This window comes from Crinia signifera, chromosome 4 (assembly GCF_055691185.1).
Source record: "Crinia signifera chromosome 4, ASM5569118v1, whole genome shotgun sequence".
Lineage (NCBI taxonomy): Eukaryota > Metazoa > Chordata > Amphibia > Anura > Myobatrachidae > Crinia > Crinia signifera.
In genome coordinates, this window is record NC_139220.1 from 271,646,623 (window position 1) to 271,790,801 (window position 144,179).

Below are 144,179 nucleotides of genomic sequence, written 5' to 3' on the forward strand. Positions count from 1 at the left end.
AGAGGGACACTCGTGGCAACCTGGATGAAGGATGTGCGTCGCTATCTGACCACGTCGCCATTTTCCTCTTGCCAAAATATAAACAAAGGCTAGGTAAGGGAGGTTTCACGCTGGACGATCCAATCGGTGGCCGCTCTGCAGGATGCTCTGGTTGACGCAGACTGGGACATGTTTCAGCGCAGCTCTGGTGAAGTCAACATGTTTACGGAAGTGGTCATGATTCATCGGGAAACTAGTAGATGACACAGTCCACAAGACTACCATCACTATGTTTCCAAATCAGAAGCCGTGGGTGGATAAATCCGTACGCGATGCTCTGAGATCCCATTCCGCTGCATATAACTTGGGGCTCGCCAGTGGGAACATGTCCGAGTATAAGGCTACATCCTATAGCGTATGCAGAGTGGTGAAGGAGGCGAAGAGGCGCTATGGTCAGAAATTAGAGTTACAACTTTACCAGAACGGCTCTAGGAGTCTGTGGCAGGGACTAAGAACTATGACGGACTACAAAACACCATCTTTCAGATCGATGAATGCAGACGCTTCTCTGGCTGACGAGTTAAACTCTTTTTATGCTCGCTTCGAGACTGCAGCTCACAACGCTAACAATGGTAGCAGCACTAACAACGCTGTAGGCAGCACACTAGTGGAGCATACCGGAGTGGTTAACTCATTCATCATCTTGGAGCATTCAGGAGAGTGAACATAAGAAAAGCAGCAGGACCAGATGGCATTACAAGTCGGGTCCTGAAGGTCTGTGCAGACCAGATTGCTCAGTGTTCACTGAGATATTCAACCTTTCACTGGATCAGTGCATCATCCTGACATGCTTCAAACAGTCCATCATTGTTTCAGTTCCCAAGAAACCACAGCCCACCGGACTGAACGACTTCCGTCCAGTGGCCTTTACCTCAGTAATGATGAAGTGCTTCGAGCGACTAGTCAGAGACTTCACTTCTTCTCTACCAGCCACCCTAGACCCGCTACAGTTTGCGTATCGTCCTAACCGATCTACTGAGGACGCCATTGCATACCTCCATCATGCAGCCCTGAGCCACCTGGACAGCAGAGGGGGGAACTATGTCAAAATGCTGTTCGTCGACTATAGTTCAGCATTTAATACTATAATCCCCTCCATACTCACCACTAAACTGGAGACCCTGGGCCTCAGCCCATCCCTGTGTTGCTGGATATCCAACTTTCTGACAGACAGATTGCAGGCGGTATGGATGGGCAACCACGTCTCACCCTCACTCACCCTCAGCACTGGAGCCCCCAGGGCTGTGTTCTGAGCCCCTTGCTGTATTATCTATACACTTACGACTGTGTGGCCACTTCTAGCTCCACCAACATCATTAAGTTTGCAGACGACACTGTGGTGGTGGGCCTGATCTCCAGGGCAGCCGAGAGGAATGCTGGGCCCCGGTAAAATTTTGGGGGTGTGGCCTAAGTCTGTGTGGTGTGGGCACCTCCCACACTTAGGCCACACCCCCAAAATGTTTAGAGGTGGGTAAAAGAAAACTCTAAAAACTGTAATCTCAGACGCAGCACACACCTACAGCATGTGCTGTGCTGACAGGAGGCTCAGCATGACCTCTCACGCTGTCAGTGAGACACTCATGCTGAGCCTGCTGTCAGAACAGCACATGCTGTAGAAGTGTGTGCTACTGGTGATACCCGGGAGGGACGGAGGGGGAAGGGAGGGGTCGAACCAGGGCCCCTGAGGGGCCCCTTCAGCAAGCCTGGGCCCGGGTAATTAGTACCTGCTCCCCCCCTCTCTCGGCTCCCCTGCTGATCTCTAACAATGATGAGACAGCCTACCTAGAGGAGGTTACCAACCTGGAATCTATCTGAACATCAGCAAAACTAATGAACTAATAGTGGACTTCAGCACAAAGCAGGAGAAAAACTACCAGCCACTGACCATCAACGGGACCCCAGTGGAGAGAGTAGACAGTTTCAGGTACCTAGGTGTCTACATCACGCAGGATCTGACATGGTCCTGCCATGTTAACTCCCTGGCGAAAAAGGCCAGGCTATGTCTTTATCATCTGAGACGGCTGAAGGACTTTAGACTATCCTCAAGGGTACTAAAGAATTTCTATGCCTGCACCATTGAGAGCATCCTGGCAGGAAATATCACGGCCTGGTTTGGCAACAGCACCAAAAAGGACAGACAAGCCCTCCAGAGGGTTGTGCGATAGGCAGAGCGAACCATCCATATCGAGCTTCCAGATATGGACACTATATACAGCAAGCGATGCTGGACCAAAGCCAGGAAGACAATGAAGGACCCCAGCCACCCCAACAATGGACTTTTCTCCCTATTGCGATCAGGGAAACGATACCGATCATTGAAGGCAAACACAGAACGAATGAGAATGAGCTTCTTCCCACAAGCCATTAGAGCCCTCAAACAGACCTCCTAGTAACGAGACTTTCCTTCCCTCTACTAGACCTACCCCACACAATCACTCTGTACACTATTCCTCAGCCGATCTACTTGCTTACCCTAATGTAATGTAGGACAGTTGTATAAGTATTTCACTACATATTGTACTATGTATGACTCTGTCTGTCTGCTCTCTGTGTTGCAAGGCGACCACACAAAGAACAGATCCCCTGTTCAGAGGCGTAAATAAGCCTCCGCAGCCCCAGCGAGCACGCGCGCGGGGGGAGGGGGGGGCAGTTCTACAGGGGCGCAGGAGCCTCGCAGCCCCCTCCGCCCCTCCCCCCTGCAGTAGGCAGTATGTCTCGGAACAGAGAGAGACACACAGCGTAGCAAGTTAGCAACTTACCAACAATCCTGTTGTGGCCAGCCCCTCCCATGGGACCAGCCACCAATAGAGCTGCACTCCCTGGGTGACCCCTCCCTCCCCTCCTGTGTCACGACCTCACCTCCGTCCTCATCATTCACTTCCTCTCTCCTCAGTCCAACTCCTACTCCTCACGGGCAGCTTCTGTTCCCTCCCTCCTGCAGCCTGCACCCATTACAGCAGCTGGGTGAGTGCTTTAGAGGGAAGAAGGGACAGGGGTGGGGATATCTGCTAAATGCTATGTGATAAACACACAGAAGAAAAATAAATGTCAGTGTTGTTTACATGTGTGTATGGGGGGGGGGGGTGTTTAGGAATGGGTTTTTATTGTGTGTGTGTGTGTGTGTGTGTATGTAAAAATATGTGTAACTGTTGAATACATGTGTGTATGGGGGGGAATTGCTGTTATTTTATTTAATTAATGTGTGTGTTTCTCAGTGTGTGTGTGTGTGTGTGTGTAAAAATACATGTGTCAATGTTCCATACATGTGAGTGTATGTGTGTTTATGTAGGAGGCAGGAGGCTACAGTGTGGCATATTATAAAAAATAAATGTATTACAGATCGGGTATCCCGTATCCGGGCATCCCGTATCCGAATTATTCCAAAAACCGTGGCTTTTTGGAATAATTAAATTCCCCCCCCCCTCCAACCCTCTTTTAATACTTACCAAGTCCTCCGGCGTCCATAGCAGGCCTTCAGCATCCTCTCTGGCGTCTCCGGCGGTCCCGGGAGTGCTTTGCGCAAGTGCGCGCGCGCGCCGGTGACGTCACCGGCGCGCCTGGGAACTTGCGCAAAGCACTCCTGGGACCGCTAGAGACGCCGGAGACGGTGCTGGTGGCCTGCTGTGGACGCCGGAGGACTCCATGGACGCCGAGGGACCATCGGGGACCCACCAGGGGCGGGTAAGTATGGCTAAAAAAAAATATTCCAAAAACCGGAATATTCCCTTATCCGGAATGCTCGTGGTCCCAAGCATTTCGGATAAGGGATACTGAACCTGTATATATTTTTCTTAGTTTTAGTGTTTCTTAGAAGAAGTTACCTGACCTGGGATGATGATAATGAGACAATATTTTGGACCAAAGTCATTTCCTTACTATGGCATGCATTAACAAAGTTTGAATGCACCTGGTTTAGATGAAGACCAGTAAGGAGACTATTGCAGTAACCAATGCAGGAGATAATGATGGCAAGAATAGGGTTTGCAGTGTCCTGTGTAAGATATGGGTGTATTATGCACATATTCCTTCAGCTGGGCACACACTGAGTGATATGCCATCCAGTCAGGCAGATCAGACTGGCATATCAAATTTATCCTGAATGCTCAACATATTACTAATACTTCCAAGAGCAAAGGGTGGTACTAATTGCCCAGGTCAACTTGTTGGAGGAGCCAGGGCAATTGGTATCACCCTTTGCGCTTGGAAGCAGGTCCTCTCTCCACGGCCCTCTTATCATTGACATCTTGGGGAAGATGGCTCGGCAAAGTGAAAGCAAGCCTCTCTAGTGAACATGTATTAGACCTCGCTCCGTATAGTACCGGGGCCCTGTGCTGCTCTCTACAGTCCTGGGTGTGAGAAGAAAGTGGTCATAGTGTCACATGCAGCAGAGGAGAGGACCCTTAAACATTAAACCGTCCAATGGGGAAAATCCAAACCACACAAACAACAAATACATTAAAAAACAATTAATAGGTAAAGGTGCAATTAAGGAAATCTGTAGGGATCTTGAGGTTCTCATGTCATATAGGGAGGGAGTCAGAGATGGAGCAGTGAGGAATGTTCTGAGAGGAACGATGGATGTGGAATAGATTATTATGGGATGTATTATGTCAGACTCAGGTGCAGAAAGTTATGGATAAAGTGCAGCAATTTCCTATTGCCAGGGGGGTGGTGGGTTACTTACTCCATGCCAGGGGGGTGGTGGGTTATTTGCTTCCTTCCAGGGGGTGGTGGGTTCCTTGCTCGTTGCCAGGGGGGGGTCCTTGCTCATTGCCAGGGGAGTGGTGGGTTACTTGCTCAATGCCAGGGGGGTGGTGGGTTACTTGCTTCCTTCCAGGGGGGTGGTGGGTTCCTTGCTCGTTGCCAGGGGGGGGGGGGTGTTTCCTTGCTCGTTGCCAGGGGGGTGGTGGGTTACTTGCTCCATGCCAGGGGGGTGGTGGGTTACTTGCTTCCTTCCAGGGGGTGGTGGGTTCCTTGCTCGTTGCCAGGGGGGGGGGTTTCCTTGCTCGTTGCCAGGGGAGTGGTGGGTTACTTGCTCAATGCCAGGGGGGTGGTGGGTTACTTGCTTCCTTCCAGGGGGGTGGTGGGTTCCTTGCTCGTTGCCAGGGGGGTGGTGGGTTACTTGCTCCATGCCAGAGGGGTGGTGGGTTACTTGATTCCTTCCAGGGGGGTGGTGGGTTCCTTACTCGTTGCCAGGGGTTGCAGGGTCCACAGCGCTCCCGGAATCCGCACTTCCGGGTAGCGCTGGTCACTCTGCACATCCGTGACAGACGCTAGAGGTAAAGGAGCACCTCTAGCGTCTGTCTCCTTCACAGCGGCGGCCATATTTGGAGGGGCGCAGGGTCTCCATCAGCATGTGGACAGAGACTCTGCACCCCTGCGCTGCAGAACCGTTCGTTTCCCAGTGCCCGGCAGCCCCCACCTCCCGATCCCTGACACTGCAGCATCCCCAACCCGCCACGCCCCCCCCCTCGCATTAACGGCGATAATAAATTTAATCGCCGTTAATGTGCTGGCGCGTTAACGCGATATTAACGCGTTAACGTGCCCAGCACTAATATATATATATATATATATATATATATATATATATATATATACTCAGACAATGATAAAGGACCCGGAAACCCCACATTTACAGGCGGTGATACCGCATCACATGGCCTTAATAAATACTTACTTTTCTATTATCATTGCCTGTGTGCTGTGCCTTGTTTGGAAGGGATAGATTATATATATATATATATAGGCTTGGGAAGAAATCACGGCACTCCAAGGATTTTTTCAAAAAAATATATTGAAGGGAAAACACACACCAACGTTTCAGAGCTTAGCGCTCCTTTTTCAAGGTGAAAAAACAGTGTAACAATGAATAATAAAACGTGCATACCTTAAATACAGTGCAGGGTGCCATTCTGCCCTCCCTCGTGCGCTGGACGCCGGCCGGGACGCTGCGCTCTGCTGGCCGGAAGTTGTCACCCGGAAATGACGTTATAGCCGGATACTACTGAGCATAGCTGCTGGAACGCAAGCTGAGCGGTGGTCATGGTAACTGGACACTGCTGGAATAGGCACTTGTCCCTGCCGTTATCCGTCGCATTCTGGGTGGGGAAGAAAAGACACAAAAATACATAAATAAACATAATGGATAAGACTCCTGCACTTAAAAGATAGTGTACAATAAACATGTATTAAAACGCAGCCTGCTGGCCATAACCAATTGTCTAGTGTCACTTGTGTGGGGACATTACATCCCGCTATTGGCTACTTGTGAGCTGGGTGAATAGAAAGCAGTATGTGCCTGCTGTATAAGAAGGCTGTCAATACAGCCTATAGTATAAAATTCAAGTGTTGTGACCGGACATAGTGTGCCTCTGCTGTGTGAAAAACAATAAAGTGTATAAGATTAAAAAATGCGCGCACTGGTCACAACCAGTGTATATCTTCCACTGCTGTCTGGTGTTTTTATTGCTTCACTCTGTGCGTGTAGACCCTTTCCAATCGGGCCGACACACACTTCGTGGAGCATACTATCTCCTCAGGCCTGTTCAACACTGGAACCAGGGGCCTTATTCTGATCGTAGCGGCCAAACGTGCGTACGTTCGCTATTAACGTACGCTATCCGTACGCGGCCGTTGGGGTTAAGTCCACCCACAATCAGCCGCATTCGTACGGCCAGAAACATCGGCAAAGGGGAGTGGCGTACAATTGAGCGTACGCCAACGTACACGGACGGGCCAGCCCTTACACTCCGACAACTGGCGTACAATTGAGCGTACACCACCGTATACGGACGTCTCTCGGCCGTCTTCCCACCGACTTATTGCGGCTATCTGAGCGTACGCCAGCTTGCACGGACGGGTCCCTATTGTTTTCAATAGAAAATTCAGCTTATGTCACCGCTCGTGAGAGTGAGCGTACGTCCGTGTACGCCAGTGGCGGATTCAGGGGGGGGCACCTGGGCACGTGCCCCCCCTGTCATTTATTTTGTAGCTGAGGACCAGGGCTTTCCAACGAGCCCAGCCCCGTGTCTCTAGCCCCCCGGGAACCGGAGATATCGTCTGGCAAACCTGTAACGTTTTTTCCCCATAGGATAATATGGGACCCGTCAATTCCGACCCCCAACCGGTTCCGACGGCTGCCAGTACCCGCCCTGGCATCATTCACTTCCAAATCGCTGGGCCTTCAATATGATACCAGGCTGGTCCAAATCGGTCAATCGGTTCCAGAGATATTGCGTGTAAACCGATTTTTTTATTTTTGAAATTTAATTTCATGGCTGTTCATGTTCTTTGAGGGCAGATTACTCTGGAACCAAACGTTCCAGTTTCACTGGACCAAAATCATTCAAAGCCCACTCAAAAGTTCTTCAATATAATACTTGTCTCATGTAAATGGCTCAGTTGCAAGGGCGTAACTACCATAGGTGCAGGGAGTGCAGCTGCTAAGGGGCCCAGAGCTGAGGGGGGCCCACTTTGCCTGTCAAAGTATGATATGCTGTATACATTTTTCAGCATAAGGTGATAAATAGGGGCCCTTACAAACTTTTGCTATGGGGCCCACATGTATCTAGTTACGCCACTGCTCAGTTGGTTCCGAAGATATAACCAGTTAAATGAGATAACTGGTTAAAGGGGGGAGGGGTGGTTTTCTCTCCCCCTCACACCAGAAAATGCAGGGACTAGGCTGGTGTAAAAGGGGCCAACCTGGGAATGCATTTTCTGGTGTGAAAAGGGTATTATTTCAAATAGCCGGGACCTGCAGTGCTCTGAATACAGCCAGGCTCTGCCACTGTCAGTGGCTATAACTTCTGCTGTCCCCCATTTACCACGAGCATGTATTCCCCCTTGGCAATGAGCATGTTATCCCACATGGCAACGAGCATGGAACCTCTGGCAATGATGCAAAACAGAGGGGGGTTGCAGGTGCACTATGCAATCATTACTGCTAACATGTATTCCTTTTATAATTAATTTCTGAGGATGTTAGCATACATTTGGCCAAATATATCTACCTGCTCACCACCTTAAGGTCTCCTCATTAGAGCAGGTCCCTAGCACTATGGGGTTCATGCCTGGGGCACAGGGCACCCCCAAGCCAGTCCAGCAAAATCACCCCAGGGCATCACATAAATAAAATATAGCTGTGAAGTGTAATAGAGTTTATAGTGTCATAGAATGTAGGGTATGTGTAAGCAACTAATAGTGATAAAGGGTGTGTCAAAAATAAAAATAAAATTGTGAAAAAATACATATAAATAAGACATAAATAGAAAAATGATATGTTTATGTGAGTCTATGTGTAAAGTAGCGATGCCCTGGAGTGGTCCAGCCAGACAAGCCCAGGGGGGCCCAGCACCCAGACAATTACCCCAAGAAAACTCACATTTGTAAATTATTAGGACTTACTTGGAATTATGCCTTCATCACAGTTGTGCAGTCATTGCTAGTCCCTGCTTAAAAACTCTGCCACTGTCAGTGGCTATCACTTCTGCTGTCCCCCATTTACCACGAGCATGTATTCCCCCTTGGCAATGAGCATGTAATCCCACATGGCAACGAGCATGGAACCTCTGGCAATGAGCATGTAGAGAAGCAGCACTTATGTAGCATAATTTTTAATAGGCATTATGGTGTTTGGCATATACACATAATGGCGTGTAACTTAACGTGTAATGGACATTATGGTGTAAATGTTTAATGCGAGCCTTTGGTGGACAATGTCCCTGTTTATGAAGTGTATTGTGAATTTTGGCTTAATCTGTGTGGCATTATGTGAATTCTGGCTCAATCCGTGTGGCATTATGTGAATTTTGTCTCAATCCGTCTGGCTCAATCCGTGTGGCATTATGTGAATTTTGTCTCAATCCGTGTGGCATTATGTGAATTTTGGCTCAATCTATGTGGCATTATGTGAATTCTGGCTCAATCCATGTGGTATTATGTGAATTCTGGCTCAATCCATGTGGCATTATGTGAATTTTGGCTCAATCCATTTGGTATTTTATGAATTTGGCTCAATCCATGTGTTATTATGTGAATTTTGGCTCAATCCGAGTGGTATTATATGAATTTTGGCTCATTCCATTTGGCATCATGTGTAAGGGGCAAGTATAATGGGGTCTAGTATTTTGTTGCATAATGTGTAGAAGTTGTTGTACACTACACTCAAGGACATGCCCCCTGTTGAGTGGCCACACCCCCTTTTCCGGAGCGCACCTTCGGCGCGCGTACAACTACATCCTTCACTTTTGTCGCCATGGTGGGCCTGCGTACTTTAAATGCCAGGGCCTATTTTTAATCCCATTCCCACTCTCTCTCTGCCGGTCTCTTAGCATGTACATTGGCACCACTAACACCACCCCTCCCCCACCTAAACCCTCTTTTATCATGGTGCCCCCCCTGTAATTTTATCCTGGATCCGCCCCTGGTGTACGCTGACATACCCTTCACATATATGGACCTGCAAATCTTGCCTTTCAACTATAATTATGAAAATTAATTAATTGATTGAATTAATTAATGTGCAAAATAGTGGCCATGGGCTTAAAACATTGCTGAAACATCCGTTGTAAATGTTAGATGTGGTTTATGTTATTGTATCATAAATACAAAACCTATGTTTGTATTAGAGTGAACACGTTGACACATGTCGACTTGTGTAGATTGAGTGTGCTACTGTGTAAAGTCTATGAAAGCACGTAGTGAATGTGTCTAACTGTTTAACAAATACCTACCTTAGCATATATAAGCAGGTCTTACAAAGATTCTTACCTTAAATTAAACAAACCTTTAAATGTAGAGAAGTATAGAAAGATAAGCTTCCAATGTGTTTGAGTGATGTGTGTGGCTTGCAGGTAGTGAAATCATGGTTTGGACTTAATAGACGGCAGCATTGGTTATTACATTCAGGTGTATGTGTTTGGTAGTAATCAGCGTAAATTAGCTAACCCAGGCGCACGCTGGCATGCGGTATCTGTAGGGGTGGTTTGAGATGGCGGTTGGCGGCCGCCTGTTTTGTGTCCGAAATGAACGGTGCCTTAGTCGATCGTGCGGTAGTAGCACCGCTCATTTTTGGTGCACACCCCCGTGTACGCCCATATTTACGCCCATTTTCCCTCATTATTTCGGCCGCTCCCCTCATCACGCCCCTATGCCGCCCCCAATGCCCGTACACTCGCGTATAGGTTTTTTCGCACGTAGAGACCCGTCCGTAAGCGTTGTGGAGTGTTCGCGCCTGCGCATTAGCGAATGTACGAATGCGCAGATCATAAAAAACCCCGGGACGTACGCGTACGGCCCGGCCGCACCAACCAGAATAAGGCCCCTAGTGTGCTATGTTTAAAGGGGACTGATTGTCGTGATCGCTATCATGTTGGTCAAAAATAATTTTTTCCTGTGTCGACCTTTGTCAGATGTCGACCAGGAGGCAAATTTGCGACTATAACTGGTGGGTTCAGGAAAATACATTAATGTCACAGGAAGACCGATACTGGCAGTCTCTCATTCAGTCCAGCCGGGCTGGTTGAGTTCAATTTGTGAATCCATCTTGCTTCAAGTTTAAGGAGGTTACCATTTCTGTCCCCCCTGCGGATGGATGGCGGGATATGGTCGACTGCCATGTGCTTGAGGTCCGAAAGCTTATGTTTGGCCTCGAGGAAGTGCTTAGCCACTGGTTGATCCGGGGCATTCTTCTTCTTCTTGCCTGTAAGTGCTTGTTGTATGGCCGATCTATGGAGGGCCATACGCTCCCTCATAGATCAGATGGTCTTTCCTACATACAGTAGGTTACAAGGGCACTTAATTACATACACTATATGGGTGGAAAGGCAATTGAGTGTATGCTTGATGGGGAATGTCCGTCCACTGGCAGGGTGAGTAAAACAATGCCCGGTTATCATATCCTGACAGGTGGTACATTTCACACACTTGTAACACCCTGTCTGCTTGGTTAGAAAGTTGGTAGGTCTCTGTGCACTCTCGTTGAAGCCCGTTATGTCACTGTGGACTATGGTGTCCCGAATACTTCTACCCTTGGTGTAACAGAGCATAGGTCTCTTGTCCCTCAGGCCCGGGAGGTCCCGGTCGGATTTTACTAGTGGCCATAAGGCCTTTGTTGCTCTAGGGAGAATAGGGCTGGCTGTGCTGAGTCTAACCACAAACGGCAGTCTATTCTGTTCGCTCTTCTTGCGATTTTGGGTGTTAGGATTCAGCAATGTTTTACGATCCAATTTTAAGACTTCCTTTTTGATTAATGACAGTCTCCTGGGTTCATACCCCCTTTCTTCAAATTTTGCTGCCATGTTGTCTAGTGCCCCTGGTAGCTTCTCTGGATCACTGATAATACGAGCAGCTCTAATCATCTGGGAGCGGGGTAAGGCTTCTTTGAGAGGACGTGGGTGAAAGCTGTTGTATTTTAAGATTGTATTCTTGTCCGTTGGCTTGGAGTAAAGGTCAGTGTGCAGGGTGTTGTTGACAATACTGACCGTTACATCCAGGTAGTCAATCTTTTCCAGGGAACTGTTATATGTGAGCTTGATAGGAGAAGTTCTGCTGTTAATCTTGTTCATTAAATCAGCCAGTTCGAGTTGAGTACCGCCCCACAGCATGAACAGGTCATCTATGTATTTTATCAGCAGTATGACTTTGTCCTTTGTTGCGGGGTCGCTGTTGAACATTTCATCCTCTTGTTTAAACATAAAAATGTTTGCGAAAGATGGTGATATCGAACTTCCCATGGCGCATCCCGTCTTTTGTCTGTAGAAATGGCCATCGAAGAGGAAATAGTTTTTAGTTAGTGTTAACCTCATTAGCTCCATAAACAGTCCCAGGTTTAGTGCGGACATTCGTTCCTTTCTCAGGAATTCCTCCATTACATCTAGGCCTTCTTGTTGGGGGATGCTGGTAAACAGGCTGCTGACATCCATGGTGACCAGACTGGTCTCCGGGGGCACCTCTCCTATTTGATTGATGGTGTTTAGGAAATCTGTAGTGTCCCTAATATGGGTCTTTTGGCGCATGATGATGGGCTGGACTATGCTGTCTAGCATTTGGGATATCGGCTGGTAAATTGAATTGCGGGCACTGATTATGGGCCGGCCCGGAGGGTTACTTAAGGCCTTGTGGATCTTTGGTACTGTAAACAGTACTGGGACCGTTGGGTGGTCCTGGGTTAGTGCTCTACGCACTTTTTCCTCTATCCAGCCGTTGCCGTAGGCCGCGGATAAGACCTGATCCAGTTCGGCCTTGTAGCCCTCTGTTGGATCTTGCAACCGCTTTTCATACACCTCTGTGTCTGACAGTTGCTTGTTAATTTCCGCCGTATAGTCCGTGAGGTCCTGGACCACCAGGCCTCCGCCCTTGTCCGCAGGTCTAAATACTACATCCCTGTAGCTTCCCAGTTGCTTTAATGCTGCTTGTTGGTCCCGATTGAGGTTTAGGTGTGTTGGATGAGGGGCTTGGGAGTATCTAATTACTGAGTCGTCCATCAGTCTCAGATATGACTGGATCGATGCGTTGTGAGACTGTGGATCGAATTTAGAGGTCTTGCGTTGGCAAAGGAACTTGTTGATAGATGGGTCATTGGTGGAAGGGGAGGGGGTCTGGTGCTGGTAATGCTCCTTGAGGCGGAGAGAGCGACCAAATCTGTGAAGATCGACCTTCCATGTTAGGTCGTCATGGAGAGTAGTGGGAACAAAAGTTAAGCCCAAATTTAACACTTCTAGTTCCAAATCACTAAACGTCCTTTTTGATAAATTATAGACAGTGGACTCAGGTGTTATTTGCTTTTTGCGGATCCGCGCGTATTGGCCCCCCCTACGGGTGGTCGGTCTGCTGCCTTGCTTCTTGAGGGGGTTCTTTTGGGCCGTGCTGCTGCTGGACCTAAAGGGACACTATCAGGTGTGTCTGTTTCCACTTGAAAGTCACTGTCACTGTTGGAGGACTGGTGCTGATTCCTAGGGGTAGCACTTCTTGCTCTCCTGGCGGGTCTCGCTCTCTGGGCCTGGCATCACCTCCACCTCCGCTTAACCACCTGTAGACTTGGTTTTGCTCGTAGTCTTCCTTGACCGTGAAGTATTTATTTCTTTTAAACTTCAACAGATCCTTTTGGTATTTTTCAATTTAAACCTGGAGTTTGGCCACCCAGTCCTGGCTGGGGTCCAACGTGAGCGTTTCCTTGTGCTCAGTTTCGAACCTCTCTATTCGTGCCTTGGTCTCATGGAGCTCCCTCGCTGATTCTTCCACTACTAACACCATCAGGTCATGGCTACACTTGTTCAGGATGCCGACCCATTTTCGGCAGAAATCAATGTTATGTCTGCCGATGGTCGGTGTGTTCCGCACCCTAAACCCTCTGGGTATCATCTTGTCCCTAAGATAGTCTGATAGGGATACCCCATGGAGGAGGAAATCAACCTCCCTCCTCTTCAATTTGTGCCACTGGCGGTAAAGAATCTCTAGGCTCGGTTGCTCCTCGATGTTGCTGAGGCTTTGGGCAAATAATGCCCTGGAGGATTCGGCCTCGGTGTAACTGAACATCTCGCCTACATCCACTGCTAGGCCTTGAAAGCCCGGTGTGCCCTGGGTCGCCCCCGGTCCTGTTTCCAGGATGCTGGTTAAGCCGGGTCCCTGGTGGACGTTGACGCTGGTGTCGACATTTGTGCTTGACAGGTGTAGACGATATTGGGGTTGTCCTGTGCGGTTGTTAGTCGCACTGTTACGTCCACTTGTAGTGGTGGACGGGTATAGCACTGCTGAAGGTGGGGTGCCCCGGCTCCTGGGAACAAAACAGTTCACTGGATATGGGGGGTGGCGGACTAGCACTCTCCCGGCTGTGGTTATAGGACCCCGGTGCCCTTGAAGAAAGATGTGAAGGCTTGGGAAGAAATCACGGCACTCCAAGGATTTTTTCAAAAAAATATATTGAAGGGAAAACACACACCAACGTTTCGGAGCTTAGCGCTCCTTTTTCAAGGTGAAAAAACAGTGTAACAATGAATAATAAAACGTGCATACCTTAAATACAGTGCAGGGTGCCATTCTGCCGTCCCTCGTGCGCTGGACGCCGGCCGGGACGCTGCGCTCTGCTGGCCGGAAGTTGTCACCCGGAAATGACGTTATAGCCGGATACTACTGAGCATAGCTGCTGGAACGCAAGCTGAGCGGTGGTCATGGTAACTGGCCACTGCTGGAATAGGCGCTTGTCCCTGCCGTTATCCGTTGCATTCTGGGTGGGGAAGAAAAGACACAAAAATACATAAATAAACATAATAGATAAGACTGGTGCACTTAAAAGATAGTGTACAATAAACATGTGTTAAAACGCAGACTGCTGGCCATAACCAATTGTCTAGTGTCACTTGTGTGGGGACATTACATCCCGCTATTGGCTACTTGTGAGCTGGGTGAATAGAAAGCAGTATGTGCCTGCTGTATAAGAAGGCTGTCAATACAGCCTATAGTATAAAATTCAAGTGTTGTGACCGGACATAGTGTGCCTCTGCTGTGTGAAAAAAACAATAAAGTGTATAAGATTAAAAAATGCGCGCACTGGTCACAACCAGTGTATATCTTCCACTGCTGTCTGGTGTTTTTATTGCTTCACTCTGTGCGTGTAGACCCTTTCCAATCGGGCCGACACACACTTCGTGGAGCATACTATCTCCTCAGGCCTGTTCAGGCAGGGCAGATTCCAGGCCCAGAGAGCGAGACCCGCCAGGAGAGCAAGAAGTGCTACCCCTAGGAATCAGCACCAGTCCTCCAACAGTGACAGTGACTTTCAAGTGGAAACAGACACACCTGATAGTGTCCCTTTAGGTCCAGCAGCGGCACGGCCCAAAAGAACCCCCTCAAGAAGCAAGGCAGCAGACCGACCACCCGTAGGGGGGGCCAATACGCGCGGATCCGCAAAAAGCAAATAACACCTGAGTCCACTGTCTATAATTTATCAAAAAGGACGTTTAGTGATTTGGAACTAGAAGTGTTAAATTTGGGCTTAACTTTTGTTCCCACTACTCTCCATGACGACCTAACATGGAAGGTCGATCTTCACAGATTTGGTCGCTCTCTCCGCCTCAAGGAGCATTGCCAGCACCAGACCCCCTCCCCTTCCACCAATGACCCATCTATCAACAAGTTCCTTTGCCAACGCAAGACCTTTAAATTCGATCCACAGTCTCACAATGCATCGATCCAGTCATATCTGAGACTGATGGACGACTCAGTAATTAGATACTCCCAAGCCCCTCATCCAACACACCTAAACCTCAATCGGGACCAACAAGCAGCATTAAAGCAACTGGGAAGCTACAGGGATGTAGTATTTAGACCTGCGGACAAGGGCGGAGGCCTGGTGGTCCAGGACCTCACGGACTATACGGCGGAAATTTACAAGCAACTGTCAGACACAGAGGTGTATGAAAAGCTGTTGCAAGATCCAACAGAGGGCTACAAGGCCGAACTGGATCAGATCTTATCCGCGGCCTACGGCAACGGCTGGATAGAGGAAAAAGTGCGTAGAGCACTAACCCAGGACCACCCAACGGTCCCAGTACTGTTTACAGTACCAAAGATCCACAAGGCCTTAAGTAACCCTCCGGGCCGGCCCATAATCAGTGCCCGCAATTCAATTTACCAGCCGATATCCCAAATGCTAGACAGCATAGTCCAGCCCATCATCATGCGCCAAAAGACCCATATTAGGGACACTACAGATTTCCTAAACACCATCAATCAAATAGGAGAGGTGCCCCCGGAGACCAGTCTGGTCACCATGGATGTCAGCAGCCTGTTTACCAGCATCCCCCAACAAGAAGGCCTCGATGTAATGGAGGAATTCCTGAGAAAGAAACGAATGTCCGCACTAAACCTGGGACTGTTTATGGAGCTAATGAGGTTAACACTAACTAAAAACTATTTCCTCTTCGATGGCCATTTCTACAGACAAAAGACGGGATGCGCCATGGGAAGTTCCATATCACCATCTTTCGCAAACATTTTTATGTTTAAACAAGAGGATGAAATGTTCAACAGCAACCCCGCAACAAAGGACAAAGTCATACTGCTGATAAGATACATAGATGACCTGTTCATGCTGTGGGGCGGTACTCAACTCGAACTGGCTGATTTAATGAACAAGATTAACAGCAGAACTTCTCCTATCAAGCTCACATATAACAGTTCCTTGGAAAAGATTGACTACCTGGATGTAACGGTCAGTATTGTCAACAACACCCTGCACACTGACCTTTACTCCAAGCCAACGGACAAGAATACAATCTTAAAATACAACAGCTTTCACCCTTGTTTTCTCAAAGAAGCCTTACCCCGCTCCCAGATGATTAGAGCTGCTCGTATTATCAGTGATCCAGAGAAGCTACCAGGGGCACTAGACAACATGGCAGCAAAATTTGAAGAAAGGGGGTATGAACCCAGGAGACTGTCATTAATCAAAAAGGAAATCTTAAAATTGGATCGTAAAACATTGCTGAATCCTAACACCCAAAATCGCAAGAAGAGCGAACAGAATAGACTGCCGTTTGTGGTTAGACTCAGCACAGCCAGCCCTATTCTCCCTAGAGCAACAAAGGCCTTATGGCCACTAGTAAAATCCGACCGGGACCTCCCGGGCCTGAGGGACAAGAGACCTATGCTCTGTTACACCAAGGGTAGAAGTATTCGGGACACCATAGTCCACAGTGACATAACGGGCTTCAACGAGAGTGCACAGAGACCTACCAACTTTCTAACCAAGCAGACAGGGTGTTACAAGTGTGTGAAATGTACCACCTGTCAGGATATGATAACCGGGCATTGTTTTACTCACCCTGCCAGTGGACGGACATTCCCCATCAAGCATACACTCAATTGTCTTTCCACCCATATAGTGTATGTAATTAAGTGCCCTTGTAACCTACTGTATGTAGGAAAGACCATCCGATCTATTAGGGAGCGTATGGCCCTCCATAGATCGGCCATACAACAAGCACTTACAGGCAAGAAGAAGAAGAATGCCCCGGATCAACCAGTGGCTAAGCACTTCCTCGAGGCCAAACATAAGCTTTCGGACCTCAAGCACATGGCAGTCGACCATATACCGCCATCCATCCGCAGGGGGGACAGAAATGGTAACCTCCTTAAACTTGAAGCGAGATGGATTCACAAATTGAACTCACCAGCCCGGCTGGACTGAATGAGAGACTGCCAGTATCGGTCTTCCTGTGACATTAATGTATTTTCCTGAACCCACCAGTTATAGTCGCAAATTTGCCTCCTGGTCGACATCTGACAAAGGTCGACACAGGAAAAAATTATTTTTGACCAACATGATAGCGATCACGACAATCAGTCCCCTTTAAACATAGCACACTAGGTTCCAGTGTTGAACAGGCCTGAGGAGATAGTATGCTCCACGAAGTGTGTGTCGGCCCGATTGGAAAGGGTCTACGCGCACAGAGTGAAGCAATAAAAACACCAGACAGCAGTGGAAGATATACACTGGTTGTGACCAGTGCGCGCATTTTTTAATCTTATACACTTTATTGTTTTTCACACAGCAGAGGCACACTATGTCCGGTCACAACACTTGAATTTTATACTATAGGCTGTATTGACAGCCTTCTTATACAGCAGGCACATACTGCTTTCTATTCACCCAGCTCACAAGTAGCCAATAGCGGGATGTAATGTCCCCACACAAGTGACACTAGACAATTGGTTATGGCCAGCAGGCTGCGTTTTAACACATGTTTATTGTACACTATCTTTTAAGTGCAGGAGTCTTATCCATTATGTTTATTTATGTATTTTTGTGTCTTTTCTTCCCCACCCAGAATGCGACGGATAACGGCAGGGACAAGTGCCTATTCCAGCAGTGGCCAGTTACCATGACCACCGCTCAGCTTGCGTTCCAGCAGCTATGCTCAGTAGTATCCGGCTATAACGTCATTTCCGGGTGACAACTTCCGGCCAGCAGAGCGCAGCGTCCCGGCCGGCGTCCAGCGCACGAGGGAGGGCAGAATGGCACCCTGCACTGTATTTAAGGTATGCACGTTTTATTATTCATTGTTACACTGTTTTTTCACCTTGAAAAAAGAGCGCTAAGCTCTGAAACGTTTGTGTGTTTTCCCTTCAATATATTTTTTTGAAAAAATCCTTGGAGTGCCGTGATTTCTTCCCAAGCCTTCACATCTTTCTTCAAGGGCACCGGGGTCCTATAACCACAGCCGGGAGAGTGCCAGGCCGCCACCCCCCATATATATATATATATATATATATATATATATATATATATATATATATATATATAAAAATGGAAAATACCTAACCGTCCGCGCCCTAATGGTGGCTAGCAGCAACTCTGACAGTCCCCTGTTAGCCGGGACTTAAGACATATAGAGATAGAGAAAAAATGAACAGAGTGCGCTTAGAGGTGAAGGTACACAACTTTTTCCTCAGTTTTAAAATTTATTCAATAAAAGCCTTTACAATTCGGCTCATATAAAATACACAATGCATATAGTCATTTTAAAGGTAACCATTAACGTAATGTACAATTTTTCCAATACAACAGCTGGCCCAACGCGTTTCGTCAACTACGTGACTTTATCAGGGGCATTCGATGACTTGGTTGACAAAGGTACAATTGCACTGTAAATAGTAATAAAATACGTCAAGGAAAATATGTATCGCATTTTTCAAAATGACAAAGAATAAAAAAAGGTTGGAGAGGACAAGAGAGAGAAAAAAAGAAAGAAAGAATCCAATAATTATCAATAAGCAAATGGATAATCATAATTAAAATCCTTACTATAATATAGCGAATTACCAGCGTGACAATATTAGAAAAAACAATGTTTTAAACAGTTATTATTTAGAAACAACAATGTTCTTAGGCGAGTTTTTTTAAACCCATACAATGTAATCTTTATGGAAGTATTTTTTACATATAGTTTACTTTAACAACTATTAATGATATATACATATACCAACAAAGAAAGGGAAAGCTATAAATAAGAAAAAGGTACCTTTATGCAGTATCTCAAAATGAATGGGTACAGAAAAAGTTTTTTTGCAGGAATATATCTGGATGGGAAAATTTACAAGGTCTGGGGGTTAGAATTTTATTCCCCTTTTAATCCAATGCACCACCACCAGCACCGGATATAGGTGGGTTACAGAAAAAATGGTATAAAAAGTACATCAGGACTTACATTTCACTAGCTAACAGCGCTCTTGTTATAACTGGCCCATACAAATAAACAGAGTTTTGTCCCAATTACACTGAGTACACCCACTCAGTGGCAGATATCAACATCCAGGTCAGCTTCAAATACAAACATAAAGACCTAATCAGTCAGTATACATAGTGGGGAAACCTATATAGGACAGTGATTACAAGCAGGAGCATTATTGGCCCAAGCAAAAAAGAAAAAAAGAAAAATAAATGAAACCAAACAGTACTTACATAATGCTATGTGACCAGGAAGTAACCTCTAGTGTATTCAATGGCAGAATGATAGCCTATACCTAGGTGAGGCTATATATAGGTCCAAACCGAAAACGTCACTTCCTGTTAAACATTAATTGAGGGCTAATCCCTTTATAGCTTAATAAAGCTCTACTGCCAATAAATACAAGTCCTGCTGTGAATTATAGATACCAGATACCCCGCTGATGGCGGGGGAAGTTATAGGACATATATATAAGCTGCCGCAGTTCTAAACAGCCAGACGGCGAACGCGCTGTGCGTTCCAAATCGCCGCCATCTTTAGTACAATGGAACGCACAGACGCGTCATACTTCCGCTTAGCGGAGTATGCTGCGTTCCAAATGGACGCCATCTTTTGTACACATGGAGCGCAAACTGCTTCTAGAACGCCCGCCTCCCCTGCACTTAGAAAAATATCTCTATTAAATGGTATCATCGACTGATCGGAGTTTGCTGCGTTCCAAATGGACGCCATCTTTTATACACATGGAGCGCAAGTTACTTCTAGAACGCCCGCTTCCCCTGCATCAAAAAAATATCTCTATTAAACAGTAACATTAACTGATCCATTTCTTATATCTACATATGGTGACTTCTAGGGAGACACGTCACCCATAGTCACCTCTATAGAAGTTTTAGACACCTTTATATGAATCCACTAGCCCAGTGACCCCTGATAGTTAGCGTTCCAAATCCACACTATTTTAAATCATGGAGCGCAAACATACAAGATTTATAGCTCCAAAAGCTGCAAAAAACCTATTCATTTGTGAATAAAAAACGATGGGAAATAAGCCCTAAATACCAAATTGTTTATATCTTAAATATCTATGTGCACTATATGTGCTATATGTGCTACTTTGAAGTGATATCTATCAATCAATATGATCCTAAATGTGTTTTAGAATAATTAATTTGAATATTTTTATATTTTATATATTTTATATTTGTAAGGTACTACAAGTGAGTGTATATAAATATTGGTTTTCTATTTTTCTTGCTTTATTATTATGAATTTTTAACATATGTTTCCAAACATATACTCTAAAGAATCCTAATGTAGTGCACAAAATCTATATTTCCAAACAATAGTGAATTATTATGCCATTGATAACCCCATCTAGGTTAACCTCAAAGGTCATTACAGCCGAAGGGAACTATTTTCGTCAGGGCACGAACTGTGATTTCAAAGAACGTCCGGGTTAGGGCGTACTAAAACTCTCGATAATGGAAAAATGCTCCTGCTAGTATACCACCTACCCATTTCCATCGAGATAGTATCTAAAATAATGATCTAAATAATTAAGTACGTTAATAACCAATACAGCGTAAGATAAAGGAAAAAAAGGAAAAACAGAAAATAAGATGAGGGTAAGATATATATATATATATATATATATATATATATATATATATATATATATACTGTATCCTCCTTTCTGATGAAGGGGGTAATCTCCCCAAAATGTTGTTGTGTTTCACAATATAGTTATGCTATTTGCAAGTCTTGGAGTGCCGCCTCTTTGAGCGGCAGTATGGAGGGGGGCGCCAGAAAATATTTTGGCTGGGGGGAGCAAAATTTATAGTTACGCCACTGCCCCTGTTGTAATGGAGCCTATTCTGGAGCACATATTTATCATCATCAAGGGATGGGGGGGGGGAGGGGGGATGTTTACCAATTATAGCTAAGATTTTGTTCACTTTACTTGTTATTTTTACTATATGATGTCCTCTTTAGGTTTAGAACATTTGGAGTTAGCTATAACTGACGCCTGGACCGCAGTCTCATCCACTTGTCATTGTAGATCATCTAACTGCTATGTTACAGGCTGGGTTTGACACGCAGGCGCTCCCAGCACCCGCTGCAGCCGCTGCGTCCCCGCATGCACAGAGGGACACTCGTGGCTGCAACCTGGATGAAGGATGTGCGCCGCTAGTCTTAAAGGTCAAGTCTTTTTGTGAGAACTGCACTCTGTGCTACTAATCTCATATATTAGTACATATGGGATTAGTAGCAATGCAATGAGGGGCAGGATGCGCCGCCATTGGCTAGTACAGTGGTTCCCAACCTTGGTCCTCAGGACCCCCCAACAGTGCACATTTTCCAGGTCACCCGGCAGGTGCACAGGTGCGCTCATTATTCACTGACGCATTTTAAAAGATCACAGGTGGAGCTAATTATGTCACCTGTGATTCTGTGAGTAGCCCTGGGAAAACGTGCACTGTTGGGGGAATCCTGAGGACCGAGGTTGAGAGTCACTGGGTTAGTGCATCAAGCCCAAAATCACTAATCTCTAACTACATTGGCTTATGCCAACAATAAAGGATGTCTGCCATGCTGTATAATGGCATTCTTTTTGTTGAGTGCCGGAGTGTTAAAATATATATTTTTTCCCTCAAGTGGAAGTAGTGATTAAACAATGCAATGGTTTAATGATTAATTGCAGGGGAAATGTAACTATGCTTGCATAACTTTCTGACAGCAGAGGGCGCTGTTGTCCATCGTGACAGAAGACAATCTGCCTGTGAGTCCATCTTCAAAATAAATGCAAATCTAAAACAATTCTTTACAATTTAGCAGAGAAACGGTTGCTGGCGGGTAACTTTAAAACCATTTTCCCACAATGTGAGGTTTAGCTATTAAATTATGCGACAGAAAACAGGTCACAGTTATCTCTACTGAAATTTAAATTACCGCAACCCCCTGGGACTAATTAAGAAATTGTAAGTTTCCAATTAGTTTAATTATTGACATACAGCACATGACCAGAGGTTAGTAATAGATAGCAAAGGACCACAGGTTACCATGTCTAAAAGCTGTTTGGCAAGGGTTGGGATCATATGGTCGACCACGGGAACGTCGACATTGAGAAAGTCAACATGGACACCGTATCAGCGGCGCTCGATCTGCTTTGGGCACGGTGCCTTGCTACGCTTGGCACACTATATTATTGTCCCTCCACCCCCTAGTGGATGGTAGGGCATGAAATACCGCCTGTTGGCACATGTTGACTTAAAAAAACCATGGAAAACCCATGTCGACCTTTTTGACAGTCATCCTTCCCCTTGTCAATCTAAAGCCAAGTGTCAACCTTTTGAAGGTGTCGACCTAAGGCCTGATGACTTTCAGTGGTCAACCTAATGAATGTCAACCTTCCTGTGGTCGACCTAGTGACCATGTACCGTTTGGCAAATATAAGGCTATAGGCCCTGAATCTTGTTGGTTTGTTCACCGATGGTGAAGTACTGGGCATGCGCATATCCTCATATGCGCACGTGCAGGACTTCCGTGTGGGCACCTTTGCCAACCTGCACAGTTGGCATGGTGCTCGCAAAGGGGGTGCAGGACAGAGGCAGACCGGGGTTGTGGTAGCGCTGGGACATGGCAATGCCCAGCGTTTCATAAGTGTCCCCATGCGGGCACATGCGAGGAGATGTGTTTTTCATAACACATGCAAGGGGATACGGTCGTGGGGGGGAGGATTTTTTGGCGGACAGGCACAGGCACTCTGGGACCCGGTAAGCTGCGATCTTTACAGCTAGCCAAGTCAACCAGAATTAGGCCCATAGTGCAGCTCTTTTGTACATCTTACTCACTGCAACACAGGGACTGCTCCACAACTCAGGGACTGCTCCACAACACAGAGACTGCTCCACAACACAGAGACTGCTCCACAACACAGGGACTGCTCCACAACACAGGGACTGCTCTACAACTCAGGGACTGCTCCACAACACAGGGACTGCTCCACAACACAGAGACTGCTCCACAACTCAGGGACTGCTCCACAACACAGGGACTGCTCCACAACACAGAGACTGCTCCACAACACAGAGACTGCTCCACAACTCAGGGACTGCTCCACAACACAGAGACTGCTCCACAACTCAGGGACTGCTCCACAACACAGAGACTGCTCCACAACACAGAGACTGCTCCACAACACAGAGACTGCTCCACAACTCAGGGACTGCTCCACAACTCAGAGACTGCTCCACAACTCAGGGACTGCTCCACAACACAGAGACTGCTCCACAACACAGAGACTGCTCCACAACTCAGGGACTGCTCCACAACTCAGAGACTGCTCCACAACTCAGGGACTGCTCCACGACACAGCTTCTGCAGTGTTTATTGCCAAAGCACCATGAATAATCTCACATTCTATGGCATCTTGTAAAGGTATTGCACTGTAATTCGGAGAACTGATGGAGACACCATGGAGATTGAGGCTTCTCATTTGTCTACCAGCTGAAATTCTCATTTAAATAAATAAATAAAAATGTTCACAAGATATAATAACAATTAATTACAAAAGTATTTTCTTCCATAGAGGTATTTGAGATTTATGAATTTCTCACTAAGTATTAGTTATTGAGAAATTCATAAATCTCAAATACCTCTATGGAAGAAAAATACTTTTGTAATTAATTGTTATTATATCTTGTGAACATTTTTATTTATTTCTATAAATGAGAATTTCAGCTGGTAGACAAATGAAAAGCCTCAATCTCCATGGTGTCTCCATCAGTTCTCCGAATTACAGTGCAATACTTTTCCCAAACTAATACTGGGAAATCCACTCTACAGATGTTAATGAAAGTGGTCAGTAGTATTTGGCATGTCACCCAGTGATCCAATAATATGCCTTGTCCTGCTACGTGTCTCAGGTCATGTGATTATTCACTTCTCAGCTTTAATTGTCAGTCACCTTGATGAGTGTTCAGGATTAAGTTATTAGCGATGACATAAACTAGTCTGGACACTGATATTCCTGTCCTATATTTGTCACTAGCTGCAGACGATTGAGATCACTTAGAAGCAGATTTATGAACAACTTTTCTTTACTAAAATAGGCCCTTATGCAGATCTGATCGCAGTACAAATTTGTTTGGAAAATGGGCAAAACCATGTGCACTGTGCAGTTTCTGTTATTTTGTACTGGCTGCATTATTTTTACACTGCAATTTAGATTTCAGTTTCAACACACACCACCCAAATTTAACTCTCTCTGCACATGTTACATCTGCCTCACCTGCAGTGCACATGGTTTTGCCATTTTTCCAAACAAATTTGTACTGCAATCATATCTGAATAAGGGCCATTGTGTGAAAGAGTGTTTTCACACTTTTTCCTAAATTTTTTTGTATTACCTGAATGTACTGAAGGGCTTATAGATCTTGAAAAACTGCTCCATACCCTTTAATTTGCATTTTGTTTTCTTCAAACAACCAGATCACATGTCCATGCTAATATTTGGAAATGTAATCTGGCCCAATGTATTTACTTTTTTTTTTATAAACACTGCAGTGAGCCCTGTGATAATAATGCCAGATTCAACTGCTCCTAGCCAGAGACAGCAGCATGGGGACCGGGCTAGTGGACACACAAGCAGCGGCGTAACTATAGCACCGCAGTCCCTGCCACCGCGGGGGGGCGCTGTGCATGTGGGGGCGCGGGGGCTGCGGTGCTATAGTTAAACCCCCCCTCAATCCCCCGCAGACTTACCTATCGCGCTGGTCCCGGCGGCTCCGTTCTTCTGCTGAGGTCCACCACAAAATGGCCACCCCCATATAGCACACAGTTCTCTGAAACTGTCTGCTGTATGGGGGCGGCCATTTTCTGGTGGTCCTCAGCAGAAGAACGGAGCCGCCGGGACCAGCGCGATAGGTAAGTCTGCGGGGGATTGAGGGGGGGTTTGCATAGGCGGCGGGGTAGGGGTGCTTGGCGGGGGGGCCACGGGGGGGGCTACGCCACTGCACACAAGGCAGGGCCGAAACTAGGGCAGGCACACATTTGGCATTTGGTTTATATATATACTGTATTCAGAAATGAAATTTATATTTATAAATTATCCCTCAATTGGTCCACTCGCATCAAGATACATATATACTAGAAACTATAAGAACCTAAAAACAGGGACAGTGCGCACCGAAATTTAGGGCATGTTTTTTTTTTTTTTTGGGGGGGGGGGTGGGTGGTGTGGTCACATAGTAGTATCAATTCACATTATAGCACACACCGTAATGCCCAGTACACATTACAGCACACACTGTTATGCCCAGTACACATTCCAGCACACACCGTAATGCCCAGAGCACATTACAACACAAGCCATAATGCCCAGTACACATTATAACACACACCGTAATGCCCAGTATATATTATAGCACATAAGTGCTGCTTACCTACATGCTTGATGCCAGGGGTTACATGCTTGATGCCAGGGGTTACATGCTTGATGCCAGGGGTCACATGCTTGATGCCAGGGGTCACATGCTGGTTGGTGCAGGGGGATCACCACAAGGGGCGGGGGCATTTTATGGCCATTGCCGGGGGAAGGGAAGCATTTTGTGCTCGTTGCCCAGGGGTTGGAGAAGCTGGCATGTTGAAACACTGTAAAAAGGTGAAACACTGTAGCCTTGCTGCGTGAATCTGCACACACACTCAGCACGATCTCAGCAGCAGCCTGTCACTGTTTCACAGGCTACAGCCTGCTCAGATAGACGCCCGGGCTCCCCTTCCCCTCTCTATGATGTATTACAATTCCTTTAGGCTTACCCGTACATGCTCAGGATGGCGGCGCTTGCTCCTCAGCCCCCTTCCTCTGGCACCCTAGGTGTGACATCATTAAGTCACGAGTGCAATGAGGTCCTGCTGTGGGGGCTCCCGGTGTTCGTGCTGCCCACTGCACTGCCAGTTAAACATCCCAGCGGGCAGGTGCTGATAATGTTAAGGTCACTGGGCTGGGCTGTGCGGTGGGCTGCGGATGACCCGCGGCTCGCCGCTGATGAGGGGGGAAGGCAGACAGATGACTTGGGGTACGGGCTGTAGTGAAGGAGACACACAGTGACAGTATTGCGCCCCTCCAGCGCCCGGTGCGCGTGACCCCCTAGCCCCCCCCCCCCCCCTAGTTACGGCCCTGCACAAGCTGACCACAGTGCAAAAAAAATAAATGAATTAATAACAATAATAATAGTAAAAAATGATACTCACCCTCCCAGGGACCAGTAATTGGTGCTCCGTTGAGGGCTCAGGGTCGTAGAGGCTCCCTACTGCTCCTGTCACCCCCAATGCAATAAAGTGAGCCCCAATGCAGTAAAGTGATCCCAGATGACCGGTAGCACTCCTGGAGCTCTGATCACTGATCCCCAGGTGTTGATATGTGGGGGTTCATGGTGCACATGGTGCACATGGGGGTTAACATGACGGGGGGTGGGTGCAAGCGGTAGTGGTAGCAGTGGCAATGTTGTGAAAAATACTCTGAATTGGCTCTGGAGGGGCAGAGCTTTCTCACATGCGATTATTGATACATACAATTATGTAACTAATTATTTCATTGCGGATTGGGTCAGTATTATCACAGCACATCCTCAGATGTGGATGAAGATAAATAGGTCCTTAGACTTTTGTTTTCTATAATATAAATTCATTACAAATATTTTCAGGGCCTACTAAAGATTCCAGGTGCCCTAGGCTAATACACATGTAGCACCCATTGTAATGCTGCTAAACACATGTGTATGGGTGCTCAGGGACTCACCAATCATACTGCCCATGTGCATGTAACAAAGGTTATACAAGTGGCATGTAGGATCTAATGCTTGTGGCAAGGAGTCTGTCCTTTACATGCCTGCTTTCCAGATCTCCTCCTCCAAGCTTAACCCTTTATAACCCTGTATATCCCAGTGATGACACTGGTACAGTAGTCCGATAAGGCCCTCTGTAACCCCACAAAAAATATGGTTTGGCTATTTTGCTCATTTTGTATGTATGTATTTAAGTGCAAAATCTTAAATATGTGCAATTCTCCACCCTATCCCTGTGGGCCAGCCCTATACTGCACCCACATCAATGGGACTGTTCATATATACTTTATAAATACAATGTAGGAGTAAAAGCATCAACCCACTAATCAAAAATATTAAGGTTAACTTTGCCATTGTAGCAGTGCACATATATAAGGCGACAACCGTCCTCCTTTAGGGAGTCCTTAGTCCTTCTTTTGTAAGTTCTGTCCTCCCTCGAAAAGTGTCCTCCATTATGTCCTCCTTTATTGCCTTTAATAACATTCCTCTCTGTTTGCGCAGTGCTGCTCCTTTCTCAGGCTCAAACAGTAGCTTCTGCACATATTGGGGGACATTTACCAAAATGGATTCGTAGAAAAAAGGTGTATTCGTAGGGAGAAATACACCTTTTTTTTACGAATTTGTATTTTCGGGATTTACAATCCCAAAAATACAACAATTCGTAGTCCTAAAGATGGAACATTCGTATTTGTAGTTACAAATACGAATGCCCTACACCATCGATAGGATACGACAGAAATCACCATTCAAAAGAATGGTGGTTTCTGATTTACTAAGCAGCCGTACTGATAATACGGCTGCTTAGTGGTGTAAAACACCCACGCAAATACGACAGGAAAATAGAACACCATTTTCCTGTTCTATTTGCGTTTTAGCCTGCACGGATCAGTCAGATCCGTGCAGGCTGCAGTGTAAAAAAATAGAAAAATAAATAAATAAATAAAAAAACGGCGTGGGGTCCCGACACCCGAATCCAGCCCGGACACGGAGACGCACGGTACTGTGTGTACATCGTGCGGCTCCGCCTCCCGAATGCCGCTATTGGCCGCCTTGCTGCCTAGCGGCTCCTGATTGGCCGCTAGGCGGCCAATAGCGGCATTCGGGAGGCGGAGCCGCACGATGTAAACAAACACCGTGCGTCTCCGTGTCCGGGCTGGTTTCGGGGTGTCGGTTTGTTTTTTTGCCAAGACCCTTACCTGGACTACGTCGCGCTGGGACAGGTGAGTATGGTTTCCTTCCACAGCTTCCCAAATGGATTTCGTCGGATCCGGACGGCGACAGCGACGGTCGACATGGAGGAAGAAGACGACACAGGACCAGAAGACGCCGAAACACAGGACATCAGGGCTACCTACGGAAAGAAGATAGGTAAGTATTAGTATGTGTGGGCTTTGTATGTAATAAAGTTTTATTTTAAAAGTGTATCAGTGTGTTTTGTGCACTATTTTTTTACCTGTGGAACTACAAGTGCCAGCGGGCCCTTTAATGCCCAGCAGGCTGGGACTTGTGGTTCTCCAAGTCCCAGCTTGCTGGGGAGGCTTGCTGGCACTTGTAGTGCCACAGTAAAAAACAATAGTTTAACCTTATTTTTACACCATAATCAGCCCGATGCCCACCGCCCAGGGGCATCGGGGACAGTACCAGGCTTCAGCCTGGTCAGGTAAGTCCTGGAGGGGGGGGACCCCTTCATTGGGGGGGTCCCCACTCCCCCAGGGCCCCTGGCCAGGCTGACTGGTCGGTAGGGTTAATGCTTTGGCCGGGGGGACTTGCATAAAAAGTCTCCCCCCGGCTGTGGCATTACCCTGCCGGCTGGTTGTGCCTGGGACTGGTTCTTGAAATACGGGGGACCCCTAGTCATTTTGTCCCCCGTATTTTGGGAACCAGCCCCGGACCTGGAGCCTGGGGCTGGTTGTTAAAAATCGGGGAGCCCCTATTTGTCGGGTTCCCTGATTTTTAATTACCGGCCCCGGCTCCTTCAGCCTGGTGCTGGTTTCGGCTGTGGGGGGGACCCCACGCCGTTTTTTTTTTATTTATTTATTTTTCTATTTTTTTTTACACACTGCAGCCTGCACGGATCTGACTGATCCGTGCAGACTGCTAGAAATAATTCGTATTAGCAGCCGTATATACGGCTGCTAATACGGATGGCTACACCATCGGAGGGTTACAAAGCAGTCGTATCTGACTGCTTTGTAAATCCCCCTCCGGAACACGAGTTTGCATACGACTTAAACAGTCGTATGCAACCGTAGGGAAAAAAACAATACGAAAAACTAGGTTTTTCATATTGGTAAATTTCCCCCATAATAGCTACGTGGGAGCTGCTGCCAGTGGTGCAAGTAGAAAAAATGTCTTAGTGGTACTGTCATGGGCGTGGTCATATGACACGAGGGGGAGTTGCTACATGACAAAACTTTAAAACACAATGACATTTCTGTTTGGGCTTGTGCACATATATGCCCCCATAGTGCCAGATATCATTTACCCCCACAGTGCCACACATATATGCCCTCACAGTGCTAAGTATGCCCCCACAGTGCCACACATACAGATGGGGCAGGTCCCATCTTGGCAGGGGATGGCGATGGCGACGCCAGCCGCCATACCCCGCCAGCGCCATGTCGATGGCGAGAAGGGGACGCGCGCGCTTGAGAGGCGCGCGCGTCCCCTTCCGACGGCGCTTCCATCCGCTCCCCTGGGTCCCTGCCGGCTTGTCGGCGGTAACCCGGGGTCCCCGACGCCTGCCCGCACCCCCCCCCCCAACCCCCCCTAACCCTGTCCGTCTCCCTGAGGCGGAGACGGACAGGGTTTCCGTCGTCCCGCCGATGGAGATTGAGACGCGCGTGCGCGTGAGACACACGTGCGTCTTAGACTGATGGATGGCGAGGCTGCTGGCGGATCGCCAGCGGGGACGTTCTGGCGGTCCGCCAGCCAGGATGAAGCCTGCCCCATCTGTATGCCCCCACAGTGCCAAGTATGCCCACAGTGCCCCCACAGTGCTAGGTATGCCCCAAGTGCCGCACATAAATGCCCCCACAGTGTCACACATACGCCCCTAGTGCCAGATATGCCCCCACAGTGCTTAGTATGCCTCCAGTGCCACACATATGCCTGCACAGTGCCAAGTATGCCCCACAGTGCCAAGTATGCCCCCACAGTGCCAAGTATGCCCCCACAGTGCTAAGTATGCCCCCAATGCCAGATATGCTGCCACAATGCCACACAGATGCCACCCACAGTGCTAGTTATGCCCTCAGTGCCAGATATGCCCCATAATGCCACACATATGCCCCCACAGTGCTAGTTATTCCCCCACAATGCCACACATATGCCCCCCACAGTGCTAGTTATGCCCCCAGTGCCAGATATGCCCCCTCAATGCCACACATGCCCCCACAGTGCCAGAAGCCAGCAGCAGCACAAGTAACTCACCCTTCTGACATCTTCTCTCCTCTCCTCCCCCCGCCGCCACTGCTGCTTCTTTTTCCGGCGACAGGGGACAGGGGAGCACATCGGGCTGGCTCCTGATTGGCTGCCGGCCCACGAGCTATGATCGGCTGAGAGCCCAGTCACAGTGACACAGGGAGGTGAAGGAGAGATGCGCGATGCACTCCCCTCCCCTCGGCAAGGAATCAGCTGTAACGGGGCGGCGGAGGCCACGCCCCCCACCACTTAGATATGCGCGCATGCACATTAAACACTTTGGAGGGCATTTGTTATGGCGGTACGGGGTACCCCATACCGCCATACTTACAGCCCTGGCTGCTGTGCACACCCGCCCGCAGCAGTAGCAGCTTCCTGTGGCTCTGAGTCCAGACTCCAGCTAGCTGCGCAGCACGGCCAAGCCGAGCCCTGTCTCGGAGGAGGAGGTAAGAATGTAGAGTGAACATATTTTAGATGGGGGCAGCAGAGAATGGGAAAGGTGGTGTGGGGGGGGGGGGGGGGGGAGATGTCAGTGCTGATATGTGTAAAAATGTTTTAAATGGGGATGTACATGGGGTTGGCTTTTATTTTTCACTGACTGGGTTTGTAGGCCATTCCCCCTTGCCACCAGGCCACAGACATTGACGTCCCTCCTGCCATGGATTAAAAGTTGGGAGGTATGGGTTGGTGGGGGCCCAAAGCATATGCTTGCGCCTGGGTCTACGAGTTGCTATATGGTCGCCGAGCAATTATGGCTTAATATCGCTCAACAATATATTGCTCAGGGTATTGCTGTGTACACACGGTGCAATATATTGCTCAGTGGGCCTTATTCTAGTTCACTCTTAGAGGCAAATTCCTTCTCAGATGGACAAAATCATGTGCACTGCAGGTGGGGCAGATGTAACATGTGCAGAGAGAGTTAAGGGGCCCATACACGGTCCGTTAAACGGATCCGTTTGGGTCTTAATTAGCATGCATCGTATCGGATCGCATGCCTAGTGCATGCAATGCGATCCGATACGATGTTTAGCTAGTACAAAAAGTATGTGCAGCACATACTTTTTGTACCGTACTATGTGATGCGCGGGAGCGCGCATTGCATAGTACAAAACGGACGGTCCGGGAACGGACCGTCTATGGGTACCTTTAGATTTGGGTGAGTTATTTTGTTTCTTTGCAGGAAAAATACTGACTGCTTTATTTTTACACTGCAATATAGATCTCACTTTGAAGAAAAAACCCCACCCAAATCTAACACTCTCTGCACAAGTTACATCTGCCCCCCCTGCAGTGCACATGGTTTTGTCCATTTGAGAAGGAATATGCCTCTGAGTGAACTAGAATAAGGCCCAGCGTCTCCTTTTCATCAGCAACCAGAGATGGTCGCTGATGAACAGGAGACTCTGCTGGGGGAGCCGCAGAGGGACCAGTGACCATTAGGAGGCTGAACACAGGATGCACCCAGCAATTTATCGCTGCAGCACAAATAAATCACTGGCAATATGGTAGCTCAGTGATCATATTGCAAGCGATATTGCACCGTTTGTACACAGCTTTACGTTTTCATCAGCGACCAGTGATTTTGGCTTAAAATTGTAGCAATTCTGTCTCATTCACACAGTGCATTGTACAGCAGCGACCAGCAATTTCTAGCCAGCGACCATTAAGGGCTGGCTGCTGGAGCCTGCTCCTAGAGATTTATCTCCCACAACACAAAAAACACACTGGCTATATGGCCACTCAGCAACCATTTAGCCAGCGATAGTGGCTTAAATCGCCATGTGTGTACAGGGCTATACATATATGATAACAAATCACAAATCTGTGATTGTTTAACCTGTTTCTAGCTGAGCATGTTATATGCACCGATTGAAATAGGAACATTAATGTAACTTAATAAAAGGTGGCAGCTGGGGAAAGACATTAGTAAGTACAGGGGGTAGATGGAGATGGTCCCCATTCACCATCCATTTGGTCTAAAGCAGTTGCAGCTTGCCTAGTAAAATACAGCTCTGTTTGGTGAGTTCTGTAGTTGTGTTTGTTTAATTTATATAGATCACTTATGTGCTCTTGTTTAAGATAGGGTCTACTGTGTTATTGTTTGCAATACACACTCTTAGAAAGAATAATAGTCATATGTACACCCTAACCAGGGGCAAACGCAGGATTTGCATTTTTGCAAAGTGCTGATTTGGACCGTATTTTTTGACATGTTTTGAAACTTCTTACGATCCAGACCTAGTGCAGTACATACAGATAGGGCAGGCTACATCCTTGCTGGCGGATCGCCAGAACGTCCCCGCTGGCGATCCGCCAGCAGCCTCGCCATCCATCATACTGAGACGCGCGTCCGTCTCAGTCTCCATCGCCAGTGCAACGGAAACCCTGTCCGCCTCCGCCTCAGGGAGACAGACAGGGTTAGGGGAGGTTAGGGGGGAAGGGGGGGGGGTGCGGGCAGGCGGCGGGGACACCGGGTTACCGCCGACAAGCCGGCGGGGACCCGGGGGAGCGGATGGAAGTGCTGTCGGAAGGGAACAGCGACATCCCCTGCCAGGATGGGACATGCTCCATCTGTATGTGTGTGTATATTTTGCACACTGTAATGCCACTTACACGTTACATTACACATCATAGTGCCCATTATACGTTACGTCACAAACCATAATGCCCATTACACATTACGCCACACCGTGGTGCCCATTACACATTACGCCACACACCGTGGTGCCAATTACATTGTGGTAGTTGAATTCCTGCCCATTGACACAAACAGGTCTCTATTTACATATTGCAGATAGATGTAAATTTGTATTACACCACAGAAATCAATCACACTGGTGCTTTCATTCTCCAATATGTACTAAATAAAATGGTGTGCTGATTCGTTGCTATGCTTCAGAGCCACATTTTGACCTATATGCAATGCTAATAAAATAGCAATATATATATATATATATATATATATATATATATATATATATAGCATGTACAGTATGCGGTCAGGGCCCTTCTTCCTTATGCATGTCCCCAGCACTACTGAGGAGAAACATTGCTACCAATTTCCTTTGTCATTTATTCCTAAATTCCCTTTACCAACTGTAACTCTGTGTGAATGCCCTTTGCCATATAGGAACTCAATAGGTATTGAACCTCCATTTCTCTGTTGAGATACAGTGAGCAGAGGCGTAACTAATAATTGTGCGCCCCCCTGCCGAAAATGCAGGGGGGCGCCCCCCCCTAAAAACAAAACAAAAACAAGCATCAGGGAGCCGTGGCGCGCGCGCGCGCGCGGGGGGGATTGAGGGGAGAGAGCGTGTGTGTATGTGTGCGTGTGTATTTTACCTTGGGCCGCATCCGTCCGCGCCGGGTCCCGGCTCTCCCGGCTACTGCTGCTAACGAAAGTGACACTTGGAAAATGGCTGCCCCCGTACAGCAGACGAAAAACTGTCTTTTTTTGTATCAGTGAGAGCAGCGCTGCGGCAATAGCCGGGAGAGCTGGGACCCGGACGGTGCACACAGGCAGCCAGACAGTGACTGTCGTCCCGCAGCCCCCCCGGCGCCCACATACCCTCAGCGCCTCCCCGCCACGGCGGGGGCTGCGGGACGATAGTTAAGCCTCTGACAGTGAGTCATCCAGCCCCCCCCCCCCCATGCTTGTCTGTTCCCTACATAGTTTATCGCTTTTGTTTCTGTGGGATTGCTCCGATTATATGTCATTTTACATTTAGTACACATATAATATGCCAATGTATTTTGTACACCTGACAACCTGTACAGAGCTGCAGAAACTATGGGCCTAATTAGACCTGTGCTTTTTAGCAAGTGCGAAAAATCATGTGCACTGCAGGTGAGGCAAATGTAACATATGCAGAGAGAGATAGATATGGGGTAGTTATATTTATATCATTTACAATGCATAACCAACCTGGTTTTGCTTTGTAAAGGATTACTGCTGTAAAAAAAATTCCAAGATTGCCCAACATCATGCACCTCTGGCAAACTCGGGTGTATTTCATATGCAACCAGGAGGAGTCCTCAAATTTTGTGAGTCCCCTGGACATTAGAATATAATTAGTTGCTATTGGTTACAGGATATTTGTGGTAACAGCACCATCTTAGTATATTATATCCTTTATTACACTTGAAAAAAAAAATTATTTGGCATCATTAATTTCACACATTTCATTACGTGTGCTATATTTTATAGATGGTCAAACAGTATGTGAATGGAATTTCTGGCTTCTGTAAGAGCTGTATCTACAGGTTTTGGTCTCAATTGGACTAAACTAACATCGATGTCACAGCCATGTGATCCACAGCTTCAGGGGGGGAAGCAATGGCTGATTATGGGACCCAGCATGTACCCTAAAGGGCTTGTTTCGCTCTCCACGCTTCAGGTAAGATCATTATTCCCTATAGAGGTAACTGCTAGCCCCATGACCTTGCCCCTCGACCTGTTGTCACAGGTCACATGGTTGTGATGTCATAGGTCCTTCAGCCTACTTGGATTTATCATCTGCCATAACTGTAGAGTTTTGTGAGACAGTTTCTGCGTAGGCCTTCGGCTCCTCCCATGGCAATATGGGAGGCGTCATGTGTGGGAAGTGGAGCCGGGGAATTGGACAGAATGTCATGCACAAACCTGGTGCACTGTGCTTCGCAACGGGTGCCCAGCAATGCCAATTTCACATACTGAAAAAGATGATGCAATCTGTGGATGGGGAGATTGACGAAAAACAAGTTCAGGAGAGGAGTTTCCAGGAGTTCTTGAACCTCATTGGTGGAATGATGCTGGCTTGTCATAATGCCTTGTCAAAGTGCCCACCAGGAAACCCCCCCCCTCCCCCACAGAGATGGAGATGGCCATTGAACACATTATTCGCATAACCTAACATGTGAGCATAGTGGACAGGGGTCATACTCCTACCAGGGGTCATACCCCCCCCCCCAAGTATGTCATGAAAAAAGACAAGACTGCGTGAGACTGGATTGTAATTGGCCACAGCAGTTTATTTTTACACAATACAATTAACATACATAACAAAAAACAGTGCACTTTATGGAATGTGGTGGCAATGTTTTGAGGCTGACCACTGAATGTACCACTTATGATTAACAAGGATAATAAACAAAATAGGAAGAATGCACTCCTAGATCTTAAGGCCCCCATACATCGAGGCGATTTGGTCCGATTTTGGCCGATTGCGACCAATTGGCCTGTTAAATCGGACCAAATCGCCTCCTCCTGACATGCCGTCGGGTCCGATGCACGGTCCCGTGCACATCGGACCCGACCAGGTGGTCAGTCTGGCTGGCCGTCCAACCACCCATTCCTCCAGGCGGCGAGACGGGCGGTAAGCAGAGACGCATGCGATCCATCACAACGGATCGCATGTGTCGCTGCCGCCGGGAAGGTCCCGGCGGCTCACACTCTGTCGGGTGTCCGTAAACTGCTGCGAGACGTGTGTATGGGCACCTTTAGTTGTTAAACCATCACCAAAAGGGATCATACATTAAACCTAAACATTCCATTGTACCACCAGAACTGGATCAAAATGACAGGAAAAATTGTGATCAGCCACAAAAACCCACCCAACTACTGTGACCTGTGCCCACCAATACATAAAGGGCAGACGGCCAATGCTGCCCTCATGGCTCCTGGAATAGAAAACCAAAAGTACTAAAACTGTATAAAACTAAAACTACCCTGTGGGCTGCATCGTCTTGACTGACCAGTGGAGACTCGTCTCGTATGTTACTAATATACTGTTTGGATGATTTAGGGGCTTATTTAAGAGTGAGTCATAAACCCCTTTGATGCTATCTACAGTATAAATTCTAACAATGAGGTAAACTAATGGGCGCCATACATCAGCAATTAATTGTGACAATCCTCCGTTCTGGAGAAGATTGTCACAATAAATTTTTTATGTGTGGGCTCCCCCTTGTGGCGATCCCGATCAAAAACTGTCAGGGATCGCGGAATCAGGTTTTTTTTTAAGAATGCTTAATAACCTGTATTATCGGCGGTTCTTTTTTATATGTGTGGGCGTCCTAAGCCTAGAGAAGCTTTCCAGACTTTGCTTAGCCCCAGAAATCTGTCTTCCATGTACATACATTAGTAGCGTGTCCCCAGCAGTGTTAGTCTGTCTGTAAACAGGGCCATTTTAACAGCATTGTAGGCCTTGGGCAATGCAATGCACGGGTATTCCTACTCACTGATTTATGGTGACCAATTAATAAAAACTTTACATAAAATGCGCCCTGGTGGGACTGAATTGGCTTCAATGTTCTCTTTTACACTGTAATATAGATATCAGTTTGAAGTAAAACCCCACCCAAATCTAACTCTCTCTGCACATGTTACATCAGCCCCACCTGCTGTGCACATGGTTTTGTCCATTAGAGAGTGATTGTGCCTTTCTGAGTGAATCAGAATAACCCTCTAAGTGTTAGGTGACATTGATGTGACAATTACACTTTTGCACCCAGAACCATAATCCTTATAAGGAATGATTAGGATCAGCTTATGAAAGCAGTCAGCTCAACAAAATGCATCAGTGATGCCAGCTTGTGGGCATGCTCTTGAGGCAGGTTAGACTGCGTAATTAGTTAATTCAGCAAGTAAAGCAGCAATGACTGTGATGGGAGTAAATACATTCTATCTACTGTACATCTGCAAGCCTTCAGCTGTATTAGGCTCAGAAGATAATTTGAGCCATTGTTACTCGCAGTGTCCCCAAACCACATGCTGCTGACATTTTTCTGTGGAGCGAGGGTGACCATTCTACTAAATGAGGGTGGGGGGCAATCATTCCCATATTTTAGGTCCAGGGTCTGAGTTTTGTGATATAGATTTCCTGGCCTTGGCAGAGGAGTTACAGTGGTCATTCTGAGTAAGCTTACTCAGATGGCTGAAGGCTGCAGCCATTAGAATCCATGGTATAGATTTTTTTTTTCAAATATATTTTATTTATAATATATTTAACAATTGATTTATTTTTTGTTCTCTACACACTGTACATTCATAACCTAAAGTCTGGGTTCCCGGATCTACTGCTCACTGGCTACTCAATCACGCATGTGTATATTACAGAGCCTGACCCAACAAAGTGGTAAGTTCACTCTTAACACTAGGACATACTATTGTATAGATTGCTGGAAAAGGTGTTTATATTATTGTCTTGGGATAACTATCAAGTTAACACTTCCCCTGGGTCTTTCCTGATGAACTGAAACTCTTTAAAATAAAGCATTATTTTTATTTTCTGAATTAGTTTTCTATGAAATTAATTTTCAATGGAAACTATTTGGGGACTAATGTGGAATTATTATTTTTATACTTCTATGGATAAATATGTCCAGTGCTTTACAAGGGCAGCAGTGCATCAGAATTTCCACAGATTTCATGAAACAACCACAGAGCCACGATTAAGGGGTGTACACACGGACTAGATAGTCAAAATCTCCTAGAAGGTTAGCTAAAATCTCCCTATTTTTCTCCAGCTTAATCAATATTGTCTAGCAGAAATTGCTTACCAAAGATTGACTTTGCAGGCAAGGAAATTTTTACTAGATCATAGACTATCATTGCTTAGACAAAATCGCTTAGTCAAAATCTCCAGTGCATCTAGACCAGGCATTCCCAACCACGGTCCTCAAGGCACACCAGCAGTGCAGGTTTTAGTGATATCCATGCTTCAGCACAGATGGTTTAATCAGAATCACTCAGATACTAATTAAGTCACCTGTGCTCAAGCCTGGATATCACTAAAACCTTCACTGTTGGTGTGCCTTGAGGCCCGTGGTTGGGAAAGCCTGGTCTAGACAAAATCTCTCCCAAAATTGCTTAGTCAAAATTGCTTAGTCAAAATTGTCCATTAGTCAAAATCTCCCCGTGTGTACACCCCTTTAGTGTTATAATGATTGGCCTTCCAGGGTTATATTCATTTACATTCACTCATTATCACCAGAGGTGCTAAGGGAGGGGTCAGGAGGGTGTCGGCAGATTATGCTTAGGATGGGTGTGGCTTGAGATCCACTTGCGACACCAGTTCAGCCACATAAAATGATGGGCTCAGTAACGGTGTATAGCAGCCATGTCCAAACCATGGCCCTCCAGCTGTTATGAAACTACAAGTCCCATCATGCCTTGCTACAGTTTTGCTATTAGGGAATGCTAAAACTATGGTTAAGCACGCTGGGATGTGAAGTTTCACAACAGATGGTGGGCCACAGTTCGGACTTGCCTGGTGTATAGTATAGGTGTGTGTAGCACCAGAGACCAATATCATTATTGGCCAACCAGCTTGTGACAGCATTACTTTGTAGAACATGTTTGAATGCATTTATGCTGATAAATCATGTAAGAGTGTTAGAATAAACATATGTATGTATAGCCAAAATTTGAAATTTAGCACAATTACTTGTAAATTGTGTAAAGAAAAACTATAAAGGGTTATACCCAAAAAGATTAGTTTTCTATTATAACGTATTTTCAACTAAGTCAATATTGCAGGTGACTTTTGCTGGATCTTTCATAGTCTCTGGCAGCTGTATAGGGTTACACACTGCATTCCTGTCCCATTTACAATACATAGATGACATCTGGGAAAGGCATCAACACCTGCTTGGCATGTTCTACCCTGGCCAAGTGGTAATTCTAGAGAGGATTGCAGCACGGGACCGGTAAGGCGACCAGGGAGGATGGAGGATGGCGTCGGCACGGTAACAATAACATGCTTTTTGTTTATTCATTTAACTCCACCCATGTGACATTTTCAGTTTCTCCTTTGATCTTGTAAAAAACCTATTATGTTTCCAGGCTCAGTCAATGTCGCAGAAATTTATTTGCAGCTCATCAATATCTTTTCACAGTCAATCAATGCGCCCTTGTTGCCAAAATTTCATTACAGTCCATCAATACATTTGGATTCATTAATAGCCGTTCAGTGTTAATCTGAACTGAATCTGTAAGCATTAACAGGTGACCACTACCTCATCCCATAGAACAACTCAATGAATGCATCCTAATAACAAAACTACTGTACTATGAGTGCAACTTAAATGTCCAATAACTATCAGTGATAGAATGTTGCTATACCAAGGAAGGAAACTCGGTTTGGTAATCAATACATTCTAAAGTCCTTGCTCTAAATTCTCTGCAGTGTTTCATTTGGGGACTTGTATCGTTAGTTTCCAAATTAGCATGCATATATAAAAGCCAGCTAAGGTGGTTAAAAAAGAAACATCACAGAAACATCGAAATAGATGAAGTGTCATTTTTACACGTGTTTTTGCATTCCTGATACAGCGATTCAGATTGTATCCAAGCAGGAAGGACAGAACCATTCCTTCCTAACATGTTACACCGTAGGACTATTGTATGTCATGTGACGTGTACACTAATATAGGAAACATCATATGCTCATAGGGACCTCCCATATCCATGGTTATATAGGGAATCAGAAAATCAGAAGAGAGTATAACGGTTTAGGCAGTGAATCAGGATTACTGCATCAATTCAATCTTTATACACACAAATATACATGTGAGAGTAAGATAGATATCTATCTATATATATATATATATATATATATATATATATAGATAGATATCTATCTATATATATCTATATATATCTATATATATCTATATATATATATATATTCTCTGAATCCTTTTCCAATTATCTGAATCCAACTCATCACTGCACAACAAAGTATACAAAGAGGGTGATAAAGAGGATGAGACTTGGGCTACCCAGAAGCATCAACCCGTACCCTCGATACCCATTTCCTCGTCGGAACTCTGTAGTACACAGCTGCCGGATGACGGTGCTCTTGACCCTGACTTCTACTTGGTCTATATCACTGGCATTCTTTGCTTCATTGGGTTTCACCACATACTCAGTCATGGACATGTTGTAGCAGTCGGTAACAAACTTATCTTCTGACACATAGGCATTGTCTTCGTACACGGGTCTGTAAACTTGGCGGGGCATTTGATTTCGGTAGCTGTCATAATAACGATTGTCATAATCATTGTCAAAGCTGTATCTCATGTTACTAACAGCATTCCCCAGCATGAAACCCCCAACCACTCCCACCGCCGCTGCACCAGCCACCATCTTCATGTTGGGCTTGCTCTTTGCTGGCTTCCACTGCTTGTTGTTGTAGTTGCCCCCTGGATTGTAATTATTTCCCATGTTACTGCCAGGATTCCAATTGCTTCCAGTGTTGCCCGGGTAGTTGGGATTCCAGTTGCTCCCAGTGTTGCCTGGGTAGCTAGGGTTTCGGTTGCTCCCACTGTTCCATCCACCACCTTTGCTTTTTCCACCTTTTTTCGAAGCTACTGTCAACACAAGGAAGAAAGAGAGTAGCAAGAGGCAAGTCCAGAAGGTTCTTGGCATCTTTAAAGATCTGCAAATGGAAAAAAAAATGACAATTACCCTGAATTGTATTTTCGATCAAGTCACACAATTGCATATATCTGTCACCAACTCCTAAATAGCAAATAGGACACACAGAGAATTTGCAGTCACTCAGGACAGATGAGACACTGATAAATAGTAAGCAAACAGTAAATAAAGAAGCACAAAGGCGTCTTTGATCGATAGGTTTCTGGACAGAAAACTCTGGGCGAAATGTAATAGGGTGCGATTTTTTTCGTAAGAAAAAAATCGCACCAAATCGCACCTTTAAAAATTGCGATTTTTGCCGCAAATCGCACCCTATAAAATATGCGATTTTCGGGAAATGCCCGAAAACGGCATATTTTGCGGAAAAAATCGCAAAAAAAAAAAAATATGCCTCCCATTACATTTCGCCCTCTGTGTTCCACATGTAAAAATAATCCAGCTAGTGTGGTAACCCTCAAAAAACTCCATGGAAAAAACCCATCACTGTCATAAATGTCAAAATGTTCATCATATATCACAAACTGCATTATGACAAATTCCACTGTCATAATGCAGTTGCCTTGTCAACTTTTTTCCATGTGGGTTTATTTCGTAGAACCAGCTACAGTAGCCTCCTGGCTCCTATAATGAGACTTGGTTGTAACATTATTAATAGACCAGTAATAGGATGCCTGTTATTTTTCTTAGAAAACTTGGAACTCTAGTGTTAAAGACACTCTCATGCTAGGGGAACAGAGATTCCCATTCAAATCAGTTGGAACCAAGGAAATACATTCAACATTTAGAACACTCTGATACAGTATTATGGTTAATTGGGGAGTTATAAGCATTCCTGTCTATCAAGGAAAAGTAAGATTTATGTTTGTTGTAAATAATGTATCATACAAGCTCTTGCAAATGCGTTGGAAAACTTTCTGGGACTTATATGAAAGCTATATCCATTTAATATATTATACCCCTTTCACATTGCAGCTCTTAAATGGTAAATTGCCGTTTTTTTTGCTTTTTTTAAACGGGTAGAGCTGCAGTGTGAAAGCTCCAGGGTGCATTAACTGTTTAACAAATACCGGTATTTGTTAAACGGTTAAAAGCAGTGTCCTACCCGTTTCAGAGCCGTTGTTTTGGCAGTGTGAACGGCTCTATTTCTATGGCTTGAAACGTGTCCCTTGGGGGTTAAACGGGTTGAATGTGTGAATGGTAGTAAATGTTTTTTAAAACGGTTTTCACCTGCAACGTGAAAGGTCTTAAAGCTCAGACCCTTTTTAAAGTCCCATTTAAGAATACCGGGTCTTTACCCGTTTCTGCAGTGTGAAAGCAGTAATTTATTAACAAAATTCTAAACCATGTCCAAAACTATGCTTTATACTCCAGGTTTCTTTATGTCATTTTTATAGAGCTGAAACTAGGATTGCAGTATATATTAGCTATAAAAAGCATAATCTAGAAAACACACAACCATCATAACTTTGTTACTATGCCGTTGAACAGAATTAGATACAGTAGTGTCTGTAATAGGTGCACTAGAAGAAAATGTTATTAAAAATGAACTTTTATTGGTATATCTTTAAAATTGCAGCGATATTATAAAAGACACATAAAGACATGTGAAAAGAATGAAGAAATACAAGTGTTAATTAAAAAAGGGATAATGACCCTTGGTGGGGAGTGTCCAATGTCACTTCAAAATAAAAGTGTATCACTAATGAAATATGCTTGTTGGTGCATCTTACTCAGAAGAGAACCCATGGGCAACAATAATTATTCCTTTTATATTAAGGGTCACAATAAGACCAGAATGATATAACTGGGAGATTCACAATACGTAGTTGTCCGAGTGACCGGTGCCTGATGATAAACAAATCAATGCCGCTATGTATATGGGCTAATAATGAATTCCAAAATGGAGTATATCTCCCCACAGCACTGTTTGCCATACTGGCAGTCAAGCAGGCAAATAAAACCCGCTATGACTGCATGCAGGTATTGCTAGCGGGGATAGTGTATCTTCTTAACTCCCGTCCCGATCACTGGTGGGTAGATCAGTGGGTGGCTAGGTGACACAGTCAGATCCCTGGGCCTTCTTCTAGTTCACTCTTTCTGACAAAATACTTCTTAGATGGACAAAACCATGTGCACTTCAGGTGGGGTAGATGTTACTTGTGCAGAGAGAATTAGATTTGAGAGGGGTTTTATTTCAAAGTGAGATCTATATTGCAGTGTAAAAATAAAGCAGCCAGTATTTACCCTGCACAGAAACAAAATAACTCACCCAAATCTAATTCTCTCTGCACATGTTACATCTGCCCCCCCCCCTGCAGTGCACATGGTTTTGTCCATTTTCCAAACAAATTTGAACTGCGATCAGATCTGCATAAGGGCCTATTTTAGTAAAGAAAAGTTGTTCATAAATCTGCTTCTAAGTGATCTCAATCGTCTGCAGCTAGTGACAAATATAGGACAGGAATATCAGAAAGAGTGAACTAGAATAAGGCCCTCTGTGTGGGTAACGGCTGCCAGTGTGGGACAGACACCCGTCTTCTCCCCAGCGCTGTTCACCGTGTTAGCGGTGCAGCATTGGCAGTCTCCTGTACACCTGCGGTTAGTCACACTAAATGTGCGTGTCTGCCGATGGGTGTGCCCTGGTTCACTACCTAGTCCGCCGACCGGGGTGAATGATTCCTACCCTCTGGTTCACGTGGACCGGTGGTAGATGAAGCGCAACACAATTTTAAGCTAACAGATAAATTACAATACAATTGACATTTTAATGGACATGCTCGCCCATTTTGGCCCCAAAAGTAAAATAAAACTGGAGATGTAGAATATATGGGGGTAGGAGGACTTGAACCTTAGTGTTAGGGTCCCACCAGATAAGGTCACCCAAACACTGTTGATCGTCCCATATCTTTGTTGCCCACAAAAAATGCTAAGCACCTCAATTCTGCTCTGTTAGATTGTAAAGTTTATAAGTTTATTATAGCAGTGCTTCGTACAATAGAGTGTGTAAAACTGAAGATGCAATATATAATTTATTTCTCTTTTATAAATAAGTAACTTTGGTACTTGTTTCCTAGCACGGCGCCCATCGCATACCATCGCATAACGTATGCAGTGCGATGCGATATTGGGGTAAATGACCCGGAATGTACAATTAAATATCGCATAGCATCGCATGCCAGCAAATGGCATGCGATGCAATGCGATTTTTAATTGTACAACCACCCTGATGGGTGCTTACAATGCTAAATGCACCCCCATTGTCAATGCCACCCCCACTATCAACACCAACCAGAAGCGTGGCGAGCGCAGCGAGCCCACGAGGGGCGGCGGTACGCATCCTCCGACTTTTTCATACCCCACTATCCACGTCGGCAATTTTAGATAGTGTGGCGTATGAAAAGGTCGGAGGACGCGTACCGCTGCGCTCGCCACGCTTCGGCGATATCGTTGATAGTGGGGGTGGCGTTGACAATGGGGGTGCATTTAACATTGTAAGCACCCATCAGGGCGCTTGTACAATTAAATATCGCATCGCATGCCGCTATATTGCATGCACTGCGATGGAAATCGGGGGTGCTGTGCTAGGAAACAAGTACCTAAACTTTTGTTTCTGCTTTTGACCCTAAGTTCAATAAAATACAATAAAATACATCAATAAAATACATGTAACACAAGGCCACATTCATTGCAGTTCAGAAAGATATGGTTTTTTTTTATATGTCCTTGTAGTGAAAAATGCAGCTACAGTATGAAGCATAAACTCCAACCGATTGCAATATATATATATCAGGTTTTAAATGTAATACTGTATAATAATCCAAAGTACAGGAATGGCTGTTACATTTCACAGCCAAAGTTTTCCATAAATACCATTCAGAATTTCTGAGGATATGGTCATAGGAGAGACAACAACTAGGTCGACAAGCATTAGGGTCAACATGCATGAAGGTAGACATGTCTGAAGGTCGACATGCAGGAAGGTCAACATGACTAAAGGTCGACATGGGTTAGGTTGACAGGGACATTAGGTTGACACAAGCATTAGGTTGACATGGGGAAGGTTGACAGTCCAAAGGTCGACATGGGGTTTTTCACCTTTTTTTTTTTTACACAGTCGACATGGACACTGAAACGTAGCACCGCGTCCCCTCGCATGGCTCGCTGCCCTCGCCATGCTTCAGGCACGGTGCCCTGATGTGCGCAGCCCACTATTTTATTCTCCCACCACGCCCTAGTGGATGGTAGGGCATGAAATACCCCCTGTCGGCACATGTCGGCAAAAAAAAAAAAAGTCCATGTCGACCTAATGACCCTGTCAACCTAACCCATGTCGACCTTCCTGCATGTTGACCTTCCTGCATGTCGACCGGGTGGTGTCGACCTAATGCTTGGAGACCTAGTGGCCATATCCCATTTCTGAAATATTAATGCTGAGAGAAGTAAGTTCAAAGAGAAATCTCGGGAGTAATTTGAATGAAATAATACCAGGGACTAAAATGATATTGGATGAGAGCATCACGTAAACCACTGGACAAATGGCAAAGTCTATGATAACATAACTAGTCACAGAACATTTGGAGGAGGAGAACATTTTTGGGATGTTTCACAATTCCATTCCAGTTGTGATTCAGAAGAACAAGGCAAAGCGACAAAGCTGTGAATGCAGGGCAGACTGCCAGACCACACAGTCACTTCATGCCTTGTCTAATACTAGCACAAAGTGCCACAGCTCGGGTCATGCCAAATCTTATACACACAATCATACCCTGGACATACACCACCCTCTTTGTGACCATTAACTGCTTGGAAAATGTTAGTGTACACAGACATTTCCATTTGTGGTTATAATAGAAAGCTGTGTGATAGATATGTGTAACAACGATAGAATTAAAGGTCCACATACACTGGGAGATTTTGCCCAGCGTGTATGGACACTAATGATGTAAAAATCGCTTGCCTGAAAATCTCTCAATGCGTACACACTAAAGTAATACCAGCAGATCAGCAATGGCATCCGGCGATGATGCTGGCCACTCATCAGCACTTACCGCTCTGGGCGTTCACATGTAAATTGCCCGGTGCAGGTGGCCCTTGGTAGACTTGAAAGGCTGCGAAATTCACAGCCTTGCAAGTCAACCAGAATAAGGGCTGGCATGTATTGGCCTTTAGCAACAGCTTGACCTAGGCAAATATGTTATCTATACACTTCTTCATTATTCTCAGTTTTTTTTTAAGGTATCCTTTTGCATTTGATGCACAAACTAACTAGATTATGTAATATGCACATCAATAGTCTGTAGACTAGTTTTCAAAAATGTACTACGGCTATGAAATGTTCTCTGATACGTGATCTCCATTCTAAAGTTATTACTCTAGTGCAGAGACAGGATGGGGATATTTGCGATATTTAGGGGATTATGGTAATTCATTTTTGTCTGCTTGATCGAGGTTGTAAGTTCGGGGTTCAGTGTCAGTAGAGTTTTGTTTGAAATGTGGAGGTTTGTGGGTTGTCAAAGTAGTTTAAAGACCTGGGGCCACGAGACTACCCAGCATATTGAATCCAACAGCTTCCACACAGGTATAGGGATGTACTGTATTAATCCCACCTATTTTGGTGTTTGCTCCATCTACATTTGATTTTGTGATGCCCACTTGATGCCACTTGTAGACATTTTTCCCAGATCCACTTTTAGTTCCAAAACCGCCCGTGGGCATAGGTGAGTGCAGCATTTCCCAGACTGTCCTTGGGAAGAGACTGTAGGATTGCTGCATGGAACATCTAAAATGCCCCATGCATGGATGCAGAGGGTGCTGCAGGATAGCTTCCAGCGATGAACCTGTTTGCATTGTGTTGTCCTGGATACCCTGCTAGCCAGATGCAGGCACCATGGGGCATCAATGGTGCTGCCCACAGAGCCCTCCACTAAGTGAGGCAGCACCGTGTACATACTGTACCCCTGGCTCATGTCACTGAGGCCTTTGTTATGAATACCTTAATTTTACCATGCAATAAATTCCATAAAAACTACTTCAACTGTAAAGTATACTATACAGTATTTCTATTATACTGATATAATTACTATTATAATAAAAGTACTTTTTATTTAGCTATTGTGTTTAATATACTGGTCTGGCCTATTGTTATTGGTATTCTGTAGTTTATGTAGTAACATGACATAGTGGTACATGATTAGCAACATTTACTACTATTTCTAGGGATTAAGGTCACTCTCATACCAGTGCCAGCCCCTCCTCAAGTTCCTTCAAAGTATATATAGCTCAGCCTTTCCTAATAGATCTCCATCATTTACGTAAGGCAGCATTAAAACCTTTCTCACATTACACACCATCCTACAGTATATAAGTTTATGACACATCAGTTGCAGTTTGATTTAAATTTATGACTCTGGTTATTTATTTATATGTAATATTTCTACAGCGGAGGAGGTGGTTTGCACAAGCTGATAGGAGCTTAAATGTTGTTATGGGAATCATCTAGCATTGGAAACAGTTGCACCCAAAAACATAGATGGCACATTTTAACATTTCCATGACAAGAATAGTATAATCCTCTATGATAAAACGCTAATGCTGATCCTCACCTCTGTAGAGGGAATTCAAGTTTTTGCTTGCCGGCAGCCCATCTGTGCAATTCAAAACACTCAGTATGAAGTAGAGATGTGCGGGCTCGGATATCAGAGATCCGAGCCCCCACGGACGTCATCATTCCGAGCCCGATTCCGAGCAGCGCTCGGAGATTCCCGCCTGACTCGGTCCGTCCGCGTGATTAGAACGTCATCTCCCGGCGTCGGATTTCACGAGGCTTTATAAGCAGCTGCCGCGCCCCCGCCATCTTCACTCCAGTTAAGTAGTGGGTTGGGAGAGGGTGTGTTGGTGCTGCTGCTGGGGCTTAAACTTGAGCTTGTCCTTGAGCTTTTGCAATCGCTGGTGCTGTCTCTCAGTGCTGCTGTGTAGTAGTCTAACTGTGTACTTGTAGTACTACTGTCTCCTCTGTGCGGTCTACCTCTGGTGTGCTGTGCTGCCTGTAATTGATTATTTTATTTGCTGGGGCTGTCTCCCTCAGTGCTGCTGTGTACTCTGTTCTCAGCTTAGGACAACAGTCTAACTGTGTACTTGTAGTACTACTGTCTCCTCTGTGCGGTCTACCTCTGGTGAACTGTGCTGTAATTAATTATTTTATTTGCTAGGGCTGTCTCCCTCAGTGCTGCTGTGTACTATGTTCTCCTCTGCTTAGGAGAACAGTCTAACTGTGTACCTGCCTGTAGTACTGTCTCCTCTGTGCTGGGGCATACCTCTGGTGCTGTGCTGTGCCATTTATTATATATATAATTATTAATTAATTATATTAAATATAAATATATATATAGTCCACTGGTGCTGCACTGCTGCCTGCACTGAATCTGCCAGTCTGGCGGTCTGTGGTCTGGGGCTCACTGGCTAATAAATAATTAAATACTGCCTGCCTAATAAATAATTAAATACTGCCGTATATCTCTACCTTTGTGGTCTGGGGCTCACTGCCTATACTGCCGTATGTACCGTCTGGTCTGGGGCTCACTGGCTAATAAATAATTAAATACTGCTGTATATCTCTACCTTTGTGGTCTGGGGCTCACTGGCTATACTGCCGTATGTACCGTCTGGTCTGGGGCTCACTGGCTAATAAATAATTAAATACTGCCTGCCTAATAAATAATTAAATACTGCCGTATATCTCTACCTTTGTGGTCTGGGGGTCACTGGCTATACTGCCGTATGTACCGTCTGGTCTGGGGCTCACTGGTTAATAAATAATTAAATACTGCCTGCCTAATAAATAATTAAATACTGCCGTATATCTCTACCTTTGTGGTCTGGGGCTCACTGCCTATACTGCCGTATGTACCGTCTGGTCTGGGGCTCACTGGCTAATAAATAATTAAATACTGCCGTATATCTCTACCTTTGTGGTCTGGGGCTCACTGGCTATACTGCCGTATGTACCGTCTGGTCTGGGGCTCACTGGCTAATAAATAATTAAATACTGCCTGCCTAATAAATAATTAAATACTGCCGTATATCTCTACCTTTGTGGTCTGGGGGTCACTGGCTATACTGCCGTATGTACCGTCTGGTCTGGGGCTCACTGGTTAATAAATAATTAAATACTGCCTGCCTAATAAATAATTAAATACTGCCGTATATCTCTACCTTTGTGGTCTGGGGCTCACTGCCTATACTGCCGTATGTACCGTCTGGTCTGGGGCTCACTGGCTAATAAATAATTAAATACTGCCGTATATCTCTACCTTTGTGGTCTGGGGCTCACTGGCTATACTGCCGTATGTACCGTCTGGTCTGGGGCTCACTGGCTAATAAATAATTAAATACTACCGTATATCTCTACCTTTGTGGTCTGGGGCTCACTGGCTATACTGCCGTATGTACCGTCTGGTCTGTGGCTCACCGGCTAATAAATAATTAAATACTGCCTGCCTAATAAATAATTAAATACTGCCGTATATCTCTACCTTTGTGGTCTGGGGCTCACTGGCTATACTGCCGTATGTACCGTCTGGTCTGGGGCTCACTGGCTAATAAATAATTAAATACTGCCATATATCTCTACCTTTGTGGTCTGGGGCTGACTGGCTATACTGCCGTATGTACCGTCTGGTCTGGGGCTCACCGGCTAAAAAATAATTAAATACTGCCTGCCTAATAAATAATTAAATACTGCCATATATCTCTACCTTTGTGGTCTGGGGCTGACTGGCTATACTGCCGTATGTACCGTCTGGTCTGGGGCTCACTGGCTAATAAATAATTAAATACTGCCGTATATCTCTACCTTTGTGGTCTGGGGCTCACTGGCTATACTGCCGTATGTACCGTCTGGTCTGGGGCTCACCGGCTAATAAATAATTAAATACTGCCTGCCTAATAAATAATTAAATACTGCCGTATATCTCTACCTTTGTGGTCTGGGGCTCACTGGCTATACTGCCGTATGTACCGTCTGGTCTGGGGCTCACTGGCTAATAAATAATTAAATACTGCCATATATCTCTACCTTTGTGGTCTGGGGCTCACTGGCTATACTGCCGTATGTACCGTCTGGTCTGGGGCTCACTGGCTAATAAATAATTAAATACTGCCTGCCTAATAAATAATTAAATACTGCCGTATATCTCTACCTTTGTGGTCTGGGGGTCACTGGCTATACTGCCGTATGTACCGTCTGGTCTGGGGCTCACTGGTTAATAAATAATTAAATACTGCCTGCCTAATAAATAATTAAATACTGCCGTATATCTCTACCTTTGTGGTCTGGGGCTCACTGCCTATACTGCCGTATGTACCGTCTGGTCTGGGGCTCACTGGCTAATAAATAATTAAATACTGCCGTATATCTCTACCTTTGTGGTCTGGGGCTCACTGGCTATACTGCCGTATGTACCGTCTGGTCTGGGGCTCACTGGCTAATAAATAATTAAATACTACCGTATATCTCTACCTTTGTGGTCTGGGGCTCACTGGCTATACTGCCGTATGTACCGTCTGGTCTGGGGCTCACCGGCTAATAAATAATTAAATACTGCCTGCCTAATAAATAATTAAATACTGCCGTATATCTCTACCTTTGTGGTCTGGGGCTCACTGGCTATACTGCCGTATGTACCGTCTGGTCTGGGGCTCACTGGCTAATAAATAATTAAATACTGCCATATATCTCTACCTTTGTGGTCTGGGGCTGACTGGCTATACTGCCGTATGTACCGTCTGGTCTGGGGCTCACCGGCTAAAAAATAATTAAATACTGCCTGCCTAATAAATAATTAAATACTGCCATATATCTCTACCTTTGTGGTCTGGGGCTGACTGGCTATACTGCCGTATGTACCGTCTGGTCTGGGGCTCACTGGCTAATAAATAATTAAATACTGCCGTATATCTCTACCTTTGTGGTCTGGGGCTCACTGGCTAATAAATAATTAAATACTGCCATATATCTCTACCTTTGTGGTCTGGGGCTCACTGGCTATACTGCCGTATGTACCGTCTGGTCTGGGGCTCACCGGCTAAAAAATAATTAAATACTGCCTGCCTAATAAATAATTAAATACTGCCATATATCTCTACCTTTGTGGTCTGGGGCTGACTGGCTATACTGCCGTATGTACCGTCTGGTCTGGGGCTCACTGGCTAATAAATAATTAAATACTGCCGTATATCTCTACCTTTGTGGTCTGGGGCTCACTGGCTATACTGCCGTATGTACCGTCTGGTCTGGGGCTCACCGGCTAATAAATAATTAAATACTGCCTGCCTAATAAATAATTAAATACTGCCGTATATCTCTACCTTTGTGGTCTGGGGCTCACTGCCTAAATACTGCCGTATATCATTATCTACCTGTCTGGTCTGGGGCTCTCTGCCTAATACTGACGTACCTGTCTGGTGTGTGGCTCACTGCCTAATACTGCTGTATCTGTATAACTGCCTGCTGGTGCATACTCACTGACATATATAATTGCACACCAGTGGCGCTGTTCTGTGACATAACTCCACAATAATAATGGAGATCCAAAATATGGAGGTTAACAAACAAAGGAAAGATGAAGATGCACTTCCTCATAGTTCTGAAGCTGCTGCCACTAGTCATGACATAGGCGATGAAATGCCAACAACGTCGTCTGCCACGGCCGATGCCCAGTGTGAAGGCAGAGGGCATGTACAATTGAAACCAAACTTCCGTAAAAGGAATAAAACTATGAAATGTAAATCGTTGGAAGAGAAACTTAAACTTGGCAATATGCCATTTACGACACGGAGTGGCAAGGAACGTCTAAGGCCATGGCCTAACTTCATGACTAGTGGTGCAGCTTCAGATGACGAGGAAAGTCCTCCTCCTCCTCTCTCCCCGCCCAATAGGAAATCAAAGAGAGTTAGGCTGACACCGACTCAAAAAAGTCTGACAAAATTTCTGAAAAAGAAACAGAAAAAAATTCAGAAAATAAATCTGGAAATAACTCATCCTTCTAAAGACATATCCCAAATCCCCACAGAGAGTCCGAGGGTGGCGGTGGTTGTGATGCCGGACCTTCCTATCACTGTACGTGAAGAGGTGGCTCCTTCCACCATTTGCAGTATGCCCTCTGCATATGCTGGAAGGATGACCCACAGTCTAGTTCCAGATTTTATTAGTGAAGATGATGTTGTACACCAGGAGGAGGATATTGATGTAGCTGTCACTGAGGAGGAAGTTGTCGAGGAGGATGGAGACTTGGTTTGCTTAAATGACGCACCAGGGGGGAATGAGGCACCTGTGGTGGAAAAAGTTGTTGTCCATGGGATGAAAAAGCCCATCGTCATGCCTGGACAAAGGACCAATAAATCCACCTCTGCGGTCTGGAATTTTTTTTATCCGCATCCGGACAACAAAAGTATTGCCATTTGTAGCTTATGTAAAACTCCAATAAGCAGGGGTAAGGATCTTGCCCACCTAGGGACAACCTCCCTTCAACGTCACCTAAAGAAGCGTCATGGTTCAGTGTTTAGTCCAGAAAGTGCGGCTAGCAGTCCAGCGACACCTAAATCACTTGGTCCTCCTTTTGGAGCCAAATGCCTGAAAAGCACACCACCAACTCCCTCCTCGACAAATTCCTCCTCGATCCGGATAGGGGGGAGTCCTGCAGTCCATCTCACCTGCATGAATGACTCCATAGATTCCTCCGGAGGATCCTGCAGCACTACGCCTACTACTACTACTACTGCCGCTGCTGCTGCTGCTCCTGGAAGTCAGAGGGGAAGTCAGTCATCATCCCAGAGGGGAAGTCGTAAGACCGCTACGTCTTTCACTAAGCAATTGACCGTCCAACAGTCATTTTCCATGAGGATGAAATACGACAGCAGTCATCCTATGGCAAAGCGGATAACTGCGGCCTTGACAGCTATGTTGGTGTTAGACGTACGTCCGGTGTCCGCCATCAATGGAGTGGGATTTAAACGGTTGATGCAGGTATTGTGTCCCCGGTACCAAATCCCGTCTAGATTCCACTTCACTAGGCAGGCGATACCCGCGATGTACAGGGAGGTCAGAAAAAGTGTCCTCAGTGCCCTGAAAAATGCGGCTGTACCCACTGTACACTTAACTACAGACATGTGGACAAGTGGATCAGGGCAAACTAAGGACTATATGACTGTGACAGCCCACTGGGTAGATGCATCGCCTTCCGCAGCAGCAGCATCTCCTGCATGTCAGCTCCTTCTTAGGCAGGCTACGCTGTGTATCACCGGTTTCAAGAAGAGGCACAACGCCGACAACCTCTTAGAGAAACTGAGGGAAATCATCTCCCTGTGGCTTACCCCCCTTAGACTCTCCTGGGGATTTGTGGTGTCGGACAACGCCAGTAACATTGTGCGGGCATTAAACATGGGCAATTTCCAGCACGTGCCATGTTTTGCCCACACAATAAATTTGGTGGTGCAGCATTTCATAAAAAATGACAGGAGTGTGCAGGAGATGCTTGCGGTGGCACGCAAAATTTGCGGACACTTTCGGCATTCTGCCACAGCCTGCCGAAGGCTGGAGCGGGAGCAAAAACTCCGCAACCTGCCCTGCCATCAGCTGAAACAAGAGGTGGTGACGCGCTGGAACTCCACCCTCTATATGCTGCAGAGGATGGAGGAGCAGCAAAAGGCCATTCAAGCCTACACAGCCACCTACGACATAGGCAGAGGAGCGGGGCTGCACCTGACTCAAGCGCAGTGGAGGCTGATTTCCGTGTTGTGCAAGGTTCTACAGCCGTTTGAAGTAGCCACACGTGAAGTCAGTTCCGACACTGCCTGCATTAGTCAGGTGATTCCCCTGATCAGGCTGTTACAAAAGCAGCTGGAGAAAGTGAAGGAGGAGCTAAAGCGGAGCGATTCCGCAAAGCATGTCGCTATTGTGGATGAAGCCCTCCATACGCTTTGCCAGGATACGAGGGTGGTCAGTCTGTTAAAGTCAGAGGAATACATTTTGGCCACAGTGCTCGATCCTCGGTTTAAAGCGTATGTTGTGTCTCTGTTTCCGGCGGACACAAGTCTACAAAGGTGCAAAGACCTGCTGGTCAGGAGATTGTCATCTGAAGGGGACCGTGACATGGCCCCAGCTCCTCCTTCATTTTCTCCCCCACCTGTGCCTGTGAGGAAACAGCTGCGATTTCCCACACAACCCGCTGGCGGGGATGCAGGGCAGGCAGGAGGGAGTTTGGACATCTGGTCTGGACTCAAGGACCTGCCAACGATTGCTGACATGTCTACTGTCGGTGCATTGGATGCTGTCAACATTGAAAAAATGGTGGATGATTACTTTGGTGACAGCATCCAAGTAGACATGTCAGACAGTCCTTACCTGTACTGGCAGGAAAAAAAGGCAGTTTGGAAACCCCTGTACAAACTGGCTCTATTTTACCTGAGTTGTCCCCCCTCCAGTGTGTACTCCGAAAGAGTATTCAGTGCAGCGGGGAACCTGGTCAGTGAGCGGCGAAGGAGGTTGCTCCCGAAAAATGTTGAGAAAATGATGTTTATAAAAATGAATTATCACTTATTCAATGAAGAGCAGGAATTGCCTCCAGAGATTATAACGGGACCTGTGATTGTGGAGTCCAGTGGGGACGAATTGATAATCTCTGAGAATGAGGAAGTACACACTGAAGGGGGCGAGGAATCAGAGGAGGAGGAGGAGGAGGATGATGATGATGATGATGAGTGACGATGACATCTTGTTACTGTAGAGCCAGTTTATACAGGGAGATATTATGAATTGTTTTATTTTTTTGTGGGGGCCCAAACAAACCAATCATTTCAGCCACAGTTTTGTAGGCCCTGTCGCTGAAATGTTTGGTTTGTTAAAGTGTGCATGTCCTATTTTCGCAACATAAGGGTGGGTGGGAGGGCCCAAGGACAATTCCATCTTGCATCACCATTCATTATTCCTACTGCTGAGAGTCATTCATATGTGGGACTTGTCTTTTCAATGCATACAACTGTTTGCATTCCACTTGATTGCTGCACCTTCATGGGTGAGAATGTGATCTCCCTGACCTGGGGAACTCAGGGCTGGGGCAGGAAGGCTCAATTACACTTCTTTTTTTGGGCGGCTAACCTTTTTTTACCTGTCTGGTCTGGTGCCCACTGCTGAGAGTCATTTTTAATGAGGGTATTGTCTTTCAAATGCATATAGCTGTTTGCATTCCACCTCATTGCTGCACCTTCATGGGTGAGAATGTGATCTCCTTGACCTGGAGGAGTCAGGACTGTTGCCGGAAGGCTCAATTACACTTATTTTTGGCCGGCTACACTTTTTTTTACCTGTCTGGTCTGGTGCCCACTGCTGACAGTCATTTTTAATGAGGGTATTGTCTTTCAAATGCATATAGCTGTTTGCATTCCACCTCATTGCTGCACCTTCATGGGTGAGAATGTGATCTCCTTGACCTGGAGGAGTCAGGACTGTTGCCGGAAGGCTCAATTACACTTATTTTTGGCCGGCTACACTTTTTTTTACCTGTCTGGTCTGGTGCCCACTGCTGACAGTCATTTTTAATGAGGGTATTGTCTTTCAAATGCATATAGCTGTTTGCATTCCACCTCATTGCTGCACCTTCATGGGTGAGAATGTGATCTCCCTGACCTGGGGGACTCAGGGCTGGGGCAGGAAGGCTCAATTACACTTCTTTTTTTGGGCGGCTAACCTTTTTTTACCTGTCTGGTCTGGTGCCCACTGCTGAGAGTCATTTTTAATGCACATCAGGGTCAGGATCAGGCACATCATAATTAATAATCAATCAATCATAATCAATCAATCATAATCAATCAATCTATCATAATCAATCAATCATAATCAGAATCAAGCCTGGGCGGCTGCAATTAAAGTTCTTTGTGGGCGGCTAAAGTTTTTTTTAGTTTTCCAGTTACTGCAGTTTTATACATAGCTTGGTTTTTGTAAGTTGAAGACTTGTCAGTGCAATTTTCATTTACAATATCCTTTATCTTTGCATGGACTTTGTGTATTTGGTTAGCATTCTGAAGGTGTACACTGACTGCCTTCACCTTGAGCATGATCAGTTTCTGAAGCGGCAAAAATCCTTTTGTTTTGAAGATAGTCACTTTCTTTGCCGTTAGTTGTACAGGCTGACCTACTAACAGACACAGTTGCTTCGGAACAAGTTGTTGGAAATTTTTTAGGAGATAAAGCTGTACAAACCTTCTGGCCCCCCTTTTCAATTTTTAATTGATTTGCAAACATTTTGTAGTATTTGTCATATGTGCATAGCCTTTTAGAGAGAACTGCTTTTTCCTCATCAGATAACCTTTGTAATGATTTGACCTTCGCATCTCTCTCCTTTTTATTTAATGACAAGAACGATGAATACTTCTTTAATTTCTTCATCAACTGTTCTTTATTCATGAAATGGTCCGATAAAGCCTTTCCTCAAAACTTAAGTAAAGTTATGTTTCCTTGATAATACTTTCACAGCTCACAAAATTCTCATCACTGGCTTCCTTTTCTTTGCCACTTGATACCTTGTTTTCACAATAAAGATTGATTTATTTTTGATGACCAGTTGGGTACAATTAGTTACACATCTTTTTGGGCGGCTAAACTTTTTTGGGGGAGGCTGCATTTAAACTTCTTTGGGGGCGGCTGCAATTAAACTTCTTTGGGGCACAGGGGCACAGGGGGTATCCTGTAGTGGGCTGCCACACATTTTTTTAAATATGGATCTTTCAGCACAGAGACAAACTGCACATCAGGGTCAGGATCAGCCAGGTTGTTAAACGGGGTTTCGACCACTGTTGGAGCACTCCTCTTAAAGTAATCTTTTCACGAGCGTCCATCACTTTGATAGGCTTGTCTCCTGCCATGATCTGTTGCTTATTCGAATTCAGCATTTCACGGGCGTCCTGCACTTTACCCCTTATGCGGAAGCGAGCATCTTTGGCCACCAACTTTTCACAGGCATCTTTTATCCCTAGTTTTTGGCGTGCATCAGTCACACCAATTTTCTGACGAGCATCAAATGTTCTCTGAAAACTGGTGGCAAGTGGACGATTGTTCACAGATGGTTGGAGTCTGGATCTCACGTTTCCTATACCTCCCCTGTTACTGACCCTGCGGTACATCCCGGTGCCCACGGACATTCCCCGTTTCCTGATCAGTTCATCCAGCGACACGTCGGCCATATTCCTCCAACCACACAGCTGCTATATCTAATTTGATAAAAATAAAAATAATACTTGTGCTGTGTGGGACTGTAAAAAAGAATTCCATGCTGCTTGTGCACTGACGTCTGCCACTGAGTGCCACGGCCGAACAGTACCTAATAAGAAAATTAATTATTATAAATTCTGCTGGTGCACAATACTAGTATTGCTGACGTATCTACCTGTCTTGTGCCTAGTACTACTGTCTTATCTACCTGTCTGGTGCCTAGTACTGCCATATCTACCGTCTGGTCTGGGGCTCACTGCCTAATACTGCCGTATCTACCTGTCTGATCTGGGGCTCACTGCCTAATACTGCTGTACCTGTCTGGTCAGGGGCTCACTGCCTAATTTTTTTTGGAGCCTTGAGACTTTTAGGGATGCTGTACTAGCCGACACCTTTAGGTGGACTCTGGTCTGTCTTGTATCAAGCACAGTGGTCTCATGTGCATGAGATTGTTCTCTGTCCTCTTTTAAAATTGTGTCACCATCTTTATGGGTGAGAATGTGATCTCCCTGACTTGGGGGAGTCAGGGCTGGGGCAGGAAGGGTACAGGCTGAGTGGGGGTAGGGCACCCTTGTACTCTGCTGCTTTTGCCGGCTCCGGCCGGTAGCGTCTCCCTGGTGTCTCCCTGGTGTCCCTGGTGTCTCCTCCGGCACAGTTTCATTTCACCTCTGACCTCTCCTTTTGCGCTCCTGTGCCAGTGCCCCTGTAACTGTGTGGTGCAAAATAGTACCTGAATCTGGAGCTGATTACGGCGGCAGCTTCTGGATTCCTCACGGCTTCCCTCTTGCCTCCCTCATGATGCTGGCTGCTGGCTCTCTCTGTGTGCGCTGCTGTCCATCACCGCCGGGTCTCCTGCACGGAAACGCTGCCCGGCTCTCTCCTCTCTAGCGGGTCTCACTTCTGCACGCTTCCAGGCTGCGCACTCTGCTGCTCTCCTCTCTGTGGATCTTTAGGGTGCCCAGCCTGTCTTCTCTCTCTAAGCACGTGTCATCCTCTCTCACGCTGCTGCAAACCCTCCTCCGGCACAGTTTCATTTCACCTCTGACCTCTCCTTTTGCGCTCCTGTGCCAGTGCCCCTGTAACTGTGTGGTGCAAAATAGTACCTGAATCTGGAGCTGATTACGGCGGCAGCTTCTGGATTCCTCACGGCTTCCCTCTTGCCTCCCTCATGATGCTGGCTGCTGGCTCTCTCTGTGTGCGCTGCTGTCCATCACCGCCGGGTCTCCTGCACGGAAACGCTGCCCGGCTCTCTCCTCTCTAGCGGGTCTCACTTCTGCACGCTTCCAGGCTGCGCACTCTGCTGCTCTCCTCTCTGTGGATCTTTAGGGTGCCCAGCCTGTCTTCTCTCTCTAAGCACGTGTCATCCTCTCTCACGCTGCTGCAAACCCTCCTCCGGCACAGTTTCATTTCACCTCTGACCTCTCCTTTTGCGCTCCTGTGCCAGTGCCCCTGTAACGGTGTGGTGCAAAATAGTACCTGAATCTGGAGCTGATTACGGCGGCAGCTTCTGGATTCCTCACGGCTTCCCTCTTGCCTCCCTCATGATGCTGGCTGCTGGCTCTCTCTGTGTGCGCTGCTGTCCATCACCGCCGGGTCTCCTGCACGGAAACGCTGCCCGGCTCTCTCCTCTCTAGCGGGTCTCACTTCTGCACGCTTCCAGGCTGCGCACTCTGCTGCTCTCCTCTCTGTGGATCTTTAGGGTGCCCAGCCTGTCTTCTCTCTCTAAGCACGTGTCATCCTCTCTCACGCTGCTGAAAACCCTCCTCCGGCACAGTTTCATTTCACCTCTGACCTCTCCTTTTGCGCTCCTGTGCCAGTGCCCCTGTAACAGTGTGGTGCAAAATAGTACCTGAATCTGGAGCTGATTACGGCGGCAGCTTCTGGATTCCTCACGGCTTCTTCCGGAGAACCTGTGGCAGGAAATGGCACAACCCAAGGAGAACCCACAAAAGACAAGGCTACTACGGCTAGCAGCAACAAATATTTATTTAAAGGAGATATGTAAATGGGTTGCTGCAATACACTCACGTACTTATGCAAAACAGTCACTTTATATCATTCAGTAATTAAAGCTATAACTAATCAATGACCAGATTAAAGAGAGAACGATTACGCAATAAATTACATCACAACAATAACAATATGACAGAATAATATTACGTCACAACATGTCCGCCAAGTGGCGCTATGCACCCTATATACACTGCGCGGTAGTCCCTGGTGCAAAACAACACAGTTCCTGAATTTGAATAACGGTCCCGCGAAGGAAATCCTCACAAGGTGATTAGGCCATAACTTAGTGTGCACACTACTTTTATGTATAACAAAAGTGATCAAAAATCCTCTCTAAGAGGGGCAGGCAGATTCCCATCCCTTAGGGCAATCTCCTGTATCAGAGGCAAACAGGCAGTCCTGTTAGTGGGGGTATCCAACACCCCAGTACCTGAACAATCAGCTGCAGTTGCCAGCTCCTGCTGGTCACGACTCCTGGCTGGCCACTGCCTGTCTTGGGTGCTGTGTGGTCCTCTGGGTGACTCCCAGATGGGCGGCAATGTCCCTCTCTGCCTAGTTCCGTGCTGTAGGTCTCTGCAGTCACTCCTACTGGGCTCTATCTCCCTTCACATGCTGCTCACCCCTTCTTCTGGTCAGCAGTGCTGGCTGTCATTAACTGCTGGGTCCTTGCTCCCAGTGCCTGGTCTCAGATGTGTGCTTCTCTCTGCACAGCATCTCTGTCTGCATGCTTCCTGGCTCAGGATACAAGCTCTTCACCCCTCTGCACACTTTCTCTCTCTCTCACACACTGCTGCTGGGATCACCTCTGACCTCCCAGCTTCCTGTCTCATGTGCAGGGGAGCTGGGACACTAGGACACTAGCTGAGTCTGTTAACCCCTCACAGACCTGCAGCTTCCACAAGCAAAGGAGGTTTTCCTCTGAGCAGCATTGGCTGCAATTAAAATCTCTTTGGGGGCACAAGAGTACACCAGGGGTGGACTGCCACACTCCCTGGGCAGCCAATCAGGGGGGTGTCAGGCTCCCTGCACGTGGACTGAGCTGGGGCTGTTTAACCCCTCACATCCCTGCAGTTTTCCTCTGAGCAGCATTGGCTGCAATTAAACTTCTTTGGGGGCACTCCAGGGGCACAGGGGGTATCCTGTAGTGGGCTGCCACACAAGCCCATTCACATTTTTTGAAATATGGCTATCCACAGGTTGTTCAGTCTGCCATTTGAGATTGGGATCTTTCAGCACAGAGACAAACTGCACATCAGGGTCAGGATCAACCAGGTTGTTAAACGGGGTTTCGACCATGAATCAATCACATCAAAAAATTAATTAATAATCAATCAATCATAATCACAATCAAGCCAGATAGGGGTCTTGTTAAATATTAAACTGACCAAAACAGATACACACACAACTAATACTGCCTCATCTACCTGTCTGGTCTAGTGCCCACTGCCTAGTACTACCGTATCTACCGTCTGGTGCCTAGTACTTCCTAGTACTGCCTTATCTACCGGTCTTGTGCCTAGTACTGCAGTATCTACCGTGTGGTGTCTAGTACTGCTTCATCTACCTGTCTGGTCTGGTGCCTACTGCTGAGAGTCATTCGTATGAGGGACTTGTCTTTTAAATGCATACAACTGATTGCATTCCACTAATGAGAGTAATTGATTGCTGCACCAATCGCCCACTGCTCCTCGGCTGCACTGTGTAAACAGTGCACAATCAAGCCAGATAGGGGTCTTGGTGCTTGTTTTGAGGTTGTAGCAGGGGAGTGCAGCTACGAGTCGTAACACCTTGAGAGAAGATCAGTACTTCTCTTACGGCAAAGGACATCCTCCTCGACAGAGCGCACAGCTTCACAAGGGACGCATGTGAAGCAGTGAGCAAAGGGAACACCCGCCTAGCGAGCCAGATCACCTGAATCCACCCTAGCGATCAATAGAGTTACAGAAGTCGCAGCCAGATAGAACTCTTCCAGCTGCCACCTAGTCATTGATTAGCCCCCTCCACTCCACCCATTAGGCAATGATTGACGAGACGAATGGTAATAATAAATAATAAATGAATCACCAAATTAAAAATCAGATGAAATTAATTATAAAAATAATCATAATCATAATCAAGACAGATAGGGGTCTTATGAAATATTAAACTGACCAAAACAGATACACACTCTGCACCATCGAGCAGGTGATCACTGACATGCCAGGTGCAACGGTCTTTAGCACCCTGAATGCCAAGTGTGGGTTTTGGCAGATCCCTCTGGACAGAGCCTCTTCCATGCTTACTGCCTTCATGACCCCTATTGGGTGCTACGTCTTCCTACGCATGCCCTATGGCATCACCACGGGCAGCGAAGTTTTCCAGCGCTGCATGGAGCAACAGTTCGCTGGCTCTCCCTTTGACATCATCGCTGTCTGCATCCTCCTTATCTGCACAGCCGGGTCCATCAGTTACTGCCACTGCTGCAACCAATGCTAGTGATGGTTACGCATGCCCTATGGCATCACCACGGGCAGCGAAGTTTTCCAGCGCTGCATGGAGCAACAGTTCGCTGGCTCTCCCTTTGACATCATCGCTGTCAGCTTCCTCCTTATCTGCACAGCCGGGTCCGTTAGTTACTGCCACTGCTGCAACCAATGCTAGTGATGGTTTACATTACATTACATCTTCCATCTGCCACCTTAAAATTGATTAGCCCACTCCCCTACACCCATTAGGCAATGATTTAAGAGACGACTGGTAATAATAAATGAATAATAATCACAAAATTAAACAATCAGATTACATTATCACACAATCAAGCCAGATAGGGGTCTTGTTGGATGTTAAAGTGATCGAAACAGTTACACACTTGCAGACAAACTCTGTGCTGCACAAAATGCCCACCGCTCCTTGGCTGCACATGGTAAACAGTGCATGATCAAGCCAGATAGGTATCTTTTATGGGCCTATTTTTTTAAACTGCCATCATGTCTGCCGCTGCAGTGCCACTCTTACATGAGCCACGTGTTTGTGCCGCACACTTGTGTGGCTTAGCATAGTTATCCAGCTACCTCAGTGCAAACTTTGGCAATAAAAACAATATTGTGAGGTGTGAGGTGTTCAGAATACACTGGAAATGAGTGTAAATGAATGTTATTGAGGTCAATATAGTGTAGGAGCAAAAAAAACACAAAATTCTGCAATTTTTGCTGTTTTTAGGCTTTTTTAACAAAAAAATCAGAACCCAAAACCCAAATAAATCCAAACACAAAACACTTAGGAGGTGTTTTGCCAAAACCCATTAGAACCCAAAACCTCAAGGTAATCAGAACCCAAAACCCAAAACCCAAAACCCGAAAAGTGGCCGGTGCACATCTCTAGTATGAAGACCCCTATTATAGTGAAAGGCAGCCCCCGCTGCATACAGTACTTGCCTAATTTTGAAAACTAGTTTCAGGGAGATTATAAGTGTGCCCTGTCAGTCATAGAAGTGTGCAATCAGTGGTGTAGCTACATATGTGGTAAACCCCGCGGTGGCTTGGGGGAGCGGCGCCAGCTGGGTCTCGGGTAGGCGCCACTGGGTGAATTGACAGGCGACCCAGGCAGCATTGAGCTCTGAGCTGGTCCCGCCCTGTACATATTTAATGAGCGGGGACCCAGTGCAGTGCATACTGAATGAGCAGGTCCCCTATCCATGCCCCGCCCAGGTCCCGCTCATTACATATGCACGGGGCAGGGGACCACTCATTAAGTATGCACTGCGCTGGGTCCCCGCTCATTAGATATGCATGGAGTGGAATCAGCTCAGCGCTTACTGCTGCCTGGGTCACCTGTCAGTTCAGCCAGTGGCGCCCACTGCAGACCACGCTCGCGCCCGTAGTCCATCACCCCTTCTTGGGTTTTTTTTTGCAGTGGTGAGAAGAACTTCTAGCTACGCCACTGTGTGCAATATCAGTCCTGGGGTGCTGCCCAGTGTGCCCTGTCAGTCCAGGGGTGCTTCCAAGTGTGCCCTGTCAGTCCAGGGGTGCTGCCCAGTGTGCCCTGTCAGTCCAGGGGTACTGCCCAGTGTGCCCAATCAGTCCAGGGGTGCGGCCTAGTGTGCCCAATCAGTCCAGGAGTGCTGCCTGGTGTGCTCTATCAGTCTAGGGGTGCTGCCCGGTGTGTCAAATCAGTCCAGGAATTCTGCCCGGTGTGCCCTGTCAGTCCAGGGATGCAGCCCAGTGTGCCCAGTCAGTCCACGGGTGCTGCCCAGTGTGCCATATCAGTCCAGGGGTGCAACCCAGTGTACCCTATCAGTCCACGGGTGCTGCCCAGTGTGCCCTGTCAGTCCAGGGATGCTGCCCAGTGTGCCCTGTCAGTCCAGGGGTACTGCCCAGTGAGTCCAGTCAGTCCAGGGATGCTACCCAGTGTGCCCTGTCAGTCCAGGGGTGCTGCCCAGTGTGAATTATCAGTCCAGGGGTGCTGCCCAGTGTGCCCTGTCAGTCCAGGGGTACGGTCCGGTGTTCCCTATCAGTCCAGGGGTGCTGCCCGATGTTCCAAATCAGTCCATGGGTGCTGCCCAGTGTGCCCTTTCAGTCCGGGGGGACTGTTCAGTGTGCCCTATCAGTCCGGGGCGGCTGTCCAGTGTGCCATATCAGTCCAGGGGTGCTGTCTGGTGTGCCAAATCAGTCCAGGGGTGCTGCCAGATGTGCCCTATCAGTCCAGGGGTGCAGCCCAGTGTCCTTTCAGTCCGGGGGGACTGCCCAGTGTGCCCTATAAGTCTGGGGCGGCTGTCCAGTGTGCCATATCAGTCCAGGAATGCTGTCCAGTCTGCCAAATCAGTCCAGGGGTGCTGCCAGAAGTACCCTATCAGTCCAGGGGTACTACCAGATGTGCCCTTTCAGTCCACAGGTGATGCACAGTGTGCCATCCATATCATTCCAGGAGTGCTGCCCAGTGAGCCCTATCAGTCCAGGGGTGCTGCCCAGTGAATGCTGCCCAGTGAGCCCTATCAGTCATGGGGTGCAGCCCAGTGTGCCCTATCAGACCCAGAGTGCTGCTCAGTGGACCCTATCAGTCCAGGGGTGCTACCCTTTTGCAACTGTATGCAGTCCTTTTGCAGGGATGCGGGGATCCGATATGAATTCCCGGCGGTCGGGATCCCGGCGGTCGGAATCCCGACACTGGAATCCCGACCGCCGAAATCCCGACAAGGGGGGGACATGGATCGCCCCCCCTTGCGGGCTCGCTGCGCTCGCCACGCAGCGGGCCCGGTGCCTCGCTACGCTCGGCACGCTATTTTATTCTCCCTCTATGGGTGTCGTGGACACCCACGGAGGGAGAAAGTTTCGGGATTTCGGCGGTCGGGATTCCAGTGTCGGGATTCCGACCGCCGGGATCCCGACCGCCGGGAAATTAACCGCATCCCGGATGCGGTCATTAGGTCAACATTGTCTAGGTAGACAGTCAAAAAGGTCGACCAATATTTGTCGACAGCCAGAAGGTTGACACATGATAAAGGTTGAAAAAATTAGGTCGACATGGCCAAAAGTTCAACACAAGCAAAAGGTCAACATGGAAAAAAGTTGAAATGAGTTTTTCAGGATTTTTTTTTTTAAACTGACTTGTTCATACTTTACCATCCCAGTGGGCATAGAGGGAGAATAAGACAGTGTGCTGTGCGCAGCTCGGCACCATGCCCTTGCCATGCAAGGGGATGCGGTACACTTATACTTGTCCATGTCAACCTATGTCGACATAGAAATAAAAAAACATTAAGTACTCATGTCGACCTTTTTCATGTCATCCTTGAAGAAAAATGTACGTATGTAGCCTCATATAATTGTTTTACAAATCTCGGTACAAACCGTTCTCCTATAATAATGAATTAGAAATATTATAAATCTGATTATATAAACTGTGATAGAATTAGTGCCCTATTATCAAATGAAAAGCATTTAATCTCTTTGACATCCACAGAATGCAGGATTTCCTCCCATGAGAGGCATCTAATATATATATTTTCCCTAAGTGGAAGAATTAATACAGTAGTAAACTCTCTTTAATACTACCGTAGGTGCACACGGTAGAAGTTTCCTGTCTTGCATGAATTTGGGCATTTTGGGGCAGCAATTGGCCATCAATAGTGTGAGATTATACTGTCTAAATTAAGCTAGAATATAACAGCTATACAGTATTTGGAGATCCGCCCTTATCATAAGGGCGCTGGTACAACATTTTTTGGATCCAAATCTGTGTTCTCTTCTAACTCATGTCTTGGCAAGTGCTAATTCATGTAATTGCATCAGACATACATATATGAGCCAATACTTCCTCCAGGTTAAATCTCCATTCGAATTTTTAGGTAACTGTCATCAGTCCATCTGTTTGTGTCAATTTGGGGGGGGGGGGGTTGATTCATTTATATGTGGGACTTACTGCAGGGCTGTAGCTCCAGGGTTACATACCCAGAGCCAGGGCTGTGTAACTACAGAAGTGCAAGGGGTGCCAATGTATAGGGTGCAGGTCTTCGGAGGTGCCTCCATCAGATTTAGGTCAGGCTTTCCCCACTCCAAATAAAAAATACTTTATGTCTCTTACTGTTACCTGCGTATATGTTTCTCCTTAGCGTTCTCATTACTTATTTCCTAGTTCTCTCCATTTCCCTCCATATCTCCCTGCCCTCCTACCATCCACAGCTCACTCTGCTCTCCTCACATCTCACTGCCCCCTACAGATCACACTTTCAACTCTCACACCTCACTGGTTCCCCCACCCCAGATCATTACCCCATCACAACTTATTACCCACAAAGCTGCTTCCCCACCCCTCACTGACCCCTAATGCTCAAATTTATCCCATCACAGCTTGCTGACCCAACACCAGTCACGTTTCCCCTACTGGTTACACTGCACACATACACAAAGACTGCCACATACATGCTGTACACAGTATGAGGTGTCGCCGTCAACAAGAGCTGCCTCTATGCGTGTGCCTAGTCTGCCACTAGCCACGGCCCTTAGCAGGGTGTCTGGCAAAGCACCTGCTGTATCCTTTAGACCAGGGGTTCCCAAACTTCTTCGAATCACGGCGCCCTAGAGCATCAAAATATTTTCAAGGCACCCCTAGGCTAAATGCTTCTTATCAAGAAATTCTGAAAAAAAATATTAAATAAAGGGCATTGTGTTTATACTGTATGTCACAGTTATCTGGTGAGGGACAGGATTTGCTTCTGTTTGTCCATATATATTATGATTTATATATTATGATTGGCAGCCACAAGCACTGGTTTTGCCTGGTACATTGACCATAAATAATATGAATTGATCCTGGTCCACCAACCCAAGGCACCCCTGCAAGTGTCCTGAGGCACCCCAAGGTGCCTAGGCACACAGTTTGGGAACCACTGCTTTAGACACTGTGCATGTACCCTGCAGCCTGCACAACTGCCTGGAGCCCCCCAACACAATGTAATTCCATCATGTGCTCGGGGGCAGGACTGGCACAGAAGGCAATACAGCACTGTTACTGTCCTGATGAATTCAAATACTGCCCGAAGTAAGCCCACAACTAGTACCATTCTAACGGAGAAGCAAATGCACCATGTATTGGGTGAAACAACAAATAAATAAATATATACTTTTTAGGAATATATTTTTAGAGAGCGCACATGTGACACTAGTACTTTCCAAAATTGAAAAAGTGTATTTTATTACAATTTACACACATAAAAAAAAACAATCAAGGTTAAATATATGCATATACATCAAACGATGTCAATAAAAAGCATAAAAAAATGTGGACTTTTTGCACCATCTTGCAGAAGAATTATGATCTTATGCCCAGCTTATTTCTCCACGGAAGAAAGGAAGGTAATGTAACCCACCCTTTAACCCTTAAAGGGACTTTAGGTTACCAATAACCTTATCACAAATGTTAACATACCCTTAACCTGCTGTGAAAGGGGTGTGCCTATTGAATATCATCAGTGCCTCCACCCAAGTATGGATAACCGTAGGTCTACTTGGGAATGCCTATTGAATAACCTAGTAAATTTGGAAATATACATATGGAGTTAGTGTTTAGCGGTTACCCTGATACAATACTCATACACCTGTCTTCCTAGTCATCCTCCTGGTTCCATCAAGAAATTATCCTGGCACACTCATTGACAAGAAAAGTATGTGTACTTTAATTACATTTTCCTAAAGTGACATATATTATAACAGTGAATTAATTATAGTACTTATCTATACTATATAATAAAAGCATACAAATAATACCTGGGTATTAATTGTTCTAAGCTGTAATGCAGTATTATTACTAGTGCACACGTTGGGGCCCTTTTAAATTAGTTACATTTAGTAGCTGAAGTAGGATGAACTGTACTGTATATTATAAACATAATTGGTGAGATTTAATAGGATGAGAGATTCAGAAAGTGAGAGATTAGGTAAGAAATCTCCAGTTTTTATAAAGCGGCAATCATTTACATTTCAAAATCAAACTGGTTTTGCAGTGTAAATGATTGCCGCTTTAAAAAAACTGGAGATTTCTTACCAAATCTCTCACTTTCTGATTCTCTCATCCTATTAAATCTCACCCCATGTTTCCTTCTGTATTGGCTTGGCTCCATAAGCATAAAATAAGTATATGTCTTTAATCAGAGTCCTCAGGCAAATATAAATGCTATAGAATGTGTAGAAGATATCTCATTGCAGGTTGCTGTAACTGTCCATAGCAACGATATATCTAACATCCTATACAGTAGCTCCATATAATTGATGATCCCTCCAACTACCGATAGTGCATGTGCATATATCTGTTATAAAGAATACAGGAAGACTGTAGCAATATTAAATAATTGTCCTCCATATCAATCCTTCCGGGTCATACTGTATATGAATAGTTCCTGTAACAGAAATATACTTATTGGTGCTCTTTATATTAGCTGTGGTTCGAATATCTGTTTGAACTGTTTCCTAGCTTATTACTCTGTATCCTATTTCCAACACGTACTGTAGTTACATATGTTTCCATTCTATTCTATTCTATTCAGTCTGATATTCAATTCATAGTATTGCAATTCTCATTTTACTGTAGTTAGTTTATCCTAAGGGCAGAATTGTTGCTTTGTACTCCTATTATAATCAATCATAAGTGCTCTCTCCTTAATAAGTCTAGTAGCCTTTTTGTAGCATGTTATTTTTCCCATACAAGTATAGCTGATAAATGTAGACTAGATACAAATATATAGAGCATCCAGAATCTGCAGCTAATACCCCTTTCCCACTGCAGCTCTTAAAGGTAAATTGCCATTTTTTCCCCACAATTTACCGTTTAAGGCTGCAGTGGGAAAGCGCCAGAGTTGAAATACCGGTTAAAGTTAACCGATATTTCAACCCGTTTAAAAAGCAGAGTCCTACACGTTTAAATACCATTTTTAAGGCAGAGGGAATGCCTCTTAAACGGTATTTGAAATCCCACACTACTTCCCCCTCCCCTGGTACCTTTCCTGGACCCCCCCTCCCTCCCCTGGTACCTGCCCTGCACCCACCCCTCCCCTGGCACTTATCTGTGTGGGGGATCCGGGCAGCGGGGTCTGGCATGGGCACAGCACTTCAGGTCCCTCCCTGTGGCTGATGGATGCAGGGCACATTAAACGGTTCACTGCGATGTGAATAGTACTTAAACAGTATTTAAAACGGTAATCTAGTGCAATGTGAATGCTAATACCGTTTTAAATACCGTTTAAAAATACTGGTACTTTAAACGGCTCTGCAGTGGGAAAGCAGCATAAGTCACTGTTTAATGAGGGCTGCAAGTTGATGCTGGCTTTGTGACATTTATGCTAAGGGCTGTGTGTATACAGTCAGGTTGGAGCTGCAGCTGCAGACTATTGCTCCTGATACTTGGGAGGGGTGTGTCTGTCAGCACTAGGGATGGCCATTGGCCATCGATGATTAGAAATTATCGATGGTTTATGTCTGATGTCGAATAGTTTTGCCATCGATAGGGGAGAACCAGATGGTTTCCCACCATCGATGTAAAGCTTAAACGAATAGTTTTGTTTTTGTTTTTTTCCCTAAAGTGCCGGGACACGGAGCATAGCTCCGCTCCCGACACCCGTGAAGCCCTGCTCCCGTGTTTTGATTGGCCCACAGGCCAATCAATCAAACACAATGGATGACCATCGATATGTAAAAATATCGATGGTCATCCATTGCATAGTTTAGCACTATCGATGGCCAGTTGCAGAATTGCCATCGATGGCAACCATCGATGGCAATGGCAATGATGGCCATCCCTAGTCTGCACTCTGCCGTGTGAACTGTTCATTACAGACCTCTACTGTAGTCTTCAGCCAGTCCTCAAGACAATTGGCTGGCCACTTCCCTGACTCCTCTCTCAATGTCTCTATTGGTGGGCAGTGGATCCAGGCTGTGTTATTGAAGCAGTATCACCACTATCTCACAGCTGCCATCCATCACTCACCACCCACCGGAGGTCTGAACTTCATCACAGATCAGCTGCTGATGATGTTGGCTCCGCCCACTTTTGCCGAGAGTTCCGCCCACTTTTGTTGATGGCTCCGCCAACTTTTTTACCTGCTCTCCAAGGCCAGCAAGAGAGACCTGGAGGTAGGCGCCAACAGGGGACTTCATGGTGGCCAACACACAGCGCTGGGGACTCACAGCACAGCACAGCTCCAGGCTCCCTCTCCGGCTCCTTCCCCGGCTCAGATGTTCACAGCTCCGGCATACCAGGCACAGGGGGAGGAGTACTCGAGGAAGGGATCTCCAGACTGGCCATCAGTTGCTGCTGACAGCTCTTATATAACCCCTTTAAGTTAGCACGTGACCTCTACTGTCCAGTGAGTAAGGGGTCAGCTTTCCCGCCTCTGTCTCGAGCTGTAGCTGTTTATATTGTCAGCTGCTGAGGGCACGTGAGGCTTCTAGATCCTTCTGTCAGCACTGGCCACCAATGTGCATATATACATGAAAATAACCCTATAATAACTGCCACCAATTTACATCCATAAATTATAATGTTAATATATAATAGCTCAACATTTACATATACAAGTTACACACTATATCATAAAAGTATTTACACACTCATATATTTGTACACAAGTATAAATGTTTAACCCTTAATTGGGGTTACAGTAATGTGAATTATCTGGTTTAATGCTCCAATAAGTCCAGAATAAGAGCTATATGGTATATAGGAGGTCTCCAAATTTGTTTCAGCGGATACCCACAGTGCCGATTAAATTAGCCACAATACTGTCCAAACCCTTTTGTCAGGGATTTATTTGGGACTCTCAATGGTGGTATGGGGATATAGAGAGGCAGTAGTTTTGAGCTGAGAAATAGTGCCAATAGGAAATTTAGAAAGTTCATTTTCCATGGCTGCTGCTCAACCAAAGCTGACTGTAGTATAGATCCAGCTATCTACATCAACGAGCCGTCTGCGCTCACTCAGCTGGGGGCGGACACTCACACAGGGAGCAGACTTACGGCCCTATGTGTCCAGTGTCTCGTTTCCAGAGATCGGAGCCGATCCTCTACAGGCACTCGGCGGTTACCAATAGCAGTCCAGTGGGTATCAACGGGCTAGAGGCTCTGCAGGCGGTCTGCCAAGGGGTGAAGAGTCTACAGTTTAAACAGGTTGCGGTGCCTGTAGGATGGGTCTTTACGCGTTTCTCCGACTTCGCAGTATGTCGGTTTCCTCAGAAGATACCCTCCCATGTAAGCAAGGTCATTTTTAAAAGGCAAATAGCCAATCAGAAGTGTGTAATCATTGTCAGCACCTGTAGCTTTCAGGTGAAATCAGACGCTAATCAACAGGTATATGTAACAGCGTATATTATCAGATGAATGTTTACAATGGCAAGTTATTAAAGAGATCCAAGAGAGGCAAACAGGAGCTTAATAAAAACCCATAACAAGTAATATAATCATTATGGCAATTCAAAAGAAGGAATACATAAACAGCAAAAATGCGGATGATGTCACTTATCTATGCAAAAGAAGGAACACCTGGTGAACAAATAGTATAAATATCTAGTTCTGATATTGAATACTCAGTTGCTCATATGGCGCAACACACAGAGCCACCGTCACACAGTGCAGTGAATGTCGGGTTCCAATCCCCTTAAGGTCAACTCCCAGTCAATTAGAATTTTATTTAGATTTATATGTTTATTTCTTCTTTTTTATATATTATTTATTTTTTATGTGATGCTTTTTATTATTTATTTATTTTTACTATAATTATCACTATATATTGTGTTCATTATTTAATTAGTGTGTTGGTCCCTCTTTTGCATACACAGTTGTGAAATTCATTACGATCTAAATACTCATCATGAACAGGCATATATTTACTTAATTAGGATTGAATAACAGTAAACTAAAAACATCATAAGTTTAGTGAGACCAGGTGGTCAGAACAGGGGAAGAAAACTATTTTTCTCCATAGTTTCGCTTCGACAGACCCGTGGTTGCCTGGCTACACTTATACCAGGGCTGGGCAACACCGGCCCTCCAGATGTTAGTGAACTACACATCCCAGGATGCTTTGCATTAGTTTTGCTATGTGGCCATGCTGAAACTGCTGCAAGGCATGCGGGGATGTGTAGTTCATCAACATCTGGAGGGCCGGTGTTGCCCAGCCCTGGCTTATACTAAGCTGGGATCTTCCTTGATTCAACAAAACTAGACAGTGTAGCCGGGAAAACCATAGGGATTAGTAGATAGAATTCATATTCATTTTTTGAAAGTGATATGCAGAGCATGTATGGTTTCAAAGTGCTTGTTTAAATAATAACTATAGTTCAATATGTATATACAGTACATACAAAAGCTGTTACACAAATTCATGAACCCTCTCAGTAACCTGACCTCTCTACTCTTATAACCCAGATGATGCTTCATTTATTCATAGAGAATGGAACTCAGAGACTCAATAAATCAGAATGACTATTACCCGCTAACCAACCAATTATATTTATATTATAATTATATAGAAAATACATAGAAGAATGTGTACATACATAAGGGCTATGATAGCTTTATATTAAATGCACGTCATGAAATACACATCTCTCTATGGGGGTTATTCTAGTTCATTCTTTCTGACAAAATCCTTCTTAGATGGACAAAACCATGTGCACTGCAGACGTAACATGTGCAGAGAGAATTAGATTGGGGTGAGTTATTTTGTTTCTGTGCAGGGAAAATACTGACTGCATGATTTTACACTTCAATATAGATCTCACTTTGAAGAAAAACCCCAACCATGTGCAGTGCACATGGTTTTGTCCATCTAAGAAGGATTTTGTCAGAAAGAATGGACTAGAATAACCCCCTATATGTAACATCTATACCTGAACAACTATACTGTTCATATAAAAAGATACAAATTGTTCGGAAGCTCAGTCAGAAAGAGATTTAATAATTTTAGTTTTAACCAACTAAATCAGTTCCCTATATTATTCAATTCAATTGACTTGTTAAGTCCTAGGGGGGTCAAGGACCCTAAGGCAAACATCCAAAACGCCTCTCTTTTGCAAAGGTTGGAAAACCGATCACCTCCTCTTTTAGAACTTGGTATACCCTAAAAGAGGAGGTGATCGGTTTTCCAACCTTTGCAAAAGAGAGGCGTTTTGGATGTTTGCCTTAGGGTCCTTGACCCCCCTAGGACTTAACAAGTCAATTGAATTGAATAATATAGGGAACTGATTTAGTTGGTTAAAACTAAAATTAATAAATCTCTTTCTGACTGAGCTTCCGAACAATTTGTATCTTTTTATATGAACAGTATAGTTGTTCAGGTATAGATGTTACATATAGAGAGATGTGTATTTCATGACGTGCATTTAATATAAAGCTATCATAGCCCTTATGTATGTACACATTCTTCTATGTATTTTCTATATAATTATAATATAAATATAATTGGTTGGTTAGCGGGTAATAGTCATTCTGATTTATTGAGTCTTTGAGTTCCATTCTCTATGAATAAATGAAGCATCATCTGGGTTATAAGAGTAGAGAGGTCAGGTTACTGAGAAGGTTCATGAATTTGTGTAACCGCTTTTGTATATATATACATGTTGAACTATTGTTATTATTTAAACAAGCACTTTGAAATCATACATGCTCTGCATATCACTTTCAAAAAATGAATCTGAATTCTATCTACTAATCCCTATGGTTTTCCCGGCTACACTGTCTAGTTTTGTTGAATCAAGGAAGATCCCAGCTTAGTACAAGTGTAGCCAGGCAACCACGGGTCTGTCGAAGCGAAACCATGGAGAAAAATAGTTTTCTTCTGACCACCTGGTCTCACTAAACTTATGATGTTTTTAGTTTACTGTTATTCAATCCTAATTAAGTAAATATATGCCTGTTCATGATGAGTATTTAGATCGTAATGAATTTAACAACTGTGTATGCAAAAGAGGGACCAACACACTAATTAAATAATTAACACAATGGGTGACATTCTATGGAGTGAGATAATCTGACTTTGGCAATTTTTTTCGCAAAAACGGCCGAAATCGCATTTTTTTTCATTTTCGCATATTTAATGAGGTGCGAAAATGTGAAAAAAGTGCGATTTTGGCCAACAAGTTGGACACACTGGAAATGCGATGGCTGCTTTTCGCAGCACATCGCATCCAGATGTTTTCACATTAAAAAGTATACAAATCGCATATTTAATGGTATGCGATTTGTATAAACTGTGTCTATAATTCGCCCAAAAATCAGACCAGGTTCTGATGGGCGAATTAGCCAGAACCCTGCACAGATCGCAATGATCTGTGCAGGGTTCTGGTGTAAAAAAAAGTTTAAACAGTTAAAATTAAAAAAAAATCCAGCGCAGGGTCCCCCGCCAGAGCATAACCAGCCCCGGGCTCATTGAGCCGGTGCTGGTGACATAAAATAGGGGTCCCCTTGATTTAATGAAACCAGCATCAGGCTCAAGGTCCGGCGCTGGTTCCCGAAATATGAGGGACAAAATGACTAGGGGTCCCCCGTATTTTAAGAACCAGCACCAGACCCAACCAGCAGCAGGGTAATGCCACAGCCGGGGGACACTTATTATATAAGGTCCTGCGGCCAAAGCATTATCCCCGTGGCTGGTCAGCATGGGCAGGGGTCCTGGGGAAGTGGGGACCCCCCCAATGAAGGGGTCCCCCCCCTCCAGGACTTACCAGCCCATGCTGAAAGTCCGGGGCTGTCCCCGATGCCCCTGGGCGGTGGGCATCGGGCTGATGCAAAGTGTAAAAAATAGAATAAAAACGTTTTCTACTGTAGAACTATGAGTCCCAGCAAGACTACCCCGCATGCTGGGACTTGGAGAACCACAAGTCCCAGCATGCGGGGCATTAAAGGGCCCACTGGCACTTGTAGTTCTACAGTACAAAAAATAGTTAAATAAAACACACTGACACCCTGAAAAATAAAAGTTTAATACACACATAACACACACACTGATACTTACCTACCTTGAGCCCGTAGGTCGGTCCCTGGATCTTGGGTCCGGGGTCCGGGGCTCCTGGACAGAAGAGTCCGGTTCCGGGGCCTTGGTCCTGGTTCCGGTGCTGGTCCGGGGTCCTGGGCTCCAGGGCTGATGTCTCCGGGGTCCAGGATCCGAAGTAGTCCAAAAGGGGTTCCTAAGGAAGGAAATCCTACTCACCTGGTCCCCGTCGACGACCTCGGCATCCTCTCCGGCAGGTGCGCTGCTCCCGGCTGGTACCTGCTCACGGACTGGAGAGGTGCAGAGATGTTCATCTTCCGCGCCTTTCCTCCGGATGTTTCTATTGGTCGCCTAGCGGCCAATCAGGAGCCGACTTTCTCGGCTCCTGATTGGCCGCTAGGCGGCCAATAGAATCATTCGGAGAAAAGGCGCGGAGCAGCGCGTCTGCCGGAGAGGATGCCGAGGTCGTCGCCGGGGACCAGGTGAGTAGGATTTCCTTCCTTAGGAACCCCTTTTGAACTACTTCAGATCCTGGACCCCGGAGACATCAGCCCTGGAGCCCAGGACCCCGGACCAGCCCCGGAACCAGGACCTAGACCCCGGATCCGGACTCTTCTGTCCAGGAGCCCCGGACCCAGGATCCAGGGACCGACCTACGGGCTCAAGGTAGGTAAGTATCAGTGTGTGTGTTATGTGTGTATTAAACTTTTATTTTTCAGGGTGTCAGTGTGTTTTATTTAACTATTTTTTGTACTGTAGAACTACAAGTGCCAGCGGGCCCTTTAATGCCCCGCATGCTGGGACTTGTGGTTCTCCAAGTCCCAGCATGCGGGGTAGGCTTGCTGGGACTCATAGTTCTACAGTAGAAAACAATAGTTTTTGTTCTATTTTTTACACTTTGCATCAGCCCGATGCCCACCGCCCAGGGGCATCGGGGACAGCCCCGGACTTTCAGCATGGGCTGGTAAGTCCTGGAGGGGGGGGACCCCTTCATTGGGGGGGTCCCCACTTCCCCAGGACCCCTGCCCATGCTGACCAGCCAGGGGGATAATGCTTTGGCCGCGGGACCTTATATAATAAGTGTCCCCCGGCTGTGGCATTACCCTGCTGGCTGGTTGGGTCTGGTGCTGGTTCTTAAAATACGGGGGACCCCTAGTCATTTTGTCCCCCATATTTCGGGAACCAGCGCCGGACCTTGAGCCTGGTGCTGGTTTCATTAAATCAAGGGGACCCCTATTTGTCGGGGACCCTGATTTTATGTCACCAGCACCGGCTCAATGAGCTCGGGGCTGGTTATGTTCTGGCGGGGGACCCCGCGCTGTTTTTTTTTTTTTTTAATTGCGATTTCCTGCAAACGTGCGATTTTTAGACCTGAAAATCGTACATTTTCAGGACTAAAGAAATCACACCAAATCGCACCTATTCGCACTATTTGGTCCGTTTTTCGCATCTCATTAAATATGCGAAAAACGGGCCAATCTTGTGAGTTTCAAAAGTGCGATGTGGTACGATATAAAAACATGCGCATTTATCCCAATCCATAGAATGTCACCCAATATATAGTGATAATAATAGTAAAAATAAATAAATAATAAAAAGCATCACATAAAAAATAAATAATATATATAAAAGAAGAAATAAATATATAAATCTAAATATAAATTCTAATTGACTGGGAGTTGACCTTAAGGGGATTTGAACCCGACATTCACTGCACTGTGTGACGGTGGCTCTGCGTGTTCTTTTGCATAGATAAGTGACATTGTCCGCATTTTTGCTGTTTATGTGTGGCACCCCGCAGAGGGTACCCCTTAACAGCACACAGAGCATTAACCCCGCTGCGTGGAAGGGGTTAATTATCCCCCCTACGGCTGCTGACGTGGAAGGGGAGAAGGCAGAACGTACCTGGAGGGATGGATAGGTTGCGAGGAGCCCAGGAGGGATTGGCCAAAGGTCAGGGAGCGCCAGGAAGGAGGAAGCAGGAAGGGTGAGGCGGCGAGCTCACGTGGAGTAGAGGAGAGCGAGGGGATCGGCGTGCAGCCCAGGGAAGGAGAGCAGCGGGCGATCAGGGCTGAACGGAGGAGAGGCTAGCGCTAGAGGCAGAGCGGTGACTGACAGCTCTGACCCCAGTCTCCTTGCGCTGCTGACGCCTCAGCCCAGTGCCGCACATCAGGGAGATCCCATGTCCACGGCGCCCAGCTCATACAGGTACCCGGCCGCAGGAGGAGAGGCTAGCGCCGGAGGCAGAGCGGTGACTGACAGCTCTGACCCCAGTCTCCCGGCGCCGCTGATGCCTCCTCCCAGTGCCGCTCAGGGAGAGCCCGTGTCCCAGCGCCCGGCTCATACAGACACCCGGCCGCAAGTCATAGCAGCTGCCCTGTAGAAGAGGGGCAGGCTGCTTTGTGGAGGGAAGCAGCACACGGAACAGAGGTGCAGAGGCAGGCAGAGGACCCCGGCTGGAGCCTACCCGGGCAGGAAGCCTTCTTCACATGGCAACCCCTGTAGAACCGTGAGTCTGTGTCTAACTATTGTCTTACAATACCCTGAAATAAACGAACCCAATCGTCCCGTGAGCTCCACAATTTGGCGTCATATGAACAGGATCCAGGGTACAATTGGGAAGCAATAAAGGATGGAAGAACCAGCGGCACCAGTGGTGCCAGCGCCACTGAATGCTAATGCAATGCCAGGAGGGGAACCCCAACAAGAACAGCCCGCACTACCGGGGGTCACACCCATCATGCTCCCGTACTACTTCGGGGCCCCGCGGATGCCGACCTACAGCGGGGATGCAAACAAATCGTCAGGAGTGACATTCGTGCAGTTTAAAAACAAAATAGGATTGATGTCCCAGCTCTACATCCTTCAAGAGCAACAGACGGTAGAAATATTGATAGGACAGCTGACTGGGTCCGCTCTACGTGAGGTGATGTCATGGCCCCCAGAGCATAAACAGACAGTGGAGCAGATCCTAACTTACTCAGTCGACAGATGCCTGGGAAATTGTTCATCTACTTCAAAGAAGCCATTGCGGTAGTTGGCACCGAGTTTGAGCGAGAAGATGAATACCCCGAGTTATTGGGTTTGAAGGAACAGCGGGACCTGCATGGGCCCACCACCACGAGCCAGGAGGGGACCAGAACAAGCAAAGACATGGCTGTACAAGGCAGACAGAACCTCCAGGAAGACAAACTCTAGATGCTGAGCAGACAAATAGAACAGCTGATGGCAGGAATGGCAGACATGAGAAGGTTGATGTATCAGAAGGACAGATCACTGTCCGGCGATGATAGAGTGTCGGGGTTCACATTACCTTCCTTTCTTCCGTGGAGAAATAAACTGGGCATAAGATCATAACTCTTCTGCAAGGTGGTGCAAAAAGTCCAAATTTTTTTATGCTTTTTATTGACATCGTTTGATGTATACGCATATATTTAACCTTGATTGTTTTTTTATGTGTGTAAATTGTAATAAAATACACCTATTCAATTTTGGAAAGTACTAGTGTCACATGTGCGCTCTCTAAAAATATATTCCTAAAAAGTATATATTTATTTATTTATTTGTTGTTTGGAAATCTAGTGGTAAGTACAGAGCTCCCCATTTGAGAGCAGCAAATGTCACTTGCTCTTAAAAATTAGAAACTTATAAGTACACCAGAAATTGTGCGCCTGATTTTTTTGGCCTTCTCCTCCTCCTCCTCCCCTTTTTGTGGTACCGGAGGTCATGTGACTAAACATATCATAATTTATCTTTGTTTGTATTGGGTGAAACAACCCTGTTGGTTTGCTCCACTCTGGAGACACAATCAAAGGGGTGGGTGATGTCTACTGAGGCCCCTGCTCATCCACCCTTTTGGGTCCCTGCTCATGCTCAAAAATATTTGATACAGGGCCTTGTGAAGCAATATTCCTGCACTTACACAATTTACAAATGATAGGAGGTGAGAGCACAGTAGTAGACTATCTCAGTACAGTACATGCACCTTGTGCATGAGGGATTATGCCAGGGCCATCTTTACCACTGGGTATGGTGGGCTACTGCCAAAGGGCCTCACAAGCATAGGGGCCCCAGAGACACCTTAAGCTGCCCATACACCTAAAGATTTATTGTTAGATCTGACTGGTTGGAACAAAAACCTGGTAATGGATGAGAGCAAATGACAGTTGACGATTTGCTTGGAAATGCTGGAAAACTGAAAAAAAAACTGTCATTCAGAAATTAACAGATTTTTGTTCCAACCAGGCAGATCTGACAATCTATCTGTAGATGTATGGCCACCTTAAGGCATGGCAAATCAAAAATAAAACATTGCTTGCGACAATACCATAAGCGCTGGCCAGCTTTGGCCGGCATACATCCTCCCTCTGTCCGTCTCCTCCAATGGTCACACTGAATGTCAGGCGTGATGTCATCACCCCCGACGTTATCAGTGAGGAGTGCCAAGAGAGGAGCCGCTGCAACGGACAAGACAGAAGAGAAGAATTCACTTTGATTGCTGCGAGCGGTTGTGCAGGTAGGGGCCCCACTGCACTGCTTTGCTCAGGAGCCCATTATACTGTTAAGATGGAGAAAAGCATCCTCTGATTATTATTTTAAAGTTCTTCAATTGAATATTAATCAATCAGAAACTTAATGTATGCCAAACAACAATCTCCAAATGAATAAATAAATTAGAAAAACAAGAAAAAGAACATGGTTATTATAAGAGTACATTGTAAGCAAGAAAAACATATCAATATATCAATTTAGGATTAACGAACTGGTTACTATGGGAACAAGACATTCTGGATGTTTACATTGTACTGAATTCATTTGTAAAAGAAAGGTTTTTTTCCCTAGTATCAATCCCATGAGAGCTCTACCTGGTCCCCTCCACCTTCTCAGCTAACACAGTTAAATAATAGCAAAATATAGACATACATCTATAGGTTATATTGATTAAAGGGTAGATTTAGCACTAATTGTTGCTGCTGTTTAAAAATACAGGTACCGGTCAAAACCGGTGATGACTGGTGACTTGGACAAACCTGTGGAGGAAATGTATGAAGCCGTGTAAGAGTGGAGAGTGGAGCAGTGGATGAGAAATTGTTCATAGCAACCAGCTATGATGTAGAATTTATCAACTACAGCATATACATTAATATGTAGAAATTGATCGGTTGCTATGAGCAACGTCCCTACTTCTCTGCACTCTACACTGCTTCTGGCTCTCTGCAGCATTTTTGGGGTATTTTTCATAAAACTGCCCCATCCCTGCACTGTGTTCTCTGCCTAGGTCAGGGCTTGACAAATTTCTTTAAAATCTAGGAGCCAGGATGAAAAAGTAGGAGCCAGACAAACTAAAAATAGGGACAGTGCGTGCCAAAGCCACGCACCAAAAATTTACACTGTAATGCCTATTACACATGTCACACACCCATTACATATTATACCACATGCCATAATGCCCATTATACTTTATGCCACACACCGTAATACCTATGACCTATTACACCACAATGCCTATTACATATTATGCCACATACATTCTGCTTACTTACATGCTCGTTCCCATGAGTTACATGCTTGATACCAGGTGTTGCATGCTCTTTACCAGGAGTTACATGCTCTGCCAGGGGTTAACATGCTAGTTGCAATGGGGTTAACATTCTTGTTTCTATGGGGAATTATCCCTCCACCATCCATGGTAACGGTAACAGCCAGGCATAAAAGTCATAAATGCACCCGGCTGTATGTAAGCAGGTCGACTGTGCAGTGGCGTAACTATAAATTTTGCTCCCCCCACATGGCAACAGTGAAATTAATTATATATCCCTTACCCCTGACGCATCTCTCCCGCTGAGGCCATATCCCTGTCCCAGCTCTCCCACTGATGCCATACCCCTGATGCAGTTCTCTCCCTGACGCCATACCCAATGCAGCTCTGCCCCTGATGCAGCCTCCCCCCCCCCCCCCTACTCCATACTGGATGCAGCTCTGACCCTGACACTACTCTCCCCCCCAGGCCCTCACAGCTCACACACTTCAAGTTCTTAACTCAACTAATGCAGCTCTCTCCTTCCAGTGGCAACTTCTGGGGGAGGGGGGGTCACTTCCCAGTCACACACATGCAGGGACCAGGGGCACACTGAGTCTGCTGTCCCTGACTCCCCTCTCTTCCCCCTCTGATGAACAATACCTACACCTCTGTCTTGCGAGTGGCCTGGAGGATGAGCGGGTCCCCAGACTACCGGAAGCAGCATTTCCAAGTGTTATTTGGACCCTGCAGCACAGGATGTGGTTTGTCCAGTCTGGCTGAGGTATTTAGAATAATGGGTTATTTCTTAGTTTGGCGCTGTACGCGGATGCGTTCTTTAGGCAGCCAGGCAGCCTGTACAGTGAGAGAGGATAGGGGTTGAAATGGCACCCTGCAGAGCCTCTCTTCCCTAACACATATTAGGCTGCAGCCTGTAGAGCCTCCTCTCCCTGACACATATCGTGCTGTAGCCTGCAGGGCTTCTCCTCCGGACCCTGACACACACTGTGCTTAGTACCTGGTCCCCTCAGCAGAAGCTCCTCTCAGGAGTCTCAGCCTCCGTGTGTTGGAGTGGAGGAATGTCTGAGATCTCCCAGCGCTCAGCACAGAGCGGAGGTGGACCCAGACCTGCAGTGCAGTCTGTGCCTCCGGGTGCTGGACACTCTCTCTAGCAGGCAGTGACAGAGAGAGCAGCACCGACAGGCAGGCTTTGGGTGTCTGTCAGTGCGTCCGGGTGAGAGTTGCGCCGGAGGAAGGGAGCTTTGTTGGATGGCAGTGGGATCGGCTCTGGTACGCGGCAGTGGGGCGGCTCTGGTACGCGGCAGTGGGGCGTCTCTGGTACGCGGCAGTGGGGCGGCTCTGGTACGCGGCAGTGGGGCGGCTCTGGTACGCGGCAGTGGGGCGGCTCTGAGCAGCTAAAGCGTTACAGTTACCCCACCGCAAACTGATTGACTCCCGATGCCGCGGTGGACCTGCTCCTTAGGGATGGACATCGGAACTAGCTGTCATACAGCCAGGTAGATTGAAAGCCTCTCTGCCCGACTGTTACCGCAAGTGCACCCGGCCATGACCAGATTCTGCTTCAGAAAATCTGGTCGCCGGGAAGCAGAATCTGGTCGCCGTGGCGACCTGGCCCCCCGGGGTTTGTCGAGCCCTGGCCTAGGTGCAGAGACCGCTCTACGGGGAGAGAATTTGTATTTAGCTCTGTGATTTGCCAGCCGAAGCTAGCATTAGTATCACAGGGCTCACTGCAGTCTTTTTTTCACTTTTTAAAGTAAATTCAGCCAGACAGCATTACCTCTTTTAGGTATGAGCAGTGGTGGCTCCTGAGGTGGGGCTGCAGCAAAATTCAAATGGGGGAGCCATACCCACTGGAACCAACTGCTATTTCAAACTGACTCACTGGCAGTTGGTGCGGCTCCCTAGTGATGTCAGCCATGTCCCTGGCCCCCTTGATGTGTTGCCTCTCCAGGTTTCTCCAGGAGAGGTGACAATAAAAGTAGGCAAGTATGACATGTAATAGTGAGGTGGAAATAGTTCAACCTTAACTTTGGCCCCGTAATTCTAGCCAAAAAGCATGATTGTTTGCAGGGTGGTACCAAAATCTCTACCACTGGCCCTGACTCTGCTTAATGGAGGATGGGAGGGGTAGTAATTAGGTGACAGAGGGAAAGGAGTTCCACCACCTCTTCAGGACCACTTTAAGAGCCCTGTGTGGCATTGCAATATTCATCAAAGGGAGAAAAGTCCTGTTGCAGGTGAGCATGACTGCCTACAATAGCACAGCCATCACAGCGGTAACAGCCGCAGGCAATAAGACTTGTTGGCTTTAACTGATGATAGCTTTACCATACCTTAGCATGAGGAAGCCCATCATCTGTACATGCAGCTCAATCCGGTAATATCAGCACCTGCATGTATGAAGCGGTGTGGGGGGGGGGGGGGGGGGGGGAGTGATGTCAGGGAATGAGATCAGCCAGTGTGTAAGGTTAATATCGTTCTCCCATGACACCTCCACTATAGTTGACTATATCGGCGGCCAAGAGAATAATCTACCATGCACCCAGCATTAGTTTACCCACACTATGCAATAAAGGCAGCTAACAATATTGGTAACAATTTTCCTTGAACCTACTGAAGCAACAGAATGAGCAATATAGAGCATATACACTGAATGATTTCAAAAGATAAAGGGCGGTATATATTAATATACATCGCCGCCCGGCAGCCGCTATGCCAGCGCATATGTACTAACAGATGCAGCTGGCATCGCGGTGCGGTGACTGAGGGGGCCTCAGTGATACCTGTAATGTGATTGCTGGGGGGTCTCCGTCACCTCCTGGGCTCTGCGGAGTCCCCAGTCCTGGGCTCTGCGGAGTCCCCAGCGTCTCCTCCCCCCCTGCAGCCGGAAGGACATCCCTGGCTGCGACATGCTGCTGGGGGAGGTGGAGCAGCACGGAGGACGTGGAGGTGGGTGCGGACGCCGGGCAGCGGGCGGCGATAGAAGCCCATAGGCTTCTATAGGGTATCGCCACACAAAGGTGGCGATACCCTGCCCGCCAAAGACGGTGCAGCCGGGTTTTATTAAATTTGAAAATGCAGTAAAACCGAGGTTTTACCACATTTTCATCATAGTACATCCCGCCCAAAGACTTTGCTTTACCCATACCTCCCAACTTTGGGACCTGAAAAGGAGCAGAGCTATGATATGGGTGGGCATGGCCACGGGTAAAGGGGTGTATCGTTCATACACACTGAAGGATATGCACGATAACATCCTTAACGATATTGTTATCGTTCATATCGGCTACCTTTATCACATTGGGGGAGATTCTCTAAGCGAAAAATGCGGTAAAAACCCAGTTATCGGGTTTTTACCGCATTTTGGGATGCTGTAAGCATCCCCCGCCGGATTACCGCGGAGGGGGGCATCGCCAGAAAAATCTGGCGATGCCCCTAAGAAGCCAATGGGCTTCTACCGCAACCCTCCGCCGCCCTGCGCCGCCCCCCCGCGCTGCCCCGCATCGCCCCCTCCCCCCTCACCTGTGTCCAGGCAGCACAGAGCTGTGCTGCCTGGACCTGTGACCTCCTCCCTGCACTGATCCTCTTCCGGGTGCAGGGAGGAGGAGAGCCCGGCTCAGCAGCAGCAGCGCCGGGTGTGTGAGGGAGGGGGGAGCCGCCGGGACCTGCTGGGACCCGGCGACTCTCACCGCAAAGGACAGCTCTTAACGCAAGAGCTGTCCTTTGCCTTAATTATCGCATATGTTACAACATATGCGATAATTATAAATGCGATGGGCGGCGAAGGGGGGCGGAGATTCTTAGAGAATCTCCCCCATTGTGTGTACGAGGCTTTATCATGCTTAAACAGTATTTTCAAGCCAGCGGAGTATCACTAAGTTACACTGGAGATACGTTATTAACCCTTTGATTGCCAACATTTCTGTGAGAGATGTTCAAAATATCCAAAAAAATGCCAGCGTCGCTCACATTTGTTATATAAATTCAAATAAAAAATGTTGTATTAAAAAAGATTCTGTTTCCTATATAAGGTAAACCTTACACGTCATTATGATGAATAAAAATGTGGTACTTGTGTACTAGCACGGCGCCCATCGCATCGCAGACCATATCGCATGCGATGCGACGCGATATCGGCCGATGTTGTACAATGGCATACGCGTCCTATGACCTTTTCATACCCCCACTATCCACGTCGGCGTGGAGTTGAGAATAGAAAGTGTGGCGAGCGCAGCGAGCTACCGAGCATGAAGCGTGGTGAGCGCAGCGAGCCCCGCGAGGGGGCCGCGGATACCTTCACAGCTATACGCGTCCCCTCGTGGGCTTCACAGGTATCCGCTGCGCTCGCCACGCTTCGGGCTCGGTGGCTCACTGCGCTCGCCACACTTTCTATTCTCAACTCCACGCCGACGTGGATAGTGGGGGTATGAAAAGGTCGTAGGACGGGTACCGCCACCCCTCGCGGGCTCGCTGCGCTCGCCACGCTTCGGGTTCACGTTTATACTTGGGGGGTGGCGTGGGGGTGCATTTAAGCATTGTAAGAACCCCTTAGGATACTTAAAAGCACCTATTAGGGAGCTTATACAATTTAATATCAAATATGAGTTAAAATCGCGTTGCATCGCATTGCATGCCATCGGGTGTATGGCATGCGATGCGTTTCGATTAAAAAATCGGGCGACTAATAATCGGGGCGCCGTGCTAGTACACAAGTACCAAAAATGTTTGCTTGGCAATTTTCACGACTATTTTGATCAATTCAATTGGCACTCAAAGGGCGGGATGCACTAACATCCTCCGTCACACACTGCCATCGTTGTGGCCGGCGATGTGCAGCGAGTCCCCACTCCCTCCCTGGACCCTTACCCTTACCCTGCTGCTGCTCAGCCAGGGTTCCTGGAAGAGGTGCAGGGAGGAGGAGTTCACTGGTCCGGGCAGCACAGCAAGAGATAATGGGGGGGGGGGGGCAGCGCTGATCGCGGGGGTCTCTATCAGGGGATGCGCAGGGAAGCCCATAGGCTGCTATGGGATTACGCCATCTAAAACTGGCGTGACGCCCCCGCGGCCAAGCCCCGGTGGTTTGCTGAGGTTTTTACGCCATTTTTTTTGGTGCATCTCGTCCAAAGGGTTAATAAATTGCAGAGATAAGTGGTGTTAGCATCACTTTTGCCATAATGCAGCTTGGCCCTTATTCAGATCTGATTGCAGTACAAATTTGTTCTCAAAATGGGCAAAACCATGTGCACTGCAGGTGGGGCAGATATAACATGTGCAGAGAGAGTTAAATTTGGGTGGGGTGTGTTGAAACTGAAATCTAAATTGCAGTGTAAAAATAATACAGCCAGTATTTACCCTGCACAGAAACAAAATAACCCACACAAATCTTACTCTCTCTGCACATCATACTTGTCTACCCTCCCGAAATGGCCGGGAGGGTCCCGCAAATCGGGTCCCCCTCCTGGCCCCCCGGAAAGATGGGCAAGTCTCCCGCATTGTAGCCATAGCCCCTGCTCCCCCCTTCCCCGTGGTATAAATTTCCGAATTTTGCGGGTCCACGGGATGACAAATTTGTTTTACGATCAGATCTGAATAAGGGCCCTTGTTTCTTAAAACCCTGAGTTTTCTTATATCACTAGTCTCTATATGCTTTTTCCCCTCAGACATTTTATGATTTGACAAAACAAATAGATATAAATATTAATATAAAACTTGAAAATTACATAGATATTTGTCACATCACATACTGTATGGAACCCTTTACACTGGGAACAGGGTGTTCCCAGTGTCAGATCCTATATAAACAGGAGCTCACTATAAGCAGAAGCCCTGAATCCTCTTTGCAGGGTCTCCATAGTAACCAAAGACCTCAACATCTGCTGCCTTCTCTTTAGCCTGCCTCATTTACACAAACACTGAAAGAGACGATGTCGTCACAGCCACATCCCCAGTTCAATACAACTAACTGCTTTCAAAGCAATCAACATAGAGAAGAACGGCCCCATTTATTGGTAATCTTTTGCAATTTCAACTAATGTAACCCAGTTTTAAACTGGCTGCTATGGATTTAAGCACAGAATACACATGCGTTCCTGCTATCTTCCAAACAGAAATCATTTAGTCAAATTAACAGAACCATGGAAACACGAAAATCTACAAGGATTACTCAAATTCACCTTTGGCCATTTAGCATTATCTTTCAGGAAAGGTGAAGTAAAATCATCATCATCACCACAGTAAGGCAAAGTACTGCATACAATGTAACACAAGGGGGGTAACACAGAAATGTTCTTCTCTATTGAGTAATGCAGTCACCTGTGTTAAAGCACCATCAAATTCCTCCCTTAGCAAATAGGAAGATGTGATTAATGACAAACAGCTAGATCTGCTGTTCTTTTGTAGAGATTTTGTTTTGTCCATATAGGAGGATAATAAGCTATAGCTATATCCAACAATTTAGGCATCTACAGCTGGGTGTATACTGTTTTATGTACTTGATTGGTACATGAGAGACCTGTTAATCTTATGTTTTGTTTTTCCCCATAGGAATCAGAGAAAAGCCAAGAGGGGAATGAATGGTCATTATGTATAGCCCCCACTAACCCTGGCCGTCTCCCTGAAGTGGAAGCGGGCAGGGAATCCACTCCCCCCCACGGATCTGATACGATTTGCCGGCGGCCGGGATCCCGGCGGTCGGAATCCCGACACTGGAATCCCGACCGCCGAAATCCCGACAAGGGGGGGACATGGATCGCCCCCCCCTTGCGGGCTCGCTGCGCTCGCCACGCAGCGGGCCCGGTGCCTCGCTACGCTCGGCACGCTATTTTATTCTCCCTCTATGGGTGTCGTGGACACCCACGGAGGGAGAAAGTTTCGGGATTTCGACGGTCGGGATTCCAGTGTCGGGATTCCGACCGCCGGGATCCCGACCGCCGGCAAATTAACTGCATCCCCCCGCCACTGATGGGGACGCACGAGTGTGTGAGATGCTCACGGGTCTCTGTCAACTGGAGCGCCTGACCGCCAGACTGCGCCAGCTCAGGGGATCTGGCGATTCCTCAGGCTGGCTGGGAGGCGCTCCATCTGTAGCACACAGCTCACCGTGTGTGGGCAATGTATGAAAAAGGAGACAGAGGGCCAGGTATACTAAGATTTGAAAAGTGATAAAGTGGGAAGAGATAAAGCACCAGCCAATTAGCTCCTAACTGTCATGTTTCATGTTGTGTTTGAAACATGACAGTTAGGAGACGGTTGGTTGTCTATCACTCGCCACTTTATCACTTTTCAAGGCTTAGTACATCTAGGGAAACAGATGGTGACGGTTGGAATAGCGATTGACCATTTATGATTAGTTTCCATTTATGGGTTGCCACTGATGGTGAATGGTTTGAAAGCACTGGTGGTTCAGTGGTTGTCTGGCATCAGTTAGCCCCATCCCATGCTTTGATGCATCACTTAGCTACACATCTTCCCTGATCTGGCCACTGCACAAATCGAGCAAGAGGAGGGATGTCCATCTATGGGTGACACCATTGATGCTGTACTGCCTATGGCATCAATGCTATCAATGCAATTAACTGAGAAAATGGTTAACCCACAGATGGCCATCACTAGATAGAAGTATGGTTAGGAGTGAATTGGGATGTGCAATGTGGTGTACTTAGCCCTGGGCCACACATTCAGTGGCGTAACTATAAAATCTGCTCCCCCAAGCCAAAAAAGTTTCCTGCGCCCCCCCCCCCCCCAATAGCATTCTAGTGAAATAAACAGGGCTGTTCCTAGACAATATGTCACCCATCTTAATTTCCCTTAAACATTATGCCACACACAGTAATGTCCATTACGCATTATGCCACTTATCACAATGACCATTACATAATATTTGACACACCGCAATGCCCATTAAACATGCCACATACCGCAATGCCCATTACACAATATGCCACACACCACAATGACCATTACATATGCCACCCACCGCAATGCCTATTACACAATATGTGACACTCCGTAATGCCCATTACACATGGGACACAAACCGTAACGCCACTTAAACGTTACGCCACACACCGTAATGTCCCTTACACTATACACCGGACACCGTAATGCCCCTGACTCTGTGCCACACACCCTAATGCCACTAGTTTTATATATGTGTGTGTGTATATAGTGTGTGTATATATATATATATATATATATATATATATATATATATATATATATATATATACATACATACACACACACACACACACACACACAGGCATATATATATATATATATATATATATATATATATATGCGGTAATAAAGCAGCGTCACTCCTGGGGACCTGTAATAGTTTTTAGTGGTGATACAAAAACATAACAGCAGGTAACATGAACTACACTGCTTTATTACGCCTATTTATTAACCCATTGAAGGCACCCGGGGCACTTATCATCTGAGATAGTGAGTGCTGGATCTTTTCCATTATGTGTATAATATATATATATATATATATATATATATATATATTTATATACACACATACACACACACATATATATATGGGTTGTTACTGTCTTCAAAAAGAACTGAGACACCACACGTTTTCCGACAAACGTTTTAATAAAATTTGTCATTTTGTTCAAAAATGTTCTGAGTATTTGTACACTTGACACATTCACTGCACTAAAGGTGGTGGAAACCTCTGGCGCTCTCTATTTTTCTCTGCTATAGATATATATATATATATATATATATATCTATATATAGATATCTATATATATATATACCCACACACTATAGATATACATATAACATCTCCATAATTAAAGCAAGTGAAGGGCGGGGGGACAGGCTGTAACACTTTTAACTTACTGTACATTGATTGTCCAAGTCACGGCACTGCACAGTGCACTAACGTACCGCACACCCCAAACCAACCCTCAGGACAGCTGCTGTGCTGACTGCTAGGGAGTCGGGGACCAGGGAGGAGGACAGACGGAGCCCTGATCCATGGGAGGAGCTGCCCGCGACGCGACAGCCCACCCGCGGCCATCTTGTTTTCTGGCAAAATGCCAGTTCGCCGCAGCTGACAGGTGCCCGCAGCCCACCAGCTGTCAGGCGCCCACCACAGCGCTGCTCCTCCAAGCCACCGCGGGGGCTGCCTCACGGTGGTTACGCCACTGCACACATTCCTTTTAGCAGGATGCAGCACAGCAGGAGCTGTTTGGCAGGATACACCTTTTTGGGTTCACACATGAGGCCACATATTGCATTTTAGCAGGATACGGCCGAACAGGATCTTTGATTGAGTAGCAGGGTTTGCAGCACAGCCGCACTGTGTGAACACATACTTTCAAATATATGTCTTCTGGTTGTAAATAATCCAGTCCTCCTGTCATCTAGCTGAATCGCTGCATGCTGCGGTTGCATCCCTGCTGGGGTTGCATCCCTGCTGCCAAAAAAGACCAATTGAACCGGACCTGCTAAAATGCAATGTGTACAGTAGAAGAAGAGATATAGAGACAGACATAGGCCCTTATTCTGATCGGTGCGGATATTCCCGCATTCTTACGGAGCGGTCCGCACGCCACGGTGTTTTGCCGCGTGCGGCCATCGTCCGTAGAAACGCCCACGTGTCCTCCGCATTCGGACGGACTCACTCTTTAAGAACAGGGCGTGTTTACGGACGACATACAAACCATGCGTGTCCGGGAGAAACACTCCGATTCTGCACGGTATTACAGAGTATTACAGAGTATGCTCGGAAATACCGCATCCGAACGGGAGCCAAGCGGTGCTACCGCCCGTAAGCGGAGTATTTACGCCAAACAACCCACTATTATGTCAATTCTGCAATACATCACATGACCCACTTATTCAATTACCTATCCTCATAAAAAACAGCTTATTTGGAATTGGAATCAATTAGATGCCAATATATCCTTACAAGCATGCCTAACACATGCATTGCACACATTAACCCTTACACCAATGTAAGTGCAATGGTTTGTATTACACCCTGTGTAAAAGATTATAAACAATCTACACATATACTGTTTCAAGTGCAAATAAAACCAACAACTGTGAACTTGCATAAAGAATTTATTTAAAATCAACATTAACATAAAAAAAAAAATATAAAATATAATAAATTAAAGCAGCAGATCGCGGATGTCCTGCAGGTCTGCTAGAAGGAGCCTCAAATGCTGCTCCACTCGCAGGACGGCCCCACGCACCCCCTCATCTGCCGGTGTCGTGTCATCTGTGGGCATGTCAAAGGGGCAAAAATTAGTCATGTTATTCATGCATACATTTCACATACTGCGACATAAATTGCACAAATGCTAGGTGACATGTGTGTATATATATATATATCTATCTATGTAGAGAGATAGAGACACACATAGATAAATAGATATGACACATACATATATACATACATGCTAACTTATTTACTACATACTGTCTTTTTTGGCCTCTACCCTTTACTCTGCAGAAGACATAACAGTCATATTGTTTCTTCTCAGTCACAACCCACCCATGACTAACCAATGACAAGCATGTCATGGCCTCCGTCAATAACAACTTGTCACAATCTGCTCAGTCTAAGTTCAGTGATGGTTCGTGGCATGGGAGTTATGCAAATGTCAGGAATGCACAGTACACATCCTCAAAATCATAATTCTGTCTAAACCAACCTACAATTCTGTGAGGGCAAAAAAACAATCTGAACTACAGGGGGTGTTTAGGTAGAGGAGGCTCCTGGGACACTGGCAACTTGTGACTCCATTCCAAGGTAGGCCGGCCCATACTCCATTTATAGCATACATCCTATAGTTTATAAATAACATTCACCAACAATATAGATTCCACTATTTGATGGGTCATAATCAACGCTTGCAGCAGGTGAATTTAATCCACAAATGATCCACTCATCCCTTTACTCCAGGATCCTGTTTAACTACAACGGTTATGTGGCAGTCAAAATGGAGCTCCAAGCCATCCCACAAACCTGTGTAATTCAGAGGTGTCCTGGATGAAAGGGATGCCTTGGACACCCCATCTAACCCGTACCTGTATCTGTAGCTACCCACTTTGGGGTCTATATGAATAGTATGGGCCAAACATTTTTTATCACCAGTGCTACATAACAAATACCAGTACAACTACTTCATGAATGATGCATTATGTTAACATACCGATCTGCTGGTACTCCGGGGCCTGGCACGCCTCCTCCCCCTCGTCATCAGACTCCTCCGGGGCAACCGTGGCCTCCTCAGCCCCCTCCTCCGCCAGCTCCTCTGCCACAAGAACCTCCTCCTCCTCCTCCTCCTCCTCCTCCACCACCTCCTCCTCCACCTCCTCCTCCGCCACCAACACCTCCTCCTCCGCAACCAACTCCGCTTCCACATCCTCCTCCACCACCTCCTCACGCACCTCCTCCTCCTCCACCACCATCTCCTCCTCCTCCACTTCCTCCTCCTCCACCCTTGCCGCCACCTCCTCCTCCGGGTCTTGGGCCTCCTCCTGGCCCAGGGCTGGCTCCGCCTCTTCACGGGCCTGTCTGGCTCGGGCTCGTGCTGTGTGGTAGAAAAAAACATCATGGTCAATGTCGGGTCATTGGGGCACATGTATTAATCCATAACAAGACATACATGGAAGGGTGATAATGATGGCAAACGATGCAGGAAAGTACCTCCTTACTGTTAATGGATTCCAAATGGTGACATTTAAATTATTATGTGATTGTTAGTAATTTGTTCACACATTACAACCCAGGCATTTATCAATGTGTAACACATATTAGGGGCCAGATTCTATAAGCTTCAAAAGAGATAAGTTTCACAGTGATAAACAGCCAGCCAATCAGCTCCTGCCTGTTATTTTTCAAACACAGTCTGTGACATGGCAGGTAGGAGCTGATTGGCTGGCTGTTTATCACTGTGAAACTTATCACTTTTAAAGCTTATAGAATCTGGCCCTAGATCTGGCACATTGTATGCATCAGAATCCTCAATGCTATGGCATTACATATAAAAGCCACATGACTGCATGTTAACCAGGAAGAAGCACACATAACAGTCTATGGACTTTGAAACCCATGGACACCCACTTATCATGAAACACATTTTATTGTTTATATATGCTATGTTGTAAGTGCGAAATTTCATAGCTAAAATACTCACAATCAGCAATTTCGCCCCTGAGTTGCTGGAGCAGCTGGGGCTGGCGCCTGCGGAGGTCCGACCACCGCCTCTCAAGCTGCCCGAGGGACCTCCGCACCCGAGTGCGGGCGTAAATTCGGCGCCCTGCCGCAGCATAGGCCCTCCGCTTATGGCGGTTTGTGATAAACGGCCCAGCACGGCCCAGCCTTGTCTCCATGACGGAGACAAGAACCCTCAGCTCCGCATGTGTGAAGGGTTCTGCCCTTCGTGTCTCCGCCATGTTGACAATGGCATCTATCAACCAATCAGGTGGTGGCATTGGTTGATCACAGTTATTTGTGTTAATAACTTTATTGTTCAGCTTTACATGAACAGCGTCTCTGCGCCAACACAAATGGTGACAAATTCGCATGCCTTCAAAACAGTAGTGTTGATGTATGGCAATGAACAAATCTGATATATATAAAACACAGTGTGTATGCACTTAGCAAATCCAATGACGCCTCGCTCCGCCAAGCAACGCGTGCTATAGCTTAGCAACGCATAGCTGTACTTAGCATTATTTACTCTATGCATCTATGTGTATGCGTACATTTATGTGTAAAAGACACATACACACACTTGCAGGTATCCTGAGACCAGCATTATACACCAGCCCTGCCTGCCTGCCTGCCTGCCTGCCTGCCTGGCTGCCTGCCTGGCTGCCTGCCTGGCTGCCTGGCTGCCTGCTCCTTGAAATGTTGAAACATGTGAATAAATTCTAATATCATATATATATATATATATATATATATATATATATATATATATATATATATATATATATATCTGCAAACAAATCAGACATCAACACATGAAAAAATCCCAAACACATTACAGAATAAATCAATGTACTCACCAGTCATCAGGGATAGTATCAACTACAATAATGAAGATATAACAAACACATAAGATCCCTTGAACAAGGTATAATAATTAGCACCTATATTTAACTTCCCCCAAAACTAAGCACATATGATAAATATCTCCTATTTCTTTGCCATTAGGAGGGCAGGCTGGCTAATTTTCGTGTTGTAACACTGACAACTAACACACTGTACTTATTTGAAGGGGTGATTTTTACAATAATTGGTGTGTTCTGTCAACTCTATAACATGTACCTGAAGTATCTTTGCGCCACAGAGTCCCGCAGCTGGTATCCCCTCCGGCATTCAGGGGCGCGGGATGGGCGCATGGGCGGATCTTGCGGCTCAGATGGTACCTCCCACTCATCAAAGGGTATCTCACGCCGCACAGCAATGTTGTGGAAAAATATACACAGGCCCACGATCCTCGACACCATTTCAGGCGCATACTGTAAGTCACCACCAGTGCGGTGGAGCACTCTAAATCGACCTTTTAAAAGGCCAATTGAGCGCTCCACCACTTGCCTGGTGGCAACATGCGCCCGATTGAATGCCTCCTGTGGGCCCGGTGCTGGGTAGCTGTACGGCGTAAGTAGCCAGGGCGTACATGGGTAACCGGAGTCACCCAGAACCCACGCATCACGGCCTTCCAGCTCTTGGAGTCTTTGCCATATCCCGGTTTGTCGGATGACATGAGAGTCATGGGCACTTCCGGGAAACTTCGAGTTGAAGGCGAGAATCTCCATGGATGGGCCACATACCACCATCACGTTCAGTGAGTGGAACAATTTGCGGTTCCTATATATCTTCTCACTTCGAGATGGAGGCACAAATGGTACATGGGTGCCATCCACAGCCCCTATCACATTAGGGAAGCCAGCAATTTGATGGAAGGCCTGCTGGCTTCTGCGCAGGGTCTCGGTGGCAAATGTCATGGCCATGAAGTGCCCCTTGCGCCTGAACATGGCCGACGTCACACGCCTCAGGATTCGGCAGAAGGCCGGCTGAGATATTCCAGCAAGTACTGCCACTACTTGTTGGAATGATCCTGAGGCGCAGAAATGCAACACTGCCAGCAGCTGTGTGTGAGGCGGAATTGCTGTCGTGATCCCGTGTAGAGGTTCCAGATCGCTCTGAATTAAGGTGAGCAGATCCAGAATTACATGTGGCGGTAACCGGTACCTAGTAAGTACCTCATCATCGGGCATAGCAAACAGAGTCACCCGTGTGCGATAGATTCTAGCACGTCCTGGTCTCCTTGGCCGACGAGTGGGGAGAGCCGCAAGTGCCCTTAGCCTCCTCTCCATGTAGCGCATAATAGCTTCAGCAACCTATAAAGAAATGAACATAAATACTGATGCACCTATGCACATAATGGCCATATCCCACTACAAATAGATTTGTAGCCTTCAATACGTACAATAGATGGCCGCCCCGTGAAATCCCGCAGATCCATTTGACTCTCTAATGATGACACAATAATATGAACTCAATACACACCGTCCAAAACACACAGATAAAGGTGTCAGCATTTTTTGCCGACATCATGTACTATGACACATTTCATCTATTGCTGGGACATGTTGTCCTGCAATAGATGAACCCACACAGGTTTAAGACCTGTGAGTGAAATAGTGAACATGTGACATGTTGCAATAATGATACACCCACTTTGCTGGCCCAACAATCTGTAGTCAGTGAGGCAATGGTGCATACATTCATACACTTACATTGTTAATGGATATCATATCTACAAGGAGCATGGAAGAGCTTACCTTAGACCCTGACAAGTCCAGATCTGGAGACAAATGATTCTAGCAGGAAGTCACTATTTATAGGGCTCTCACATGTGTGGTCTATAACAGTAGAGATGAGTATTGCATGACTTGTGGCCTGGATTCTCTAAGGGATTGGGCTACTTTTAGCTTGCACTAAAACGCCACAATACCACAGTAGTCATGAATCAAATGTCATGTCATGCTAGCAAATAGCATGTGTATTGTGCAATAGTCACAGGTGTATCAGAAGATTCTATGCAATGTTAGCATTGGTGACCAGTATTTCATGTAGAACTTTCGCCAGGTTTTACACAATGGAATTTCCGCCACCGTATGCGGCGCGAAAAAACAGCGACGTACGCTCACGCACGGAACGCAGCTGCCGCTGATGTCCGCCAAACAGGATACACAAACACTATATAAAGGTGTATTAGAAGGTGACAATGTTGTTGCTAACATGTCTGGATCACAACCAGAGGTGGACCCAGTGCTGCAGCAACTATTTGACCAGATGGACTCCAGCACCACCTATGTGCCACTGCACATGCGGGCAGTGGGTAATGAGGAGGCTGCTGGCCCTTCTACAGCAGGGGAACCTGCACCTGACCATTCTACAGCAGGGCAACCTACACCTGGCCCTTCTGCAGCAGGCCAACCTGCAGCTGGCTCATATGCACCATCAGCAGAATTGTTTGGAACACAACAGGGGACTTCACAAGGTAGTACCATGGCCAGCACTTCAAGTGCAGCGACTGGTGCCAGGGGGCGTGGCCAGGGACGTGGCAAGGGGCGAGCCAGTGCAACAGCGGAACCACCCAAAAAAAATAAGGCATATGAAGCACAGGAGCTGGCCATCCTGGTTCCCCGAGCACGTGATTGGATAGAGTGTCCATCCGAGAAGCTGACACACACACGCAGATGGAAGATTTGGGAACAGATAACGGCAGAGATTAATGAAGTAGCGCCACAAGTTCGTGAGACGGACCATGTGAAGAAGAGGCAAGTTGTTTTGTGATACATGTGGCCAGTAATAGCCAAGTAATGATTGAATTGATGCTTAGATGCATTTAGCAAAGGTGCCGTGAGGTTGTTACGATACACATACATTATTGCCATGTTATTTCGTTGAGAGTTCGAGTAGGGTGATTGTGAATGTGTATTGTAACGGTTGATATCATAGTTGCATGTAATATTATATATGGGACATTAATCACATGTTGTAATATGTAGCACAGAGCAATGGCTGCAACAGCTAACATTGGGAGTGACATGTATTAATATGTCAACTTACATTGCAGGTGGCAGGACTTCAAAACCAACCTGAAGAGGAAGATGACCAAGCGGTGGGAACACAGCCAGACATCTGGGGCCGGGCCCATGCCATCAGGGCTAGAGCTCACCCCCCTGGAGGTGATGGCCGAGAGCTGTATATCAGTTGAGGAGATCAGGGGGGTGAGCACGATGGATAGCGAGGCCCCAGCTGAAGTGTTTGCGTCTTTTCTGGAAGGTAAATATTGGTCATGCCATAAACTTGTGCAAGTAATTATCGTAGAATGTCTCCTAATTGTGTTTATCTTTTCCCACAGACACCCCACCGCTTGGTGACGACTCTGCTCAGGAGGTGGAGGAGTCCGTGCCACCTGGCCCCAGAGGTAGGCCTGTGCAGCAGCAGGCATCGGGCCAAGCCGATTTGGCCGCCTTGGCCCAGGTGCTTGGGGACATCAACCAGCAGGGAGACTTGGCATCAGAACGGGTGCGTAGGACCGAGGAGATCCTGGCGAGCTTGGTCAGCACCCAGCAGTCCATGGCTGCGAGCATGCAGGCCATGGCTGCAAGTGCTCAGGTGCTGGCCGAGCAAGCCACCCGCCAAAATGATCTCCTCCTCCACCATAATGAGCTTATGGTGGAGCTGGTTACCAGCAACAGGGTCCTAATGTCATCCGTTTCTGGTGCATTACCACCGGCAACACTCCCTGCTGGCAGGAGGGGTAGACCAGCCAACCCCTCCACATCATCTGCTCCACCTGCCCCAGCATCTGGCCGTCCCCGAAGAGCTGCTGCACAGGCCAAGGAGCCTACCAAGGCCAAACGTGGTCGGAAATGAACTTGTGGCTGCATTAATCTCCGCCGTTATGTGTTCCCAAATCTTCCATTGTGCTGTGTGTGTCAGCTTCTTGTGTCCAATCACGTGCTGAGGGTAACCAGATGAGCCCTTGTTTCATATGTCCTTTGTGGTTCCCCTGTTGCCCTCTTTTGCCTGCCATTACTGTCAGCTGTACTTGAAGTGATGGCCATGGTACTATCTTGTGAAGTCCCCGGTTGTGTTCCAAATGATTCTGCTGATGGTGCATATGAGCCAGCTGCAGGTTGGCCTGCTGCAGAAGGGCCAGGTGTAGGGTGCCCTGCTGTTGAATGGTCAGGTGCAGCTTGCCCTGCTGTAGAAGGGCCAGCAGCCTCCTCATTTCCCACTGGCTGCATGTGCAGTGGCACATAGGAGGTGCTGGAGTCCATCTGTGTGCAATTATATTTGTTTTGTATTATTATTTATTTTGCTGCATTCCTGCCATGTTGTTTATTGTTTGTATGTATTATTTTATGGTCATTGCATCACACTGGCATTGACTGTGACATGAATATAAATAAATGTGTTTACTTTACCCAAAATGTGTGGTTTCATGAGTACATGTCAAATACACATGTGTATTGATAGTATTAATATTCTGTCATGTCCATTGTTAGCAGTTTGAAAGTGTCTGACAAGTACAGCATATGTGGGGGACTAGTAAGGTTTCCTTGAAGCAGCAATGGTTTCAATTAAAGCACTGACAAGCGGCCTATTAGTGAGTAATGAGTAAAGGAGTAGATTCTATTGGGTTCAGGTGTTAATGGTTGTAGTCATTAGGCGTACGTTCGCCTACCGCATGAACGAGTGGTGTCCGCAAAGCAATAGTACACTTGTGGACACCGCACATTTCTGCCCTTTTTGATCGCGTGCATTCGGAGTGGTTTCCGAATGTACGCCCCCCAACATAAGTGTACTCCCCCGTGTCCGCCCATGTTTCCGCCCCGTTTTGCCCACTTTGAAACTACGCCCATGTGTCATTCCGCATGACGCCCATAATACGCCCCTATTTCCCGAATGATAGCGGTGAACAGTTCTGGACGGGATTTGGCCGAACTGGTACCGAGTCAAGGCGTGGCACATGCGCGTTGCGTTCTCCACGCATGCGCAGACGCCGTAAAGACGCGATCCGAAAGTATGCGGTAAAGTCCGCGTCAATCAGAATAAGGGCCATAGAAAGGGGAGGAAACTAAATAGATAAATTCCCAGTGTCCCGTTCACACTATGCAGGCGGCAGCGCTTGGAGGCAGCATCAGCTCCTACCCTGCCCCGATAACCCACTGCCACTTTGCCCTGTCCCCTCTGACATGAGCGTACCCGACATTATGGTGTCTAAAACTTTGCAACTGCAGGGACGGACCCGTATCAAAAACCTGGGTCCGACCCGGCGTTTTCGGTGTGAAAGGGGTATATATGCGACAGGGTTGTTACAAGAGGTGGGGAAACCCAGATCTGAGGAGTGATGCCAGATACAATTAGCAGGAGATATCAGCCTGGATTGAAATGACAAAAACATGAAAAGACCAAGCACCAGTATTACCAAGCCAATGGCGTGAGTTGCACTAATTTACTCAAGTACTTGCCAGATTAAGATATAAGGGCTCCATTACTTGGGAGTTTATTTACTAAGCCATGAAAAGAGATATCATCCAACCAGCTCTTGTCATTTCACAGTCTGTAATATGGCAGTTAGGAGCTGATTGGTTGGTACTCACTGCGTGTCATTTCTAGGCACATCATAATCACATTGCTTTCCTCACTAAAGACAGGCTAATTGTCTTCCGACTAAACTGGATCTGCTGTATGTATGTATGCTTATGGTAGAGACATTAGTAAGATCCACCGAGGCTTGGCCATTGAGCCAAAATAAAGTTCCCTATATTTAAAAAAGGGGTGTAACTAGATATTTGTAGACCCCATTGCAAAAGTTTGTAAGTGCCCATTTGTGCTACACATTCATGAAACACTTTGACATAAAAGATTGTCCGCTCATAGTTCTGGGCCCCATCGCAGCTGCACCCCCTGCACCTATGGTAGTTAGGCCATACCTCCAAACTTTGATGTTTATTGAACCAAGGGGCAGGGGTGGGTTTGACTATGGGGTGGAAGGGCGTGGCCTACTGCCACAACCCCTTGTATTCATCATTTTGGGGGCGTGCCCAGTGCTCGCTGAGCAGCATCCAGTTCCCCACCCTGAACCTATTCAGTGATCTCAAACTGCTCGGAAAAGCAGCTGTGATCATCGGCATCCTCAACTCACCCCCCCACGAGACACCACAACCCGTGTGTGGGTCAGCGGGACTGTGTCCAATTAGTGGGACTGTCCTTCTGTAATTGGGTCAGTTGGAATGTATGGTTACACTCTTGTATCTGCATATAATGTTGGTACTATATAGGTAAAGGATAATAATAAGAGTACTATAAAGGGGTTTGTGCCGTCGCCAAGCTTTTTGACTTCCAGTATTTCAATCACAATATGAAGTTTAATGCAACATTGAAATGATGCAAATATCACAGTCCACAATAGTTACTGGTGCCAATGTGTAAGCATGTCCCAATATGTTACAGTATTTGCCTCTTTTTGATCTCACCTCAGGTCGGCACATGCCCAGAATGCCAAGCTTCCATTTGTTGATACACCCACATCTTTCTATTGCAACTTGTTTTCCACAATGAAACCTTGTGAATGCAATACACATCACACGCAGTGCCACAGGGAGTTGTAAAATGCTTTTAGCTTGATTGCATATTTCCCTTTCAGACATGAAATAAAAGCCCCATGTAACATAGGCCATTGTGGGGGGGTTATTTTGGTTCACTCTTTCTGACAAGTTCCTTCTTAGATGGACAAAACCGTGTGCACTGCAGGGGGGGCAGATGTAACTTGTGCAGAGAGAATTAGATTAGATTCTGAATAACCCCCTCAGAGATACAGTTTACAGATTGTGGGGGTTATTCTGGTTGATTGACAGGGCTGCGAGTCCACCAAACCACGCCTGGCAAATGCCAGGCTGCCTGCCCCCCCCTTGCATCATGTGTTAACATAAACATCCATTCGCATGCTGCTGGGAACACCCACATCAGATGTGGAAGGTGCACGCATATAAAAGTAACTTTCAACAGCTGACATCACTGGCGGCCGTCATGGTAATGTGGCCATGGCGCCCGTGTCATGGCCTCATTACCATGAGAACACCCAGTGTTCATTACCATGAGAACGCCCCATGACATGCTGGGCCTTCCCATTTGGTAATGGGACAGCCCGCCACCCCACGCCCCCTCTCTGACCCCCGCCCGCTATGCTGGGTGCGTGCACACAGCGAACAGAATGTTTGTCGTGGGTGCACGCACCCTGCATATGCACATGCTCAGGAATGTGCATGCCCACTAAGGAAACATCGGTCTCCGTGCCAACGCAGACCAGAATAAGGGCCTGTGTTTGAAAAAAATAATAGTTAGGAGCTGATTGGCTGCTACTGTAGCTTTCAAAATGTTATCTCTCTCCAATCTTTGATAATTACCCACAAGGGTGTTGACATATTGCGGCAGATGCATTAAGGCTTACAAAGAGATAAACACGAGGGTGATAAAGAGGGTGATTCATCACCCTCACGTTTATCTCTTCAACGCTTAGTACATCTGCCCCATTTCTTTCTATGGGCTAGACTTACATATTATCTTACTACAGTCCTTATTGTGTTATAATTAGGTGATGCAGGCTTGTTTTGTTCAAACACCACCATATAAAAAAATCTCTAAAACATTCATGATTTTTTTTTTTTAAACAAGAGCAAATGGGCTTTGCTACATTGCTATCAAAGCTCATTCCAAATGGGATATTAATATAATATAATGGATATTGAGAAGCTAAACAAACACTCAGCTAAAGAATGTAAGTCGTATTCCAATAGACAATGAATGTTAGCATTACATAAAAGCCATATCAATTATTACAATACTGGATAAAGGCAACATTCTAATACAATAAAATACAAGTCATACACAATGCAAAGTTATATACTGCCCACTGTAACATTCATCAGTAAGCCAGCATAGACGACAGACGGAGAACTGTCCATGGTCATCTTACGAAGACTGCACGAATCCCATGACTGTTACTCCCAGTTAATCATCCGTTATACTATTAGGACTATATATATAAATCATGTTTTTAATATAGGAAGGATCCTTACCACTTTGTCAGGACAGGCCTGTAAATAATCCTATGAATGAATCAACGGAGTCAGATGCCTTGTCAAATATAGGGTTAATGCTGTGAAAATAAAGCATTGTGAGAAACCTCTTTTTATTACCGTGGCACATGCATTATTATACATTGCAATACACATATCACTAGTCAGACGGTTTCATATTAAATGCGTGCCATTCAATTATTAACTGACATAGCCTGCTCAGAATTCATGTGAAAGGATGCAATACAGGTACGCATGATGAGCTGTGCAGGGAATCATTACACAGCCTACGTTCTTTAGCAAAAGCGACATAGAATTCACCCTCTTCATGGCAGATCCCTGATGTACAGGGTAACACCCCCCTCTTATGCCAATCTGTAAAGTGAGACATTTTCAGATGAATGGAATATATTGCGTACCTTGTCTGAACACGGTGGAGAAGAAGGGTTGTGTTTCAGTGTAGCTTGTAATATGATGTATACAGACAGGCAGAGAGGGAGGGTAGGATTGAGCAGGGCAGAGCCTTCATCCATATGGGGGAGGAGTGTGTGTGTTGTTCTAAAATGGGTCTTAGATCAACCTAAGGATTCTAGTAAGGGCTGTCAGCATGAGGCCTCGAGGAAAAGAAAAAGTCAGTGACCAAGACCCCCCTAGCAGTGTATCACAATATTAAAATGCATACCACAAAAGCAGTCAGTGTGCTGTCTGAAATGTGAGCCTGACATTACACAGCAAGTTCAATATAGTATGTTATTTCTGTGATTACACACAATGCAGAGCAGTCTGATTGCAGTCCGATCATTGGCCCTTATTCTGGTCGGTGCGGATATATCCGCGTGCGTTCGGCCCGCCGATGTTTTGTGTCTGCGCATGTGCAGAGGCGTCTCTGCGCATGTGCGAGCGGGGCGTACGGCTAAATCCCGCATGATATGTGAACACTCCAAACAGGGGGTGGAGAGGGGCATGAAGGGCTATTTGGGCTCATTACCATATGCATACGCCCCGCGTTTCATGGGCGTTCCCATGCAAACGCTGGGCGTACGCATGGTAATACGGCCGTGACGCACGTGTAGGGGGCGGACATATAACATCGCCGGATGTCAGCTGCCCGCCCAGATCCCTGCTTTTGCACGGAAAAATGTCCGTGTGGTCTGAGGTTGCGGGAGCTGGTGGACCATTCGGTCCTGCATTCGATGGTCTGCAACCATCGAATGATGGGGGAGGTTCCCTGAGATGGAGGAGGCGTATTCCATGAAAAATACACGTGCGGTCCGTTCGGCCAGCTTCTTACCGCGTACGGACGGAGTTGGCGATCCGTACGGAAGGCGGGGTTTCGCACGCACGGTCCTGGCCGCATATTCGGATCCGGCCGCACCGATCAGAATAAGGGCCAATGTCGGGTCTATTCGTAGTGACCACTTTAATACACAGAGTGATGCCACTGTTAATTAATTCTACTCTGTGGTGTGGTTGCTGTATAAAAAAATGTTGTGCTAGCAGATCAATAATGAGAGGCATTTCGCATGGAAGATTTAAGGCCACATTCTGTAGGAGAAATTTGCTAAATTCCATAGCTGAGCGTAGAATAGGAGGAATATTGAACATTTGTACATTGAAGAGAGGTTGCTATGAAGTCACCAGAGCGGGGACACTTTAAGAGAGGAGGAGGCACATTTGCAGTCTCCTCCGTTCGGGCCCCCTCCTCTCTGCCACCTGCAGCACCCCCAGACGCACAGGGCAATGGAGCGCTTACACTCTACTGCTGCCTTCATCGTCGGACTCCGGAGAGGTATTTAAAATGGGTGCAGTGTGTGACTCAGGGGCCCAGGTGCTCTGCGCACATTGCACCCATTATAAATATGCCACTGCACCAGAGCATGGTATGGTTATCCTTAAAACCTGGACTGCTAGGTTAAATTTACTAAGATGGGAAATTCTATTATTTTCTAGAAGGTCCTAAATAAACATCACATGTTTAATAGAACTCCCATCTTAGTAAGTTGACCACAACGTGGCCTATTTATCAAGGATCGCATTTACAATGCAATCTGGGCAGAATATTACTGCCCATGATCTCATTGTAAAATGCGATCCTAACGGCGGGATGTATCATCCCTCACGCACATGGACAGGGTCTGCACATGGGTGGTTAGCGCTGTCCTCCCCGCCGAACCCCGCTGAGCGCACTGCCCTGGCGACAATGCGGTCCGTAGCCCATAGGCTACAATGGGCTACCGCAGTGGTTCCCAAACTTTGCGCTTAGGCTCCCTGGGGTGCCTCGGAGCACTTGCAGGGGTGCCTCGGTTTGGTGGTCCAGAACCGATTCAAATTATTTATGGTCAATGTAATAGGCCAGTGGTTTCCAACCCTGGTCCTCAAGTACCCCCAACAGTGCACGTATTCCAGATCACCCAGCAGGTGCACAGATTATTCAGGCACATTTTAAAAGATCCACAGGTGGAGCTAATTATTTCACTGATTCTGTGTGGAGACCTGCAAAACGTGCACTGTTGGGGGTACTTGAGGACCAGGGTTGGGAACCACTGTAATAGGCAAAACCAGAGCTTGTGACTTCCAGTTTTAAAATATGTGGATAAACAGAAGAGAATCCTGTCACTCACCACATAACTGGACTTAAGGATGACATACAGATGGGGCATGGCTCATCTTTGCAGGGGATGGCGATGGCGACGCCAGCCGCCATCCCCCGCCAGCCGGCATCTGTATAGCGAGAAGGGGACGCGCGTGCACGATAGGCCCGCTTCCCCCGGGTCACCGCCGGCTTGTCAGCGGTCACCCAGGGTCTCTGCTGCCTGCCCGCACCCCCCCTAACCCTGTCGGTCTCCCTGAAGCGGAGACGGACAGGGTTCCCGTCGCCCCGCCGATGGAGATTGAGACGCGCGCCCCAACTGCGCCCCAACTGTATAAGCACAACTTATTTAATTTTATATTGTTTTCTGAAATTCTCTGTAGCAAACTTTGCACCTAAGGGTGCCGTGACAAATATTCTCATAATCTTGGGTGCCGTGATGCAAAAAAGTTTGGGAACCACTGGGCTACCGCCATCTTAGCCCAGGGATGCGAAGCGCTGCTGTCTGATGTTGATACAGGTGTTTTGGGGGATTTAGCCTCAAATATTGAATTACAAATGGGCCCCTTAGTGTTCTTTAAGGACCGTGGTTGGGAACCTCTGCTCTGTACATTACTTAGAAGTTAAGGCAGAGTTAAGGCAACACAAGTCACCTGAAATGGTTACCACAGTGCACTGCACATACTGTAGCATAACGTGTATAATCAGGCAACAAGGGTCCCATACCTGATTTGGTACAAGGCCACAAGCTCATTGTAGCTGGCACATGGGCAGAAGGCCATTGAGAAATCATTGGCGGCATTTTGAAATTGGCCCCAGCCAGGAGTGCCCTGCCTATTTTATAAATTTCCACCATTTCTGATGGCAGCCTTGGCCCTCCACTCGCAAGTCTCCACTTGTAGAGTTGTGTACTACTCTGCACTCCCCATAGTTGCATACACTCATACCTGCCCCCCCCCTAACAACATCCTAAACAAGGGACCCTGCCACCCCACTGGCAGCCCATGCAACCCAAGATGCCTCTTTCCCAAGAATTACTTACTGGAGTTTGGTGGGACATATTTCAGACATCTGGCTGTCTGAAAATATGGGGGCTGCCATATATGCAACTGCAACTGATAAAGCCGTACCATTTATACAGCCAAATGCATCGGTACAACCGGCAGTCACACAGACCTCACTCCCAACTCACTTTGACTGTCTCAACCAGGCCCTGACCTGCATCTTGTTTTCCTTGGGTGTATGGCACATTGAAACCGCCACCAACTCTGCACAAGCACCTACATACCAGGCTTTATTTCATCGCAGCCAATTGGGACACATGGTAATCCGTCAACAGCTCTGCCACCATCATGCGTAAGGATTGTGCTTCAGTCAGATCTGTTTGACATCACGGTGGTAACTATCATTACCAAGTGCCTTTCCAACAAATTAATTATTGAGGATTTGATTGAGCAATACATGGGCCACATAGGAACAGACAGCCTGCACCTGATTTTAGAGAGCAATAATAGTGCTTCTATATGATGTACAGTTGGAGCCCCTGTCAACTTTGTTTCTTAGGTCATGGCTCACCATGGCTAGACATGGCTATCCTATGGTTCTCAGCAGCAATACAATACATAGAACAATACAGTAGGGGATTAGCATAGTAATCCTATTACTCATGTAATCCAATTAACAGGCTAAATGAGGAGGACTCCATCTGTACACATGAATTTATTTATTTGTTCTATTTTTTATTATTTTTATGCTTGAGTGATTTGTGAAGAATCCAATCGTTTTTACATTTTCATGACCTTTTTAGTGCTGCATATGTGAGTTTTTTTCTTTTTCTTTCTGGTTTACATAAAAGCAGCAGATTGGTATTAGCACCTCATGTACAGTGTAGCGCCCCCATATGTCACCTACTAGGGTGTCTGTATATTTTTTTCCGACACGCAAGAAGGCTGGGTTTGCCAAGGTGGGAAAGGCAAACCCATCCCTACTGTGTCACCAGATCTACAATGTCCCAATTGACTGCATGCTGAGGGAGTGCATAGGCAATGGAAGTAGCTGACAGCCACTGTTAGCAGACATAGCTCAGTGGCGTGTCAACGCGGCAGGGGGGGGGTGCATCGGTAAGAGCTGACCGCCGCTGCTAGAAACAGCTCAGTTGAATTGTGAAATCAACAGGGTGGCAGGGCACATTCTGGATGTTAAGAATGTCTGGCCATCACATATTTTTCGCATGGGGACACCTCACATGTGCACAGAGTTTTTCACTGTGTTTTCCCTGACATTCTCAGAAAGCGGCAGGTTACCACCCCCAAACACCGGCTTTCTGTCAATCAACTTGCATATGGCCCTCTGATTGCTTGACTCTGCAATAAAATCGGTCCCTGGAGCAGTGGAGGAGAGAGGAGAGGCGGTTGGTCACATGTCCCTGGGGATCGGGAGTGCTGAGAGTCTTATGCCTGGTACACACCAGAATGATCCTGGTTGTTAGTCGTACCCAGAACACTGCATTTGGCATTTTGGCTTCACTCTCCGTCAAAGCCCACCCCCAGATTATTGTGAAAGGCAGCCGAGTTACAGTAAGGGTGCATTTTGTGACATCTGTTATTGACACAGCATATTTATGTTACATATATCCCTGCCTATATGTTAATATGTGCTAACCAGCTCGCCCATGCAGTAAGTACATCCCTGCACTGAAGAGGTTAATAAATCTGAATATACTTTACCATAGCTTAGCAATTAATGTTTGCAGGCTATGCAGTCCTCTCTAATGTGTTTATCACTGTATTAGCATAAACATTGTTCTTCCTGGCAACTAGCAGAACACCCTGGAGATCAGGTGTTCTCAAAACAGCTTCTACAACACATTAGTTATCATTACTATAACTGCAATACAATATGTAGTATAAAACATATAACCATATACAGTAGTACTTATTGTAGAGCAACCTCGCATGCACTGCCATTAAACTTTAAAAACTAGTGTATTTCTTTCTATCTGACTACACTGGCCATGCCCCCACGGTGGCAAAATGGGGGCCTAGCTTCGTGCAAGTGACGCGATTTGCAAGTCATGTCTCCTTGCAGTCAGGCCAAGCCCCCAAATTTTGGGAAAGCTCCTTTGGCGCCCACAAGTGCCTCCTACCGAGGCTCTAAAGTTGGGATGTATGGGAACACCACCAGCATGGGAACATCACCACTGTGGGAACACCACTAGCATGCAATATCACTAGTGTGGGAGCATCACCAGTGTGGGAACACCACCAGCATGCAATATCACTAGTGTGGGAGCATCACCAGTGTGGGAACATCACCACTGTGGGAACACCACTAGCATGCAATATCACTAGTGTGGGAGCATCACCAGTGTGGGAACACCACCACTGTGGGAACACCACTAGCATGCAATATCACTAGTGTGGGAGCATCACCAGTGTGGGAACACCACCAGCATGCAATATCACTAGTGTGGGAGCATCACCAGTGTGGGAACATCACCACTGTGGGAACACCACCAGCATGCAATATCACTAGTGTGGGAGCATCACCAGTGTGGCAACACCACCACTGTGGGAACACCACTAGCATGCAATATCATTAGTGTGGGAGCATCACCAGTGTTGGAACACCACCAGCATGCAATATCACTAGTGTGGGAGCATCACCAGTGTGGGAACACCACCAGTGTGGGAACACCACCAGCATGGGAACATCACCAGCACAGGAACACCACCAGCATGGGAACATCACCAGCACAGGAACATCACCAGCACAGGAACACCACCAGCACAGGAACACCACCAGCACAGGAACACCACCAGCATGGGAACACCACGAGTGTGGGAACACTACTAGCGTGGCAATATCACCAGCGTGGGCACATCACCAGTGTATGAACATCACCAGCACAGGAACACCACCAGCACAGGAACACCACCAGCACAGGAACACCACCAGCATGGGAACATCACCAGCACGGGAACACCACCAGCATGGGAACACCACGAGTGTGGGAACACTACTAGCATGGCAATATCACCAGCGTGGGCGCATAACCAGTGTGGGAACACCACCAGCATGGGAACACCACCAGCATGGGAACATCACCAGCACAGGAACATCACCAGCACAGGAACACCACCAGCATGGGAACACCCCCAGCATGGGAACATCACCAGGGTGGGAACACCACTAGCATGGCAATATCACCAGTGTGGGGGCATCACTAGTGTGGGAACACCACCAGCATGGGAACACCACCAGCATGGGAACATCTCCAGCACAGGAACACCACTAGTGTGGGCACACCACTGGCGTAGGTATAGCACCAGCATGGTAACACCATTAGCGTAGGAATATCACCAACGTGGGAACACCACTAGCGTGGGAATATCACCAGTGTGGAAACACTCAAAAATACACGTGAGATCATTTTTAGAGAGTACATATGTTAAAGGGGTCTACAATGTCAATACATGCGTTATTACAATCCCTGTCCATACAATGAGAAAAGCTCATGGTGAATTGGCAGGCATACATATTAATGGCTTTTAATTGCCTATACCTATAGTTAGCCTCAATCAAATAATGGGAATGTTATTACACAACTGTAATCATCAACTGTAAATGAGAGAAAGTAAACAAAGTTGCTAATGTCGAACAAAGTAAGAATCAGGATCTTTCAATATAAAACTTTTGCCAGAGAAATCTTTCAACCAATGCTGAATATCTAAGTACTAACCTAATTACAGCAACAGGAGAGTTGTAAACCTGGCTCCTTACCGCCTCCTCTCAGCCAGTCACGTGTGAAGTAATCCTGCTGTGACAGTGCTAATTTTATCTCCAGATTTGGCATAATCTTAGCTGTAACCTGTCACTGTAACCTCATGGTCTATAGTTTCAATTGCATCTATGAATTAAAAAGGCTAATGTGACTGTCTGCCAACGTTTCTGTAGTTTGCCAGCCAATAACGTCATTGCTATGAACTTTGATTAAATATGAGTCTGTACAATGTGTCTTCCCACCTCTACCATAGAAATGAACAGGTCAATTTTTCTTGTAATTGACTATTTTAATAATATAATCCTATTGATCTCTTTTTTTAAAACTTGTGTCTTCGTTGAAGCTACTATTCTGTATTCTTCAAAAGCAAAGATTTACTGGAACAAATTAGAAAAGCTGTGCCAGAGGAAATCATTACAAAGTATGAAATGGACACCCCACAACAGATACAGTATGCAGCTTTGGGCTCCACCTGTATTTCTGCTACAGGTTGGTGAGTAAAGTGCCGCACCTTTAGAATGTAAGCCCTCACGAGCTGGGCCCTCTTCCATCATGTGCTTTTCCTTCTATTATTTAACCAGGGTCCTCTGCTGGTGCAGCTATGTTTATGTACCCTGTACTTTTCCTCTATTGCAGTGGTTCCCAAACTGTGTGCCTAGGCACCCTGGGGTGCCTCAGGACATAGGTGCCGATTTATGTTTTTGCTGGTGGGTGCTCAAGCCACAAATATAGAGAGTGGCTTCATGGGGAAGGGGTGTGGCCACAAAATAATACCAATTTATATTACGGAGCACAGTTGTCTCCAATATTCAAATTACGGCAACAGAGTTCCACATACATAAATGCCCCCACGGTGCAGGTACATAAATGCCCCCACAGTGCAGGTACTCCGCGGACAGAATACACTCTTCCCGGCATCCTGTTTCCCAGGTGGTGGGCAGTGTTCCCTCTAAGCTGTGCGCACGTGCGCGTGCACTCAACTCGATGAGCGTGCGCACAGACATTACAACAGAGCGCACAAAGCAGCAGTGGTCCCTTTTTGCAGTTGTGGACTCAATTAATGTGTGTTCCACCCATTAACTACATTGTGTGCTGTGTTTTGAATGTTTAAATGTTCAATATCATTTTGAAGTAAAGTTAACACAAATGCTGAACGTCATTTTCCAGTTATATATAAGTGACGCACAAAAATTAAAATTTCCTTCCAAAGTTGCACAGCCAAAATCTTTTGCCGCACACAGCCTTCGTAAAATTAGAGGGAACATTGGTGGTGGGTCCGGCAAATTAGCGAGTTAATATGGCGGCCCAGCAGAGGGACTCGGGCCTGTGGGTGCTCATCAATTTCCGTGGGTGCTCAGGCCATTGAGCACCCACAGAATCGGCACCTATGCCTCATGACACTTTGTTTGGGAACCTCTGCTCTATTGTATTCAACTGTAAGTCACTGTTATGCATTGTCACTGATGTACTCTGTAATTGGCGCTGCGGATCCCTTGTGATGCCACATAAATAAAGGATAATAATAATAAGTAATATTTTGTGGAGGAGTAGAGGTCTGTGAAAAGGGCAGTAATTGGATGGCATTGGGCAGTGAAAGCATTCCCACTAAATCCTGGAAGGGGAACACCTAGAAGACTGGATCCAAACTATGTGCCCACTAATTACACTAATGCAAATGTAAAAATAAACATGTTTACATTTACACGTTGGAATTATTCTTTATTATGAACCAACAACAGATGGTGCCCTTAATTTGAGACATTAGAGGCACCCTCTTGTCTTAAGTGCCACATGTCACCCAAAGCAAGGGCGTAACTACCATAGGTGCGAGGGGTGCAGCTGCTATGGGGCCCAAAGCTGCAGGGGGCCCATCTTTTCTGTTTAAGTAATATGTTTTGGATATATTTATCACCATCAGTTGCTAAATAGGGGGCCCTAGCAGGGGAGAGACGTTCAGCGACTGCACATGCTATGGCAAATTGATTATTCGCTCGCACACAGCAGTGCTGGTTGGGGACATGGGGCGGCGGGACGTGGTCACGCCCATGGGAACGCTCAGCATTTCATGGGTGTTCCCATGGAAAGTCGCCCGTGACGTGGGTTCGGGGGGGCGGGCAGCTAGCGTCAGCTGCCCAGCAGCTTCCTGTACAGGGACACGCAGATCTAAGCCACCAGAGAGGTGTCTTAGATCTCCAAGTGCTTTAGAAATCATTTGATTATAGACTTGATCGCAGACCAAATTTGTTCTCAAAATGGGTAAAACCATGTGCACTGCAGGTGCAGAGAAAGTTAAATTTGGGCAAGATATTTCGTTTCTGTGCAGGGTAAATACTGGCTGCTTTATTCTTACACTGCAATTTAGATTTCAGTTTGAACACACCCCACCCAAATCTAAATGTGTCTGCACGTGTTACATCTGCCCCATCTGCAGTGCAACATGGCTTTGCCCATTTTGAGAACAAATTTGTCCCGTGATCAAGTATAAATCAGCAGGGCTGTCAACAGGGGGGTCTAGGAGTACTGGAGTCCCGGGCCCTTCTAGTCCCAGGGGCCCATATGGCAGCATTGCGGTTAGTACCGCGCTGCCAGAGACGCGGACTGTGGAAAGCAGCTCTAGCAAATTATGAATGTAGCAGCAGCACTAGTTGCCAGCCAATAGGAGCTTCCAGATTGGCAGCCAATCAGGAGCCCGGGCTTTCATAGGGCAGCCAATCAGGAGCCTTATTCATAATGCTGGGGCTGCTGGTGGCTCTGTCAGCGTCTCTGGCAGGAAGGTGGAGGAGCCAATAATGACCACCGGCTCTGCTATGGGGGCCCTGCCCATTTGGTCAGTCCCGGCCTCACGATTTGTGATGGCAGCCCTGTAAATCAGAAAGGATGATTTTATTGTGTGTATATTCTAATGAAAGCTTTGTAAATGTAATTTTCTCATGGTTTCAGAATGTGTTTGTTCTTAAATTTATTTATTTACAGTTTATTTTATAGCGCAGCAGATTCCGTTGCACTTTACAATTTTAATTTTAAATGCCGGGTTTATATCTATATTCCAGTGTAAAAATAAAGCAGCCTGTATTGAAACTGCACAGAAACAAAATAACACTCAAATCTAACGCTCTCTGCACATTTTACATCAGCCCCACCTGCAGTGCATATGGTTTTGTCCATAAGAGAGTGAATTTGCCTTTCCGTGCGAATTAGAATAACCCCCTTAAAGGAAAAGTTTGCTCATGGAAAAGCAGATTAATCAATGGGTTCTAAAGATAAATGATTGGTTTCTGCCCACATCTTGGGCTCATCATTATACAAATATTCTTGATTATGAACCATTTTTAAACATTTTTACTCACTATCGCTGTTAACAGAGGTAAGACATTTATGTAAATGCACACCTGCTTACCCGGGATCAAACACAGCAACTGATTTTTCTTTGCAGATCTGATACACAGTAATTACGGGTTCATAAAAGAAGTTGTCACATGTACATTAGGTGCAGTTATTAACAATACTAGAGGAAATGTAGCAAGTCTACTACAAAATACAGAAGGGGACTGGTGGAGAAGTTGCCCTCAGCAACCATTCAGCAGAAAATGACAGGTAGAAGCTGATTGGTTGCTATGGGCAAGGGCCTAACTACCATAGGTGCAAGGGGTGCTGCTGCTAGGGGGGCTAGAGCTGAAAGGGGCCCATCTTTACTGTCTAAGAAATATTTTTACATACATGTATCACAGGGACGTGCAGTCAGGGGAGGCAGTGCCTCCCCTGTCATTAATGATTAAAATAATACAAAGAAGAAACTTATGACACATATTCTGTGTCATAAGTACCTTCTTTATAATAATCTATTCATTCTAATTGTTTAAATGGATTTCAGAGGCACCTAAAGCCGTGCCTCCAGCTGCCCCTTACAAAAAGCTGGAAGCAGGAGGTGGGCAGGGGGCGGCGACATTCAGAGTGTTGTAATAGCCCATTTAAAAAAAGAGTGAAAGCGGCACCATTACAATTGCCGCAGTGACAGGGGCATGCTTTCAGCCAATCTGAAAGCATGCTCTGTCACTGAAGCCATCAGAAAGGCCGATCCTCCCACCCACCCCAGCCGCCAGCGCCCGCCCTGCACTGCATCGTCACCCACCTCCAGAAGCCGGCGGCACCAGAAGCTGAATCCCAGCCTTTAAAGGGGGGAGCAAAGCGGTATCAGCAGGCCTGGAGAGTCGGGGCCCGGGAATGGCTACCTTCACCCGGAGACCCGATGCCTTCCTGACGAGCGCCGGGTTCCTGAGAGCCGGGAAGATGCGCAGCTGCTGATGCGCGTCCTCTCCTTCCTGGACGCGCTCACTGAGGAGGACCTGCTGACTGGAGCACTGCTTCCTGCAGACTGAGGCTGTTCCAGCATATGCGGAGCTCCCGGCCTATGGAGGTGGAGGAGAGGAGTCTGTGGGCTGGGAGCAACGTTGTTCTAAAGCACTCCCCCCTCCTAGCATGGCTTCCCTGCAGGACATATCTGACATGCTGGAGAGACCGCATTCCCTATCAATCTGTGTATCAGCACCATGTCAGAGGATCTGCAGGCCTGAGGAGGACAGGGTGAGTAAGCACTCGTGCCCTTGTCATCATACTCTACTCAGCCAGCCATTACTCACTTGACGACAAGCATGTAAACCCCATGGCAACAAGAATGTAACCACCATGACAATGAGCATGTAAACCCCATGGCAATGAGCATGTAAACCCCATGGCAATGAGCATGTAACCCCCATAGCAAGGCGCATGTAACCCCCATGGCAATGAGCATGTATCCCCCATGGTAACGAGCATTTAAACCCCATATAAACAAGCATTTAGGACGGTAAGTCCTACTAGAGGCATTCTTTTTAAGCAACAATAGTGGCGGCATTATGCATTTACACCGCACTGCAGGGAGCATTATGGTTTTAGTGTCACTAAAATTCCATGAAGGGGCCCAAAATGTATTATTGCACTGCCACTGGGAGAAGATGCAGAAAGCTGCATCATTTGCCAAGACGAAGCTGCTCTGCAAAGCTCATATTGGCTAGCGGTGTGCGAGCAGTGCACTGACTGATTGTGTGATTGTTACTTTATATTGTTTTACCTAGGGTATCTCCCCTGCAGCCCTTGTGAGGGTAGCAGAAGACTAATGGGGCATACACACGGGGCGATTTCAGCCCCTTTTCTAAACAATCTGACTAGATCGCTAATGGTGTGTACACACGGGGCGATATGGCTTCTGATGTTGAAGATATAGTCAACATCGGAAGCCATATTGCATGCTGATCGAATGCTTTTTTAGGGCTTGCGAGCACGATGCGCGCTACCGTGTGAGCACAAATCGGCAGCCAGATAGAGAGGGCAGCCAAGACTATAGACTAGCGCAGATCTGCACTATATAGTCTAAATTGTGCCCATCCATGCATGTCGTGCGATGCGAGTCCTGATGCAATCTGATCACATTGGGACTCGCATAGCATGGCAATCGCCCCCGTGTGTACACACCATTAGAAAAGGAGCACGGATTGCTCCATGTGTATGCCCTGTAGCGATGGCGATGCGCGGTCCCACACGTTATTATCGCCTGAAAAGTAAGCGAGTGTTTGCACTGGCTTTTCTACATCAAGTGGGGCTTTGCCTATAAAAACAATAGGCAAAGCCCCACTCAGCACAGAGCATTGCGGGTGTACTGCTATGTGTGCTGAGCGATCATGCTGAAGATTGTTGTTCAGCGTTCTGGCACCATCGGCCCATGTGTTTATACTTATATAGTGTGTGCGTATTACAACATCTAGTCACAGCTGCCTGCTTGATAAACACGTGGTTGCCAGGCACTTATTATATGAAAACAGTTATCCCTCTATGACCGCAGCTCTCCACTAAATGTGGGATTTTGTCAGGAGAAGATGGTGTTTCTATATTATCTGACATATCTAGTTCTATATTATCTGACAGTATAAATAACCTAAATAATTTATCAGTTATATAAATTATAATATTGTGCCACAACCGGGTCATATATAAAAAAATATATCTGGTATTAGGACCACATGAATCCATAATATACCAATTGTGGCTCCACAACCCTATTATGTTCATCAGTTCCCACACATAGGTGGTACTGTTACCATTTTAATAAGATACAAACTATAAATCGATCTGAGGTGAAATTTTATAACTAACGACTGCATCAAAGTTTCCTGTGATAAGCCTGTGTAGTGCTCTATATACACACCGGCTGTCTTTCTGTGAGACTTTTGACACATTAATAATAACAATTACTAATAATTAATGTACAGTTTATAATGTCATAGCAGTTTATATATAAAGACTCAAATACACACAGTAAGATACGAATAAGATGATAGTGTCAGCCTTTATTAGAATAAGTGCATAGACACCGATTACAGAGCGCTGCCTATTTGCCACCTATTTTTAATACACCTTATTTATTTTTTCATTTCTACTTCTACAGTAAATCACTATTGTTTTCTTTTATATACAGTACTTCACAGTTTTATTCTATTGTAATAGGTGCACCATGCACAGGACAGCTTTTCTTATTCTATACTTTCTCTGAATAATTTTTGCCTAGTGGTATCACACCTCTGCATTACAATGGCCTTATAGGCATGTACAACAAATAGGACGTCCTCTGTAATGACATACCATGTCTTGTGCAATTGGCACCACCTCTCTTTCTTTTCCAAGAAACCACTGGCAGCAAGTAATTAGAATCCTTACTGTGGGGCATAATTTGCAAGGGGCATTTTTGTGTGTGGGACATACAGTAAAAAGGTGTCAGTGGCATAACTGTGTGTGGCATAATGTGCAAATAGGCATTACGGTGTGGTGTCATTGGCATTACATGGGCCTGTCTGATCCTACATTTAGTATGTTGTTATGTGTACGTCACTGTGCCAGGAAACTGGAATTAACCATCTCCACAAAATAATAAATTACTTGTATTACTTTCTATGGTGCATCATAACTACATCTATCCAGACTTCTGGTAGTGTCTTCTTGAAGAGGGATAAATAAGGCTATATGAAGAGACGTACACAAACACAATGGTTTTGGTTACCTCTGTCAAGGTTCCAATTTTCTAACTGCAAATGTTTTAGGTATTTACATGAATCAGATCTAGGTCTAACACTAGAAATATTGGCACTATAGCAAAATCGATCTTATAACCACTTTTCCCCATTATTAACCCATTCACACTGCACAGCAACATAGCAACGAACCGTGCGGCCTGTGCTCCATCACACTGACGTGCTCCCCCACCGTGCTGCCTGCGCTCTGTCACACTGACGTGCTCCCCCACCGTGCGGCCTGCGCTCTGTCACACTGATGTGGTCCCTCACCGTGCAGCCTGCGCTCTGTCACACTGATGTGCTCCCTATCCGTGCATCCTGCACTCTATTACACTGACGTGCTCCCTCACTGTGCGGCCTGTGCTCTATCACACTGACACCCTCCCTCACCATGTGACCTGTGCTCAGTCACACTGATGTGCTCCCTCTCCGTGCATCCTGCGCTCTATCACACTGACACCCTCCCTCACCGTGCGGCCTGTGCTCTGTCACACTGATGTGCTCCCTCACCGTGCGGTCTGCACACTGTCACACTTCCTCACTGTGCGGCCTGTGTGCTATAACACTGACACACTTTGTTACCCCGTGGCCTGCTCTCTATCACACTGATGCTGTACCCTACTGTGCAGCCTGCGCTCTATCACACTAATGCTGTACCTTACTGCGCAGCCTGTGCTCTATCACACTGATGCTGTACCATAATGCGCAGCCTGCGCTGTATCACACTGATGCTGTACCTTACTGCGCAGCCTCTGCTTTATCACACTGATGCTGTAACTTACTGCACAGCCTGTGCTCTATCACACCGACGTGCACCATAAATACCCCCCCCCCTCCCACGAACCATAGCCTGACCCTCCCCGCTAGTGCCTAACACTTGTAACAAGTGGCTTAACCCTCACCCCCAGCCTAACCTACCCCACATATACAGTACATTTTATATACAGATAGATATACACACACACACATCCACTCACAGTGCTGTCTGGCTGGGTGGGCCAGAAAATTCAGCAGCCTCTTCTTCTCTCCCTCATGTGCCCAAAGCAGCAGCTGCCTGAGTTACCTGTAGCTCCGCCCCCGATCCCCATGTAGTCACGCCCCAGCCGAGTCCCATAATTATTATAGGAGGTGGTGGCCTCCTCTAGCATCCTCAAAAACGGTCAGCTGTTAGGGGGCACCCATTTTGTGAGGTCCACTTTCATTAACAGAAGCCTGAGAGGAGGAGAGTCGGGACCGCAGACAAGAGACAAGTAGCTCTGTGATCCCAGCGAACAGAGGGGCAAGGTTGATCCCGGGCTCCAGGAGCAGTGCAGTGCATGATAGCCCCGTAGAACCCCAGCGCCCACACTTAATCAGCGCCTCCCCGCGGCTGCGGGGTCTGCCCCTATTGTAACATTAGCCCCTATTGTTACACAACTGCTTCTCATCCTCCTTCCCTCATTCTTATTAAAGCTAAACTCCATCATTTTTTTCAGATGGGTTGGCTTGAGACAACTTTGTATAGGGTGAAACATACACCAACATTTTGTGAAACTTGGGAGAGTTATGTGTGTTAGGTAACCCCCACTTGGTTTTCAATTCTTAGACTGGTTTAGGTTTAGACTGTGGCCCTTTGGGACTCCGGGCTCCCGGTTGGATGTATAATTGAATATCTTGTTTAAAATAATTACACCAGGTATTCTTGGTTTATTTTTCACCATGTACTTTATTTTACTGTGATTACAAATGTGCATCAAACTATTTTTTTTAAATTTCCTATATAACGTTTCCTGGTAACATTGTATTCTGCTATAGTTCTTTATTGTACCGAACAAACCGGTACTTATGTAGTATCTGGGCTGCCGATTTTCTGATTGTATGCCTTACCTTAAGACATACAATCAGATGAGGTTCGACGCGATTTTCGGCAAAATCGCATCGAATCGCATCCGATATCGCATGCGTACTGCTAGAAGGGCAGCATTGGCAGGGAAATCATCAGAACAACCGTTGGCGATGCACTTCACAGAAATGAAACACTATGGCCCTTATTCAGATCTGATTGCAGTACAAATTTGTTTGGAAAATGGGCAAAACCATGTGCACTGAAGGTGGGGCAGATGTAACATGTGCCGTGAGAGTTAAATATGGGTGGGGTGTGTTGAAATCTAAATTGCAGTGTAAAAATAATGCAGCCAGTATTTACCATGCACAGAAACACAATAACTCACACAAATCTAACTCTCTCTGCACATGTTACATCTGCCCCACCTGCAGTGCACATGGTTTTGCCCATTTTCCAAACAAATTTGTAATGCAATCAGATCTGAATAAGGGCCATTGGGGGAAATTTACTAAGACAAATACGACAAAAAAAATCGTATTTTCATAGTAAAATATTAATTTTTTAAGCATTTTTGTCATTTGCTATGCCAAAAATACGCATATTCGTATTCGTATTTATGGCACATTCGTATTTGGTTTTACAAATACGAATGTATATGCAATCGACAGAATACGAATAGGAATCACCATTCAAAAGAATGGTGATTCCTAATTTGCTGAAAATACGTCCGGTAATTATCGGCAATTAGCGGGATACGCCCGCTAATTGCCAGCCAAATACGCCTGGAAAATACACTTCATTTTCCAGGCGTATTTGGCTTCAGCCTGCACGGATCAGTCAGATCCGTGCAGGCTGCAGTGTAAAAAAAAAAGGAATAAATAAAGGCCAGGGTCCGTAGCAATCCTTTGGGGGACCTGTGGAAGTAAATCCTAATTACCCAGGTCCTCCGGAGAAGATCGCGTCCTCTTCTGTCCGCGGTAGTCCCCGGGGTCTTCAGAAAAAGAGCGCAAGTGTCCCGGTGCCATTGCACTGACAGGAGAGATGCTAAAATTTCATCTTCAGCGCCTCTCCGCCAAATTATTCTATTGGCCTCCTAGCGGCCAATCAGGAGCTGAATCAGATCCTGATTGGCCGCTAGGCGACCAATAGAATCATTCGGAGGAGAGGCGCTGAGTTATATAGATTTTAATTCTATTTTTTACATTTTTTAGAACCAGCCCCAGCGATTTTTAGAACCAACCCCAGCTCTTTCAGCCTGGTGCTGGTTATGCCCGTGAGGGGGGACCCCACGCCGTTTTTTATTTATTTATTTTTCTATTATTTTTTAGAAAATGAACCTGCGCGGATCTGACTGATCTATGCAGACTGTCTATACAAATTCATATTAGCGGCCGTATACACGGTCGCTAATACGAATGGATACGACACTGAGAATTACAAAGCAGTCGTATTTGACTGCTTTGTAAATTCCCCTCCGGAATATACAAATTTGTATTTGGCTAAAACAGCCGTATGCATTTGTATTCATTCGTATTAAGAATACGAAAATTCTTAGCTGTTCTCCAGGATTAGCAGCCATTGCAACATTTGGGAGAAGACTTGATGTGCGCCCTACGGTGATATCTTTTGTGAGGCGAAGATGACCTAGATCTAGAACCTGTGCTTGAAGATTAGCTGGATTCTTGCATAAAAACATTCCTGTTTCCAAACCGTGTTGGAAAGCTACTGCCATGGCCTCTTAGGGTACTGTTGCCACTATTGCTGCCACCACCACGTGTTGACTGTGTCACAGTTATGGTGCTTCCATGGGTAGACTGCAAGGTAGTTGCTTCCCAGCGCCTTTTCTTCGGACTTTGACACTTGACTTACTGTGCTTGTGTGTCTTTTCCGTCGCTTGCTGCTGTAACTTATGGTGGTGGCAGCAATAGTGGCAACAGTACCAGTAAGTTGTACTAAGTGGCATAAAATTGTGCCAAGCTGAAAAATAGAAAGCAGTACTCAGCGTATCATTAACTGCTGGATTATCGTCAACTGCTGGAGTTTGTACATGAGTTAATATCTACCTCACTTAGGGGTTTATTCTAGTTCATTCTTTCTGACAAAATCCTTCTTAGATGGACAAAACCATGTGCACTGCAGGGGGGCAGATTTAACATGTGCAGAGAGAATTAGATTTGGGTGAGTTATTTTGTTTCTGTGCAGGGAAAATACTGACTGCATGATTTTACGCTTCAATATAGATCTCACTTTGAAGAAAAACCCCACCCAAATCTAATTCTCTCTGCACAAGTTACATCTGCCCCACCCGCAGTGCACATGGTTTTGTCCATCTAAGAAGGATTTTGTCAGAAAGAATGAACTAGAATAAACCCCTTAAAGAGACTTTTTCAGAACTTTTCTTTATTTTAGTGATGAGGTGTAATTTGACCCCATCCTAATGTGAATCATTCCAGATAAATATGCATATTTCAGTGATACACAGTGAGACCTAAAGTATGTAGTGCTGATCCCAGCATATGGTTGACATACAGTAGAGATCTTGATATTGATTTTGTTTAATGTGATTTTAATTTGTGTTTTATTCTTGCAGGTATCCTAATAAAATAGGATTGAGGTGCTACCAATTGGGGAATCGGATGCAGATTCTAACAAAATTGTGTTTTCTTTCAGATGCAGAAATATAAAATGTAACTGTACTGACAGGATTAACCCCGTACAGTCATTATTTGGCAACAGGCAAAAAATACTTAAACCCTCAAAGGGTAATCTTAAATGGTTAAACATCTCTTGCCTAAGTAATAGCAAGAGGTTTAAACAAAGGGTACCAGGATACGATTACAACAATTTATTCCATAGAATAAATTAAATTGAATCAGGAGTAATGCGACATCTACACCCTTTTACACACCAAATTATAACAAGTTTTCAATCATACTGTGCTGAAAATAATTACACTGCATTGGGGATTTTCAATATAAATTCATGATGGCATTAGCATTAACATTACAATTTGATTTTTTTTCCCAAAATTTGTTTATTTGCGAATCACAATACAATATAGAAATAACTCCATAATATAGAGACAATAAAGTCCAGAATGGAAAAATCAGTTGTGGTGCAATAAGAAAACAAAAACGTGATTCTTTTTAACAGTTTTATAGAGAGATAAGAAGAAATTGTGAGAAGAGGATAAGTGAGAAAGAGAAGAGAATGAAACCAAGAGGTAGAGAGGGAATAGAATGGAGGTAAAAAGAGAGGTAGAAAAGGAAGTAAAAGGAAAGGTGAAGGTTGGGTCCTCGGTGGCATATGATGGTAGCAGTAGTATATTAGGGGTCAGTCAGCAAGGCTCGGTATCATATAATGAAAGGGGAGGTGGTCTGCTGGAGGCAAGCCCAAGGAGTCCAAACAGAATTTAATTTTGTAGAGGAGTGTTTAAGGATGCTTGTCATATACTCCATTACAATTTGATATTTTAGTACACTCATAGGCGTGCGCAGGGGGGGTGCCGGAGGTGCACAGGCACCTCCTAATGACAGGCACCCCCGCACGATCGCAGCCAGGTCCGACATCACACTGTTGAATAGCCAGCTGCAGTCAGTGACAGACGCGTCAGAACTGCAGCAGGATACACTATACATCGTAGAGAGGACCCTGGCTGCCTGTAGGGGGAGCTGAAGTGCACAGACAGGCAGCTCCTCTCAGGCATTACTTTACAGTGCTGGCCGAGTGGCCGGGTGAGGACTCAGGAATCAGTGAGGACTTCCTGGTGTTTAAATGCTGCAGGTGAGCTGGAACAGGGGGGTTTGTATGTTAAATGAAGCTATGACTTTGTTTAAGAGGGGGAGGGGGAAGGTATTGGTCTTTAATAATGCTGGCTGATTTTTTTTATTATGTCATAAAGGTGTGTGTGTGTGTAAGCTTTTTGTAAGTATACGATGTGTGTGCATAGGGGGGCTGTGTATATGTATGCTATGTGTGTGGGAGGGGGCTCTGTGTATACTACAGTACATTGTGTGTGCGCATGCTGTGCCTGTATGTATACTATGTGTATATGTGAGGGCTGTGTATAACTGTGTATATGTATACTGTGTGTGTGTGTGTGTGTGTATGCATAGAGGGGCTGTGTGTGTATGTATGGATATATATACTGTATGTACAGTATATATTTTGTGTGCATACTGTAGGGGGGCTGTATATATGTATACTATGTGTGTGGGGGCTCTGTATGTGTATACTACATCTGTATGTGTGCAGGCTGTGTGTGTATGTGGGGGGCTGTGTATTTGTATACTATGTGTGGGGGGGCTCTGTATGTATATATGTGTGTGTGTGCATGCATAGAGGGCTGTGTATATGTATACTATGTGTGCGGGGGGGGGGGGCATTTGCCCCTGGGTACTTGGGGTACAAGTGTCCCGGGCCCCCCGCATCCTCCTTGCCTTTTGAGCCGCTGGCCGGATGCTGCCTGCCACTGACAAGTAAAGTAGCTTCAGTGTGCGGCGTGCAGCATCCGGTCAGCAGCTCAAAAGGGAAGGAGGCTGCGGTGGGCATCTTTTAAGAAGAGCACCCAGCGCTACCCAGAAGTGCGGATTCCTGGGAGCGCTGGTGTGCAGTGCGCACCCCCCAGCAATGAGCATGAAACTCCCCTTGTCAACGAGCATGTAACCACCCCCTTCCCAGGAAGCATGAAACCCATGGTAAGGAGCATGTGACTCCTGGCAAAGAGCAATTCACACCCCTTCCCCCCATGGCATAATCTGTAATGGCCATCACGGTGTGAGGCGTAACGTGTAATGGGCATTAAGGAATGTGGTATACTATGTAATGGCTGTGTGATGTGTAATATATATTACGGTGTAAATTTTTGGTAGTCCCTATTGTCCCTGTTTTTTTAAGCCCTGGCATAATGTGGAATGGCCATTACAGTGTGTGGCATGTGTGATGGACATTTTTGTGTGTGGCATTATGTCTAATGGGCATTACAGTATGTTGCATTATGTGTAAAAATAGGCGATGACGGACACGCCCAGTAGGTAGTGATGGACACGCCCCTCCAATGGTGCACCCCCTAAGAAAATGGGCTGCGCACGCCTATGAGTACACTACAAGAGATAATAAGAAAATAATTATCTGCTATACATGTTTGAGAGATTCATAGCCATTGGTTCATATTCCACTAGTTTTGTTGTGGAAAAGGACACAAGCCACAAACAATTTGGCACGCAGTCACACAAATACAAAACAAGGCATAGGCAGAACATGTGTCCATTGCTAGAATTGTGATTCCTACAAACATAACCTTACACAAGTACATAGAAACAAGGTATGACATTGTGCCAATTTATAAAACACGGGTTAGGCCTAATAGAGTTCAGGATGCAACTCTGAGATATAACCGTATAAGAACTGGAAATTGTCCATAAAAGAACAACAGTAATTAAAAGGTGATTTTGAATCCTCAGAATCCTTCCTGAGGAAAGGATACATTACAGTGCGGATCATTAAGGTTTACAAAACCTGTCTGCCATAGGTATTATTGGCAGGTGTTATCAATGCATTTCAGAGTGGTTTATTACAATTAAGATGTTTATTATGAACAGTGGTGCAAGTAGGAAAAAGGTCTTAGCGGTACTGTGCCGCGCGCCTAAGGCGCGCGCCGAAAAATGGGCGTGGTCAGGGGGTGTGACCAGGGGCGTGGTCATATGACACTAGGGGGAGTGGCTGGAATATTGCACGCCAAAGGCACACGGTCAAAGTTTACACAGTAATGCCTGTTACGCGTCACACACCCAATACATATGACCCATACCATAATGCCCGTTACACATTATTCCCCACACCATAATGCTCATTACACCGCACAACTGATGCCCATTACTAATAGGCCCACACAGTGCCAGATATGCCCCCACAGTGCCCCAGTGCCAGATATATGCCCCCACAATGCCACACATATGCCCCCAGTGCCAGATATGCCCCACAGAGCCACACATATGCCCCCAGTGCCAGATATTCCCCCACAGTGCCACACATATGCCCACAGTGCCACCCATATGCCTCCAGTGCCAGATATGCCCCCACAGTGCCACACATATGCCCCCAGTGCCACATATGCCCCCACAGTGCCACACATATGCCCCCAGTGCCACATATGCCCCCACAGTGCCACACATATGCCTCCAGTGCCAGATATGCCCCCAGTGCCACACATATGCCCCCAGTGCCACACATATGCCCCCACAGTGCCCCACATATGCCCCCAGTGCCAGATATATGCCCCCACAGTGCCACACATATGCCCCCAGTGCCAGATATGCCCCCAGTGCCAGATATGCCCCCAGTGCCAGATATAATATGCCCCCACAGTGCCACACATAAATGCCCCCACAGCAGCACAACTCACCAGTGCTGGCTGTGTCCGGGGCAGTCAGGTCCTCTCCCCCCTATAGTCCCCCGCTGTTCTGCTTCCCTGGGGAGGGGAGGGAGCGCATCTCCCGACTCTTCTGCCTGGCTCTGTCTATCTCGCGGGCTGGCTCCTGATTGGCTGCCAGCCCGCGAGCGCTGATTGGCTGTCGCCTGACAGCCTAGTCTGAGTGACACAGGGAGGGGAGGGAGAGAAGCGCAATGCGCTCCCCTCCCCTCCGCTCCGAAAGCAATCAGCTGTGGCGGGGCGGCGAAAACCACGCCCCCCGCCACTTACATATTAATTAAATTAAACACTTTGGGGCAGATTTGTTATGGCGGTACCGGGTACCGGCAGTATTTCTTTTAATGGTACGCCGTACCACCCCGTACCGCCATACTTGCAGCGCTGATTATGAAATCATTATTTGACCAGTTGCATTGTTTTCTTCTTCCCAAATGGGGGATGAATATTTATATATAGAATGGGAAGAAGAGAGATCAATGAGTTCACTCCACATGATGAGGTCATTAGCAGCATTAATAAGAACATGTCATATTGCTGAAATAAATTTGCTAAGTCAATATTATAAGAAGTAGTAGTGCAATGCACATTCACATAAGAGTTTGAAACATAAGGTTTAAAGTATTAAATGCCAAGATCTGCCAAGATACATAAACTGATCTTGTTTCTAGCGGTAACGAATGATTGGTTGACATTATTGCCAGGGAGGTCCCTCCCATGTCATGACACATACAACATTCAACATCAATCGGAGTTGTCTTGACAAATTTTATACTTTATTAGCTGTTATAATTGCATATTTGGGATAAAGTCAGAAAATAAAAGAATAATCAAAATAATTACCAAGAGTTCTAAAAATGAATAACGCCAAATGGCAAAGTGGTATAATTTGTTTAAGAAATAATTAAGAGACAACGGTACTTAATAAATTAAATTTAGTTAAAATATTTGTCCCATTTGTAGAGGTTGCAGATCAATATTATTGATGTTATTCAGTACAGAAAAGAAGGTTTATGTATGTGTGGGGATGCAGTTAAAATCCCGGCGGTCGGGATCCCGGTGTTCAGAATCCCGACGCCGGAATCCCGACCGCCGAAATCCCGACACATTCTCCCTCCTGGGGTGTCCATGACACCCCTGGAGGGAGAATAAATTAGTGTGCCGAGCGTAGCGGGGCACCGGGCCCGCTGCGTGGCGAGCGCAGCGAGCCCGCAAGGGGGGGCGATCCACGTCCCCCCCTTGTCGGGATTTTGGCTGTCGGGATTCCGGCATCGGGATTCTGAACGCCGAGATCCCGACCGCCGGGATTCAATACTGAATCCGTATGTATATGAAAGTGTTTAAACTGAGCAGTTTACTGCCAGAAAAAGGATTTTACAAGAATTGTTATGTAGATATGGTTTATCAAGTGTCATAGAAAATGACCAAGGAACACATACAGTATTATAGGAGAAGTTTTTCAAAGAATGTGTGAAAGGATGGAAATAGAACCAAAATACATATATCGTATTATCCAAGGGTGGTTAGGAAAGTGTCTTATGGTGCCCACACACGCACCGATCCCGGCGGTGCGATGCTATGCGATGGGGTGCGCGTTCCCGCGGCACCTCATCGCACAGTACAAAAAGTATGTGCTGCACATACTTTTTGTACTAGCTTTCTATCGCATCGCATGCACAAGGCATAGGATGCGATGTGTGCTAGTTAAGCACAGAACGCACGCCGGGATCGATGCGTATGTGGGCACCTTTACAAGGGAGAAAGGAATGGCATGACTGGAAGCACTGCACTAGTGCTTTATAGTATTCATACCACACCTAGACCTCTACTTAACCTCTCTCCACATAAATTCGGATGGCAGACCAGATGCGGTGCTATTCCAAAGACTGACTTTGAAATTGCAACATGATTTGACTGTTCAATATGTTATCCACTTATCTAAGCAAGATCTTCGAATCAACAGGAGATCCATTCTACTTCTTCATTTGGTCCAGAGCACGATACACAGCCTGGAGACCATGTTATGGTGAGAAATTTCTTGCATTCAGGTTCCCTTGCAGATTGATGGACAGTCCTTGACAAGTATTGCTGACAACAGATACAGCTATAAAAGTTACTGAGAAGGACATCAAACTGGATCCGCAGCTTACATGGCAAAACGGTGAGAGATTCAAGTTTAAAAATCACCAGAGACTATGTTGTGTGCATACACAGAGATTGATTTGATATTAAAAGAGTTCTTCAATCAAGTTGGAAAGCATCACTTATAACTGACTGTATACTTACGGGACAATGTTAAGGAAAATATTCAAGTTGCTTGAGTTGAGGAATCATGGACATCATTGCAGCATTCATAATTATCTACTTTGGAGAGAGGCCTAGTCGAGGTTCTTGGTCTGAGTTCCTGTCCAGTAGCGTGGATAGGGGTTATTTCACTAAGTCCAATTTCTTTGTCCCTTCTAAGCAGGTCCACAAGAACATTTAATAACGTTTATAAAAAACAGGGTACCACATCCTTTGAAAGATTAATTGGTGATTATTTTACCAGAGGAGAAAGATATACTCTGATGTATGGATAAAGTGGTATATTAGTCAAAATAGTTTGTAAGTCAACAGAATCATTCACTGTTGGGACAGGTAACACATGCAATTGATTGTTGAGTCTGCATTAACACACCATTGATGAGTAATAACATGCCAATGTCACCATATGTTTCATATAAGGAAGTAACTATATAGTTGCTTTAGAAAATTAGTGAAAAAGGATTGTGATTGATATAAGATATCATTATTTTGTTTCAGCAAAATCATAAGTGAGATGAAACCAGATTAAGGCAAACAGAATGTACACACTTTCACTACCAGGAAGAGCCATACAAGATAAAAGCTGATGTAGAATATTGCGACAAAAATTGTCACAATGCAGAACCTTATGTTCCGCGATGCGCTGAACAATGTGCAACTAACTTTAAAGGTTTTAAGTTTATCACGTGCATCCTAGATTGAAATGATAAAGTATTTGAGTTTACACTACATACTGTATGAAGGTTCAACATAAAATGTTACAGAGTTCAAATTTATCAGTTAGGAATAATGGTTTACACCATAGTTCTAGAGTTTGATGTTTTTTTCTTCATGCTAAAACAACATTTACCATATGGGGGGGGGGGAATATGTTTTGAAATGATTACCAATAGTTTGAATGTTTTACTATTTCGGAGTAAAATAAATATATACCAAAGTTTTATACAATAACCCATGATGAGTTGAAGTGAGTCTTTTCACAGGTTAATCCAACATTTTAATAGAGACTTTATTCCGGCTATAAGGAAATATATTCCATTTATCGATTCTCAAGTAAAAATCATATGGATACCACCTTGGCAAATATCTATACGTATGGAAATGGTGGTTATTTGGACAATCAACAAGAGATTATTGATTTTGCACAAGTTCTGGACAATGTTACTGAACTTTACAATGACATTTTTAAATATGAAGGACATGATCTAAAAGCTAAAAGCAATGAACTATTACAACAAGCGTTTTGGACTATTTAACGACACAATCCGGAGAATATTGTTTAATGTTTGAAAGTAAATGTTGTTGTAACTATTTGACTGATAATGTTACAAATTCCTGATATGAAGGAGAAACATAGAAAATGATATAATGATAAAAATACCAATTTTTATTATCTACATAATTTATAAACATAGACTATGATGTTGTCAGAAGATTACTTCAGAAAAATGAATAATTGACAGCTGGTATGAGATGATGTTGAATGAACCTTAAATTCCATGGAGTGATATGGAACATGTATATTGTCCCTGATCAAAGGGTGGAATTGTTAAAGGTATAAGATTCTAGCCATTGTACGGTCATGGGCAGGGGCATAACTAGACCATTGTGGGCCCCATAGCAAAATCTTGAAAGTGGCCCCCACTGTAGTGCAATGCAGCACTACAATGTCCTGGGGGGGGGGGGGGGGAGAAAGAAGGAGGGGAGTAAAAGACAAAGAATGGAAAGCGAGAGAGGGAGCGGGCTTCATTGGGATAAAAAGGAATGAGAGAAAGGTGGGGAGCAAGTGAGAAAATGTGAGGGGTGAGAAGTTACAGAGTGTTAGGGAGGGAGGGAGGGATAGAAATAGGAGAGGGTGAGTGCTGGGATAGGTAGGAGGAGGGAGGGAGAGAATGATAGAGACAGGGTGTCAGGGAAGAGAGATGGGTAGAGAGACTGCCAGGGAGAGAGAGAGTTGGGGGAGAAAGAGATGGACAGAGGAGAAAGAGGAAAGAGAGAGGGGGAATAGTGGGGAAAGAATTGTGGAGCAGAGTGAGTGAGGAGAAAGACTAGGGGCAAAATCATCTCTTAAATGGCAGGTATGGGCTAACCTTTCCTTCAAATCTGCCTATGAGCTCACCAACTGCAGGCCTCTAGTTGCACAGAATGTGCACAGGGTCAAGGAACAATACAAGCAGTGGATGTTCCCAAAATATCACTGTAACTACAGTATATAAGCAGATTCCCTGTAACACTCACTCTGACACTCATGCACTAGCTGACACACACTGACACTCACACACACTGACACACACACACACACACACGCTGACACACACAATGACACTGACACTCACAATAACACACACACACTGACTCACATACACATACAAAATGACATACACAATAACACACACATGCTGACAAACACAATGACACTTGCATACATACTAACATACTGTATACACACTGACACTCACATTGAAACACAAACACACACATTATTTACCTCTAGTGCAAGACCACAGGAGGAAGTCTCCGTAGGAGCAGGACTAAGGCAGAGCCAAACACAGACCGCCGGGGACTTGGCAGAGTCGAGGGGCGTGGCCTAACCACTGAGCTGAGACCACGCCACTTTAAATAACACAATGCAGCATCAGCAAGAACCACAGCAGGGGTTTGGGGATGGGTCTGGCCAGCCTGAAAGTGAAAGCATTCCAGCAGCAGACCAATCGGCCGCTGGCTCTCCTCCTGTCTCCGACTCACACTGCTGCAGGTGCCCTTCATTTAGCGGCAGCCACAGCACTAGTAGTTGTCTTCAAAAAGAAAACACATGGGGCACAAGGCAGTGAGCAGCACCGGCATCTGCTGCGGCACTATTTAATATAAAAGAAAGTTCAAGAGGGTGCAGGGGATAGCCTGCTGGGGCTTCCGCCCCCCCCCCCCCAGCCGTCGGGCCCCATAGAAGCTGCATCCCCTGCACCCTCTGTAGTTACGCCACTGGTCATGGGCCTATTTCAATATCACATCTTAGCAGTTTCCATTTTATAACAATGACTTTAATTTTCTCTAGTTAACTAATGAAATCCAGATGTTCTGTATAACACAACAGGATATGTTGCGAAATGTTTCTTCCAGAATAATCTTTGGAAATTAGCCTTTTGCACCCAATGGACCTAAGTCAAAAGACCCCCTGCAATATTGCCAAATATACAAATATACATAATCTGAGCCAAACAGATCTACACGCAGTTTGAATTATGTGGTATTGTATATTAAATTGTAATAAATAATTATGTCTTCTAAAATGGTTCTCGTAAATGTCCTTCTTGCATCAGCAGTGCAATAGCACTATGTGGAAACTACCAAAACTGTAAAAAAGTGTTGGCCTATTGTTAAAAATGACCCCTCATTACCATTTAAACAGCAACGCACTATGCCATGTTTTTCACAAGGGCGCAACCTCAGAGATCTACTCGTAAAAACAGAGGTGATTGTCAATTCTATGCCAACAAGAAACACTTTTCTAGGTGGAGTTCAGGGACGTGCGTTGAGGTAAATGGCTGAGGAGTCCCTGGCAAGGATCAGAGACAGATTTGGACACAATATATGAGCCATGGGGTACATACCAGCATTATACACATGTGCAGCAGTATACACTGCTGGAGATTCAATGAGTTTTGATAAGAGATGTGCTGAAAAGATAGCCAGGTGAGGAACTGCCTCACCTCCCATAGACTTTTTACTATAAAAATTATTAGAATAATAAAAATAAGATTTTTTTAATATTTTATTTGTATTTTTGACATATTTAAAAAATTCAAAACTACGGCATATACGCCAGTATGACAGGAAAGGCTGTGCCTCACCTGCCTCACCCAACCGCACGACACTGGTGGAGTTAAATTGGGTTGTTTCAGGTGTACATGTACAGCATGTCAATTTATGTGCTTACAGACAGGGTGGGATTAAAGCAGGGGCACCACCCACTTGCTTGCACCTCTTGTAATCTGTCTGTCTCCCATTCCTACTAGATTGTAAACTCCTCCGATCAGGGCCCTCTTCCCTCCTGTTGTCAAAGCCCTCTTCTCTTCACATTTCACTGACAGCCCTCCCATACTCCAACACTCAGTGACCATCTTTGTCTGCATACTCATCTCCATCATTGGCCTCAAGCCTCTAGTTGTATGTTGATTGAGTCCTCACTACTTATATTTAAGCTGCAATGTGTATTGAACTGTGGCGCTCTTTATTTGTACTCTATTTTTATTATTTATTCAATGTTATGCCAAGTTTTGTCTCCCTGTATTGTTCCTTTGTACGGCACTGCAAAACACTTGTGGCGCCTTATAAATAAAATAATAATAATAATAATAATAATAATAAAGGGGCAAAAGGGGTCAGTACCCCAGGTCCCCCTCTAGCAAGGGGCCCCCTGTGGTAGGCATGTATTTTTTTTTTAAGCTAAAGGTTTTGTGCATGGGAGTGCGGTAGTGCCACAACTTCACCTATCTGCCAATGTGACAATGATTAATTGTGCTGAGCATTGGCAGGGGCAGATTTCAGGATGACGGCGCCCCTAGGCACAACAATAAAACCGCCCCCACTCACTGTCTATTATTTTTATTGTTTACTTATAAGCCCTCATTTGATAATATGCAATTTAATGGATTCCATTCCATTTAATGGATTCCACTAAGCCACTAACTGTGACATGTTCTTTTATTATGAATACATATTAACTAAGTAGGACAGTTTACAGGGGCAGTATCTGCATGTTCCATCCATTTACACTCTATTTAAGATGGAATATAATACAGTATAGTGGGTATTTTGCAGTTATTTGTACATTTTGTGCTGACAGTACTATCACAGGCATCCAAGTACCGCCCCCAAACATGTGCCGCCCCTAGGCACGTGCCTCACGTGCCTAATGGGAAATTCGGCTCTGAGCATCGGGTGTCAAGGCACACTGACAAGTGTGCAGTGCATTACTGGGAGTTGACACTTTGCACAAGAGGGCAGAGGCTGAGAGGTTTGTGCTGAGCTCTGATTGGTGAAGCTCATTACATGCTTCTCAGGCCTATGGAGGACAGCAGCAGCCATATATATATATATATCTCCTATATATTTGGCTACATCTGTCACTCAAAGTGGGTGTCTGTGTCTATAACGCTCTGTTCCTGGACTTTCCTCTTAATGTGTGATTGCCTTCATCTGTGCTGAACACCTTTCTGAGAAATTAACCTGTTTAAAACAGGTGATGGCAATCATACATTAAGGGGAAGTCTAGAAACAGAGCATTGTGTCCCTCCTGGAGAGGGTCATGTTGGGAGGTATGTGACAGAGAACCAGCCCAGTGAGCCCACAGACAGTGCCAGACACCCACTGCCTTCCCATGTTGCCCAGCACTGCTACTCCACAGCCACCAGGTGAGCGCCCCCCTCCCGCGATTTGCGGCAAAACCTCCCCCCCCGCGCGCCCCCCCCTCCCGCGATTCGCGGCAAAAACACCCGCTCCCCCCGCGACCCCCCCTACCGCGATTCGCAGCAAAAACACCCCCGCGACCCCCCCTCCCACGATTCGCTGCAAAAAGAACCCCCCCACGACCCCTCCCGCAATTCGCGGCATAACCACCACCCCGCGACCCCCCCCTCCCGCGAATCGCGGCAAACCCTCCCCCGTGACCCCCCCCCCCCGATTCGCGGAAAAAACACCCCCCCCGTGACCTCCCTCCCGCGATTCGCGGCAAAAAGAACCCCCCCTTGCACGATTGGCGGCACACCCCCTGCGACCCCCCTCCCGCGATTCGCGGCAGCCCCAGGATTAAATGGCACATGCAAAACACTGACATGGCTATGGTCGACAATGAAAAAGGTTGACATGAGTTTTTGAAGATTTATTTTTAATTTTTTTAATTTTTTCATATTCATTGTCATGTGTCGACATGGACACCAATGAAGTGGCACACTTATGTCAACATTTACATGTGTTGACCTTTCTGTGTTGATTTTTTCTTGTGGCGATTCGCGTCACACCCCCCCGCAACCCCCCCTCCCGCGATTCGCGGCACCCCCTGTGACCCCCCACCTCCCGCAATTCGCGGCAACCCCCCACCGGAACCCCTGTGAACCCCGCCCTCCCGCGATTCGCGGCACCCACCCCCGCAACCCCCCCTCCCGCAATTCGCGGCACCCCCCCGTGATTCGCGGCAGCTCCAGAATTAAATTGCACATGGAAAACACTGACATGGCTATGGTCGACAATGAAAAAGGTTGACATGAGTTTTTGAAGTTTTTTTGTCATTTTTTGAATATTTTCATATTCATTCTCATGTGTCGACATGGACACCAATGAAGTGCCACACTTATGTCAACATTTACATGTGTTGACCTTTCTGTGTTGATTTTTTTCTTGTGGCGATTCGCGTCACACCCCCCGCAACCCCCCCTCCGGCGATTCGCGGCACCCCCCCCCCGCGACCCCCCCCTCCCGCAATTCCCGGCAACCCCCCACCGGAACCCCCATGAACCCCGCTCTCCCGCGATTCGCGGCACCCACCCCCCGCAACCCCCCCTCCCGCAAATCGCGGCACCCCCCGCGATTCGCGGCAGCCCCAGGATCAAATGGCACATGCAAAACACTGGCACGGCTATGGTCGACAATAAAAAAGGTTGACAGGAGTTTTTGAAGATTTATTTCATTTTTTGAATGTTTTCATATTCATTGTCATGTGTCAACATGGACACCAATGAAGTGGCACACTTATGTCAACATTTACATGTGTTGACCTTTCTGTGTTGATTTTTTCTTGTGGCGCCTTATAAATAAAATAATAATAATAATAATAATAATAAAGGGGCAAAAGGGGTCAGTACCCCAGGTCCCCCTCTAGCAAGGGGCCCCCTGTGGTAGGCATGTATTTTTTTTTTAAGCTAAAGGTTTTGTGCATGGGAGTGCGGTAGTGCCACAACTTCACCTATCTGCCAATGTGACAATGATTAATTGTGCTGAGCATTGGCAGGGGCAGATTTCAGGATGACGGCGCCCCTAGGCACAACAATAAAACCGCCCCCACTCACTGTCTATTATTTTTATTGTTTACTTATAAGCCCTCATTTGATAATATGCAATTTAATGGATTCCATTCCATTTAATGGATTCCACTAAGCCACTAACTGTGACATGTTCTTTTATTATGAATACATATTAACTAAGTAGGACAGTTTACAGGGGCAGTATCTGCATGTTCCATCCATTTACACTCTATTTAAGATGGAATATAATACAGTATAGTGGGTATTTTGCAGTTATTTGTACATTTTGTGCTGACAGTACTATCACAGGCATCCAAGTACCGCCCCCAAACATGTGCCGCCCCTAGGCACGTGCCTCACGTGCCTAATGGGAAATTCGGCTCTGAGCATCGGGTGTCAAGGCACACTGACAAGTGTGCAGTGCATTACTGGGAGTTGACACTTTGCACAAGAGGGCAGAGGCTGAGAGGTTTGTGCTGAGCTCTGATTGGTGAAGCTCATTACATGCTTCTCAGGCCTATGGAGGACAGCAGCAGCCATATATATATATATATCTCCTATATATTTGGCTACATCTGTCACTCAAAGTGGGTGTCTGTGTCTATAACGCTCTGTTCCTGGACTTTCCTCTTAATGGGCGGGATGTTGTAACATCCGCGGCCCCCTTCGCCGGCTACCGCATTATTAATAACGGCATATGCTATAACATATGCCGTTATTCATGCAAGGGACAGCTCTTGCGGTAAGCGCTGTCCCTTGCGATGCGGTGCCGGCGCTGGACTTCCGGGTCTGTGACCCGGGAGTCCATCTGCGCATGCGCAGACCCCGGCGCCGGCCGCAGGGCACGCTGGGAGGGATCCGTGACGGATCCCTCAAACAGCGCTGCGGTAAGAAGCCCATAGGCTTCTGCAGGGATTCGCCAGCTTTAGCTGGCGATTCCCTCCGCAGCGCTGACACTGCGGAGGGGGCATATAGCATATAGAAATGCGGTAGAAACCCCGAAAACGGGGTTTTTACCGCATTTCTGCTATATAGCATCCCGCCCAATGTGTGATTGCCTTCATCTGTGCTGAACACCTTTCTGAGAAATTAACCTGTTTAAAACAGGTGATGGCAATCATACATTAAGGGGAAGTCTAGAAACAGAGCATTGTGTCCCTCCTGGAGAGGGTCATGTTGGGAGGTATGTGACAGAGAACCAGCCCAGTGAGCCCACAGACAGTGCCAGACACCCACTGCCTTCCCATGTTGCCCAGCACTGCTACTCCACAGCCACCAGGTGAGCGCCCCCCTCCCGCGATTTGCGGCAAAACCTCCCCCCCCGCGCGCCCCCCCCCCTCCCGCGATTCGCGGCAAAAACACCCGCTCCCCCCGCGACCCCCCCTACCGCGATTCGCAGCAAAAACACCCCCGCGACCCCCCCTCCCACGATTCGCTGCAAAAAGAACCCCCCCACGACCCCTCCCGCAATTCGCGGCATAACCACCACCCCGCGACCCCCCCCTCCCGCGAATCGCGGCAAACCCTCCCCCGTGACCCCCCCCCCCCGATTCGCGGAAAAAACACCCCCCCCGTGACCTCCCTCCCGCGATTCGCGGCAAAAAGAACCCCCCCTTGCACGATTGGCGGCACACCCCCTGCGACCCCCCTCCCGCGATTCGCGGCAGCCCCAGGATTAAATGGCACATGCAAAACACTGACATGGCTATGGTCGACAATGAAAAAGGTTGACATGAGTTTTTGAAGATTTATTTTTAATTTTTTTAATTTTTTCATATTCATTGTCATGTGTCGACATGGACACCAATGAAGTGGCACACTTATGTCAACATTTACATGTGTTGACCTTTCTGTGTTGATTTTTTCTTGTGGCGATTCGCGTCACACCCCCCCGCAACCCCCCCTCCCGCGATTCGCGGCACCCCCTGTGACCCCCCACCTCCCGCAATTCGCGGCAACCCCCCACCGGAACCCCTGTGAACCCCGCCCTCCCGCGATTCGCGGCACCCACCCCCGCAACCCCCCCTCCCGCAATTCGCGGCACCCCCCCGTGATTCGCGGCAGCTCCAGAATTAAATTGCACATGGAAAACACTGACATGGCTATGGTCGACAATGAAAAAGGTTGACATGAGTTTTTGAAGTTTTTTTGTCATTTTTTGAATATTTTCATATTCATTCTCATGTGTCGACATGGACACCAATGAAGTGCCACACTTATGTCAACATTTACATGTGTTGACCTTTCTGTGTTGATTTTTTTCTTGTGGCGATTCGCGTCACACCCCCCGCAACCCCCCCTCCGGCGATTCGCGGCACCCCCCCCCCCGCGACCCCCCCCTCCCGCAATTCCCGGCAACCCCCCACCGGAACCCCCATGAACCCCGCTCTCCCGCGATTCGCGGCACCCACCCCCCGCAACCCCCCCCTCCCGCAAATCGCGGCACCCCCCGCGATTCGCGGCAGCCCCAGGATCAAATGGCACATGCAAAACACTGGCACGGCTATGGTCGACAATAAAAAAGGTTGACAGGAGTTTTTGAAGATTTATTTCATTTTTTGAATGTTTTCATATTCATTGTCATGTGTCAACATGGACACCAATGAAGTGGCACACTTATGTCAACATTTACATGTGTTGACCTTTCTGTGTTGATTTTTTCTTGTGGCGATTCGCGTCACACCCCCCCGCAACCCCCCCTCCCGCGATTCGCGGCACCCCCCGTGACCCCCCACCTCCCGCAATTCGCGGCAACCCCCCACCGGAACCCCTGTGATCCCCGCCCTCCCGCGATTCGCGGCACCCAACCCCGCGACCCCCCCCTCCCGCAATTCGCGGCACCCCCCGTGATTCGCGGCAGCTCCAGAATTAAATTGCACATGGAAAACACTGACATGGCTATGGTCGACAATGAAAAAGGTTGACATGAGTTTTTGAAGTTTTTTTTTTCATTTTTTGAATATTTTCATATTCATTCTCATGTGTCGACATGGACACCAATGAAGTGCCACACTTATGTCAACATTTACATGTGTTGACCTTTCTGTGTTGATTTTTTCTTGTGGCGATTTGCGTCACACCCCCCACACCCCCCCCCCCACAACCCCCACTCCCGCGATTCACGGCACACACACACACACCTCCCCCGCGATTCTCGGCACCCCACCCCGTGACCCCCCCTCCCGTGATTCACGGCACACCCCGCGACCCCCCCCTCCCATGTTTCGCCGCAACCCCCGCCCCGTAACCCCCCCTCCCGCGATTCGCGGCACCCACCCCTGCGACCCCCCCTCCCGCAATTCGCGGCACCCCCCGCGATTCGCGGCAGCTCCAGAATTAAATTGCACATGGAAAACACTGACATGGCTATGGTCGACAATGAAAAAGGTTGACATGAGTTTTTTTCATTTTTTTTTTTCATTTTTTTAATGTTTTCATATTCATTCTCATGTGTCGACATGGACACCAATGAAGTGCCACACTTATGTCAACTTTTACATGTGTTGACCTTTCTGTGTTGTTTTTTTCTTGTGGCGATTCGCGTCACACCCCCCCCCGCGATTCACGGCACACACACCCCCGCGATTCTCGGCACCCCACCCCGTGACCCCCCCTCCCGTGATTCACGGCACACCCCCCGCGACCCCCCCTACCATGATTCGCCGCAACCCCCGCCCCCGTAACCCCCCTCCCGCGATTTGCGGCAACCCACCCCGCGACCCCCCTCCCGCGATTCTCTGCAATCCCTCCCGCGATTCGCAGCATCCACCCCCCCACAACCCCCCCTCCTGCAATTCGCGGCACCCCCCGCGACCCCCCCCTCCTGCAATTCGCGGCAACCTCACGACCCCCCCTCCCGCGATTCGCGGACACCTAAGTTGCAATACAGGGCATCTTTCATACAATTCTAACCATATTTCTCATATACAAACGTTCACAAATTAAGGGGGCGCAGCCCCTTACGACGGTGTGAAGAGCGCCCCTAGGGCGCGATGAATCACCTAGTATATATATATATATATATATATATATATATATATATATATAATAACAACAATCTGGAAACCCGGCACTCCTTAAGCTGCTCACTTGTGGATAGCTCCGGTGCCATCCTTGGACTAGTAGTTACTGTATGAAGATGGCACTCATCAGTCTTCACAACAATGTTGAAAAATCAAATTCTTTATTCCAACATGTTTCGGTATGAAACCGTCATCAGGGAACAAGTTACAAACAGACATGTTACAACTTATATTCACATACAAAGACACACCTCCACCAATCAAATGCGGGGAGTGTCACATCTAGCCGAATACAGCGCACCTGTGGGTTGATGCTAATCAGCACGTTCACAGGTGTCAGCCATGGCCGGCAGAGTAACCATCCCCACACTTGCAAACACAAAAAGTTTAAAAACACTGTACTTTATTATTAAAACATTAAAATACTTGCACCAGACCGGTAAAGTCAAATTTCAATAATCAGATTATCATAATTGTATCCAATATTATCACTTAATATTATATATAGCTACATATGATTAAATGTATACCACATAACTCCATGCAACATAATATATTGACATAACATTTAACCCATTTAGCGTATGTTTTAATGAGTTTCACAAAAAGCACTGCATCCCCAACTTCTCGTTGAGACCCCTGGGTGCTAACGCATCCAATTTTAATATCCACCGGGTCTCCAACCTTAGCAGTGTTTTACCCCTGTCACCACCCCGCCTAAGTGGTGGGACATGGTCAATTAATTTGCTACGTAGTGGCCCATATTAGCGCAGTGTCTGGCAAATGGCTGGTCACTAGTACCAGCTGTAATGGGCGTGCGGAAAGACAATCTATGATTGGCCATCCTTTCACGGAAGGTGGTCTCCGTTTTGCCAACATAGATATATCCGCACGGACAAAACAATAAATACACCACGAATTTTGTGGTGCATGTAAGGAAATGCTTGATGTAAAACTTTTTTCCTGTGTAGGGATGTGCAAAGAAATCTCCAGTAAGTAGTGAACTACACGTGATACAACCAGTGCATCTGTAACATCCATTTGGTCTTGTCATGAAGTTAACAGGTGCAGCAGGTTTTGTCAATTGGCTAACATCAATTTTCACTAGACGGTCAAGGAGATTATTGCCCCGTGTGTGAGCCGGCATCAGGCGGCTCCCACACAAGGCTGGTAAATCTCTGTCCATGTTAACCGTGGGCCATAGTCGCTTAATGTAACGGTTGGTATTAGTACTATTGACCGTATAGCGGTTGATCCAAGGAATTACCTTATCCTTTTTCCTATTCTTGACTGTCTGTGTGAGGCATTGTTCCCTCATTATGTTCATCACCTTATTCTTTGCAGTCATTAGGTCAGGGAGATGGTAACCACGTTGCACAAATCTCATAATCATATCATCCAATGCTTCCACAGTCTCCACCGGATCACTGGTAATGCGTCTGACACTCAACATCTGTGAAAATGGCAGACCCCTGCGAAGCAATAATAGATGGCAGCTGTCATGTAAAAGTACTGAGTTGCGGTCTGTGCTCTTAATAAACAATCCTGTTCTAATTTCACCATTGATGAGCCTGATTTTAACACCAAGGAAGCAGACCATCTCAGGACTAGTGACCACTGTGAATTGTACCTCATGTCCACTATTATTATGTTCATCAATCAATGTAACCAAACCATCTATGGGGTCTGACCAGATAAATAGCAGGTCGTCGATGAATCTAACATACATCAACAGACGTCCATGGTCATACATAGGACCCACATGGTATTGGCGTACGACGGGGCCACATTGGACCCCATCGCACACCCCAATAGTTTAACAAGAAGAAAGAAGGAGGGGAGTGAAAGACAAAGAATGGAAAGCGAGAGAGGGAGCGGGCTTCATGGGGATAAAAAGGAATGAGAGAAAGGTGGGGAGCAATTGAGAAAAAGTGAGGGGTGAGAAGTTACAGAGTGTTAGGGAGGGAGGGAGGGATAGAAATAGGAGAGGGTGAGTGCTGGGATAGGTAGGAGGAGGGAGGGAGAGAATGATAGAGACAGGGTGTCAGGGAAGAGAGATGGGTAGAGAGATGGGTAGAGAGAGTGCCAGGGAGAGAGAGAGTTGGGGGAGAAAGAGAAGGACATAGGAGAAAGAGGAAAGAGAGAGGGGGAATAGTGGGGAAAGAATTGTGGAGCAGAGTGAGTGAGGAGAAAGACTAGGGGCAAAATCATCTCTTAAATGGCAGGTATGGGCTAACCTTTCCTTCAAATCTGCCTATGCGCTCACCAACTGCAGGCCTCTAGTTGCACAGAATGTGCACAGGGTCAGGGAACTTCTGTTATATATCAATACAAGCAGTGGATGTTCCCAAACTATCACTGTAACTACAGTATATAAGCAGATTCCCTGTAACACTCACTTTGACACTCATGCACTAGCTGACACACACTGACACTCACACACATTGACACACACACACACACATGCTGACACACACAATGACACACTGACACTCACAATAAGACACACACACTGACTCACATACACATTCACAATAACACACACATGCTGACAAACACAATGACACTTGCATACATAAAAACATACTGTATACACACTGACACTCACATTGAAACACAAACACACACATTATTTACCTCTAGTGCAAGACCACAGGAGGAAGTCTCCGTAGGAGCAGGACGAAGGCAGAGCCAAACACAGACCGCCGGGGACTTGGCAAAGTCAAGGGGCGTGGCCTAATCGCTGAGCTGAGACCACGCCCCTTTAAATAACACAATGCAGCATCAGCAAGAACCACAGCAGGGGTTTGGGGATGGGACTGGCCAGCCTGAAAGTGAAAGCATTCCAGCAGCAGACCAATCGGCCGCTGGCTCTCCTCCTGTCTCCGACTCACACTGCTGCAGGTGCCCTTCACTTAGCGGCAGCCACAGCACTAGTAGTCGTCTTCAAAAAGAAAACACATGGGGCACAAGGCAGTGAGCAGCACCGGCGTCTGCGGCACTATTTAATATAAAAGAAAGTTCAAGAGGGTGCAGGGGATAGCCTGCTGGGGCTTCCAACCCCCCAACCTCCCAGCCGCCGGGCCCCATAACAGCTGCATCCCCTGCACCCTCTGTAGTTACGCCACTGGTCATGGGCCTATTTCAATATCACATCATAGCAGTTTCCATTTTATAACAATGACTTTAATTTTCTCTAGTTAACTAATGAAATCCAGATGTACTGTATAACACAACAGGATATGTTGTGAAATGTTTCTTCTAGAATAATCATTGGAAATTAGCCTTTTGCACCCATTGGACCTAAGTCAAAAGACCCTCTGCAATATTGCCAAATATACAAATATACATAATCTGAGCCAAACAGATCTACACGCAGTTTGAATTATGTGGTATTGTATATTAAATTGTAATAAATAATTATGTCTTCTAAAATGGTTCTTGTAAATGTCCTTCTTGCATCAGCAATGCATAGCACTATGTGGAAACTACCAAAACTGTAAAAAAGTGTTGGCCTATTGTCAGGGGCGGATTTAGGGATGAGGGCGCCCCTAGGCACAACAATAATGTTTACTAAGTAGGACAGTTTATAGGGGCAGTATCTGCATGTCCTATCCATTTACACTCTATTTAAGATGGAATATAGTACAGTACAGTGGATATTTTGCAGTTATTGGTACATTTTGGGCTGACATGTGCCGCCCCTAGGCCGGTGCCTCACGTGCCTAATGGGAAATTCGGCTCTGCCTATTGTTAAAAATGACCCCTCATTACCATTTAAACAGCAACGCACTATGCCATGTTTTTTACAAGGGCGCAACCTCAGAGATCTACTCGTAAAAACAGAGGTGAATGTCAATTCTATGCCAACAAGAACCACTTTTCTAGGTGGAGTTCAGGGACGTGCGTTGAGGTAAATGGCTGAGGAGTCCCTGGCAAGTATCAGAGCCAGATTTGGACACAATATATGAGCCATGGGGTACATACCAGCAATATACACATGTGCAGCAGTATACACTGCTGGAGATTCAATGAGTTTTGATAAGAGATGTGCTGAAAAGATAGCCAGGTGAGGCACTACCTCAACTACCATAGACTTTTTACTATAAAAATTATTAGAATAATAAAAATAAGAATTTTTTTATATTTTATTTGTATTTTTGACATATTTAAAAAATTCAAAACTCCGGCATATACGCCAGTATGACAGGAAAGGCTGTGCCTCACCTGCCTCACCCAACCGCACGACACTGGTGGAGTAAAATTGGGTTGTTTCAGGTGTACATGTACAGCATGTCAATTTATGCGCTTACAGACAGGGTGGGATTAAAGCAGGGGCACCACCCACTTGCTTGTACCTCTTGTTATCTGTCTGTCTCCCTTTCCTACTAGATTTTAAACTCCTCCGATCAGGGCCCTCTTCCCTCCTGTTGTCAAAGCCCTCTTCTCTTCACATTTCACTCACAGCTCTCCCATACTCCAACACTCAGTGACCATCTTCGTCTGCATACTCATCTCCATCATTGGCCTCAAGCCTCTAGTTGTATGTTGATTGAGTCCTCACTACTTATATTTAAGCTGTAATGTGTATTGAACTGTGGCGCTCTTTATTTGTACTCTATTTTTGTTATTTATTCAATGTTATGCCAAGTTTTGTCTCCCTGTATTGTTCCTTTGTACGGCGCTGCAAAACACTTGTGGCGCCTTATAAATAAAATAATAATAATAATAATAATAATAATAATAATAATAATAAAGGGGCAAAAGGGGTCAGTACCCCAGGTCCCCCTCTAGCAAGGGGCCCCCTGTGGTAGGCATGTATTTTTTTTTTAAGCTAAAGGTTTTGTGCATGGGAGTGCGGTAGTGCCACAACTTCACCTATCTGCCAATGTGACAATGATTAATTGTGCTGAGCATTGGCAGGGGCGGATTTCGGGATGACGGCGCCCCTAGGCACAACAATAACGCCACCCCCACTCACTGTCTATTATTTTTATTGTTTACTTATAAGCCCTCATTTGATAATATCCAATTTAATGGATTCCAATCCATTTAATGGATTCCAATAAGCCACTAACTGTGACATGTTCTTTTATTATGAATACATATTAACTAAGTAGGACAGTTTACAGGGGCAGTATCTGCATGTCCCATCCATTTACACTCTATTTAAGATGGAATATAGTACAGTATAGTGGGTATTTTGCAGTTATTTGTACATTTTGTGCTGACAGTACTATCACAGGCATCCAAGTGCCGCCCCCAAACATGTGCCGCCCCTAGGCACGTGCCTCACGTGCCTAATGGGAAATTCGGCTCTGAGCATTGGGTGTCAAGGCACACTGACTGCACAAGTGTGCAGTGCATTACTGGGAGTTGACACTTTGCACAAGAGGGCAGAGGCTGAGAGGTTTGTGCTGAGCTCTGATTGGTGAAGCTCATTACATGCTTCTCAGGCCTATGGAGGACAGCAGCAGCAGCCATATATATATATATATATATATATATATATATATATATATATAATAACAATCTGGAAACCCGGCACTCCTTAAGCCGCTCACTTGTGGATTGCTCCGGTGCCATCCTTGGACTAATAGTTACTGGATGAAGATGGCACTCATCAGTCTTCACAACAATGTTGAAAAATCAAATTCTTTATTCCAACATGTTTCGGTATGAAACCGTCATCAGGGAACAAGTTACAAACAGGCATGTTACAACTTATATTCACATACAAAGACACACCTCCACCAATCAAATGCTGGGAGTGTCACATCTAGCCGAATACAGCGCACCTGTGGGTTGATGCTAATCAGCACGTTCACAGGTGTCAGCCATGGCCTGCAGAGTAACCATCCCCACACTTGCAAACACAAAAAGTTTAAAAACACTGTACTTTATTATTAAAACATTAAAATATTTGCACCAGACCGGTAAAGTCAAATTTCAATAATCAGATTATCATAATTGTATCCAATATTATCACTTAATATTATATATAGCTACATATGATTAAATGTATACCACATAACTCCATGCAACATAATAACCCATTAAGCGTATGTTTTAATGAGTTTCACAAAAAGCACTGCATCCCCAACTTCTCGTTGAGACCCCTGGGTGCTAACGCATCCAATTTTAATATCCACCGGGTCTCCAACCTTAGCAGTGTTTTACCCCTGTCACCACCCCACCTAAGTGGTGGGACATGGTCAATTAATTTGCTACGTAGTGGCCCATATTAGCGCAGTGTCTGGCAACTGGCTGGTCACTAGTACCAGCTGTAATGGGCGTGCGGAAAGACAATCTATGATTGGCCATCCTTCCACGGAAGGTGGTCTCCGTTTTGCCAACATAGATATATCCGCACGGACAAAACAATAAATACACCATGAATTTCGTGGTGCATGTAAGGAAATGCTTGATGTAAAACTTTTTTCCTGTGTAGGGATGTGCAAAGAAATCTCCAGTAAGTAGTGAACTACACGTGATACAACCAGTGCATCTGTAACATCCATTTGGTCTTGTCATGAAGTTAACAGGTGCAGCAGGTTTTGTCAATTGGCTAACATCAATTTTCACTAGACGGTCAAGGAGATTACTGCCCCGTGTGTGAGCCGGCATCCGGCGGCTCCCACACAAGGCTGGTAAATCTCTGTCCGTGTTAACCGTGGGCCATAGTCGCTTAATGTAACGGTTGGTATTAGTACTATTGACCGTATAGCGGTTGAT

The 144,179-nt window shown here is 46.2% G+C and overlaps 1 protein-coding gene across 3 annotated transcripts; it reads right to left on the reverse strand.

Annotated features, from left to right (window-relative positions):
* Nucleotides 1-35,529: 35,529 nt before the first annotated feature.
* Nucleotides 35,530-101,943, reverse strand: PRNP (prion protein (Kanno blood group)). Of its 3 annotated transcripts, XM_083184573.1 has the most exons (4): nucleotides 101,797-101,943; nucleotides 101,378-101,457; nucleotides 40,813-40,965; nucleotides 35,530-40,776 (listed from the first exon to the last, which is right to left on the reverse strand). In XM_083184573.1, the coding sequence occupies exons 3-4, from the start codon at nucleotides 40,953-40,955 to the stop codon at nucleotides 40,251-40,253; spliced, it is 669 nt and encodes a 222-aa protein (XP_083040699.1). In that variant the 5' UTR covers nucleotides 40,956-40,965; nucleotides 101,378-101,457; nucleotides 101,797-101,943; the 3' UTR covers nucleotides 35,530-40,250. The 3 variants fall into 3 exon arrangements, with proteins under 3 accessions (XP_083040699.1, XP_083040697.1, XP_083040698.1); XM_083184571.1 differs by having other exon boundaries at nucleotides 35,530-40,965; XM_083184572.1 differs by lacking the exon at nucleotides 101,378-101,457 and having other exon boundaries at nucleotides 35,530-40,965; nucleotides 101,797-101,872.
* Between the last annotated feature and the right edge of the window lie 42,236 nt (nucleotides 101,944-144,179).

Bases quoted from the DNA above. Each gene is read 5' to 3' on its own strand.
- PRNP (XM_083184571.1), bottom strand. From the start codon at position 40,955: ATGCCAAGAACCTTCTGGACTTGCCTCTTGCTACTCTCTTTCTTCCTT.